The sequence below is a fragment of the Glandiceps talaboti genome, chromosome 17, assembly GCF_964340395.1.
Source record: "Glandiceps talaboti chromosome 17, keGlaTala1.1, whole genome shotgun sequence".
Taxonomy (NCBI): Eukaryota; Metazoa; Hemichordata; class Enteropneusta; family Spengelidae; genus Glandiceps; species Glandiceps talaboti.
Window position 1 is genome coordinate 5,359,821 of NC_135565.1, and position 144,179 is coordinate 5,503,999.

Sequence of the window (144,179 nt, forward strand, 5' to 3'; positions counted from 1 at the left end):
AATTTCCAGTGTGGCGTACTTAGGGTCATGATGTGCGAGTTCCAGTGTGGCATACTCGGGGTCATGATTTACGAGTGAAGCGATGATCAAATGGACCACATCGTTGGACAGTCTATGCTGAAAACTTCACTTAGATAAATTCAAACTGCCACGTCAACGTTTCATTCTCACTAAAACTGAAACTTTTTCTTTTTGAGCTTCGTTACAAGATCGAATGCAATACGTGAATTTACCGTTCACTACACCATGCTCTTCGTCTGGTTCCCACGTTATGTATTGTGCAAGAATAAACGAATATCTTCATAAATTACGAGTTAACAGTTCTCCTGCATAGTGGAAGGGCATGGTAATAAAGACGATTCATCTTCCATTGCCCCTTGCATGTGACGAACTACTTGATCAAATTTTACAAGCATGGATCGCATGATCAGATGCTGAAGTTTTACACAACGGAACTTACAAGTTTGTTGGATGGAACGTTATTTGCATTACTGATGTAACAATTTTATGATTTGTTTAACTTTTGAGGAATGCACAATGTGTACACTTCCTTCTAAATGTAATACAATGTAGTTTAAATTACGGATATTCCACGTTGCGACAAAGAAACCACAAGCATTACGCATAGATTTTGTGGTGCCCTATTCTAAATTGGCTTCGCAAGTTTGGCTAATTGTATCAAAAACATTCTCGCCAAATGCAGATTTTATTTGCATTTTGCAATTTGGCGAGTGGGCAGCGGAAACACTGACATCTGAACCACCTAAGTTTGTAGTGATGAGTGCACCTGGACCTAAGTGCAAATACCGTACCTAGAATATCTCTACTGCAGGCACTTCTGTCATGTCATATGTGTCGCACTTGACCTTTTAAGTTTGTACTAACAATTACAACTAGACGTCCTAAGTTTGTCCAGATGATTGCACTAAGACCTCCTAAGTTTGTTACTATTCATTACCTGTCGACCTCCCAAGTTTGTAGTGATAAGTACATGTGGACCCCAAGTTTATACTGATAAATACACCAAGACCCCATAAGTTTATACTGATAAATAATATGATCCCCTAAGTTAATACTGATAAATACAGCAAGACTCCCTAAGTTTACAACCCCCTACCTGGACATCTTCCTGTTCTTTGTCTTTGCCCTCCAGGTAGAATGTCACATTGGTTGTGTTATGGTTGGCATACACCAGTAAATGAACTGTTTTGTGTTTGTTGCTGACAGTAGCAGTCCTGACAGCTGGATTTTGATCATACTTCCCACTGGCTATTGATCCTCCAATGAAAACTGGTGTTACATTGAAGAAGGCCACCTGTAATCCTGAATAAAAGAAAGATTTTGATTGATGAGAATGTCACAAAAATAATCAATTTTATAATTATACCACTTTTCCACACTCCTCAAAGTGCTTGAAATGTATTACTAAAGCATGGACCTATAATGGCACAATGTCATACTGCATATAATTCAGGGCAGCCTCTGTAAGCAGACAAGACTAATGCATTCACACTGCAAACTTAATTCTACCAGGTTCACAATCACAAAGCTAGGTTTAATTGGGCACAGTTGTGGTTCAAATCTTACCCAGACAAGCGACTGTGATGAGATTTATACAATAACTTGCACTGTACATGTACACTAAAAACATTTAAATTACAAAATTTAAATTTAATTATGCTTGCTTCAAAAACATTATTGATATACATGTAAGCTATGAAAAGTCACAGAATAGTAAGTGTGGTCAGCATAGGGAGGGGAGGGGAGGGGAGGGGAGGGGAGGGAGGTCAATTCCATAACTTAACTGTATTGCTGACAATGGCATCATCCATTACAAACCAGCCAATCACAGGACAAAGTGTATGGCTGACAATGACATCATTCATTACAAACCAGCCAATCACAGGACAAAGCGTATGGCTGACAATGATATCATTCATTACAAACCAGCCAATCACAGGACAAAGTGTATGGCTGACAATGACATCATCGATTACAAACCAACCATTTGAATAGTGTTATATAGTATACATTGTATTTCAGTTGAATTCCAACAAGTCACTAATCTCTATTCAAATACAATGTACATTCAATTTATCTGCAAAATTCCCCGATTTTTACCATAATCAATTTCCAATAATATCTATGCAGAGCAAAAGTAGGAAAGCCTGTGAAAGATTTTTTATTACCATACATGGGACACAGAGGTACAATGATATTTTTTATTACTATATTGGTATAGTGGTACACAGGTAACATGACTTGGTTGGTATGTATGGTATGCTAACTGTTGAAACAAGATTTGCCTCATAGCTTTATAATTGTAATTTATTCCACACTAACCAAACTGTTCTACAAAAATCATGTTTACCTGTTTTATTGATGTTTAAATACTTCACTGTTTATAGTATACAACTAACTACCACACACATGGATGATACAGATAAACTATATAATTAAATACTGACTTTCAGGGAACAGCCATAAATCACAAGTATTACTTTTATACGGAAGTACATTGTAATACATGTAAACACATCTCTCCCTACAAATACTGTGTTGATTCTTCTGTGACATTTAACCTTTCTCATAGAACCCTTATCTCACTGTAAATTAGTGTGTTTTTCATGGTAACTATGACAAAATAAATATGACACTATCAGATTATAGTAAATACAAACAAACTTAAGGAGTACAATTACAGTTTCGTATTCATTTGGGCTGTACTGACTATGTTGAAGACATCATCATGGCCACCGCTGCTCCAGATTTGGACACATTCCTGGCTGAATTTGGTGAGGGTTTTCTTTCTTGTTCAATTTGTTTAGAGCAGTACAAGAATCCCAAAATACTACCATGTCAACACACCTTTTGTCAGGATTGTTTGGGTACAGTAGTCAAGAAAACTGGCAAACTAACTTGTTCAACGTGTGGCACACTATTCAAACTAGAAGAAGGTGGTGTGTCTGAACTGCAAGCCAACTTCTTCATGAACTCACTACTTGATCTGGTTAAAAACACAAAAGCAAGTGATGTGTCAGAACCAGAGCTTTGTGAAGCGTGTGAAGAAAACACAGCATTATACAGGTGTGTTGATTGCAGCTCAAATTTATGTTCCATCTGTAACAAGGCACATAGAAAATTTGTAGCTACAAGAAAACACAATGTTGTTGAACTTGAGGAGTTCAAAGAAGCCAAAACCACTAGTTGGTTGCTACAGCAACAAAAAGTGTACTGTATCACTCACCCAGAGAATGAAGTCAAATACTTCTGTGAGACCTGTCAAGTCACTATGTGTACTGATTGTGCCATGATTAAACACCGTAGTGAGAAACATGTCCACAGAGAACTCAAAAATGTGGCAGACGAATACACCGTACAGTTGAAAGAATTGGTGGCAAAGCTGAGAGGCAAAGAAAAAGAAACTGAAAGATGCAAGTCAGATACCAAACAGACCAAAGATAGACTTCAAGTAAAGTGTCTAGAAGAAGAAAAGAAGGTAAGAAAGAAAGCGGAGGAGATGGTGCAGAAAATAAGAAAGGAAGAGAAGAGACTTGTAGAGGAGTTGAAGATGGAGTATGGACAGAAAGTGAAAACTGCTGAAGTCCAAATAGATGAATGGGAAATGAAACATGGCAATATTTCTAGTACATGTGGTTACCTAGAGACACTGATGCATCATGGGAGTGCTGCCCAGCTGCTGTCCAACAAACAAGACACTGTGTGCCACATTCAAGGTCTTATCGCCATGGATACCAAAAAACAAACCCGACCTGAAGAAGTAGAGTTCAGACCTGCTGCTGACATGACAAGGCAAGGAATGCTGGGATTGGTGTGTACAAACACAGATGGTGTAGGGGCCATCACTCCAAGCAAAGGATTCAATCCTGTTGGTCATCATGCTGCTATGACAACGGGCGATTTGAAATCTGCAAAGCCATGTACTGAAGAAAAGAAGTCAAAATATACTTCTGGTAGCATAACAAGTGTAGTAAAACCTAAATCACCTGAGATCTGTGCAGCACAGTGTGTCGTTGAAAAAGTTCCAACTAGGCTACTGGAAGATGAATCGGGTGACATAGTGATCAGAACCAAGGACAGACAGGGAAGACAAGTCATACCAATACCACCTGTATCAGCTGAGATGAGAAAACCAGATGGAACACGACAAGATGTCAAAGTAACTGACAACAGAGATGGTACACTAGCTTTCACTATCAACGGAGAAATGGCAGGTAAACATCAAGTTACCATGGCAATAGGAGATAAACCAATTCCTGGATCCCCCTTTAGTATTCTGGTGAATAGAAGACTAGTGAAGACTATAGGAAAATATGGTAGTAGGAAAGGAGAATTTAGCAGGCCAATCAGTATTACCATGAACAAGAAAGGACAAACTGTGGTATCTGACTGGGGTAACAAAAGGATAAAAGTAATAGACAAAGATGGCAATCATGTAAGAAGTTTTACATTCACACAGTTTAAGAACACCTTCAATCCAAAGGATGTAGCAGTGTCTGACGATGGTAACTACTTCATGACAGATTATGACAACCATCAAATTGTTGTAAGTGGTGAGAATGGTAAAATACTCAGATTCTTTGGACAGAAGAAAATTAAGTATCCACGCGGGATCACTATCAGCCCTGTAGATGGCGCTGTGTATGTCACAGAATGGGATGGAGAAGCAGGTGATAGAACTGACAAGACAAGACACTGTGTCAGCAAATACACCCAGGATGGTAAATACATCTCAACCTTTGGTAAATTTGGAAGTGGACAGAGTGAATTCCATGGACCCACACATCCAGCTGTAAGCAGACAAGGTTTGATTTATGTACCAGACATCAACAACAACCGTGTACAAGTATTCAATGAAGACTGCCAATTTGTATTTCAGTTTGGTCAGTTTGGAGAAGAGGCTGGTCAACTGAAATGGCCTCAAGGAGCAGCTGTCGACAATGCTGGCAATGTCTACATCACAGAGCAAGGTAACAAGAGAGTTCAGAAGTTCAACAGTAAAGGTGAATTCTTATGCCGTATTGATGGTGATGATGCCAGACTGATGTTGCCCATGGGTGTAGCAGTAACAGATGACATACCTCCTAAGGTCATTGTGGCCGACTACAGTGGTCATTGTCTGAAGATTTTCACACAGCTCCAGTGAAGAGTTAAGAGTTAAAAGTGAAAAGTTATGTGTGTTATGCCCGCAGATAAAGAACCATGTACACTATACTATATACATGTATCTACACCAACTCATATGGGAAGAAATAGAAATCACGAAAATGTACTGTATGGTATTGACTATAAGATTGGTTATATACAAAACAATGTGAAACTGATATGTCTGTTAAGAAGGTATTTAACTAGAGAAATTATGGAGTCAATGTTTGCACACAGGAAACATTATAACACTAAGGGGTGAGATCAATGTAGGATAAAAAAAAGCCTCAGATCACAACTAAAGAGGCCCAACACCCCCCCCCCCCCCACCCACCACGTAAAAGAATTTTAGTCTTTTATCCTACATTGAACTATTGATCTCGCCCAGGTATATGACAAGACAGTGAACTATATATATACTGCATGTACTTTACATCAAGTCACTGATAATGGTGAATGGTCAATACACCATACTATATCCATATCAACTCACAATTTAGTCAATGCTGTGATGGGGAGCCCTCACACACCCCTCTTCAGAAAAATAGTGCCAATGGCGTTGTAGCACAACTTTACAGTTTTTAAAAATGTTTACCCACATGCTGATCAATGCTAGGTATAGGCATAGACCCTACGTGTAGGGTCTATGGTATAGGTGTTCATTTGAAAGACTATCCAGTTGCCTATCCAACCCTGTTGTTATCTTTGCAATACATGTATACACAACCATTTGGCTGTTGCCATGGGCATGGTCATGTTGCTAGACATGGTTGCATACATTTTTTGAAGGTTCGTTCACTTGTCTATGAATCCCTGATGTCATCTTTGCAATATATGTGATATATATTTGGCTGTTGTTATGGGTGTGGTCTTGTTACTAGGCATATTTACATACATTCTTTGAATGTTTATTCACTTTTCTATTTATCCCTGTTATCTTTTGAGGTAATAATATATATGCATACACTTTTTGAATGTTTGCTCACTTGTCTAAGAATCCCTGTTATTATCTTTGTGAAATACACCATCATTTGGCTGTTGCTATGGGAGTGGTCATGGTTGCTAGGGAAATTTGTATACATTTTTGAATGTTTACCCACTTACTTACCAGATGATGATGGTTATTTGACCAAAATATACTGCCAATTGGTTGTTGCATGGTTGCTAGAGCCAATTGTGCCAAATGTTTTAAAGAAAATCTGCAGAATGACACTTCTACAAACAGCTCACTAAGTTTCAGTCTCATTGACCGGGTACTTTTTGAGCTATAAGTTTTTTTACAAAATTCACAGTTGTACAGTGGTTTTATTCGCCAGTTTCCACATATCAACACTCGACGGCGATGATCATTGACCTTGGCGGCTTTCACGTGTTTCAAATATCATGTGAAAAATGTACAAATCTCTCCAAAATGACTAAAACCATTGCTGAATAATTATTTTTGATGATCAGTCTTTTTGTTTTCACCTTAATAAACAGATAAATGGATGTATGAAATGGATCTAATCATGCTGAACCAGGCTGTCGAGACTTGAGAGTTGACATTGCATCGGTAATTTTCGGATTGTCATTCGTGTAAGTTTCACGATGTCGGGCCTATCCCAACGTGACATGCAGCGCAGCCTAGCTTTGAACCTTTTTGTCTTTTCCACATAAATTCTGTTAAAATCAATATGGGTGACAACCATATAAAATGTGGCCGGTACGATCGAACGATCGGCTCTTCCCGTTAACTTTCTTTAACAAGAGTCACATGACATGTCGTAAACACAGTGTTGTTATCTCTCTGTTGTTCGATGTGTCCCAAGAGCAAACCCGTCTTGACTTTGGATTCAAATGATCCTTAAAACTGTATTGGATGTTATAAACCCGAGAAATTGTAAGTAATTTTAGTAATGTAACAAGTAGAAAGTCATGCCCGGGCCATGGGGTTAACCTTAATTGATTCCAGTTCGTCAAATACTACACGATCATTTCTGGTTGTGACAACTACCGCCAAATGGGAAAGAAGTCTCTAACAATTTGAGAAATTTTGCGATCGGCAAAAAGACTTCTTTTTAGGTGTTGATGAATCCATAATAAAATAACGTTTTTATAGCAATCAAGTGGTTATTTTTGTCACTCATTTATTGCTGAACATTCCATGCTCAGGCGATGCCATCTCATGCTAGATAATACTTTACATACTCCAGTTGTGTTTCAAAGTGAGGGTGTCGGCGTACAAAGCATGTAACTTGCAAAATTTAACCTGGCGGTCAAGATTCAAGTGTGCAGCTGTGGGTAATGGACACTGAACCGATTCAAGTTAAATCGGTTCTAAGTCAGTTTTTCTGTCCTAACTACAACAAGTTAAACCTGTTCCGCACCGATTTACTTTGAACCGAATCAAAACCACACCCCTAAGGTAGTTTCGAACCGGTTCAACTAAATCGATTTACAACAGATTTAAGGGCATATGGGGACAGGAGAACTGAATTCGAATTGAAACAGTCGAGACAGGCTTAGTGTTTACGATTTAATTCAGCTGTACTAAAAATGACATTTCTTGGCAACCTCAGACACAGATTAATCTTGATGTCATTGACATAGAGGTATGAAGTAGCCCATAAAAGATTTAATGATTTCATGACATCAATAAAACAATAACCTTTCATTTCTAGGCTGAATCAAAGTATTTCACCCACCACAAATCATGTTTTTTTACCTAAACACACATCTCTTATGTGAGCATTTTCATTTGAACAATTTCCCATCAACACGCCCTACATAATGTCCCCACCAAAAACTAAGGTGATCGGTCTGGCGGTTTTTGAGATTAAGTCGTTTACATACCTACAGCACACAAACGCACACATACACACGCATGCATACATACATACATACATACATACATACATACATACATACTGACATTTCACCATGCCTATAGCCCTACTGAACCTAGTTCAATTGTGCTAAAAAGCAAATGAAGAAGGCATGCATGGTGTATCATACAGGCTACTCACAAGTGATAACATCAAAAACACATAATATATATTATTTCATTATAATATATGCATATCTCAGATTTTAAATTTTGAAAACACCATGATATACATGTATACAGTAGAAAGACACAAGAACTGTCTAGTGCTTGTGCATAGGTCATGATGGACATGAACATCAATATGAATACAACATGTTAAAATCTGTAAAACAAGACGTGTGTACAACTACAAGTACCGGTATACCACATGAAGTGTAAAAGAATCACACTTGTTCAAAAACCAAAAGTTGAAACACGTGTAGATGAATCACCATTTGATCAATCTTATAGATTTCAAGTCACTTCAAAAGAAATGTGACACTGTTGGACTACAAACTTTATAAAGATAATTTTTTTACCAACAAATGAAAGTAACATGATACTGTCATATATAGCAATATATTTTACCCTGCAAGGTAAAAGGAATGATCAAAGTGACACAATGCTGACTGGCTGTGATTTTGTTATCTATAGTTTGTGATTTCTTTTTCTGTCGACTTTTTTGAAAACCCATCCTTATGGAATCACAGATGATATACGGTATATAATACCCTGAAGGTGAAATTTACACAAAACATCACAAATACTATCACCATACTATTGCTCAGTCATCGGTTTCATAACATGTGTAAATTTAACCTTCAGTGTACATGTATACCAGTGCACAAACTAAGTTATTGAATTTGAACAGAAAATATGGATTATATACTGTGGTCATTCTATATCATGACAACTCTCCAGTATGCCCTCTATTGAATTTGATGTGTCATTGACATCTACAATTACTAATGACTCACCAAGATTTAGTGTTCTCCTATCTCTTACTATGTGGTGACTTATCACATGAAATCCCAGTTTCTATCATTCTGACTCACAATCACAAAACTTGGCACACAAAGAGCATGTGGTGTTCTGCAAAACTTGGTTTCTACTTAGAGGGCATACTACAACACAGCTAGAGTGTATGTCATTGGTTTAAAGTCACTTGTCTTTTCCTTGGCTGAATGAAGAAAATATTGGGAATAATAAATATCCAATTTTACTGCGAATTGATTTTAAGAGTTTGAATTTTTATTAATAATACTATATTCACAAAATTGATCTGGGGGGAACCCTAATTACTATGTACTAGTTGTTTTTCACATATTTAATTTGGCAATGAGCAAATCAAGATGAAAGAAATGCACCATGCTAGCACTGTTCATCAAAGTTAAAAATATTATACTTTTACATGTACACTTGATATGATTTACTATGATTTACTATGATCGCCATGGACAAAACCATGGCAAGACAGGTAAGGAAGCCTTAAAGGCTTAGCTAATCCCTCTTTTTGTTCTTATGCTGATCGAGATATGAATGCTATGTAGACAGACTTATATAATGTTTTAGTAACAGCTGTACAACAGTAACATGACTTGCCTAGCATGCAAGTACAGAAAGCAAACAAGTGATTGATGGCTGTAGTGTAAATACTGTAGTCTAGTTCCTGTACGGTATCATTATGATTTACACCTCCACTCAGTCAGACACCACTACGCTGGCATCCAGACAATAGTGTACTGTTCACATACCAAGTATATTAGGTAATTTATCTGCCACAAGATTTGCATGACAGCATTACTAGTAAACATGTCGCATTTCATGTTTAAAAAATGGATATTTTTAAGTAAATTTAGTATTTGAATGTTTCCTGTGATCCATTACATGTACATGGTGGTACATAATGTCATTTGTCTGGGCTTATTTGCCTGTGCCAGGGGCAAGGGAGATTAGACAGCACCCTCAACAGCTGATCTGTCAGTCTAGTACTTGAATATTTCTTGTGAGTCTTTATGCATGTATAGAGCAGTAAACATTAGTAGAGTTACAACATTACATGGACTATAAACTGTGGGTATATTGCTACATGTAACAGGTTTATTGTATCCCTGACAGAATGCTATATTGACTTCTATTATGACCTTTGATAGAGAACCTCTATCTCACTGGACATTAATAAGGTTTCCATGGTAATTAGGACAAAATGACATATAACACTATTAGATGACAGTAAATACCAACAAACTTAAGGAGTACAATTACAGTTCCGTATTCATTTGGGTTGTACCGACTACGTTGAAGACATCATTATGGCCACCGCTGCTCCTGATTTGGACACATTCCTGGCTGAATTTGGTGAGGGTTTTCTTTCTTGTTCAATTTGTTTAGAGCAGTACAAGAATCCCAAAATACTACCATGTCAACACACCTTTTGTCAGGATTGTTTGGTTACATTAGTCAAGAAAACTGGCAAACTAAATTGTTCAACGTGTGACACACCGTGCGAACTAGAAGAAGGTGGCGTGTCTGAACTGCAAGCCAACTTCTTCATGAATTCACTACTTGATCTGGTTAAAAACACAAAAGCAAGCGATGTGTCAGAACCAGGGCTTTGTGAAGGATGTGAAGAAAACACAGCAACATACAGGTGTGTTGATTGCAGCTCAAATATATGTTCCATTTGTAACAAGGCACATAGAAAATTTATAGTAACAAGAAAACACAATGTTGTTGAACTTGAGGAGTTCAAAGAAGCCAAAACCACTAGTCGGTTGCTACAGAAACAAAATGTCCACTGCAACATACATCCTGAGAATGCAGTCAAATACTTCTGTGAGACATGTCAAGTCACTATGTGTACTGATTGTGCCATGATTAAACATCGTACCGCTGAACATGTCCACAAAGAATTGAAAGATGTGGCATATGAATACATCACACAGTTGGAAGAATTGGTGGCAAAACTGAGAGGGAAAGAAAAAGATACTGAAAGATGCAAGTCAGACGCCAAACAGACCAAAGACAGACTTCAAGTAAAGTGTCTAGAAGAAGAAAAGAAGGTGAGAAAGAAAGCAGAAGAGATGGTTCAGAAAATAAGGAAGGAAGAGAAGAGACTAGTAGAGGAGTTGAAGTCAGAGTATGGACAGAAAATGAAAACTGCTGAAGTTCAAATAGATGAATGGGAAATGAAACATGGCATTATTTCTAGTACATGTGGTTACCTAGAGACACTTATGCATCATGGGAGTGCTGCCCAGCTGCTGGCCAACAAACAAGACACTGTTTGCCACATTCAAGGTCTTATTGCCATGGATACCAAACAAACCCAACCTGAAAAAGTAGAGTTCAGACCTGCTGCTGACATGGCTAGGCAAGGAATGCTGGGATTGCTGTGTATAGAGGACACCAGTCCAAGCACAGAATTCAATCCTGTTGGTCATCATGTTGACATGACAACAGGCGATTTGAAATCTGCAAAGCCATGTACTGAAGAAAAGAAGTCAAAAGATACTTCTGGTAGTATAACAAGTGCAGTAAAACCTAAATCACCTGAGATCTGTGCAGCACAGTGTGTCTTTGAAAACGTTCCAACTACACTACAAGAATATGAATCAGGTGACATAGTGATCAGAACCAAGGACAGACAGGGAAGACAAGTCATACCAATACCACCTGTATCAGCTGAGATGACTAAACCAGATGGAACACGCCAAGATGTCAAAGTAACTGACAACAGAGATGGTACACTAGCTTTCACTGTCAGAGGAGAAATGGAAGGGAAACATCAAGTTACCATGGCAATAGGAGATCAGGCAATACCAGGATCCCCCTTTAGTATTCATGTGAACCGAAGACTGGTGAAGACTATAGGAAAGTGTGGTAGTGGGAAAGGAGACTTTGATAGTCCAATCAGTGTTACCATGAACAAGAAAGGACATATTGTGGTACCTGAGTGGGGTAACAGAAGGATAAAAGTAATAGACAAAGATGGTAATCATGTAAGAAGTTTTACATTCACACAGTTTAAAAATACCTTCTATCCCAAGGATGTAGCAGTGTCTGATGATGGTAACTACTTCATGACAGATTATTACAACCATCAAATTGTAGTAAGTGACGAGAATGGTAAACTACTCAGATGCTTTGGACAGAATGAACTGAGGTATCCACGTGGGATCACTATCAGCCCTGTAGATGGCGATGTCTATGTCACAGAATGGGATGGGAAAGCAGATGACAATAATGACAAGACAAGAAACAGTGTCAGCACATACACCCAAGATGGTAAATATATATCAACCTTGGGTATATATGGAAGTGGACAGGGTGAATTCAATGCACCCAAATACCCAGCTATAAGCAGACAAGGTTTGATTTATGTACCAGACATGAACAACCATCGTGTACAAGTATTCAATGAAGACTGCCAATTTGTATTTCAGTTTGGTCAGTTTGGACAAGAGGCTGGTCAACTGAAATGGCCTCAAGGAGCAGCTGTTGACAATGCTGGAAATGTGTACATCACAGAGCAAGGTAACAAGAGAGTTCAGAAGTTCAACAGTACAGGTGAATTCATATGCCGTATTGATGGTGATGATGCCAGACTGATGTTGCCCATGGGTGTAGCAGTAACAGATGACATACCTCCTAAGGTCATTGTGGCCGACTACAGTGGGCATTGTCTGAAGATTTTCACACAGCTACAGTGAAGAGTAAAAAGTTATGTGTAAAAGTGTATGCCCCCAGATAAAGAACCATGTACACTGTACTATACATGTATCGACACCAACTCATATGGGATGAAATAGAAATCACGAAAATGTACTGTATGGTATTGACTATAAGATTGATTACATACAAAACAATGTGAAAATGATATGTCTGTTAAATCGAATCAAATTGAATTGATTCAGTTAAACTGGTTGAATTCAGTTTATGTCCCGACACGAAATGTTAGAAATGGATTTGAATCGATTCAGTTTAGTGTACTGTCCCAACACATTAAATTTGATCCTGTTTAGTTGATTCAATGATGTAGCCACAGTGCATTACTATGACGACATGCAATCAACATGTAGGATTTCGCAGGAAATACCCTCGTCGAGTTGTTGTCAAAGTTATCCGTCAAAGCAAGGCTGCCAGAGCTCAACAGTTATTTGTCGCTTGACGAAGGAACATTTGGATGTTGACTGCTATATTATGATTGAAGCAATGCCATGATCGATTTGGGCTAAGCGACGTAATATTGGCCCTAATTTTACATAAATATGATTGAAGTTTAGGATGATCGAGAATAGCTGACAAGTGTATATGGACTTTGATCGATACTTGTACACCTTTGCCAACACTTTCGCCACCTCTTACTGCCTATAAGAAACGTAATTCATTTGTTTTACTTTTAGTTCATAATAGGAAATGGGAACATGAACGATTTGTCCTATTGCAACGCTTACTATTTCATAGATCCATGGCCATTTACATCGTCATCGGTATGCAAACTAAATTAGCAAAATTCATTCAAAGTTTAAAACATTTTATTATCTCTGCAAAACATTCTTTCAATGGGAAATTGTATTTACCAGTCCTCATGCTTTTTATAGAATCTTCACGCTGTTTCTGTGGTTTTATTCGCCCGTTTCCATATATCAACACTCGACGGCGATATTCATTGACCTTGGCGGCTTTCACGTGTTTCAAATATCATGTGAAAAATGTACAAATCTCTCCAAAATGACTAAAACCATTGCTGAATAATTATTTTTGATGATCAGTCTTTTTGTTTTCACCTTAATAACAGATAAATGGATGTATGAAACGGATCTAATCATGCTGAACCAGGCTGTCTTCGAGACTTGAGAGTTGACCTCAAATGCGTGACATTACATCGGTAATTTCCGGATTGTCATTCGTGTAAGTTTCACGATGTCGGGCCTATCCCAACATGACATGCAGCGCGGCCTAGCTTTGAACCTTTTTGTCTTTTCCACATAAATTCTGTTAAAATCAATATGGGTGACAACCATATAAAATGTGGCCGGTACGATCGAATGATCGGCTCTTCCCGTTAACTTTCTTTAACAAGAGTCACATGACATGTCATACACACAGTGTTGTTATCTCTCTGTTGTTCGATGTGTCCCAAGAGCAAACCAGTCTTGACTTTGGATTCAAATGATCCTTAAAACTGTATCGGATGTTATAAACCCGAGAAATTGTATGTAATTTTAGTAATGTAACAAGTAGAAAGTCATGCCCGGGCATGGGGTTAACCTTAATCGATGCCAGTTCGTCAAATACAACACGATCATTTCTGGTTGTGACAACTACCTCCAAATGGGAAAGAAGTCGCTATCAATTTGAGAAATTTTGCGATTGGCAAAAAGACTTCTTTTTCGGTGTTGATGAATCCATAATAAAAAATCGTTTTTATAGCAATCAAGTGGTTGTTTTTGTCACTCATTTACTGCTGAACATTCTATGCTCAGGCGATTCCATCTCATGCTGGATAATACTTTACATACTCCAGTTGTGTTCCAAAGTGAAGGTGTCGGCGTACAAAGCATGTAACTTGCAAAATTTCACCTGGAGGTCAAGATTCAAGTGCACAGCTGTGGGTAATTGACATTGAACCGATTCAAGTTAAATCGGTTCTAAGTCAGTTTTTCTGTCCTAACTACAACAAGTTAAACCTGTTCCGCACCGATTTACTTTGAACCGAATCAAAACCACCCCCCTAAGGTAGTTTCGAACCGGTTCAACTAAATCGATTTACAACAGATTTAAGGGCATATGGGGACAGGAGAACTGAATTCAAATTGAAACAGTCAGGACAGGCTTAGTGTTTATGATTTAAACGACATTTCTTGGCAACCTCAGACACAGATTAATCTTGATGTCATTGACATAGAGGTATGAAGTAGCCCATAAAAGATTTAATGATTTCATGACATCAATAAAACAATAACCTTTCATTTCTAGGCCGAATCAAAGTATTTCACCCACCACAAATCATGTTTTTTACTTAAGCACACATCTCTTATGTGAGCATTTTCATTTGAACAATTTCCCATCTACACGCCCTACATAAAGTCCCCACCAAAAACTAAGGTGATCGGTCTGGCGGTTATTGAGTTTAAGTCTTTTACATACCTACAGCACACAAACACACACACACGCACACATACACACGCATGCATACATACATACATACACATACACACATACATACATGTACATACAAATGTACATACTGACATTTCACCATGCCTATAGCCCTACTGAACCTAGTTCAATTGTGCTAACAAGCAAATGAAGAAGGCATGCATGGTGTATCATACAGGCTTCTCACAAGTGATAACATCAAAAACACATTATATATTATTTCATTATTGTATATGCATATCTCAGATTTCAAATTTTGAAAACACCCTGATGTACATCATGTATACAGTAGAAAGACACAAGAACTGTCTAGTGCTTGTGCAAAGGTCATGATGGACATGAACATCAATATGAATACAACATGTTAAAATCTGTAAAACAAGACGTGTGTACAAGTACTGGTATACATATACCACATGAAGTGTAAAAGAATCACACTTGTTCAAAAACCAAAAGTTGAAACATGTGTAGATGAATCACCATTTGATCAATCTTATTTTAAATCACTTCAAAAGAAACGTGACACTGTTGGACTACAAACTTTATAAAGATACATTTTTTACCAACAAATGAAAGTAACGTGATACTGTCATATATAGCAATATATTTTACCCTGCAAGGTGAAAGGAATAATCAAAGTTACACAATGCTGACTGGCTGTGATGTTGCTATCTATAGTGTGTGATTTCTTTTTCTGCCAACTTTTTTGAAAACCCAGTACATGTATATCTATGGAATCACAGATGATATACAGTATATAATACCCTGAAGGTGAAATTTACACAAAACATCACAAATACTATCACCATACTATTGCTTAGTCATCAGTTTCACAACACATGTAAATTTAACCTTCAGTGTACATGTATACCAGTGCACAAACTAAGTTATTGAATTTGAACAGAAAATATGGATTATATACTGTGGTCATTCTATATCATGACAACTCTCCAGTATGCCCTCTATTCAATTTGATGTGCCATTGACATCTACAATTACTAATGACTCACCAAGATTTAGTGTTCTCCTATCTCTTACTATGTGGTGACTTATCACATGAAATCCCAGTTTCTATCATTCTGACTCACAATCACAAAACTTGGCACACAAAGAGCATGTGGTGTTCTGCTAAACTTGGTTTCTACTTAGAGGGCACACTACAACACAGCTAGAGTGTATGTCATTGGTTTAAAGTCACTTGTCTTTTCCTTGGCTGAATGAAGAAAATATTGGGAATAATAAATATCCAATTTTACTGCGAATTGATTTTAAGAGTTTGAATTTTTATTAATAATACTATATTCACAAAATTGATCTGGGGGGAACCCTAATTACTATGTACTAGTTGTTTTTCACATATTTAATTTGGCAATGAGCAAATCAAGATGAAAGAAATGCACCATGCTAGCACTGTTCATCAAAGTTAAAAATATTATACTTTTACATGTACACTTGATATGATTTACTATGATTTACTATGATCGCCATGGACAAAACCATGGCAAGACAGGTAAGGAAGCCTTAAAGGCTTAGCTAATCCCTCTTTTTGTTCTTATGCTGATCGAGATATGAATGCTATGTAGACAGACTTATATAATGTTTTAGTAACAGCTGTACAACAGTAACATGACTTGCCTAGCATGCAAGTACAGAAAGCAAACAAGTGATTGATGGCTGTAGTGTAAATACTGTAGTCTAGTTCCTGTACGGTATCATTATGATTTACACCTCCACTCAGTCAGACACCACTACGCTGGCATCCAGACAATAGTGTACTGTTCACATACCAAGTATATTAGGTAATTTATCTGCCACAAGATTTGCATGACAGCATTACTAGTAAACATGTCGCATTTCATGTTTAAAAAATGGATATTTTTAAGTAAATTTAGTATTTGAATGTTTCCTGTGATCCATTACATGTACATGGTGGTACATAATGTCATTTGTCTGGGCTTATTTGCCTGTGCCAGGGGCAAGGGAGATTAGACAGCACCCTCAACAGCTGATCTGTCAGTCTAGTACTTGAATATTTCTTGTGAGTCTTTATGCATGTATAGAGCAGTAAACATTAGTAGAGTTACAACATTACATGGACTATAAACTGTGGGTATATTGCTGCATGTAACAGGTTTATTGTATCCCTGACAGAATGCTATATTGACTTCTATTATGACCTTTGATAGAGAACCCCTATCTCACTGGACATTAATAAGGTTTCCATGGTAATTAGGACAAAATGACATATAACACTATTAGATGACAGTAAATACCAACAAACTTAAGGAGTACAATTACAGTTCCGTATTCATTTGGGCTGTACTGACTATGTTGAAGACATCATGGCCACAGCTGCTCCAGATTTGGACACATTCCTGGCTGAATTTGGTGAGGGTTTTCTTTCTTGTTCAATTTGTTTAGAGCAGTACAAGAATCCCAAAATACTACCATGTCAACACACCTTTTGTCAGGATTGTTTGGTTACATTAGTCAAGAAAACTGGCAAACTAACTTGTTCAACGTGTGGCACACCATGCAAACTAGAAGAAGGCGGCGTGTCTGAACTGCAAGCCAACTTCTTCATGAATTCACTACTTGATCTGGTTACAAACACAAAAGCAAGCGATGTGTCAGAACCAGAGCTTTGTGAAGCGTGTGAAGAAAACACAGCAACATACAGGTGTGTTGATTGCAGCTCAAATTTATGTTCCATTTGTAACAAGGCACATAGAAAATTAGAAGCTACAAGAAAACACAATGTTGTTGAACTTGAGGAGTTCAAAGAAGCCAAAACCACTAGTCGGTTGCTACAGAAAGAAAACGTCTACTGCAACATACATCCTGAGAATGCAGTCAAATATTTCTGTGAGACCTGTCAAGTCACTATGTGTACTGATTGTGCCATGATTAAACACCGCAGTGAGAAACATGTCCACAGAGAACTGAAAGATGTGGCAGACGAATACACCGTACAGTTGAAAGAATTGGTGGCAAAGCTGAGAGGCAAAGAAAAAGAAACTGAAAAATGCAAGTCAGACGCCAAACAGACCAAAGATAGACTTCAAGTAAAGTGTCTAGAAGGAGAAAAGAAGGTAAGAAAGAAAGCAGAGGAGACGGTACAGAAAATAAGAAAAAAAGAGAAGAGACTAGTAGAGGAGTTGAAGACAAAGTATGGACAGAAAGTGAAAACTGCTGAAGTCCAAATAGATGAATGGGAAATGAAACATGGCAATATTTCTAGTACATGTGGTTACCTAGAGACACTGATGCATCATGGGAGTGCTGCCCAGCTGCTGTCCAACAAACAAGACACACTTCACCACATTCAAAATCTTATTGCCATGGATACCAAACAACAAACCCAACCTGAAAAGGTAGAGTTCAGACCTGCTGCTGACATGACAAGGCAAGGAATGCTGGGATTGGTGTGTACAAACACAGATGGTGTAGGGGCCATCACTCCAAGCAAAGGATTCAATCCTGTTGGTCATCATGTTGACATGACAACTGGTGATTTGAAATCTGCAAAGCCATGTACTGAAGAAAAGAAGTCAAAAGATACTCCTGGTAGTGTAACAAGTGCAGTAAAACCTAAATCACCTGAGATCTGTGCAGCACAGTGTGTTGTTGAAAACGTTCCAACTAGGCTACTGGAAGATGAATCGGGTGACATTGTGATCAGAACCAAAGACAGACAGGGAAGACAAGTCATACCAATACCACCTGTATCAGCTGAGATGACTAAACCAGATGGAACACGCCAAGATGTCAAAGTAACTGACAACAGAGATGGTACACTAGCATTCACTACCAGAGGAGAAATGGAAGGTAGACATCATGTTACCATGGCAATAGGAGATAAACCAATACCAGGATCTCCTTTTAGTATTCCGGTGAATAGAAGACTAGTGAAGACTATAGGAAAGTTTGGTTGCCGGAATGGAGAATTTAAAAGTCCATACAGTGTTACAATGAATAAAAGAAGACAAATTGTTGCTACTGATAATCTCAACAACAGGTTACAAGTTATAGATACGGCTGGCAATTATGTTAGAAGTTTGTCATTCACACAGTTTAAGACGACCTTCTGTCCAATGAATGTATCAGTCTCTGATGATGGTAACTACTTCACAACAGATTATTACAACCATCAAATTGTAGTAAGTGATGAGAATGGTAAACTACTCAGATGCTTTGGACAGAAAGAACTCAAGTATCCAGAAGGGATCACTATCAGTCCTGTAGATGGCGCTGTCTATGTCACAGAATGGGATGGAAAAGCAGCTTATAGAACTGACATAACAAGAAACTGTGTCTACAAATATACCCAGGATGGTAAATATATATCAACCTTTGGTAAATATGGAAGTGGACAGGGTGAATTCCATGGACCTTGTCATCCAGGTGCTAGCAGACAAGGTTTGATTTATGTACCAGACATCAACAACAACCGTGTACAAGTATTCAATGAAGACTGCCAATTTGTATTTCAGTTTGGTCAGTTTGGAGAAGAGCCTGGTCAACTGAAATGGCCTCAAGGAGCAGCTGTTGACAATGCTGGCAATGTGTACATCACAGAGAGTGGTAACAAGAGAGTTCAGAAGTTCAACAGTAAAGGTGAATTCATATGCCGTATTGATGGTGATGATGCCAGACTGATGAGGCCTGTTGGTGTAGCAGTAACAGATGACATACCTCCTAACGTCATTGTGGCCGACTACAGTGGTCATTGTCTGAAGGTTTTCACACAGCTCCAGTGAAGAGTAAAGAGTGAAACGTGAAAGGTTACGTGTGTATGCACAGATAAAGAACCATGTACACTGTACTATACATGTATCGACACCAACTCATATGGGATGAAATAGAAATCACTAATGTAATGTATGGTATTGACAATATGATTGGTCATGACTTTATAGCATATAAAAGTATGAAACAATGTGAAACTGATACGTCTGTTAAGAAGTTATTTAACTACAGAAATTATGGAGTCAATGTTTGCACACAGGAAACATTATAACACTAAGGGGTGAGATCAATAGTTCAATGTAGGATAAAAAAGTAAATTGTTTTAGTTAAGTCTGGGTCAATACCTAAGTCAAACCACAGACAATGTAATATGATATGACTAGGTCAATACCTAAGTCAAACCACAGACAATGTAATATGACATGACTGGGTCAATACCTAAGTCAAAACCACAGACAATGTAATATGATATGACTGGGTCAATACCTAAGTCAAACCACAGACAATATAATATGACATGACTAGGTCAATACCTAAGTCAAACCACAGACAATATAATATGATATGACTGGGTCAATACCTAAGTCAAACCACAGACAATGTAATATGATATGACTGGGTCAATACCTAAGTCAAACCACAGACAATATAATATGATATGACTGGGTCAATACCTAAGTCAAACCACAGACAATGTAATATGATATGACTGGGTCAATACCTAAGTCAAACCACAGACAATGTAATATGATATGACTGGGTCAATACCTAAGTCAAACCACAGACAATGTAATATGATATGACTGGGTCAATACCTAAGTCAAACCACAGACAATGTAATATGATATGACTGGGTCAATACCTAAGTCAAACCACAGACAATATAATATGATATGACTGGGTCAATACCTAAGTCAAACCACAGACAATGTAATATGATATGACTGGGTCAATACCTAAGTCAAACCACAGACAATATAATATGATATGATTGGGTCAATACCTAAGTCAAACCACAGACAATATAATAATTATATGATATGATTGGGTCAATACCTAAGTCAAACCACAGACAATGTAATATGATATGACTAGGTCAATACCTAAGTCAAACCACAGACAATGTAATATGATATGATTGGGTCAATACCTAAGTCAAACCACAGACAATATAATATGATATGACTAGGTCAATACCTAAGTCAAACCACAGACAATGTAATATGATATGACTTGGTCAATACCTAAGTCAAACCACAGACAATGTAATATGATATGACTGGGTCAATACCTAGTCAAACCACAGACAATGTAATATGATATGACTAGGTCAATACCTAAGTCAAACCACAGACAATATAATATGATATGACTGGGTCAATACCTAAGTCAAACCACAGACAATATAATATGATATGACTGGGTCAATACCTAGTCAAACCACAGACAATGTAATATGATATGACTGGGTCAATACCTAAGTCAAACCACAGACAATGTAATATGATATGATTGGGTCAATACCTAAGTCAAACCACAGACAATATAATATGATATGACTAGGTCAATACCTAAGTCAAACCACAGACAATGTAATATGATATGACTTGGTCAATACCTAAGTCAAACCACAGACAATGTAATATGATATGACTGGGTCAATACCTAGTCAAACCACAGACAATGTAATATGATATGACTGGGTCAATACCTAAGTCAAACCACAGACAATGTAATATGATATGACTGGGTCAATACCTAAGTCAAACCACAGACAATGTAATATGATACAATGTATGACTGGGTCAAAACCTAAGTCAAACCACAGACAATGTAATATGATATGACTGGGTCAATACCTAAGTCAAACCACAGACAATGTAATATGATATGACTGGGTCAATACCTAGTCAAACCACAGACAATGTAATATGATATGACTGGGTCAATACCTAAGTCAAACCACAGACAATATAATATGATATGACTGGGTCAATACCTAAGTCAAACCACAGACAATGTAATATGATATGACTGGGTCAATACCTAAGTCAAACCACAGACAATGTAATATGATATGACTGGGTCAATACCTAAGTCAAACCACAGACAATATAATATGATATGACTGGGTCAATACCTAAGTCAAACCACAGACAATGTAATATGATATGACTGGGTCAATACCTAAGTCAAACCACAGACAATGTAATATGATATGACTGGGTCAATACCTAAGTCAAACCACAGACAATATAATATGATATGACTAGGTCAATACCTAAGTCAAACCACAGACAATGTAATATGATATGACTAGGTCAATACCTAAGTCAAACCACAGACAATGTAATATGATATGACTGGGTCAATACCTAAGTCAAACCACAGACAATATAATATGATATGACTAGGTAAATACCTAAGTCAAACCACAGACAATGTAATATGATATGATTGGGTCAATACCTAAGTCAAACCACAGACAATATAATATGATATGACTGGGTCAATACCTAAGTCAAACCACAGACAATGTAATATGATATGACTGGGTCAATACCTAAGTCAAACCACAGACAATATAATATGATATGACTGGGTCAATACCTAAGTCAAACCACAGACAATGTAATATGATATGATTGGGTCAATACCTAAGTCAAACCACAGACAATGTAATATGATATGACGAGGTCAATACCTAAGTCAAACCACAGACAATATAATATGATATGATTGGGTCAATACCTAAGTCAAACCACAGACAATGTAATATGATATGATTGGGTCAATACCTAAGTCAAACCACAGACAATGTAATATTATATGACTGGGTCAATACCCAAGTCAAACCACAGACAATGTAATATGACATGACTAGGTCAATACCTAAGTCAAACCACAGACAATATAATATGATATGACTGGGTCAATACCTAAGTCAAACCACAGACAATATAATATGATATGACTGGGTCAATACCTAAGTCAAACCACAGACAATGTAATATGATATGACTGGGTCAATACCTAAGTCAAACCACAGACAATGTAATATGATATGACTGGGTCAATACCTAAGTCAAACCACAGACAATGTTATATGATATGACTGGGTCAATACCTAAGTCAAACCACAGACAATGTAATATGATATGACTAGGTCAATACCTAAGTCAAACCACAGACAATATAATATGATATGACTAGGTCAATACCTAAGTCAAACCACAGACAATGTAATATGATATGACTAGGTCAATACCTAAGTCAAACCACAGACAATGTAATATGATATGACTGGGTCAATACCTAAGTCAAACCACAGACAATGTAATATGATATGACTAGGTCAATACCTAAGTCAAACCACAGACAATGTAATATGACATGACTGGGTCAATACCTAAGTCAAACCACAGACAATGTAATATGATATGACTAGGTCAATACCTAAGTCAAATCATAGACAATGTAATATGATATGACTGGGTCAATACCTAAGTCAAACCACAGACAATGTAATATGATATGACTGGGTCAATACCTAAGTCAAACCACAGACAATGTAATATGATATGATTGGGTCAATACCTAAGTCAAACCACAGACAATGTAATATGATATGATTGGGTCAATACCTAAGTCAAACCACAGACAATGTAATATGACATGACTGGGTCAATACCTAAGTCAAACCACAGACAATGTAATATGATATGATTGGGTCAATACCTAAGTCAAACCACAGACAATGTAATATGACATGACTAGGTGAATACCTAAGTCAAACCACAGACAATGTAATATGATATGACTGGGTTAATACCTAAGTCAAACCACAGACAATGTAATATGATATGATTGGGTCAATACCTAAGTCAAACCACAGACAATGTAATATGATACAATGTATGACTGGGTCAAAACCTAAGTCAAACCACAGACAATGTAATATGACCTGACTAGGTCAATACCTAAGTCAATCCACAGACAATATAATATGATATGATTGGGTCAATACCTAAGTCAAACCACAGACAATGTAATATGATATGACTGGGTTAATACCAAAGTCAAACCACAGACAATGTATACAATTGTATGCATATATGATTGGGTCAATACCCAAGTCAAACCACAGACAATGTAATATGATATGACTGGGTCAATACCTAAGTCAAACCACAGACAATGTAATATGATATGATTGGGTCAATACCTAAGTCAAACCACAGACAATGTAATATGACATGACTGGGTCAATACCTAAGTCAAACCACAGACAATGTAATATGATATGACTAGGTCAATACCTAAGTCAAACCACAGACAATGTAATATGACATGACTGGGTCAATACCTAAGTCAAACCACAGACAATGTAATATGACATGACTGGGTCAAACCACAGCCAATGTAATATGACATGACTGGGTCAATACCAGGGCTCGGATTTAACAGTCCATGTAGTCCTGTGTCCATAGACTACAGATTCTTGTCATGGGGCTACCATAATTTGCAGCTGGTAGCCCACTTAGGCTACCATAGATTATGCAATGATTTAAAGGATGGAAGATTTAGAACATGGGACTATTGGTCACTATTGGCCATTGTAATCCTGATGCTACAATAAGTATATCCATGTTTATAATATACCTAGTGATAATGCTGTGCCATGATTCGCTAGAATCAGTCACGTGATAGGAAAATAGAATGACTACTTCCCTTGGGGAATAGTCCCATCAATTTTTACATAGTCACGTGACCACCGCGCGTTCACAGCAGGTCAAAATGGCGGCTTCTGACGATGTCGTCTGCCACCGCGAGTTCACAGCATGAGGTACATGTATATTATAAAACACATATTGCCTGGCCTATATTCGGGCTATAGCACCCGTTCATTACCCCCTCGTGACTGTGAGTTACCAGAATCACATGCTATTTCCCTCGGCCGTTGGCCTCGGGAAATAGCATGTGATTCTGGTAACTCACAGTCCCTCGGGTGTAATAAACGGGTGCTATAGCCCTCATGGCCAGGCAATATGTGTTCAATATACAGTACATTAAATAATTGTATGCATATCTCAGATCTTAGGTTTTGATAACACCATGATATACCATGTACCAGTACATATACACAGCAGAAAGACTGTCTAGTGCTTGTAAAAAGGTCATGATGGACATGAAAATCAAATATGTTAAGTGGAATATGAATGTATGGAATATTGTACAAATCTGCAAAACAAGACGTGTGTACACGTACTGGTAAACCACATGAAGTGTAAAAGAATCACACTTGTTCAAAAACAAAAGTTGAAACACGTGTAGATGAATCGCCATTTGATCAATCTTATAGATTTTAAATCACTTCAAAAGAAACATGACACTGTTGGACTACAAGCTTTATAAAGACAAATTGTTTACCAACAAATAAAAGTAACATGATACTGTCATATATAGCTGCTAGAATATATTGTAATTAGCTTGTTTGGTCAAAAAGGAATCATCACACAATGCTGACTGGCTTTGATGCTGCTATCTATAGTTTGTGATTTTTTTTTCTGTCTACTTTTTTGACCCAGCATATCTATGGAATCACAGATGATATACGGTATATAATACCCTGAAGGTGAAATTTACACAAAACATCACAAATACTGTCACCTTACTATTGCTTAGTCATCGGTTTCATAACATGTGTAAATTTAACCTCCAGTATTTACAAATGCACAAACCAAGTTATTGAATTTGAACAGAAAATATGGATTATATACTGTGGTCTTTCTATATCAGGACAACTCTCCAGTATGCCCTCTATTCAATTTGATGTGTCATTGACATCTACAATTACTAATGACTTATATGTACAGGCTTATAATTGAAAGAGACTATGCATACTTTTACATGTACACTTGATATGAATGCTATATAATACATGGAAATGAGTATGGCAAATAGATAAAGTGTTTTACTTCAGTGTTAAGGGTTGTATCTACAGGACATTAATATTCAATTACTTTGGAATGGTATATTGCAAACAAATGCTATGCCGCATTCATTTGTAAGTTACCATTCTAATGTATATTACTCTACTATAGATTCTTAGAACCATAAATAATATCTTGTACAACATTTTATATCCAGTGTATCTGAAAAATTAATATCAATTTATTAGAAATAAAGAATGATTATGAGTTTGAACATTTTATTGTTACAGTAATAATTTGATGAGATGTATGATTGGTTAACTTAAGATCTGATGATGGAGACTTGGTTAATTTTATTTACTGTCTTTTACTGTTCTAAGACTTTGTTTATAATTTCAACACAATGACGCAGGAATATATAAACCATGGACTCACATACATTCCCTGAACAGATACAAACAATTATAGGAAAAAACAAGAAAATGAACGTGAAAGAATATCATTTAGAACTGAGCTAACATCTCTTGTAGATTAGTATAATAGTAATGGGTATGTGTATGCATGTGTGTTAATGAGTGTCTCGTACGATTGTGTGGATGTGTGTGTGCGTGTACAGTATGTGCGAGTGTATAAGTGTGAAATATGTGTCTGTCTGTCTATTGTACATGAAAGTGTGCAATCGCAGAGTATGATATTTGCATAAATTAGCTGTTTCAGAAACACATAATGTAATAATAACAGAACTGCATTCTGTGCGAGGCAGTGTTGTTACTCAGGGGTATTTGCACTCATACTTACAGTGTTTTCTGTTGCACTTTCACTCACAACGCTCATGAAAGTACTTGTGCAGAGAACACTGCAAACACTCGACTAAATTCCTTATTTCAAGGGGAGTCCATGCAGTTAGAACTGCTGGCTTATATTGTACATGTACACTGCTGCTAGTTCAAACTTTACTGCTTCAGTTCATTACTGAAATGACTATAAAGTCCTTGAGTAAGCTTTGAACTACCCCTGTCACCTCACTGTTTGTATGGGGACCTGGTATGACAGAAGGTGGGGGTTGTACAAGGGACCCTCATGAAATGAGGCAAATACTTGTGCAGCTACTGCATGAGACTGAAAAAGTTCATTATCATTACCATTAGTGCATCATATACATCATATGTGCTTATAGAGGCTACAATGGATTGTGTGCTAGATCCCCAGAGTTGACAAATTGCATCGCTATGGATACATGCCAGGGGTAATACTTGTAAGTGCCTGGAGCTGTCAGGAGAACAGACAAAGTATAACATTATTAAACATAAGTCTTACCTTGGGGTAGGACAACAAGCTTGGTGTCTTTGTTGATAGACTCTGAGTATATCTTGTCAAAGTTTTGTGTACCACAGTCACCAGCATCAAAACCACAATCTCCTACATTGCACGACTGAAGAGTAAGAACAATACATTCAATCATAAATGAGTGATTGGACAAGTGTAGTCACAAATCATTGGAGAACTACATCTGAAACAGATGGTACATGAAAATGAAGCAGGTAAAGGCCTACTGTGCATATAAATAGGGTCACATGGACCACAGTATTATAAATATACAGTAAAGAACTCTGTCACTGTATTTTTGAAAAAAATATAATATGTGATCTGGGGACTGTATTCATGAAAATGTTGGCATACACAATGGAGGTGGCGACACGCTCAGTCACTGACCCGGGATTAAAAATTACACGTAGCTGTAGTTCTTTAACATGTATAAATCCCTGGGTGAGGGATGTGGGTACTTGGATAAATTTTATACTGGAGTGTGCCACCCAGGTTCTAAACATTGACCCATTTCTAAGGATATCTTTTTCTTGGCGAATGATATTTCAACTCTTGTGACCCCTATACAGGTTATAACCTGGTAACATGACTATGTTAATACTGTTAGTAAAGACACAGAGTATCACAGATGCAAATTTCTTTTTTGAACTTAATGAAAGATATTTTACCTTTCACTTGGGACCTTGAGAAAATAGTTATATGCATGGAATTGGTACACGTAATTATCAACCCCATGATTAGGGAATTTTGAGATGAAAAGATGACCCGTGTTTTGGGGATTTTTTCATGAAAAAGTGACCCATTTGGGTGACAGATACCTATATAGCTTACAGTATGGGACAAGGGGATATCTCTATGATCAAGCCATTGCCATTAAACTGCCCAGCAGTGAAGTCAGCAAATGGACAATTTGACAAGACCTGCTGACCTGAACTGGTGAAATAAGGCCTAAAAAAATAATTGTTTGGTTCCGGTTACCCGACCCCACCTAGTGTAAATTTTACTGCCGACCCTACATTTTTTTTACGTTTTCGAGAATAAAATAGTAAAAACACAAAAATTGTGAGGTCTCATGAGAAATAGTGGATGTGGAAACTGACATCAACTTAAAAAGACAACATAAATTTTTTCGTCCAATCTGTATTGGCTTTACTTCTGATAGGAAGAAATATTAACACAGAGACCATTTGGAAAACAATTGAAAACCTGAACTAAACACTCACACATGAAAAAAATAATTTATATAAAATAAAATAAAAATCTACCTACCCCATCTATTCTAAAATTGAATGTAATCGGAACCACACAATTTTTTTATTAGGTCTTAATAGTTAGAACTCTTGGTTGTCGTACAAGAATTAATTATTACCAAAAAAAATTGTTATTTTATATTAAATTTTACATACCTGATCACAATATCTATCAGCAACCCAACCATTAGCACATCCTGAACTACAATACACTATGGATAAACAACACAAGATATTAGCATTGCTGATTTTAGAAACATCACAAAAAATATCTGCAAACTTTTCAAAAATAATGAAAAATGTAATATTATATCTGAAAAGAACAGTTATACTTATTAGTGAAATAGTATACAGCGATGGATTCTATCTAGATTGTAATTATTGTCAAAATCATAAATACATCAACGCTATATATAATAATAATAATAATAATAATAATAATAATATTATAATAATAATAATACGCTGAATAATGGAATATATACTCTGGTCGTTCTACATCACAACAATACACGTGGGTATGTCCTCACAATGCATGTCTACATCACTGGTTCTGCTGTGTTTGAAATTTAAGTCAAAACATTCAACATTACCATTACTTTCCCCAATTTTTCTTTGATATAACTGGCTGAGGTATAATTATGTTATTCTCCAATATTTTTCTTCATTCAGCTGGAAAAATATTCGTGACCTAAAGGGCTGTCGTCACTAGATGACTAGCGACAAAGGCCCCTTAGGTCACTCGTATTTTCCTTGGCTGAAAGAAGAAAAATATTGGGGAACAACATATCTATCTAAATATCTAATTGACAATTTATAATGCTTACTTGCTGAAGTGTCACCACCAAAGCCACCTCCTAAAAAGTTTGGTGATACACCTGAAATAGACAGACAATTATATATAGATCAGTTGCAGAATAATTTACAGGAAAATCTGACATATGATATTTACAAATAAAACTTAGTACAGGATCATGATACTGAGATAAATCCTAGCTTTAGAGTTATCAGGTTTAGAGGTTTAAGGAATGTGAAGTCATGTGTTGTTTACATATGAATGACTTCAAAGTATTGTCCAAGACAAAGGATCAAAGGAGCCTTTACTATACATGGCTTGTATATATCAGAATATTACAACCACTGCTTGACATGATAGAGATGTGGACCGATACACTTTACTACCTATCTGGGACAATATTACGTCACATGGGAGGGGGGTGGCCTTTGAAGACTAGATGTACTAGACAATTTTTTTTTTTAAAGTTATTCCTCTACAAACATGGTCCTCTACAAAGTCAGAACACGTGATAATTATGAGTCTCAAAAAAATCTCCTATGGGACTGCATGGTGTCAGTCCAGACGTAATGATAAACTTTGATCTGTTACCTTGACAATCACCACCATCCCATTCACATTCCGATATATTACAAGCTTTATCACAGTAACCATCTTTTATCCAGGATGATGGACAGCCTTCATTACAGTTTGGTACAGGCCATGTCAGATATACCTGTGAAGGAGACCAAAAATTAGTAGTGCATCTATAGGATAGTCCATATGGAATTACTTTCTGGCTACTGGCCTACTCTTGACTCTAGAGGGCAGTATAGTATAATCTACCAAGCAGAATTCTTTCGGGAGATGTGTGGTGATTTGATTGGATACTATTGTGCATATTATATGTATCTAAAAAAAGAGTATGTTGGTACCTAGGAACATGAATACATTGAATGTATGATACTGATAAGATTAAAGCCAATCAGAAAGACTGTAACTTAATGTTTTAGGCCCTGGAATGTGTATAAATATCATCAGGTAACACAAAGTTCATACGTTAAAACATGAACATAACTCTTTGGTAGTGATCAGAATGAGCCAATCAGAAATAAGTTATTGTTTGAGCCTTGGTATATGTCTAACAATTTTTACAGTCACAACAAGTGTATACTGGTACCCTGGAACATGAATAAATCTACAAGTGATAAGACGGCACCAATCAGAGCTAACTAACCTTTTGTCCCCTGGAATGTGTATAAAAATCATCTGGCCAGACTTCTTTACCAAACATGACATCGTCATTGAGATAGATAAATTTCTGTGACAGGCCTGGTATACTGTGTAAATGACTCTCTATGGCTGGTGAACCAAACGTTGGAAGGTGACTGGAATTAGCAAAAATATCCTGAAAGAGACAAACAGAATTACAACATGATAATGCAGACAAACCTTGTAAAATACATTTGTTTGAACATTTAGAATTTATAGGAAAGTCAAACATTATGAAATATTGAATATAAATACACTTAAATGTAACCACCATTAACCGACAATAACTATTTCTACCTACCCCGTGCGTTACTATGGTAAGTCTTGGACTGTCGAAATTTAACCGGTGTTAACTGGTGATAACTAATTTCTACCTACCTCATGTGTTACTATGGTAAGTCTTGGACTGTCCAGATTTAACCAGTATTAACCGGTGATAACTAATATCTACCTACCTCATGTGTTACTATGGTAAGTCCTGGACTGTCCAGATTTAACCAGTATTAACTGGAGATAACTAATTTCTACCTACCTCATGTGTTACTATGGTAAGTCTTGGACTGTCCAGATTTAACCAGTATTAACCGGTGATAACTAATTTCTACCTACCTCATGTGTTACTATGGTAAGTCTTGGACTGTCAAAATTTAACCAGTGTTAACCGGTGATAACTAATTTCTACCTACCTCATGTGTTACTATTGTAAGTCTTGGACTGTCCAAATTTAACCAGTATTAAGTGGTGATAACTAATTTCTACCTACCTCATGTGTTACTATGGTAAGTCTTGGACTGTCAAAATTTAACCAATATTAACTGGTGATAACTAATTTCTACCTACCTCATGTGTTACTATAGTACAAAATGTAAGTCTTGGACTGTCCAAATTTAACCAGTGTTAACTGATGATAACTAATTTCTACCTACCTCATGTGTTACTATAGTAAGCCTTGGACTGTCCAAATTTAACCAGGATGGTATCTGTCCATTGGTTACTATAAATACATGTCTAACCCATGGTGCAAATCTCTCTATGGAACGAAGTGAATATCTCAGCTCCTGCAAAAATGAAGTAGAAAGTCAAAATTTTGATTTATTTTCAAAATACAAAATCTAAATGATTTTGATCATATTAACCAGACAGCAAAATTGTCAGTCAGGATGTGTATTTCTCTGTTGACAACAACTGTAACAAAATATCATATTGTGATGTAAGTAATGGAAGTCTGGAAAGTGCTCTGAAAGATATCAAACATGAATGGTATTCTTAAATATGAAATGTTGTCACATAACTATGACCAATTACACCCCCCACCACACACACACGTATACATACACACACATACAATGTACACACACACACACACACACACACACACATACACACAATGTACACACACAATGTAGACACACTACATACACACACACTGTACATACACACAATAGACACACACAATGTACACATACACATGTCACAAAGTACACACACAGTGTACACATACACAATGTACACACAATCTCCACATCCACACACACACACACAAACGCACATACACACAATGTACACACACACAATGTACACATACACAATGTACACACATAATGTACACATACACACACACACACACACACATTATATAATAATATACAAAGCAAAGCGTTACTTCTTATGTCTGAATGAAAAGGAATGGTAAAAGCACAATATATTTCGCTAAATATTTTGCTTAAGATTCATTTTATTAATGTTAACTTAAGTAAAAGAGCCAATTTACCAAACTTTGTAAATCCCTAAACCTCTCACCTCATTATCTTCAAATCTATTGGCTGCAATGTCTTCATTCTGGTGATCCTCCTGAAATGACAATTCAAGAACAGAACTAGTTGAATACAGGCGTCATGATGAATAGCGCCCTCTATGAGTTATTTAGTTTTAAAGGGGAAACAAAGGTGATGCTAATTTTGTCATATCTACATTTTGAATCCAGAGAGATCCAAAAAAGTAATTTCACAAAATAATCACGTTTGAACCAGCTTTGAGAGATACTTCTGCTAACTAAAAACTTGATCTAAAAACCCATAGTTGGTTAGTTGGCAAACGAAACAATACACTTAATAAAATATTGACAGTGTTCAGAATCCCCTTCCCCTTTATTACATTCCAATACTGCATCATGTGACTCCTCTAAAAGAGTGCTTTATCTACATGTACTGAACATGCCCCAGTCTTCATGGTGAACAGCGCCCTTTATGGCATATCTGGCACAGAAAGGGCTTGCTGTACACTGGAGCAAAACATTATGGGTAGTAAGGCACTTATAAAAAAAATAAAGAATACACATACATTTACAAAAGGTAAAACTTACATAGTGTAGCAACCATACTAAGTTAGCTGCTATTAATCTTATTCCACTGTCTTCACTAAAAAGTGTCTCTGCCTGCAATACAAATATCAACTTTAGGTAGTGGTTAAAGGACTAATTTTCATTTCCAGGTCAGGTCAGTGTCTCGACAATGTAATGACTCAAAAAAGTCATGTATCATTACTGACACAGAGCACACAGGTGCCATGTTTGACATGCCTGGGTGACTCAAGGATAACCTGTGGACTGACTGGGAAAGCCTTGATAGTTCCACAGTTCTGTGATATGGAGCGTGCAACATAGCTCTGTCACATAGTCTCAAGCGCAAACAAATATAACTCTGTAGAATAGTGTGTGATTGCGTGTAAAATAAAATCGCTGGGAGCAATCCCAGCACACACAAAGAAGAAGAATATACGACACTCACCTGGTATAAGAGACTTTTGAAAGTCCCTGTATCTGGTACTGTTAGAACTGCTATGCCTTTCTTTTCATACAAATCAATCTGTATCAGATACAAAATAATGCCAATGGCATTGTAGCACAACTGTACAGTTTGTGTTATGTTTTTAAAAAAATGTTTATCAACTTGCCTGACGCTTAAAAAAATTGTGTGCTTCCAATTACATTCAATTTTAGAATAGGTGGGGTAGGTAGATTTTTTTTATTTGATTTTTTTGTCATGTGTGTCTAGTTCAGGTATTTATGTTTTCCATTGCTCTTCACATGGTCTCTGTGTTATTGGTTTCTTCTCATCAGATGTACAGCCATTACAGATTGGAAGAACAGTTTTTAAATGTCTTTTTAAGTTGATGTCAATTTCCGCATTGACTATTTCTTGTGAGACTTCACAATTTTCACGATTTTATTTTTTTTCTCTTGAAGATATGAAAAAAAAAGCTTAGGGTCGGCAGTGAAAAACTAGGTGGGGGTCGAGTAACTGGAACCAAACAATTTTTTTTTTGCCTTATCACCCATGTTGTTATCTTTGCAATACAGAGACAGATTGGGCAGTGTTCTCTCCACTATAGAAAAAGGCTAGCATGGTGCACACACAATCCTTGCCATCTAGGCTGCCATGTTTGACAGGTTTCTACCCTGCTTCAAAAAGTGTTCTACCATCTTTGAGCTTTAGTAATCTTTGAATGACAAAATCATAATAATACTTTCACATGAAGAGAAATGGCTGATCCTCAATGTCCATGTGTGTATGTGTTGAAATAAACATGTCAGAGTTTGTTCTAGTGTTGGAGATATACATATTATATGCTGATCACTATTCAAACCAGTATGCAAATTACCATGTTATTTATATGCACATTAATATGCAAATTAGCCACCATCCTTGCAACATATCCTTGGGAGAACACTGTATGGATATATGACAAATTTGACACTTATTGTGTTTAGTTACAACAACTAATATCAAAATTGACAGGTAAGTAAATTAGACACAGCCTACCAAAAATAATGACAGAAGCGTGACTCGCAACAAAGTGTCGAACTTCTACTGTGGTGAATCTAATTCAAAATACCCACAATTCAATGCACCTGTCATGTGACTTCTAAAACAACATGATACTGAAAGACATTGACTTGCTTCACGAAATGATCCAAGAACTGAGTGATGTATGACTACTTACATTTTCCACAGTATCCCTAAAATCACCTGGAAGTTTATCCCAGACTTCATGTTCCTGGATATCTTTTGGAAGTCCCGTCATCATGATTGTATCTTGAAGTATAACACTGTGTTCAGCTGTCCAATCACTTGTCTTGAAAAAGAAAAGATGTTAGAGTTTGTAATATACAATGTATATGTTGACCACAGGGGGCAGCAAGCATGTTAGTGATGATTTTATTTGTTTTGATTTTCTGTGGTTGAGTATACACTGATTTTTCGGGGGGGGGGGGGGGGGGGGGGGAGTTCTCTGGTTAGTCTGTTCTCTGTGTTGAATATTCACTCTCATGATTGACTGAATAAAGACATAATATCCTGTCTTCTATACAATTCCATTTACCTAAATGAAAACATTTCGCACCTTTATAAGTACCAAGTTATGAGTTTCATTCACAATTTACTTTAGTACCATTTTATCTTCTGGGAGATTATCACACCAAAATAAACATGTATTCACACACTGATTAGGTATGCATGGATGTCTCCCCTAATACATACATGGTATATGCAATTCAACAGAGTGTGCATGCATAAAACCTTTGCAATAATTTTCATTGTCATGCCCCTGGCACACTTTGACATATGGCACACTCATTGCTATCCATTCACACAGTGAGCTAGCTTTCATGAGTGGAGAAAGTATAAAGGGCTGTTGTGCCACTATAGATCCGTGCCAGGGGTAATAATTGTACATGCTTTGAGCACAGAGTTGAAAAACGCTATATAAAAACCAATATTATTATTATTATTATTAATATTATTTTTGATTAACTCTACACATTTTTGTTTGTAAAATAATGTTTCACGATCAGTTTATGTGGTTATGTGATTCAAATGATGTTTCAATGCCAGTTTAATTCTACATAGCTAGGATATATGATACAACCTTTCCAGCCAGGATAGGGATTTTGCAAATCTCAGTAATACAGTTTATGGGCCTTTGTAAACTTGGGCCCCTTTATACACAATGCAACCTTGGTCTGTAAAAAAAAAACCATCTACTACTCACCAGGAAGCCCCAAGTTGATGAAATATTTTGACCAGAATAAGTGAGTTGCTTTGTATCAGCTGCCTCTACTGAAAATAAAACATAATGAATACATTATTTTAGATTACCAGTAGTAAAGAGAAGTGTGACTTCACGCAATGTGGCAGGTACATGTACATGAACTGCTGCAGAAGAAAACAATCTGCCTGTCCGTCTGTCTGTCTGTCTGTCCGTCTCTGTCTGTCTCTGTCTCTCTGTCTCTCTCTCTGTCTCTGTCTGTCTGTCTGTCTGTCTGTCTGTCTGTCTGTCTGTCTGTCTGTCTGTCTGTCTGTCTGTCTGTCTCTCTCTCTCTCTCTCTCTCTCTCTCTCTCTCTCTCTCTCTCTCTCATGGGGATGAGAGGAAGGAGGAAGATGAGAGAGGAAATTGAATCTGTGTTTCATATATTACTCAAGACTCAATGACAATGTACTGCACACCAACATGTAAATACAGACTTACTGCTTTGCTTCCATGGAAACTGTATAACAGTGAAGTTTTTTCCTCCCTCTGCTACCATGGAAACATTATACATCCTGACAGCAGCATGGAGATGAAGATTTTCTTCTTTGAGTTGATCTAAGGTTAAATCTCTTGGAGTCTCTGAGTTTATGATGAGGAAGTTGGAAGGTATACAGTCTTTGAATTTACACTTGATTTCTCTGAACAGGAGATAAAGATGGGTTAAAAACATGAAAATGTGAAAACGTCCAGCTGAGGCTTAGCTAAGTCACAGAACTCTCCATTGCAGTACGTAGCCAATAAAGGCTGCACACAATATAAAGATATACCTTTTCAAATCCTCTAGCACTCTGTCTATTTCGTGAAATGCTAGAACACTCATAACAACTTAATACTGTCATATACATGTACAATCATGCAAAATGTTTGATGCTATATGAGATATGTTGGTTATCAGAAAGACAAAAGATCACAATAGTTTGGCCACTAGGTGTGCTGTTCACAGGCATCTTTGGGACCAGAGGCAATAAGGGTAATGGTAGTTGAGTACTATAGTCTCCATTGAAAAAAATCTATCATTTCCTTGTGTATCATAGCAAGGTTAGTGGCAAGAAATGTCACACAAGGGCATCATAGATGAGAAATGAGGGCTGGGCATCATAGATGAGAAACGAGGGTTCGGGCATCACAGATGAGAAACGAGGGTTCGGCATCACAGACGACAAACGAGGGCTGGGCATCACAGACGACAAACGAGGGCTGGGCATCACAGATGAGAAACGAGGGCTGGGCATCACAGATGACAAACGAGGGCTGGGCATCACAGATGAGAAATGAGGGCTGGGCATCACAGATGACAAACGAGGGCTGGGCATCACAGATGAGAAATGAGGGCTGGGCATCACAGACGACAAACGAGGGCTGGGCATCACAGATGAGAAATGAGGGCTGGGCATCACAGATGAGAAACGAGGGCTGGGCATCACAGATGAGAAATGAGGGCTGGGCATCATAGATGACAAACGAGGGCTGGGCATCACAGACGACAAACGAGGGCTGGGCATCACAGACGACAAACGAGGGCTGGGCATCACAGATGAGAAATGAGGGCTGGGCATCACAGATGAGAAATGAGGGCTGGGCATCATAGATGAGAAACAAGGGCTGGGCATCATAGATGAGAAACAAGGGCTAACTTATACAACTACTCAATGTACTACCATATGCCTTAGCCATATTTCTCATGTTGGGTGCACTCATGTCATACTTCTTTCAAGAAATGAATGCAAAGTAGTTAGTGGAATATAATACTGAAGTGGGTTCCATTGAAACGTATTGCATCCCATATGCAGAATAACGCATTAACGCAAACCCTGAATATGATACATTTCAATGCACAGCATACACTGACAATTAACACAATCATACACAAAATACAAAACATAATACTTACTTGGTTTGGTTGCCTTCCATATAAATACCACCATCTGAGTGAGGTTTTGTAAGATTATTTTTCAGTTCTAGTTCAGCTTTGACTCTTTTTAAATCGGCTAAAAGATGAGGATCTGTGCCATTAACCCATGTATACACTACATCTATAGGAACTGGCAGACACATTCTGTAAGAGATAGATAGATAGAAGATGTGTTATCATGTGAGATCACAGGGTGCAGCGAGCATGTAATTGATTGATCTATCAATTGATTGATGGTTCAATCGATTTATTGACTGATTTATTATTTGGTTGAATGATTGATCGATTGAATGATTAATTTTTGTACTGAAATAAAATTTTATTTTGTGTGTGATATTGATCAATTGACTCATTGATTTTTGTGGTGATATAAAACCTTTTTCTTCTTTCCCTGACCACTGTTCTCTCTTTCTGCTGTATATAATTCTCTCGTTATTGACTACATAAAGACACCTTGTCCATTCTTCTCCTCTTATCTAACTTAAAACACCCCTAATCTTATAAATGCCAAGAGATCAGTTACATTAATTAACACTTTGCTTTATCTCTTATCTTCTGGGAGAGTATCACACTCACTCATAAGTGAGTAAGAGACTCTCTTTCTTCCATGTTTAGTGCATGTTTGAGTGTGATAATCTCCCAGAGGATAAGATATAAAGCATATTTTTGTGGTAACTGCTCCCTGATAATTATGGTGTTTTATGTAATTTAGAAAAGAGGAGAAGAATGGACAAGATGTCTTTATTTAGTCAATAAAGAGTTATATGTATATTCAGTTAATATAAAGTTATGTCGTAATTTTGATTTTTAACTACAACTATGGCCACCTGCATATGTCGTGAAACAAAATGATGTGCATATGTGTCTGACTCCCATACGACATCTCACCTTTGGACCAGGTTTAAAAGAAATCGGATATTACATGTCTGAGAAATGATGTGTGGTGGATGGATGGATGATGCCCATTGTAACAGATAAAAATTTAATTTTATTGGAATTTATTTCAGAATTGAGTCTGTGTATTCTATAAATTAATTACTATCAACACCCTGAAAGTTGTGTGTCAAGTAAGATTTTAGTGGTAACTGCTCCCTGATAATTATGAGAGTACCCTTACTAAAAATTTCTTGGTGTCAGGGTGTAAGTGTACAATAAGCTAAATTAAATGAGTTTCAACCAATCATACATTCCATGATTGATTAATTATAGGACTACATTCCAGACTGACGTATATTTGGGATTCGCTTACAAAACTTTTTTGACTCTGTGAGAAGAAATTTTCATTCAACTACTGTCAAAAGAACAATAATTAAAATTAGTGTGATTCGTTTTTGAGTTTTTTTGACGCGCAATGTTGATGAAAACTGTCTTTACGTACAACTTCTAGTTCTACAATAATTCATAAGCTTCCCATGTCAGACTTAGCAGCTTACAACGCAGACTGAACCAAAAATCATGTGCCATGCTGCAGTGTGAAATGATGCATGGCATATTTGCATATATTTGCATAACAATAGCATGTCACTTCAAAGAAGGCCAAAGGTCAGACATACTTCTAATGCTGTGCAGAGATTTATTGGTTAGCAGCCGGGTATAGTGTGATACTTTCAGCATGGAGTGTAATAGGTATGCTGGTATATAAAGAAACTGAGCTGTACGGCTACATCAGATTTTATAATCAGACTCAGTATTCCACCTCCATGGTCCTCAATGATGTACATGATGTACATTTATATTGTTGCCTTCAGTGGCACCATGTTTGCCTCATGACAGAGTTTATATTACATGTTTGCCACCTTTTTGAAGTGGATACTGTGACACACAACTTTCAGGGTGTTGATAGTAATTAATTTACAGAATACATGTACATTCTGAAATAAATTCCATTAAATTTTGATTTTTAACAATTCTACTAAAATTTAGTAGGACATCGTATATATACAAATTTAATAGTTATATGCCAACTAGCGACCAGCGTTACTGTACATATGTTGCCAAAATCTGTTCCACTGATCTAGAAATTAATAGTTTAATTCGTATCATTTATGTACAAATCTACCCTAAGATAAATTTCTTACTATTTATATTTGAACACTGTGATTTTACGACAAAATACAATATGGCCCCCTCTGAATGCAGTGCTACTTTGGAAAGTTGGACCGGAAGTTGTAGAGGTCGACTTGTTTACGTTAGCACTGCGTAGAATCTTGCTCCACATACATAGTGTTGTTACTTAGTGTGGATTGCCCTCAATGACAAAGCTTTGAGTCATGTCAGTTTGGTGTGGAGCATTTTGTTGTTGTTGTTGTTGTTGTTGTTGCTGTTGTTGTTCTTTGTTTCATCATCACAGAGACTAAAATGTACTTTAACTTACCTATCTTGGAAGGATCTAGATACTAAATTATCGGAATAAATACTAAATAAAACTTCATATTGCACCTTGCTCCATTCTAAAGCAACCTGTAAACACAAAACAGAAATGATGGATTTATTGATCACGTTTCATAAATGTTACATACATGTAATACCTAAAAAATCTATAAAAATAGAGGTAAAATCTACCTGCGTTCCCCTTTCATTTTACCTGGGGTTGGTACCAGTGGCCAGCTCTGGTAGGGGTGTGTGGCCCCCAGGGGTGGTACCAGTGGCCAGCTCTGGTAGGGGTGTGTGGCCCCCAGGGGTGGTACCAGTGGTCAGCTCTGGTAGGGGTGTGTGGCCAGTGCTGGAAACCCCAGGCCCCATTTTAGACCCACTTTGACCAAAAACCAATACCCATTTTAGACCATTACAGGTTTTTAAAAGATGAAAGTTTAGACCTAAATACATTTTCCTTAGAAAGTAACATTTTAGGGCAATTAATGGCAGTTATGATTTGGTAAAAAGCAATAGACCACATTTTAGACCAAGCAAATGAAAAATAGTGTAAAGTGGACCCTGTTTTAGACTCTTCAGCTTGTAAAAAACAGAGCTCATTTTAGACCAAAGGGTTAGAAAACGTACCCAAAGAAAGGGCAGCACATATATGTATATACGTATACTCAAATAAGGGGAGGAGCAGTCAATAACCAAATACATTAAATTTCTGATATTTTCACCGCAACAAGTTTATACAGCGAATTTCACAATACCGAGCAGCTTTTCTGTTTGATACAACCATGCAGAAACCAATAAGAAACTGGACATGCTACACTTTAAGATATCAAGATTGAATGAGTACAGTTTCTTGCTACATTTTGTCTAAGTGAAATGAACTACACATGCCACCATACAGACATCAAATGAACACGGCAAAGCGCATTTTACGAGCCTGTCATCTGGTGTTTGATATTAAGAAAAACATTGATGCCCGAATGTCTGTATGGAGTTGCAATACATTTAAATGATTTATTTCATTTAGACTAAATGTAGCAAAAACATGCGATCTTTCTATTGAAGTGTGGCATATGTAGTTTCTTGTTGGTTTCTACATGGTTGTATCAAACAGAAAAGCTGCATGGTATTGTGAAATTCACTGTATCTATGAATGATGGCACATGAACAATTTGGTGATCAAAATAATGATTTAGGACATGTCAGACACACTTTAATTTGGCAGACAAATTGCCCATTTAGAAAGTACACACTACTTGTCAATATCCCATTTGTTTCGCTTCCTGTATTCCATGCAACTGCTGTTAAATATATAAATATGACAACTTAAAACAGTATGCATGTTTGCTTGTCTCTTATTTCTGCAGAAAAAGCTTTTGCACCAGAATAAATAAATCCAGCACTGGAAAAAACATTACTGCAGTACAAAGATCAAATGTGAACAAAAAAGTCGAAGCAGGCTGTGTTAACTTTTAAATGCTCAAAGTATACATTATGTTGTATCAGGACATTTTCACAGAAAACAGATTATAGTTGTTATTGATTTTATGTTTGAATTCTATTGTTCTTTTGTGTGCACCGCTGAAAAGTTTAATATACTACTAGTAACCCGACTGAATCTGAGCAGCATGCTTCAATGAGTTTTGTGTGCCAGCTGTGAAGCCATGATTGGGAGATTAATCGTTCCTACCTGCATATTGACCCAAACCATGGTCCATGCCCACAAACTACTGTAACCTAACACCTTCCCCTATTATCATCGTATCTCGTTACTTGATTTTTGGATGCGGGTAAAATTTGTAAATATGTGGCGTCAGACAGACTCTCGCTTCAATTTTCTAAATTCTGCGTGTAGCTTGAGTCAACATTGTTCACTTTTTTCACTTGTATTCATACTGCATTGCATGTCTTTTATTCGGCGGTGATGACCGTTTAGCTGATGTCCTCAGACCACCGTACACTATTTTCCGTGCACATTATTTTAATTCATTTTACCACAACAATCATATCACCCCGGGTATTTGTGGAATATTTAACAGTAAAGTTATTAATGCTTGTTGACACCAGCCACGTTCACAACAAAACAAAGGCATGAATCACGAGAATAGGACTCACCTCTCCGAACTGGAATGCCGATATCAATGTAAGCAGCACGCCCCCAAAACACAATAACATACTATTACGCTGAGACAAGCATGTGTACGTTTGTCTCTGTACTAATTTATATATGCCTTCTCTCGTCATGATTCCTAAAATTCAATAAAAAACGTAAAACAATGCCCACTTCATATGCACGAACACGACGCAATCGACTTTCACATGGAGGTCGCCATTTTGAGTGCAATGTGGTGCAAAAATGAATTAATGCAGCGCCCTCTAGTGGTTTATTGATATCCTACATTGGACATGTACATTGGACTTCGGTTAGCCATACTGTAATTACCCCTACACTTCGAAATTTGTAAGTTTACAGACAACATACCATATCTGTGATGAGTGCACAAGTAATGAGTAGAACAGTCCTGATAAATAAATTCAATCATAACATTTTGAATCAATATTCTTTAGCATACGATATCAAGGCAAGATATATAGAAGGCCATCACCTTACTGTATATCTAAATGGTATGGAATAGAATGACATACCATAAGTTCTAATTGACGGTAAAATAAGCGAAGAATGATCTAAAAGTCACACGCACCAACAAGCTAGAATCCTATAGAACACGCCTGAAAGATAGAATAAGCGTAGTTATATATTTAGGGAATGATGTCGATAATCTATTCATGGGGATCCAGCGTTTCCTCCTCCTTCAACCTCAATCGATCCTCATCACCAGAAACCTTACAAATTCCTGAAATAGACATACATGATACATTGTGATCATATCTGTGTATACATTAAAGTGACCAAATAGATGAGGATTAGGTAATCTATTTATTTTGGATTTTTAATTTATAAAACAATTTTAGCATGTGAAGTAACATATACCAAGTCCTTGTTTAAAATCGTTGTTGTTGTACGTACAATGATTATTATTGCTATGTTAACGGAACCCCATAAACAACGAACAACAAAAATAAACACTTACAAACATGAACAGGGGAGTAATTATGTATAAATATTAACAGTGTAACGTTCGTTTAGTGTCGTTTGTTTTCGATTTGTTTGTTCCGAGAGTGAAGGGAGCATGTGTAATCACTTCTCGAACAACAAAACAAAACGACACAAAACGAAGGAAATAAATTAAACGTCATTAAATATTCACCACCACCGAGTCACCACATAATCAGATTGCACTCGTACTGTACTATTTATGTATACTGATTCTGTCAACAAAATGAAGCGAAAAGTGTAAATATAGTAAATATACAGTATTTCATGACAATAAATTAAAATTAAAGTTGAACATTATCGTATTTAAAACCGTTATGTGAATTGAATTAACAAGACAATAATGACATTGTTGAAATGAAGTGCGCCATCGGTGGCTGCCTAATAAAGCCTATTGTTTTTATGGGTTTCCTCAAGATTATAGATTTTTCAGGGGTAGTGAAATTGCGATAACATAATTTATTCTGATTCAATGCCCCCAGTGTTAAAGTTGAATCTTTTGTATATGTATGTATGTATGTATGTATGTATGTATGTATGTATGTATGTATGTATGTATGTATGTATGTATGTATGTATGTATGTATGTATGTATGTATGTATGTATGTATGTATGTACGTATGTACGTAATGTACGTAATGTACGTATGTACGTATGTATGTATGTATGTATGTATGTATGTATGTATGTATGTATGTATGTATGTATGTATGTATGTGTCTCTCCTCTCTCTTTCTCTTTCCCCCTCCATTTGGGAAGACGTCGACGAAGGCTATCCTGATCACTCCGGGAACAACAAATTCGAAAACAATCGATAATGGACGAATGAATCAGGGGTAAAAAATGAAATCGGTCCGTATTTATCTGATGGTAATCACATTTCCAAAAAGCTAATCTTGTCTTTGGAAGTCAGAGGTGAAGTGGTCAACAGATTGTCGAAGGCGATATTTCTGAACACTACTATCATAACATGTCGACCACGTCACGTACCAACATGTTAATCAATCGTAACCACTCCTATTGTTGGTCATGTGACCATCCACATTTTTCCTAAGCTAAGCATACATTTTGTAGCAGGTTGTCTGTAAAGTTATACGTTTAATCATCCAAGTAAGCACACCTCTAGTATACGTTCTCTCTCTAAACGAGATCCACACAGAGTTTGTTATTCACATCCAGTAACAAAGATGGAAGAATCAGTGCCGTTAGTTTTACATAAGAAAGAGTATAGTACGAGATTCGAAGTTGTACAACGAAATGGTTTGGCATCGAGAAATGAGGCTTGCGTCGATGACATGAACAACTTGTTTGGAAATATTAGAATGGATCCAGAGAATACTCTGAAAGTGTTAGCAATTGGTACTAGTTCGGGTAAGTACGTAAGGGGCTAGGCCCGAAGGGGTATGTGAATTAGTCCGAGAAGTAGCAGCATATACGACAGGGAGGAGAGCAAGGCCTGGTGAGCAAATGCACCCCCTCCCCCCCCAGTTCGAGATCTCAAAAAAAATTCATCCCTCCCCCGAATCCAAGCATTTTCGTAACCAGAACCCTATGGCCTCGCAATGGACGGTATAAGGGCCACATGTATTTGTTTCCTGAGATATCTATCTATCAGAATACAATAAATTGTCGATAAGATCGGTAATATTGTCGTATTTAGACAACTATATATGAAAGGGGTAACATTACATTTGTTTCTATGATCGCGCAAGTTCACTCACCGCAAAAGAGAGTGAACTTTCGAGATAACAGAAATAAATATAACTGTTATCATTACATATGTACACCAAAAACGCAACGATCTACAAGTGGGGAGAGTGCGACCAGCAATGCGCATGGAAATAAAATATCATGAATTTGTTCAACTTCTGACGACGAGTGACAAGTTTCGTCATGTCTGACCATCGACCAGGGGGCTGATGTCAGGTCACAAGCTCAGGTCATTCAGGTCAGTAGGGACTTGAATTATGAGCGATGATTCGCTGTCTACAACAACTTCATATGTATTGATGTACAAATTACGTGTTGACTGCTCTCGCTTGCTTCGCTTTGATTCGCTTTGAGAGAGAGAGAGAGAGAGAGAGAGAGAGAGAGAGAGAGAGAGAGAGAGAGAGAGAGAGAGAGAGAGACATACATACATACATACATACATACATACATACATACATACAGACAGACAGACAGACAGACAGACAGACAGACAGACAGTCAGTCAGTCAGTCAGTCAGTCAGACAGACAGACAGACAGACAGACAGACAGACAGACAGACAGACAGACAGACAGACAGACAGACAGACAGACAGACAGGCACACGTACACAGAGATTAGCTGGTAGGCACAGGGCGACTGAGAAAGAGGCAGACATACATACATACATACATACATACATACATACATACATACATACATAGAGGAGAGAGAGAGAGAGAGAGAGAGAGAGAGAGAGAGAGAGAGAGAGAGAGAGAGAGAGAGAGAGAGAGAGAGAGAGAGAGAGAGAGAGAGAGAGAGAGAGAGAGAGAGAGAGAGAGAGCTGAACTTAGCTACAGATTGGTAGTTAGGAAATAAATAATCTGGTAGATTTATTAGTATTTAACGTAATGAATCTTATTCCTTTATGTCAAGGTATGAATGACGTAACAATCATAAATGCGTTGCTTGGGTGTTGCCATGACATTCTGTACACTGTCGTTGAACCTGACAAAGATGCAGTGGAGGACTTCAAGGCAATGGTCCAATCAAAAGGTGACATGTGGAGTCAGGTCACTTTTGATTACCACGTCCAGAAAATTGAAGAGTTTATTGATGACAGAAGATCTAGAGATAGTGACGTAAAGGATGATTATGACGTCATACATGCTCTCCACGTCATTTTCTTCGTTTTGAGACCTGTATACCGTGATTTGTATGATATGTTGGGCTCACCTGGTATTTTGTTAATTAGAATGATAACAGGTATTATTTTTTGGACCTTTTATTTAATGATATATTTAAATTACTAGCAGTATGACCACCACATACATCACTCAATCACAATATAATTAGTAACAGGACCGCCAATGTTCTATTAAGGCGGCCACGCGAACGTGTTACCTGTGTAATGAACTCAAACTCATTTGAAATGGACTTTAAAAACGTTAAAAACGTAAACATGTACTACGAAGGTCAATTCAAGCTAAATAACGATGGTAAGATAGCAATGCACGATTAGCCGACATCTACATCGGATTTTAATCAGATTGGAGGTATAGGTACAGGGTATTGGGAATTCAGGTGTGGCTAAAACTATAATATTATCACTCACTCAGAGTGACTTTATGATACGTTGATTTCATATCTCCATCGTTGACAAAATCAAATCCCAAACCTTCTATTTATGTTTTCCTACTTTATAGGAGCATGGAGCAAGTGTCTGGATAGCTACCATCAGCACATCAGAAACCCCACATTGGTGGATTGGGATGGTAAAAGGAAGGAGAAGGATGTGAAACGCGACCTACCAGGTGTTAAAATCGACACGACCTTCAGATCAACAGGTCACCTTGATATAACTGAATGTTTCAAAGAAGATTCCGTTGAAGGAAACCAAATGTTGGATTTCTTTTTTCAGTGTTTAGATTTCCGAAAAATAATACCAAAAGAAAAACAAGAGTTCTTTCTGAAAGTTTTGAAAGATCAATGCTCTGTTAGTGAAGATAAGATTTTATTTCCGATTCAGGAAATGGATCTCACGATTTGGAAATAACTAGATGGAGTTTTGTTTTAAGCATGAAATAACGCTTTGAGCAATATGTATAATTGTTTGCAAGTAATCTTAATTCTTGAAAAATTCTTAAAATTAATTCCTTCCAGTAACTTCTACAGAATTTGTATATGTTTTCAACAATGACTGTTATTTTCATTAATTTCATTTCATATGATTAGTTTACTTATATGAATGTACTATGTGAGTTTAAAAAAACACTTTTTGTTTTGTTTTCTTCTTTGTACAGTATAGCGTGTTTACGGCGCTGTCGAAATACATTGTTAGCTGGTCGTACCTGTTGATCCGAGGGCTAGAAAGGACAACAAGCTAAAATGTATGTGGACAGCACAATAGTAGGTTGGGCATGTCTCAGTCAGTGAAGATCAAACCATGGCTTGAAACTGACGTCCTCGCACACTGTGCACTGACCCCAATTATAAGAGGGTGGGCAAGGGACATTTTTGTACTTCGTATTAAATCGGGCAATATTATTTTCCTGATATTGTCAAATATAAATCTTGTAAAAATGTATCGTATGGTATAGTTCGATAAACGTACCTCTTATACAAGCAACCAGATGACTTTGAACTAAGCTAATCAACGTCGGAAAATTGGGAAAACGTTGACCTAATTCAAGCACTGTGTACGGAATCGGCCAAGTTTGGGTAACGAACTTGTTTTCCAAATTACTTTTCTCATTTGCATAAGCTGAATGCGATGCTTTTTTGATCTGGCTGTGGATGTCAGAGGTGAAGTAGACAACAGAGTTCGTTTATTCACTCTGTAAATCAGTAAAGATGGAGGACTTGGTGCCTGTACTTTTCCACCAGAAAGAGTTTTTTACGACTTTTAAAGTCTTACAAAGAAATGGTTTGGCAAAGAGAAATGATGCCTGCGTAGATGATATGAACAACATGTTTGGAAATATCAAAGTGGATCCAGGAAAGACTCTGAAAGTGTTAGCAATTGGCACTAGTTCTGGTAAGTACGCAAGGGGTGGTTACAGTACATGGTTAACTAGTTCTTCCCTTTCACGTTTTACGTACTAATATTGTCAATCAGTTTACGATTTTACTCCATTCAAAACGGTCTTTCAAGGTGCCAGATATATTTCTAGCTTGGATTAGTCTAGCTTGGGTAGTCAGGAAATAGCATCAAGACGGTAAACACAGGAAAATACCAAACCCCGACTTTTGGTTGACAAAATCAATCGCTCGAATAACTTTAATTTACTTTTGTTTTCCTAATATAACGCTTTCGAAGATTTTGAAATGAAAATGACATCATTTATATTCAAAATATAACTTATTATGACAGGTAATATTTGTTATTTGTTCTTTCATCTTTTCTGTAGAATAGTAATGAACTTTGTGTAAGAACAATGCATATAGTATCATTGATCACGTAATTCTCATGTATACTGGAGTAAACAACTAACAAATAACAAATTAAATCTAAATCTTTTTGCTAGCTCTTATTTTTTGCAAATGTTAGGCACTTGACTGTTGTTAGATATTAAAAATAAATGCCATTAATTCTAGTTTTAGTAGATGTATTAAATCTACAAAATTACGTGTTTTAACTCCTGACAAATGTTATACCGGTATACATAAACCAAACTAAACGAATAGTCCTTGTGTTTGTAAGGGAAACCAAAATTCATTATTGTGAATGTAATGATTTCAGTGATCGTCAGTTGACATGCGTTTTGGGAGGACACAAGCAATTCTATTAATAGTGGGTAGAATAATGCTACGGGGGGGGGGGGGATGGGGGCGGAGCAACCATGACGAGTTATCGGAGCGAGGGGGTTGGTCCTTGAGACAGAGTCAGAGAGATCACACACGCATACAGACACGCATACACACACATATACATACATACATACATACATACATACATACATACATACATACATACATAGAGACAGAGTGATAGCGTAGAGAGCGGGACAGACAGACAGACAGACAGACAGACAGACAGACAAACAACGACAGACAGACAGACAGACAGACAGACTGGCAAAGAGACAGCCAGGCAGAGAGCCTGGAACGAACCTATAAATTGATAGTTAAAATAAATACTCAAGCAGGTAAATAAGTATTTACACAATCTCAACAGTGATAGAAACTATCATATAAACCATATTAAAAGTTAGAATCTTTTCAATTTAATCATATATAGGTATGAATGATGTAACAATCATAAATGCTCTGATTTGCTGTTGTCATGACATTCTGTACACTGTCGTTGAACCTGACGGAGATGTAGTGGAGGTGTTTAAAGCAATGGTCCAATCAAAAGGTGACATGTGGAGTCGGGTCACTTTTGATTACCACGTCCAGAAAATTGAAGAGTTTATTGATGACAGAAGATCTAGAGATAGTGACGTAAAGGGTGATTATGACGTCATTCATGCTCTCCACGTCCTGGAGTACGCTTCAAGACCTGTATTCCGTGATTTGCATGATATGTTGGGCTCACCTGGTATTTTGTTAATAAGAGTCATAACAGGTACGTTATTTTTTAACCTTTCATTTATGAAGTATTTAAATTACTTGTAGTATGTCGACCACATACATCACGCGATCACAATTAACAACAAGAGCGTCAATTTTTGATTAATTAAGGAGATCCACTCGAACATGTTACCAGTGTAGTGAATTCAAAATGTTCATTCTGAATGGAATTTCACTACACCACGTATTAGACCTAAAATAAATATGAATTCGCCTGGATAAAACTTTGTTAGAAATACTGGGTTATAGTGAAACTAGCCATGGGGAAATATAACTTAAATTTGATGACCTAGAGGATACGCCTTTGCGGAGTTTTGTTTTACACCCCACCAAGTGCTGCTCTAAAGTTAAAATGTACATAAGCTTAAATGTTTTCGGTAATTAGGCTATATATCATAGCATCTGATACACACATTCATGATAACAAGGCGCCTCTGTCTAATGCAGCTTATTGATGTAACTGTTAGTCATTAACATCACTAACGATTTTCACTAATTAGGTCATATCTTAAGAATGCACTCTTCAATTTCAATGTGATTTACAACATAGATCAACCATAACAAAGCGCACAGTTTGGAAAGGCTATTGATGTAGATTTGAGCTTTGATTTATTTGCATAATAAATGATTTTCAGTCGTTAGGCTATGTCTTAAAAATAAACTCTTCAATTTACATGTAATTCGTACATACTTCAAACATAACTAGTCGCACATATTTTGAAAAGCCTGTTGATTAAACTTTTAGTTTCAATGATTAAATTGCATAATTAATGATTTTCAGTCATTAGGCTGTATCTTAAAAATGCAAGCCTCAAATTCAATATAACCAACCATAACATTGCACACATTTTCAATTCCTTATAATCTGGTAAAACTATTTGTCAATTAAGGGGTATATCATGTGTGATAGTTATAGCTCAGAATTTTGCTTTCCTTACGGAAGGCATTCGGTTTAAATTTAGTTTGCTACTTTATAGGTGCATGGAGCAATATACTGGATAGCTTTCAATACTACTTCAAAAACCCCGTAATCATGTATTGGGATGATAAAATGTTGTCGGAGCTTATCACGTGTGAGTTACCAGGTGTTGAAATCGACACGACCTTCAGGTCAACAGGTCATGTTGATGTAACTGAATGTTTCAAAGAAGATTCTGAAGAAGGAAACCAAATGTTGGATTTCATTTTTTCTATCATAAATTTTAGAAAATCAGTACCAAAGGAAAAACAAGAGTTCTTTCTGAAAGTTTTGAAAGATCAATGCTCTGTTAGTGAAGATAAGATGTTATTTCCTACAAAGGAAATGGATTTCATGATTAGAAAATAGCGAGCTATTTCTTTGTTTTAAGTATAAAATAGCAATATGTATGCAATTGTTTAAGAGCATTGCAAAGTTGCCGAGGGCTGGTTGTATGAGCTCAGGCTTAGTTAGTTCTGGTTAAATCTATTGCAAAAGTATTTGATTTGAGAGATCAAAATGGTGTGCCTCACATGGCGAGGTGCTGAAGAAACTCCCCCGGCCCCGGTGAGTGCCGAAAGTGGCCAGTGATTTTTAGCGTTCTAACGAAATAGTCTCCATCTAACATTTTAGTTGAAATAAAAGTCATCATCAAAACATGCACAGCTGTATGATTACTTACCCAATGCTTTGAATATCACTGACAAGGTTGGCATGAACGCCGTGCGATGTGCAGATATTAATTTCCTTTGCACACATGTATGCAACATGTGTGATGGGCGACGTACATTCCCGAAAACCATTAATTATGTAAATTGTCCATTAATATTCGTGGGATGTTTATCAAAACCTAATCAGTTCTTAACAAACATGTCTACTAAATTTCGTTCGAATTGATGCAGCTTATGCAGCCGTTTTTTATCCCTGATATATAATCTTCCTTACGGAAGGTAATTATCTGAAATTTGAAGTTTGCATTGTTAAGAAATAGCCTAATTACCGAAAATCATTAATTTTGCAAATTAGTCATAAACTTAAAAACTATGTCAACAGGTTTTAGAGGACATTTCTTTTGATTGATGTATGTGCCAAATGATATGGATTTTGAAACGTGCATTCCAAAGATATAGCTTAATTACTGAAGATCATTACTTATTCAATTCAAATTACTCATTAAAAGTAAAGGCTGTCAACAAACTTGTGCGCATTGTTATGGTTGGTATATGCACCAAATTCTATGAAATTTGAAGCTTACATTCTTAAGATAAAGCCGAATTACCATTCATTATTTATGCAAATTAATCATTAAAACTGTAATCCACATCAACAAACTTTATAGGACATATGCACTTAGTTATGATTATTTTATGTACTAAATTATATTGAATTTGAAGTATTCGTTCCAAAGATATAGACTAATTACTCGAAACCATTAATTATGAAAATAACTGATTAATTGGATGTTTGCCAAAATCTAATTAGTTCTTGCTATTATCATATGAAAGATATGTGTACCAAATTTCATTATAATTGAGCCAGCCGTTTTTCAGAAAATGACAGACATACAGACAGACAGACAGACAGACATAGAGACAGACAGACATACAGACAGACACAGGCAGACACATACAGACAGACAGACAGACACAGGCAGACACAGACAGACAGACAGACAGACAGACAGACAGACAGACAGACAGACAGAGCCATTTCAATACCTCCCCTTACGGTGGGTAAAAATGAATGAAACAGTCGTAAATAAAGAAGTTGGGCCATATTTATCACATTAGATTTTAATTTGTTTAACACGTCGCCCACGTGTCAACATGTCAATCAATCGTAATTGGACCATTCACATGTTTGTAATTTTTGTAGCAGGTTGTCAATAAAGTTAAGTTTGTAGTTTATTTGTTCATCTAAGCACACATTTGTATTGTCTCTCTAAACGAGTCCATTCATCCACACAGAATTGTTTACGCACAACCTGAAAATCAAAGAAGTAGGAATCAGTGCCGTTAAGTTTACATGAGAAAGAACATGGTTTGGCATCGAGAAATGCTGCTAGCACTGATGATATGAATAAGTTGTTTGGAAATATCAGAATGAATCCAGGGAAGACTCTGAATGTATTAGCAATTGCTACTAATTCCGGTATGTATGCAAGGGGTGGTTACATTAACTGGTTAGGGGACGAGCACAATTTACAGCGGGGAGGGCTGAGGAGAAAATATTATGCTCAAAAGTTTGGTCAAAATGTTTCTAATAATACGGTACCCCTCCCCTCTGTACCACGATAACTACGGTACAATACTAATGACTATTCAAGGACTATCTCTTTTATTTCAATTTCAAGAGCTTATTTTCCAATTCGAAACTGATGCTATCATAATATGTCTACATTTCTCCTAGTTGTGTCTTTTTAGTTAAAGAATGCTTTTGACGTGAAATGAATATTAAATTCAATATGATCCTGGAACCATCTTCACATAAATGACGTAGTGTAGACATATCTGAAATGTATAAAAGATGTGCAAAAACAAGAACGCGCACCAACTTCGTTTGATAGGTTAGCATTTGTCATCATGACATCCCAAGATGAGTTTTTAAGAAACCTTTTAATATTCGAGTACTTACATTGTTGAATTCGCATTGATAAAAAAGAAGGTAGGATTGCCATGAGAACCAATATATATTGCAAATAAATGAAGACGACGGATCCTTGAATCCGACTCTGAATCCAAAAAAATAACATTACAGTAACATACAATGACCTGATCTGTACCAGACCTGTTTTTTGCTATCGACCATTTATCACTCACGAATGGTCGATACTCGACTTTTGGCGTCTTTGGTCAGCAAAGCGATTTAGGCCTATTCTTCCAAGTTCTATACTTTTACCGATTTGTGAATATTTTGAACGTGCTGGATGACCGGATTGGTGAGTGGTCAGCTAATCAAAGGGTTAGTCAAGTATGACACTAAACTCTATATCAGTTGTTCTATTGGGGCGTGTCAGACAAATTTTTGTCCACAGCACAATTTTAAAATCACCAAATATGAATAGGGGTATCAGGAGACATGTAGAGGAGGCAACCAGGCTAAAAACGTAAACATGTACTACGAAGGTCAATTCAAGCTAAATAACGATGGTAAGATAGCAATGCACGATTAGCCGACATCTACATCGGATTTTAATCAGATTGATGACATCCGTGACACATGTGTATTCAATGTTCAATAAAACTCACGTGATAGTAGGTCGACTGTTTCTACCACTCGTCAATACCCCCTCCTTGTTATGTCACATGTAATCCAAGCATTTACTTGCCCTGTTTTTCCAGAGGGGTATAATTGTAACAGCATTGAATGAGTTGTGACAACCCCCTAAATGGTGAATGTTAAATGACGCCCACCACAAAGAGCAAGGGGTTAACTTAATAAGGTTAACTAACTTAACTTGTCCTGGGCAATCCGACAACCGTTATGTTCGAGTCCTGTATGTAACTTTTAGCATGTTATATTAGGAAAGAGGGGTACTCCTCTGGAAGCATATATTAATGAAGCGAACTCAGCTATTAAACACGTCACGTGATTTCAGGAGTGTGAAAGTGTTGTACACCATTTGCGATGAAAATAACATAGTGATACACAGACTGTATGTAATGTATAGTGGCTACAGGTCAAACGTCCCACTCTGTAAGGCATTCCTTACATAAGTGATGAGTTAGTCGCCTTTGACAGCGCAGACGTCACCATATCTAGGGACTAAAATACACCACTTTACTTCAAGTGGTCAGACCTAAAGGAACTGATTAGTCAGGTGAGTTTGTTACTTATATCTGCTAAATGTGTTTACTTGTTTGTTTGTATTTGTAAATGAGCCTGAGCTCCCTGTGATCAAACTGTCAAATTCACTCACAAATCCTTTGCATTCACCACGTATTTGACATCTCCCTCGCTCGGAGAACTCCTCAGCTGTCTAACGCCAAATTCCGTTGTATCTGAATATTGAATCTGCCATCTCCCCCTCCCCTCCATGAGGTAGCGTATCGATGCATCACATATACGAATAAAGGTCACCATCCCATGAGAGTGTCACCATGTTTTTAGACAGCCAGATAATACTACATTTTAATCGCATTAATTTAGGGGTGGGCATAGAGTAACTCGCTGATCTTGCATTGACAATTTACTGTCCTGGATTACGGGACCTTCGTCCCCGGGCCTTCGTCAGGAAGTTTCTTCCGAGAGAGAGAGAGTAGAAAAAAGGCATCCTACCCCTACTCTCGGAGGGTGATCTGAAAAATTGCCCCCTCTTTACGATTCCACGGACCTAAATGGCCAACGAAAAACAACCCCTTTTCCGTGTAATTTCTAACAAGCATGCGTACCCGCTTCGTCTGGGACTGCCACCACTGGGGGGGTTGACTGTAACCTGAGACTGTAAGGATACAACCCTTGTGTACAGTTGTCACTTTCGGCTGTCAGATGACTTTAATTTCTGATATGTTAGCTGTCACTATATTGTCGTGAACTATACTTGTTGATATATAGAAGTTGGCCCCTCCCTCCGGGCAAATACACTGAGTTCCAACTTAGAACAACTTACTCTGTCTGCAGGCAGAACTCTCCCTTTTCCCCATCCATCCACCCATCCTTCCTCGCCTTCACCTTCTGTCTGTCTGTCTGTCTGTCTGTCTGTCTGTCTGTCTGTCTGTCTGTCTGTCTGTCTGTCTGTCCTCTCTCTAATTTTCTGAGCTGAACCAGAACTTCCAAAACTGCATGGGTGCATTATCGACGTCATTGTCACGACTGTGGTCAAATTCTCCACTTCACCACTTTACCCCCAATATCTGACATCTTCACCCCGACCCACCCGTCTCCTCACACCACAGATTATTAATTAAAACATTACCTCATAATGTTCTTAAGAAGGGTAGTATATATGTATGTATGTATGTATATGTATGTATGTATGTATGTATGTATGTATGTATGTATGTTTGTGTGTGTGTGTGTGTGTGTGTATGTATGTATGTATGTATGTATGTATGTATGTATGTCTGTATGTGTGTATGTGTGTGTGTGTGTGTGCGTGCGTGCGTGCGTGCGTGTGTGTGTGTGTATATGTACATATGCAGCTTGGTATGAGTGTCCCTGTTTGTCTGTCTTTCTATCTCTCTCTGTCCTGTCTGGTGTCTGTCTGTCTGTCTGTCTCTTTCCTTCTCTCTCTCTCCCTCCCCCCTCTCCCTCTCCTCTCTCTCTCACGTCTGTGTTCTCTGTCTAAGCGAGTCCGTTCATCCACAGCTCACAACCTGTAAATCAAAGATGGAGGAATCAGTGCCGTTAAGTTTACATTTGAAAGAGTATTGTGCAAGCTTCCGAGTCTTGCAACGACATGGTTTGGCATCGAGAAATGCCGCTAGCACAGATGATATGAACAAATTGTTTGGTAATATCAAAGTTGATCCAGGGAAGACTCTGAAAGTGTTAGCAATTGGTACTAGTTCTGGTAAGTACGTAAGGGGTGGTTACATTAACTGGTTATGGGAAGAGCACAATTTACGGCGGGAAGGGGCTGAGCAGAATATTATGGTAAAAAGTTTGGTCGAGATTTCTATATACAAATAATATGGTACCCACCGCCCCTCTCCTCCATATCCTTTTCTGGAGAGGTACTCGTTGGCTGTAATCTATACTCGGAGATATACTTGACTATGAGGGGTCCCCATTGCAGTCTTTATTTTGGAGAGAAACAGCATCACCATGATCTCTAGTGCGTGGGGTGTGAGAAGGGGTGTCTTTCCCAGGGTGAGCAATATTTTGATAATGAAGACACGTAAGAGGCAATTTCGAGCGTGAAATTTCAAACCATAGACATTATTAAAGGTCATAGAATATACTTAAGTATTCTCTTCAAAGCACTTCAAAACATTAACATTGGAGTACAACGTTTAAAAAGTAACCCGTAAAGTCGACAACCTTGTTATTCAGTTTATTTTTTTACAAGTTTAGTCATAACACTTGACTACTGTTAGATGTTAACTGGATTTAGTTGATGTATTAAATCTACAAAATTACGTGTACTAACTCCTGAACGAACGACTTATATACGTAACTAAGGACTAATGCTATAAGCTTATGCGTGATGCAATATAAATGAAAAATATGAAATATTATTCATTTGTGTAAAAAATAATATTCATAATTGTGACATTTTTCATCGTAACACATACTTGGCAAGCGCAACTGGTCATGCTTTACGAATCATTAAGTGGTATCTGATGACATTTGACAAGTGTTGTGGAGGGAGGGAGGGAGGGAGGGGGAAGGAGGAGAGAGAGAGATAATCCATTAGATATTGAAGTATAATAATTTAACATAATATAACGTACTTTGCATAAATATAATATTTATATAATCTCAATAGTGATTGAAAATGTAAGTTATCCATTAAGCTATTAAATCTTTTCAATTTAATTATATATAGGAATGAATGATGTAACGATTATAGATGCGTTGGTTGGCTGTTGCCATGACATTCTGTACACTGTCGTTGAACCTGACGAAATTGGAGTTGAGGACTTCAAAGCAATGGTCCAATCAAAAGGCGACAAGTGGAGTCGGGTCACTTTTGATTACCACGTCCAGAAAATTGAGGAGTTTCTCGATGACAGAAGATCTAGAGATAGTGACGTAAAGGATATGTATGACATCATACATGCTCTCCACCTCTTGTACTACGTTTTGACACCTATATACCTTGATTTGTATGATATGTTGGGCTCACCTGGTATTTTCTTGATTAGAATGATAACAGGTATGATATTTTAAAACCTTTTATTTAAACTTTGTTAGAACGACTTGGTTATCGTGATGCTATTAGACGACCGATGATCACAACAGCGTGAAACCTTCCACTCCTGTGTATCTTACTTGATACTGTGTTATCTATAGCGAATCTACTCACCCATACATACACCTGATCATCCTTTTGTTGAAACGGACCGTAGTGTAAATCCATAATGTAATAACATACTCGTCTTCTTTCATTTTTATGTATATATTGCTCTCCAAGCTGATTCAGCACTGTACTTGGCGAAAGAAGAATATGAAACTATATATATATATATATATATATATATATATATATATATATATATATATATATATATATATATATATATATATATATATATATATATATATATATCACTGCAAGTTATAGCACTTCTTTTTTCAATTTTAGATAATATATAGATGACGAGGCCAGGTGGCCTAATAACAAACTGGTTATTGTCACAGGAAATTAAACAAAATGATTTTGAAAAAGGTCGGTTGCCGCCAATAATACTGCTGAATACGTTATGTTTAATTACTTCGCATACTATTTAGGACATACTAAAACAAAATGGAATTCATCTTGGATATCCTGACATCTAGTGCAATGATTTTGTCTCAGCGTTTTTTCGCGACCTCGTCCATACCTGCCTCAATTCAAGCAAACTATATGCAAGTATAACACAAATTTCAGTTTCTATAAAAAATATATAAATAATGTGGTGAACGTGTATGTGTAAAGTCAGTGGCACATGGAAGTCACTTAATTTTGAGACCTTGACCTGTATAGCAACATGCCGGCCATACTCATAATAAAAACACATTTTGCCTGTTATCTCCAAACGTTTGATACATATTTACACAGTTGAAGTGTCTATCCCCACAATATGAATGACCTTGACAAATATTTTCAAGGTGAAGAAAAAGGGTTATATTCCAACTGTACACTTAAAAACGGCCAAATGTTATCAATAATTATACTGAAACCCAACACTACAAACATTTACATCATTGGAAAGACCAACAAAGTATTTCCATGTAAAATTGATAAAATGCCAATCATATATATAAATCTTATAGGGCTGGATTAGTGATTATTCAAGACCACTGAAGTTTACAGAAATGCAGCTGAGAAAAAAGCACCCTTGTTCATCTTTAAAACTTCATGATATGATACGTAGATGGATTTCATATCGCCATCCTCATTTAAATTTTATTTTTCCACATTTTCTTTTTTTTTCTTTATTTTTTTCCTACATTATAGGAGTATGGAGCAATTGTCTGACAACCTTTCGTCAGCACTTCAAAAACCCAGCATTGCTGTTTTGGGATGGTAAAATGATAGAGAAGGATATGGCACGTGACCTACCAGGTGTTAAAATCGACACGACATACAGGTCTTCAGGCCATGCTGACGTCGCTAAATGTTTCAAAGAAGATTCAGAAGATGGAAACCAAATGTTGGATTTCATTTTCGAATGTTTAAATTTCCGAAAATCAGTACCAAAAGAAAAACAAGAGTTCTTTTTGAAATATCTAAAAGATCAATGTTCTGTTAGTGAAGATGAGATTTTATTTCCGTCTCAGGAAATGGATTTCACGATTAGAAAATAAACGAGAGGGTTCTTTGTGTTAAAGGTAAACTCCACTCCAGGAAATAACAGGCATTTTTGTATACTTTGGAATTTATATGATTTTTCCATCACTTACATTACATGCGATTGCCGAGAAATACGAAATGAAAATTATTGGCCGTCTATTGTCACAAGTCCTAAGTGACAGCATTTATTAGAGGTTGCGCGTTGTATTATGTGCGTCTAGCCTCATAAATATGGAATACTACTTGCTCTGTTGTTATTTTTACCTTTCTGTACTTATTGTAACCGGTTTGTTGTTTTTAGCTCTATTTGTTTGATTGATTTACCATGCTCTTAAAACTAGTGGATGTACAGCACATTCAAATATTGATAAATAGAAAATAAATAAACTAATAGAAACTGAGATATGTAAAATGAGAATAGAGCATGCGTAATAAACGCTAAGCAAGAACTATAAATTGGGCTGGGGTGGATCTACACAAAAGATGATTTACATATCGTCATGTTTAGACAATAGACATTCCAAGTTTTCCTGTAAAGTGATTTGTAAAATTGAAGTGAGTCAAATGCTGGCTGTGACGTTCAAGGGAGGCCGCAGGCAGAACTCAGGGCTTTGATAAATAAAGTCTATGTTCCCGTTCATACCTCATATATCCTCTCGTATGCAGTTTATCATTTTTTCTTCCTTGAGGAAGAGATATATTTAGTGGGTGGAAGTCTGTGTGTGTGTGTGTGTGTGTGTGTGTGTGTGTCTGTCTGACTGTGTCGTCGTTTTTTCCATAATGGCTTGCTCAATTCAAACGAAATTTTGGAGACGTATTTCGTACAGTAATGACAACACTTGAGGTTTTGATAAAAATACCATGAATATTAATGAGTAATCTACGTAATTAATGATTTTCGGTAATAAGGCTATATCTCAAGGATGCACGCTTCAAATTCATTATAACTTGGTACACACATTTGCGATACAATGCGCACCTTTTCTGAAAATATTATTAATGTAATTTTTAGTTTTACTAAGATATTGGCATATTTTCGGTACATTGTACACACGATCGTCATGGACATTAAAGGATGCCCTCAACAGTCATTGCTATTATATATGTTCTGTTGTATTTCAACAATTGTCTGTAGGAATGACAATCTCAAAACTTCGCCCTTACGGAAGGCATTCAGTTTAAATCTGGTACTATAAGTCTTGCTGACCAGAAGATTTTATATAGTGGAGAATCCGGTAAAAAGAAACGGTTCTAATTGACGTAAAGTAGGCAAAGCACTCGTAAGAATCCTGATCAGTTAGGAATCAAGTATTAACTTCTACTTTTTTGACTATAGGTCGGTAGAAAGCCATAATAGCATCCTGGTAGTTGGGTTATTGTTTTAAAACTATTTTCTTTGAAATCTACGCAATTAAGAGACCCATTAATGCGAATATTGAATTGTCATACCTCATTATAATGTAAATAATTATGTAAAGTTTAATACCTTGTTGAAATGTATCTTTTATCTCATTTCTATGACTTTCTTATTATCAATACAGCTAAGTGACGTCTGTATTAATCCATTACTCTTCATCTATCTCAGTTTACAGAGAAATCTATTTACCAAAGTTTATTGTTGACGAGCTATGTAGTCTTATCGATATACAAATGTCTTGTAATCAACGTCAAGCCATTTTTTACTATTGTTTGAAAATTCTATTTTTAGTCGTCCATGAGTATATATCATGTGCTACGATATCAAATGTTTTGCATATGACAGAATTGTATCTATGTCTTACTATTAATTCTCATTAAAGAGATGAGAATGTCGTATTCTCATTTTTATTTTTTTACGGCTTGGGACAAGCTTTGGAGGAGAAATACCAATGTCATGAATTTGTAATTACCGTGTTTGTGTTCAGACATTACGTTGTTTATACATGTCGCCAAACACCCAGTTAGAGAAAATCTCAATTTCAAGAGTATATTCTCAAATTCGAGACCTTCTGAAGGCGGCGATCACTCCGAACAAAACAAACGTCACAACACGATGAATAGAGGTAAATAAGGACATCTAGCCGCTTTCACCACATCGGATTTTAATCAGATTGTGGGAAGGCGGCGATCACTCCGAACAAAACAAACGTCACAACACGATGAATAGAGGTAAATAAGGACATCTAGCCGCTTTCACCACATCGGATTTTAATCAGATTGTGGCCACAGGTAAAAGTCCCATTTTGTAAGACATTCCTTACATAAGTGAGTTAGTCGCCTGTGACAGAGCAGACGTCACCATATCTAGGGACTAAAATACGCCATTTTACTTCAAGTGGTCAGACCTAAAGGAACTGATTAGTAAGGTGAGTTTGTTGCTTATATCTGCTAAATGTGCAAACGAGTCACAAATAAATGGTCCGTATCACATTAGTTTGGAGAAAGATCCCTTTTTAAAGAAAATCAGTTGACTGGCAAAGGCAAAAGAACACATTTGAATAATTATATCAATGGTTAAATTCATATCAACAGAAAGAAAGCAAACTGGGAAGTCTCTAATTTACTGATCACGCAGTCAGCTATTGTACATTTAGATAGCCCTCATGACATTTTGCCGCTTCGCAAATTAAATGTGTGTTGATTTTTGTCATGGCATAAGGAACAGGACGCAAATGACAGAGTGGAGGGGACCAGTGTTGCTCTGTGAGGAGGCCACCAGTTTTCATGCCAGTGTTTGGGGTGGGTCACCATTATTTGTGCATTGCTTGGCAGTTGTGATCACTGATATTTCAATGACAAAGTCGAGGGAGTGTCAGTAATGTTTGTATTTTAATCACTTTGAGCATCCATCCTCAAGATAAAAACTAGTTCTTATTGACATTATAGAAGCACTATGGTATTGGATACATCTGTGTACAAATGAAAGCCATAAAAAACATTGGTATTAATACACTGCACAGCGAGTTGTATTCGATTCTGAACATTGTGGTTACATACATACATACATACATACATACATACATACATACATACACATATATATACAGACAGACAGACAGACATACATACATACATACATACATACATACATACATACATACATACATACATACGTACGTACGTGCATACATACATACATACATACATACATACATACATACATACATACATACATACATACAAACATACATGCATGCATGTTCTAGTTCATGCTTTTATTACATCACGTTTAGATTATTGCAACAGTTTATTATATGGTCTCCCACTTCAACAAATTCGTAAACTCCAAATTATCCAGAATTCAGCAGCAAGACTTGTCGTTAGAAAGAAAAAAGTTGAGCATATTACCCCAGTTCTTCATTCATTACACTGGCTACCTATTCAGAAGCGCATTGAATTCAAAATACTCTGCATTGTTTTTAAAGTTCTTAATGGGTGCGGGCCTTCATATCTAGGCGATTTACTAATGATTAGATCCACCCGTCGTTCCCTTCGGTCGCAATCCGGTAGCGTGGTGAATTTGCACCAACCGATAGGGAACACTGCATACTATGGTGATCGGGCCTTCTTTATTTGCGGCCCACGTCTCTGGAATGCCCTGCCACCATGTCTTCGTTCTTCACACACTTTGAACAGTTTTAAATCTGCATTGAAATATCATCTTTTTAGATCTCATTATTATTAATTTTTAACTTTTTTACATTTCTGTTTTTTAAATGTCATTCCGTGTCTTTGTATTTTTATCCTGTTTCATATTTTGTTTATACTTGTGTACATGTATATGTACATTTTAAAATACTTTTATACTTTTGTTCAGCGCATTGAGATTGTTTTTAATGTAATGCGCTTTATAAGAAATAAATATTATTATGCATGCATGCATGCATGCATGCATACATACATACATACATACATACATACATACATACATACATACATACATACATACATACATACGTACGTACGTACGTACGTGCATGCATGCATGCATACATACATACATACATACATACATACATACATACATACATACATACAGCCAGGAAAGAATGATGAAGGAATATAGTCATATACTTCCAAAACCTTGCACTTAAATGAGAAGTTTAGAATGTTTTGTAATTTTGTATTTTTCTTCACGGTTTTCAGATATAAAATTTTTGTAAATATCTTTTGAATGTAGATTAAACAGCTTTAAGAAACCCAATTTATCTTTTTAGAAACACACAGCAACCCCACGAGCGAAAATTACGAAACAACCATATATTTGTGTTTGCTTTTTAGCACAACAGAACTAGGTTCAGCAGGGCTATAGTCATCGAGAAATGTGTGTGTGTGTGTGTGTGTAAATGACTTAAAGTCAAAAACCGCATGGCCGAATGGTTTGGTATTTGGTGGGGACATTACTTGTGGTGGGTGTCTAGATGCAAAATTGTTCAAATGAAAATGATCGCATCAGAGATGTGCATTTTGGGTGAAAAATTGTGATTTTTGGTCAAAAGACTTAAACTCCAAAACTAATTGGCAGATTGGTCTGAAATTTGGTGGGAAGGTTCTGTAGGCGGTGTAAAGTTAGATTTGTTTATGACATGATGATTCCATCGGTGATATGCAAATTAGGGTTAAAAATGTGTCTTTTTAGTCAAAGGTATATAATTCCAAAAGTACTTGGTTGATTTGCCTCACATTGCACAGGGATGTTTCTGGGGATGTACAGTTCAGGTGATATTAATTACATGATGATCCCTTTAGAAATATGCAAATTAGGGCTAAAAAACCATGATTTTTTAGTTGAAATACCTGTCAGGCAAAAAGAGTATACAGAAATTATTGTTTTATTGATCTAATTAAACCATAAGAATTGTTATCGGGTACTTAACATAATGTAACAATTGTGTGTGAATGGTACTGAAATTAATCTCTCCTTAAGGTTGCTTGGAAACCGTGCCTGCATAACTTGAACACTGAACTACACTTTGGTTCAAGGTAAAATGCCTGTCTGTCTGTCTGTCTGTCTGTCTTGTAGATGATGCAAATGATTTTGGTATTGAGCTTTACCTCTAAAAAACTGGTGATGAACTTTGGTTATGATTCTGAAAGTGTTACTGTTAGTCTAGAAATTGTGAATGTGTCATACTTATATAATTGCCCTAGCAACAATGACCACGCCCTTAGCAACAGTCAGATGATAGGTTTATTGACAATTATAACAGGGAGTGAATAGCAAGAAGACCACGCCGATAGCTACAGATAAACAAGGACATCTTATGCCAAAATAACACTGGTGATGGGAAGGTAAATGAATGAGCATTGCGAAATTGTATTCAGATATGCCGAGAAAAAAGATAGTGCCCATAGTAACATTATATGATGGTGTATATAGCAGGTATAACATTAACACCATGGATGGGAAGGCATGGGAATAAATCTTCAAAGAATGTATGTTTAGCAAGAAGACCACGTTAATCATTACAGAAAATTTAAGTGTATCATCAACAGTTGCTAAAACGCCATTGTATTGGCGCTTTTATTCAATATTGGAGGACAATAATGCCAACGGCATGCGTACTATAAACCTTATAGCTCTATGACCTCTGTTTGTAAAGCGTAAGTTATAATTTATAAAGTGACATTATTCACGTGATGACAACCTTTAAGACTATTTACTGCCACGTTATATGCATTGAAAACATTAACTCTGTCCACTTTGAGATATCCGTCCCTACAGGAATTGGCATAGTGACAAACTAATACTACTTCAAAACATGCAGCGTTGTGCATGCAACACACTGTAACCACTGCAAGCGACGTACATTTATATCTATATTGACCTTAGGTTTACCCCGGCGGTGGCAGTCCCTGAATGGGTGGGCACCCATGCTTGTTAGCGAAATTTCAAATGTACTCAATGATATGAAAAAACACCCCCTTTTTTAGTGAATCTGGGAGAACATGCCCGAGAAAATCACTGCAAACAACACCCCCTTATTTCCGAAATCCTGACACCTAATCCATACACTGTACGTACACTATTTGCCCCAATGTTTGAATACTACTCCAGGCACACAGGCACAATTATCCGCACATCAAACTGTCAAGTTCACTCACAAATTATGTGCATGCACTACATATTTGACATCTCCCTCGTTCGGAGAACTCCTCAGCTGTCCAACGCAATATGTATCTGGATGTTGAATCTGCCATCTTCCCCCCTCCATGAGGTAGCGTATCGATGCATCAAATATACGAACAAAGTTCACTATCCCCGAGAGTGTCACCATGTTTTTAGACACCAGAACATACTAAATTTTAATCGCATTAATTTAGGGTGGACATAGAGTAACACGCTGATCTTGCATTGGCAATTTACGGTCCTGGATTACGGGACCTTCGTCCCCGGGCCTTCGACAGGAAGCTTCTTCCGAGAGAGAGAGAGAGAGAGAGAGAGAGAGAGAGAGAGAGAGAGAGAGAGAGAGAGAGAGAGAGAGAGAGAGAGAGAGAGAGAGAGAGAGAGAGAGAGAGAGAGTAGAAAAAAGGCATCCTACCCCTACTCTCGGAGCGTGATCTGAAAAATTGCCCCCTTTTTACGATTCCACGGACCTAACTGGCCAACGAAAAACACCACCCTTTTCGTGAAATTTCTAACAAGCATGCGTACCCGCTTCGTCTGGGACTGCCACGTCACAACCGGGAGGTTGACTGTAACCCGGGACTGTAAGGATACAACCCTTGTGTACAGTTGTCACTTTCGGCTGTCAGATGACTTTAATTTCTGATATGTCAGCTGTCACTATATTGTCGTGGACTTTACTTGTTGATATGTAGAAGTTGCCCCCCTCCCTCCGGGCAAGTACACTGAGTTCCAACTTAGATCAACTTACTACGTCTACAGGCAGAACTCTCCCTTCTTCCCATCCATCCATCCACCCACCCATCCTTCCTCGACTTCACCCTCTGTCTGTCTGTCTGTCTGTCTGTCTGTCTGTCTGTCTGTCTGTCTGTCTGTCTGTCTGTCTGTCTGTCTGTCTGTCTGTCCTCTCTCTAATTTTCTGAGCTGGACCAAAACTTCCAAAATTGCATGGGTGCACTATCGACGTCATTATCACGACTGAGGTCAACGTCTCCACTTCACGACTTTACCCCTAATATCTTAAAACATCTTCACTCCGACCCACCCGTCTCCTCACACCACAGATTATTGAATAAAACATTACCTCAAAATGTTCTTAAGAAGGTTAGTAACCAGATTTAAACAAAGTCTACAAATTTTCGTTCCTACACACAGTTATTGTTGGAATGCAACATAGCCTTGTTTGAAGTATGTACCAATTTAATTTAATTTAAAGAGTACATTTTGAAAATATAGCCTAATTACCGACAATCATTAATGATGCAAATGAGTCATTTAAACTAAAACCTACGTCACAAAGCTTTTAGAATCTGCACACTATGTTATGGTTGATGTATGTAGTGAATTATATTGAATTCGAATAATGTTGACCACTAAGATGCAATGTCTTTTTATTGTAGATGAGTGAAATATATATTTGATTACTCGGAGCTAGTACAGGTTCATAAAAGATAAATTGGGTTTCTTAAAGCTGTTTAATCTACATTCAAAAAATAGTTACAAAATTCATATATCTCAAAACCATGAATAAAATTACAAAATTACAAAACATTCTAAAATTCTCATTCTAAGTGCAAGGTTTTGGAAGTATATGACTATATTCCTTCATCATTCGACTGTGTGTATGTGTGTATGTATGTATGTGTGTATGTATGTATGTATGTATGTATGTATGTATGTATATGTATATGTGTGTGTGTGTGTGTGTGTGCATGTACAAATGTACATATGCAGCTTGGTACGAGTGTCCCTGTTTGTCTGTCTGTCTTTCTATCTCTCTCTGTCATTCTGTCTGGTGTCTGTTTCTCTCTCTCTCTCTCTCTCTCTCTCTCTCTCTCTCTCTCCCTCTCTAGCTCTCTCTCTCTCTCTTCCCTCTCTCTCTCTCTCTCTCCCTCTCTAGCTCTCTCTCTCTCTTCCCCCCTCTCTCTCTCTCTCTCTCTCTCTCTCTCTCTCTCTCTCTCTCTCTCTCTCTCTCTCTCTCTCTCTCTCTCTCTCTCTCTCTCTCATAATCAAAGTTGTTTAACACGCCGACTACGTACCAACTAGTCAATAAATGGTAACCACACCTATTGTCGGTCATGTGACCATCCACATGTTTGTGATTTGTGTAGGACAGTTGTGTTTAGTCGGTCAAGTAAGCACACGTCTGTGTTCTCTGTCTAAACGAGTCCGTTCATCCATACAGAATTGTTTACTCACAACCTGTAAATCAAAGATGGAGGAATCAGTGCCGTTAAGTTTACATTTGAAAGAGTATTGTGCAAGCTTCCAAGTCTTGCAGCGACATGGTTTGGCATCGAGAAATGCCGCTAGCACAGATGATATGAACAAATTGTTTGGTAATATCAAAGTGGATCCAGGGAAGACTCTGAAAGTGTTAGCAATTGGTAGTAGTTCTGGTAAGTACGCAAGGGGTGGTTACATTAACTGGTTATGGGAAGAGCACAATTTACGGCGGGAAGGGGCTCAGCAGAATATTATGGTAAAAAGTTTGGTCGAGATTTTTCTATATACAATAATATGGTACCCTCCACCCCCTCTCCTCTACATCCTTTTCTGGAGAGGTACTCTTTGGCTGTAACCTATACTCGGAGATATACTTGACTAGGAGGGGTCCCCATTGCAGTCTTTATTTGGGAGAGAAACAGCATCACCATGGTCTCTAGTGCGTGTGGTGTGAGAAGGGGTGTCTTTCCCAGGGTGAGCAATATTTTGATAATGAAGACACGTAAGAGGCAATTTCGAGCGTGAAATTTCAAACCATAGACATTATTAAAGGTCATATTATATACTTAAGTATTCTCTTCAAAGCACTTCAAAACATTAACAGTCGACAACCTTGTTATTCAGTTTATTTTTTACAAGTTTGTCATAACACTTGACTACTGTTAGATATTAGAGATACACACCATTAACTGGATTTAGTTGATGTATTAAATCTACAAAATTACGTGTTGTAACTCCTGACGATCGACGAGTATACGTAACTAAGGACAAAGGCTATATGCGTGAAACTATTATTCATTTGTATAAACAATAATATTCATAATTGTGACATTTTTCATCGTAACACATACTTGGCAAGCGCAACTGGTCATGCTTTACGAATCATTAAGTGGCATCTGATGACATTTGACAAGTGTTGTGGAAGGAGGGGAGAGAGAGAGAGAGAGAGAGAGAGAGAGAGAGAGAGAGAGAGAGAGAGAGAGAGAGAGAGAGAGAGAGAGAGAGAGAGAGAGAGAGAGAGAGAGAGAATTCATTAGATATTGAAGTATAATAATTTAACATAATATTACGTATTTTGCATAAATATAATATTTATATAATCTCAATAGTGATTGAAAATGTAAGTTATCCATTAAGCTATTAAATCTTTTCAATTTAATTATATATAGGAATGAATGATGTAACGATTATAGATGCGTTGGTTGGCTGTTGCCATGACATTCTGTACACTGTCGTTGAACCTGACGAAATTGGAGTTGAGGCCTTCAAAGCAATGGTCCAATCAAAAGGCGACAAGTGGAGTCGGGTCACTTTTGATTACCACGTCCAGAAAATTGAGGAGTTTCTCGATGACAGAAGATCTAGAGATAGTGACGTAAAGGATGATTATGACGTCATACATGCTCTCCACCTCTTGTACTACGTTTTGACACCTGTATACCGTGATTTGTATGATATGTTGGGCTCACCTGGTATTTTCTTAATTAGAATGATGACAGGTATGATATTTTTAAACCTTTTATAATAACAAACTGGTTGTCACAGGAAATTAAACAAAATGAATTTGAAAAAGGTCGGTTGCCGCCAATAACACTGCTGAATACGTTATGTCTAATTACTTCGTATATTATTTAGGACATACTAAAACATAATCCTGACATCTAAGTGCAATGCCTTTGTTTCAGTGTTTTTTTCTCGACCTAGTCCATCTACCAGACTCAATTCAAGCAAACTATATGCAAGTATAACACAAATTTCACGAAGTAATCTCAGAAAAATAAACAGTTTCTATTTAAAAAAAATCAATAATGTGGTATACATGTATGTGTAAAGTCAGTGGCACATGCAAGTCACTTAATTTTGAGACTTTGACCTGTATAGCAACATGCCGGCCATACTCATAATAAAAACACATTTTGCCTGTTATCTCCAAACGTTTGATACATATTTACACAGTTGAAGTGTCTATCCCCACAATATGAATGACCTTGACAAATATTTTCAAGGTGAAGAGAAAGGGTTACATTCCAGCTGTACACTTAAAAACGGCCAAATGTTATCAATAATTATACTGAAACATTTACATCGTTGGAAAGACCAACAAAGCATTTCTATGTAAAATTGATAAAATGCCAATCATATATATCAATCGTATAAGGCTTCATAATGTAGGATTAGTGATTATTCCAGACCACGTGCACCTAAGTATACAGAAATGCAGCTGAGAGAAAAAGCACCCTTGTTCATCTTTAAAACTTCATGATATGATACGTAGATGGATTTCATATCGCCATCCTCATTTTAATTTCAATTTCCACATTTTCTTTTTTTTCTTTTTTCCCCTACATTATAGGAGGATGGAGCAATTGTCTGACAACCTATCATCAGCAATTTAAAAACGCCGCAATGAGGTATTGGGATAGTAAAATGTTAGAGAAGGATATGGCACGTGACCTACCAGGTGTTAAAATCGACACGATATACAGGTCTTCAGGCCCTGTTGATATCGCTAAATGTTTCAAAGAAGATTCAGAAGACGGAAACCAAATGTTGGATTTCATTTTTCAATGTTTAAATTTCCGAAAATCAGTACCAAAAGAAAAACAAGAGTTCTTTTTGAAATATCTAAAAGATCAATGCTCTGTTAGTGAAGATGAGATTTTATTTCCGTCTCAGGAAATGGATTTCACAATTAGAAAATAAACGAGAGGGTTCTTTGTATTAAAGGTAAACTCCACTCCAGGAAATAACAGGCATTTTGTATACTTTGGAATTTATATGATTTTCCATCACTTACATTACATGCGATTGCCGAGAAATACGAAATGAAAATTATTGGCCGTCTATTGTCACAAGTCCTAAGTGACAGCATTTATTAGAGGTTGCGCATTATATTATGTGCGTCTAGCCTCATAAATATGGAATACTTGCTCTGTTGTCATTTTTACCTTTCTGTACTTATTGTAACCGGTTTGTTGTTTTTAGCTCTATTTGTTTGAATGTTTTACCATGCTCTTAAAACTAGTGTATGTACATCAAATTCAAATATTAATAAATAGAAAATAAATAAACTAATAGGAACTGAGATATGTAAAATGAGAATAGAGCATGCGTAATAAACGCTAAGCAAGAACTATAAATTGGGCTGGGGTGGATCTACACAAAAGATGATTTACATATAGTCATGTTTAGACAATAGACATTCCAAGTTTTCCTGTAAAGTGATTTGTAAAATTTATGTGAGTCAAATGCTGGCTGTGACGTTCAAGGGAGGCCGCAGGCAGAACTCAGGGCTTTGATAAATACAGTCTATGTTCCCGTTCTTACCTCATATATCCTCTCGTATGCAGTTTATCATTTTTCTTCCGTGAGGAAGAGATATATTTAGTGGGTGGAAGTCTCTCTGTGTGTGTGTGTGTGTGTGTGTGTGTGTGTTTGTCTGTCTGTCTGTGTCGTAGTTTTTTCCATAATGGCTTGCGCAATTCATACGAAATTTTGGAGACGTATTTCCTAACACTTGATGAGGTTTTGATAAAAATCACATGAATATTAATGAGTTATTTACGTATTAATGATTTTCGGTAATAAGGCTATATCTCAAGGATGCACGCTTCAAATTCATTATAACTTGGTACACACATTTGCGATACAATGCGCACCTTTTCTGGAAATATTATTAATATAACTTTTAGTTTTACTAAGATATTGGCATATTTTCGGTACATTGTACACACGATCGTCATGGACATTAAAGGATGCCTCAACAGTCATTGCTATTATATATGATCTGTTGTATTCCAACAATTGTCTGTCGGAATGACAATCTCAAAACTTCGCCCTTGGTTCAAGGTAAAATGCCTGTCTGTCTGTCTGTCTGTCTGTCTGTCTGTCTGTCTGTCTGTCTGTCTGCCTTGTAGATGATGCAAATGATTTTGGTATTGAGCTTTACCTCTAAAACTACTGGTGATGAAATTTGGTTATGATTCTGAAAGTGTTACTGTTAGTCTAGAAATTGTGAATGTGTCATACTTATATAACTGCCCTAGCAACCATGACCACGCCCTTAGTAACAGTCAAATGATAGGTTTATTGACAATTATAACAGGGAGTGAATAAACATTATTTTAAAATATGTAAATGCCCTTAGCAAGAAGACCACGTCCATAGCAACAGATAAACAGTGACATATAATGCCAAAATAACACTGGTGATGGGAAGGTAAATGAATGAGCATTGCGAAATTGTATTATAAAAAAGATAGTGCCCATAGTAACATTAAATGATGGTGTATATAGCAGGTATAACATTAACACCATGGATGGGAAGGCATGGGAATAAATCTTCAAAGAATGTATGTCTAGCAAGAAGACCACGTTAATCATTACAGAAAATTAAAGTGTATCATCAACAGTTGCTACAACGCCATTGTATTGGCGCTTTTATTCAATATTGGAGGACAATAATGCCAACGGCGTGCGTACTATAAACCTTATAGCTCTATGACCTCTGTTTGTAAATAAAGCGCTTATAATTCATAAAGTGACATTATTCACGCGATGACAACCTTTAAGACTATTTACTGCCACGTTATATGCAATGAAAACATTAACTCTGTCCATTTTGAGATATCCGTCCCTACAGGAATTGGCATAGTGACAAACTAATACTACTTCAAAACATGCAGCGTCATGCATGCAACACACTGTAACCACTGCAGAGCTCTGAACCACTGCAAGAGACGTACATTTATATCTATATTGACCTTAGGTTTACCCCGGCGGTGGCAGTTGCTGGATGGGTTGGTACCCATGCTTTTTGGCGAAATTTCAAATGTACTCCTTTTCCTGGAATATTTCAATGAAAAAACACCCTCTTTTTTAGTGAATCGGGAGAACATCCCCGAGAAAATCACTGCAAACAACACCCCCTTATTTCGAAATCCTGACACCTAATCCATACACTGTACGTACACTGTTTGCCACAATATTTGAATACTACTCCAGGTACACAGGCACAATTATCCGCACATCAAACTGTCAAGTTCACTCACAAATTATGTGCATTCACCACATATTTGACATCTCCTGCCTCGTTCGGAGAACTCCTCAGCTTTCCAACGCCACATTGCGTTGTATCTGGATGTTGAATCTGCCATCTTCCCCCTTCATGAGGTAGCGTATCGATGCATCATATATACGAACAAAGTTCGCCATCCCCGAGAGTGTCACCATATTTTTAGACAGCAAGAACATATTTTAATCGCATTAATTTAGGGGTGGGCATAGAGTAACACGCTGATCTTGCATTGGCAATTTACGGTCCTGGATTACGTGACCTTCGTCCCCGGCCTTCGTCAGGAAGTTTCTGAGAGAGAGAGAGAGAGAGAGAGAGAGAGAGAGAGAGAGAGAGAGAGAGAGAGAGAGAGAGAGAGAGAGAGAGAGAGAGAGAGAGAGAGAGAGAGAGAGAGAGAGAGAGAGAGAGAGAGAGTAGAAAAAAGGCATCCTACCCCTGCTCTCGGAGGGTGATCTGAAAAATTGACCCCTTTTTACGATTTCACGGACCTAAATGGCCAACGAAAAACACCCCCTTTTTCGTGAAATTTCTAACAAGCATGCGTACCCGCTTCGTCTAGGACTGCCACGTCACAACCGGAGGTTGACTGTAACCCGGGACTGTAAGGATACAATCCTTGTGTACAGTTGTCACTTTCGGCTGTCAGATGACTTTAATTTCTGATATGTCAGCTGTTACTATATTGTCGTGGACTATACTTGTTGATATGTAGAAGTTGGCCCCCTCCCTCCGGGCAAATACACTGAGTTCCAACTTAGATCAACTTACTCTGTCTGCAGGCAGAACTCTCCATTCTTCCCATCCATCCATCCTTCCTCGCCTTCACCCTCTGTCTGTCTGTCTGTCTGTCTGTCTATCTGTCTGTCTGTCTGTCTGTCTGTCTGTCTGTCTGTCTGTCTGCCTGCCTGCCTGTCTGTCTCTGTCCTCTCTCTAATTTTCTGAGCTGGACCAAAACTTCCAAAATTGCATGGGTGCACTATCGACTTCATTATCACGACTGAGGTCAACATCTCCACTTCACGACTTTACCCCTAATATCTTACAACATCTTCACTCCGACCCACCCGTCTCCTCATCACACCACAGATTATTAAATAAAACATTACCTCAAAATGTTCTTAAGAAGGTTAGTAACCAGATATAACAAAGTCTACAAATTTTCGTTCCTACACACAGTTATTGTTGGAATGCAACATAGCCTTGTTTGAAGTATGTACCAATTTAATAGAATTTAAAGAGTACATTTTGAAAATATAGCCTAATTACCGAAAATAATCAATGATGCAAATGAGTCATTTAAACTAAAACCTACATCTCAAAGCTTTTAGAATCTGCACACTATGTTATGGTTGATGTATGTAGTAAATTATATTGAATTCGAATAATGTTGACCACTAAGATGCAATGTCTTTTTATTGTAGATGAGTGAAATATATATTTGATTACTCGAAGCTAGTATAGGTTCATAAAAGATAAATTGGGTTTCTTAAAGTTGTTTAATTTACATTAAAAAAATATTTACAAACTTCAAAACCATGAATAAAATTAAAAAATTACAAAACATTCTAAAATTCTCATTCTAAGTGCAAGGTTTTGGAAGTATATGACGACATTTCTTCATCATTCTTTCAGGACTGTATGTATGTATGTATGTATGTATGTATGTATGTATGTATGTATGTATGTGTGTATGTGTATGTGTATGTGTATGTGTATGTGTGTGTGTGAGTGTAATGTGTGCATGTACATATGCAGCTTGGTATGAGTGTCCCTGTTTGTCTTTCTATCTCTCTCTGTCCTGTCTGGTGTCTGTTTCTCTCTCTCCGACCGACCACGTACCAACTAGTCAATAAATGATAACCACACCTATTGTCGGTCAGTGTGACCATCCACATGTTTGTGATTTTTGTAGGACAGTTGTGTTTAGTCGGTCAAGTAAGCACACGCCTGTGTTCTCTGTCTAAGCGAGTCCGTTCATCCACAGCTCACAACCTGTAAATCAAAGATGGAGGAATCAGTGTCGTTAAGTTTACATTTCAAAGAGTATTGTGCAAGCTTCCAAGTCTTGCAACGACATGGTTTGGCATCGAGAAATGCCGCTAGCATAGATGATATGAACAAATTGTTTGGTAATATCAAATTGGATCCAGGGAAGACTCTGAAAGTGTTAGCAATTGGTACTAGTTCTGGTAAGTACGTAAGGGGTGGTTACATTAACTGGTTATGGGAAGAGCACAATTTACGGCGGGAAGGGGCTGAGCAGAATATTATGGTAAAAAGTTTGGTCAAGATTTTTCTATATACAATAATATGGTACCCTCCGCCCCCTCTCCTCCATATCCTTTTCTGGAGAGGTACTCTTTGGCTGTAACCTATACTCGGAGATATACTTGACTAGGAGGCGTCCCATTTTTTGGAGAGAAACAGCATCACCATGATCTCTAGTGCGTGGGGTATGAGAAGGGGTGTCTTTCCCAGGGTGAGCAATATTTTGATAATGAAGACACGTAAGAGGCAATTTTGAGCGTGAAATTTCAAACCATAGACGTTATCAAAGGTCACAGAATATACTTAAGTATTCTCTTCAAAGCACTTCAAAACATTAACATTGGAGTACAACGTTTAAAAAGTAACCCGTAAAGTCGACAACCTTGAATTGTTATTCAGTTTATGTTTTAGAAGTTTTGTCATAACACTTGACTACTGTTAGATATTAGAGATAAACACCATTAACTGGATTTAGTTGATGTATTAAATCTACAAAATTACGTGTTGTAACTCCTGACGATCGACGAGTATACGTAACTAAGGACAAAGGCTATATGCGTGAAACTATTATTCACTTGTACAAACAATAATATTCATAATTGTGACATTTTTTATCGTAACACATACTTGGCAAGCGCAACTGGTCATGCTTTACGAATCATTAAGTGGTATCTGATGACATTTGACAAGTGTTGTGGAAGGAGGGGAAAGAGAGAGAGAGAGAGAGAGAGAGAGAGAGAGAGAGAGAGAGAGAGAGAGAGAGAGAGAGAGAGAGAGAGAGAGAGAGAGAGAGAGAGAGAGAGAGAGAGAGAGAGAGAGAAGGAGAGAGAGAGAGAGAAAGAGAGAGAGAGATAATCCATTAGATATTGAAGTATAATAATTTAACATAATATTACGTATTTTGAATAAATATAATATTATATATAATCTCAATAGTGATTGAAAATGTAAGTTATCCATTAAGCTATTAAATCTTTTCAATTTACTTGTATATAGGAATGAATGATGTAATGATTATAGATGCTTTGGTTGGCTGTTGCCATGACATTCTGTACACTGTCGTTGAACCTGACGAAATTGGAGTTGAGGCCTTCAAAGCAATGGTCCAATCAAAAGGCGACAAGTGGAGTCGGGTCACTTTTGATTACCACGTCCAGAAAATTGAGGAGTTTCTCGATGACAGAAGATCTAGAGATAGTGACGTAAAGGATATATATGACATCATACATGCTCTCCACCTCTTGTACTTCGTTTTGACACCTATATACCTTGATCTGTACGATATGTTGGGCTCACCTGGTATTTTCTTAATCAGAATGACAACAGGTATGATATGTTTTAAACCTTTTATTTAAACTTTATTAGAACGACTTGGTTATAGTGAAGCTATCTTACTTGATACTGTGTTATCTATAGCGAATCTACTCACCCACACATACACCTGATCATCCTTTTGTTGAAACGGACCGTAGTGTAAATCCATAATGTAATAACATACTCGTCTTCTTTCATTTTTATGTATATATTGCTCTCCAAGCTGATTCAGCACTGTACTTGGCGAAAGAAGAATATGAAACTATATATATATATATATATATATATATATATATATATATATATATATATATATATATATATATATATATATATATATATATATATATATATATATATGTGTGTGTGTGTGTGTGTGTGTGTGTGTGTGTGTGTGTGTGTGTTTGTCACTTCAAGTTATAGCACTTCTTTTCTGATAATTATAGTTTGGTTAACCCGTCTGTTACTTTGTCCGAGGCGTAGCCGAGGACAAAATAACTGATGGATTAACCAAAACTGTCCGAATAAAAACAGTAAATGTCCGAGGACACGTACTATAACGAAGTTATACTGCGAATTTGGCGAGTTTTGTAGTTTTCAAGCGACTTCCTCCCTGGCAATGAACGCAGCAGCACGTTATGTAAATTACAATTGATGGGACTGTTTTACAACACGTTGTCATTTGCTTGAATTGAGAACACTGAGTTTAGCCAATCAAAAATAGATAATTAGACACGCGTGTGTATTCGGGTGTGGCAGCATTGTGTCTCGTAGTCAGACACCACAGTCGAACCGTCGTCAAAGTGTTCGTTCCCTCGTCTCGTATTATGTCGCTCCAAAAGTCTGTAGTCAATTGGAATAGGGAATATTTTCTATCCCAGGTCGACGTAGATGATGCTGAAGATTTTAAGTTAACTGACATACAAAAAGAATTTTGGCTTCTCCGGTTGACAACACCAAAGTGGAGGAATACCAGAAAGCACGTGTTCCACCAGCCACTCGCAAGGCGACACGATGGGGTGTTACTGTATGGAAAGAAGTGCAGGTAGGATGTACCCTACGTCTTTCTGAAAGCGGTTCCAGTGAGACTGTTGAATGTAACACTGCATCGAAGGATTCGATTATTGAATCGTCACCAGTTACAATAAATGTAGTCAAAGAAAACACGAAGATTCAAATTACATTTTGAATTGTGTATTGTATTTTCATTATGACTGGAATTAAATGCACTTCACCTGGTTTCGAGCTTCTTTGTTTTCATTGGTTGTGTACACCTGTCAGATTGTTTCTTTTTGTATTACCTCGTTAACATTGATATATTCCCAATTGTTGAGAATAACTAAACTGCAGACTCTTTCTTTCTTTGGGTTAACTTGGTGTGGACTCTTTCTTTGTTTGAGTTAACTTGTAGCGGCCTTTTTCTTTGTTGAAAGCAGTCCGATTAACTTGAATTTATAATTAATGAGTGAAAAGTGTACGGTAACAGAAAAAGAGAGCATGGTTTGAACAATAGAGACGAGCCAAAAAGTTGTATAACTAATTCTAAATAAAGATGACGAGGCCAGGTGGCCTAATAACAAACTGGTTGTCACAGGAAATTAAACAAAATGAATTTGAAAAAGGTCGGTTGCCGCCAATAATACTGCTGAATACGTTATATTTAATTACTTCGTATATTATTTAGGACATACTAAAACAAAATGGAATTCATCTTCGATATCCTGACATCTAGTGCAATGATTTTGTTTCAGTGTTTTTTCTCGACCTAGTCCATCTGCCATCTACCAGACTCAATTCAAGCCAACTATATGCAAGTATAACACAGATTTCAACAAGTAATCTCAGAAAAATAAACAGTTTCTATATAAAAAAATATCAATAATGTGGTATACGTGTATGTGTAAAGTCAGTGGCACATGCAAGTCACTTAATTTTGAGACCTTGACCTATATAGCAACATGCCGGCCATACTCATAATAAAAACACATTTTGCCTGTTACCATCAAACGTTTGATACATATTTACACAGTTGAAGTGTCTATCCCCACAATATCAATGACCTTGACAAATATTTTCAAGGTGAAGAGAAAGGGTTACATTCCAGCTGTGTACTTAAAAACGGCCAAATGTTATCAATAATTATACTGAAACCCAACACTACAACCATTTACATCATTGGAAAGACCAACAAAACATTTCCATGTAAAATTGATAAAATGCCAATCATATTTATCAATCGTATAAGGCTGCATAATGCAGGATTAGTGATTATTCAAGACCACCTAAGTATACAGAAATGCAGCTGAGAGAAAAAGCACCCTTGTTCATCTTTAAAACTTCATGATATGATACGTAGATGGATTTCATATCGCCATCCTCATTTTAATTTCAATTTCCACATTTTCTTTTTTTTTCTTTTTTCCCCTACATTATAGGAGGATGGAGCAATTGTCTGACAACCTATCACCAGCAATTTAAAAACCCAGCATTGCCGTTTTGGGATGGTAAAATGTTAGAGAAGGATATGGCACGTGACCTACCAGGTGTTAAAATCGACACGACATACAGGTCTTCAGGCCCTGTTGACGTCGCTAAATGTTTCAACGAAGATTCAGAAGACGGAAACCAAATGTTGGATTTCATTTTTCAATGTTTAAATTTCCGAAAATCAGTACCAAAAGAAAAACAAGAGTTCTTTTTGAAATATCTAAAAGATCAATGCTCTGTTAGTGAAGATGAGATTTTACTTCCGTCTCAGGAAATGGATTTCACGATTAGAAAATAAACGAGAGGCCTGGGTTCTTTGTATTAAAGGGGAACTCCACTCCAGGAAATAACAGGCATTTTGTATACTTTGGAAGTTATATGATTTTCCATCACTTACATTACGTGCGATTGCCGAGAAATACGAAAAATGAAAATTATTGGCCGCCTATTGTCACAAGTTCTAAGTGACAGCCTTTATTAGAGGTTGCGCGTTGTATTATGTGGGGCTAGCCTAAAAAATATAGAATACTTGCTCAACACTGCATATTGCACATTATATTAAAATTCATGAGTTGCCTTTACAATATATTCAAGGCTAAATCACATAGGGATAATATTCATCCAGGTGTTGATTCATAAATATTCATTAACTTCACAGAAAGGTAAAAGTTACATATTAATGCGAATATGCAGTGTTTATGAGGCTAGCCCCTATGAGAAAGGATGTGACCGTGGGCTGTGACTTGAATGACTACACAATGTATAGAGAGCCAATAATTTTCACTTCGTATTTCCCGGCAGTCGCGCTTAATATAAGTGAGGAAAATAATAACAAAAAACTCCAAAGTTACAAAAATGCCTTTATTTCCTGGATCGTTCCCCTTAAGAATGCAATAACTGTTTGAGCAATATGTACGCAAATGTTCAAAAGTATTGCAAAGTAGCCGAGTGTTGGTTATCCACGTGGGACCCAGGCATAGTTAGTTTTGCTAACAACAACAACAACAACAACAACAACAACAACAACAACAACAACAACACATAAATACTGACAAACAGACTTAATTACGACAGAGTAATTACATATTAATAGCAATAACGGTTCTATGCAATATGTTTTCTTATCTATGACATTGTAACTGCGCTGTGTAATACCTTGGGTTATTGTGGTTTATCTTTTAGCTGTATTCATTTACCTTTTAGGGGACACAGGAAAGTCATTAAGCCAAGGGGCTTTGCCATTCTGTTCTTTTATGATGAATAAATAAAGAAATAAATAAATAAAGACAAGAACACAAATTAAAGATGAATACGTATCACAGTAGTTTTAATTATGTATATACGAGTGTATGGCGAGCCGTTTTACTTGTTATTTTTATTCTGTATTTGACGATATCAAATATTTAATGATATCAATATTTAATGATATGAAATTATTTACTGATATCATTAAATGAATTGATATCATCAAATAGAGGGCATTTAAATTTGATGATAGTATCAAATCATGTATTGATATCATCAATTCATTTAACGATATCATTAAAACATTTAATGGTATCATCAATTCATTTATTGAAATCATGATCATCAAATCGACCTATTTGATACTATCATCAAATGATTTAATGGTATCATAAATACATAATATGGTATTTAATGATATCATCAAATGCCGAATAAAATGTAAAACGGCTAGCCATACGAGCGCCATGAACGCTGGACTTGTGTTACAACTTTTTTTTATTTCTTTCATTTTAATATAATTGTTAAAATTTACTCATTTCAATTTTGACCGAGTCATTTGACTGACAAACAATTTTATTATAAAAACACCCGTAGTATTTCCTGTACTATGATAACGATACGTGATATTTTCGAATGTGCAGTGAAAGGCATGTTTATTTAGACAAACTACACCGTATACTCACAATCTTTATGTTTATTTGGAGACAAACTTACTAGAATATTTTAATCTTTTGGCATATGTTTAGATTTTAATTATTCATTTTGTAATCATGTAATCATCGTAGTATTTTAATTGTGTTAATTGCTCATAGAGACAAAACAATAATTAGGTAAAATAACAAGTGAGCATATTAATGTCGGAGATAATCAAATCAAAATAGTTAACATGTCCACAATCTGGGAGGCTGGTTAGATTCAAATTTATCGATGGTTTCTCATGTTAACCAAATCTGTAAGAGAGTCAATCATAACTTATACAATCGATATCTTCGTCGTATTCGTAAATATTTGAATCAGAAAGCTTGTGAAACATTGGTCCATTCTCTAGTCAGTTCTCATCTTGATTATGCAAACTCCATATTGCATGGAATGCCACAGTATTTGTTTGACAACTTGCAGCGAGTACAAAATAATGCGCACTTGAGAAAGTATGATGGAATAACACAATCTCTTATTGAGCTTCACTGGCTGCCTGTCAAGGCAAGATTTGATTTTAAAATAATCTTGCTAGTTTTTAAGGCTTTGAATGGTAATAAAGCAACTTTGTATATCCAGGATTTTTTTTTACACGTACCAACAATTCATGTTGCAATTTGCGTAACGACTGTAGTCAAAATCTTTTTGTACTTTGATCATATAATACACTAAATGAGAACTAAAGGAGATCACTGATGTTGAACGTTTTAAAAGTGAACCAAAAAAACCCATGATTAAATAATATTGTAAAGTGTATTGATGTATTACCATGTGTCTCTTACTAAGTTGTCATTTTTAACATTTTGTCATTATTGTAACCAGTTTGCATGTTGTTGTCTTTAACTCTATTTATTTGATTGTTTTGCCATGCTCTTAAAACTAGTGTATGTACAGCACATTCAAATATAAATAAATAGAAAATAAATAAACTAATAGGAACTGAGATATGTAAAATGAGAATAGAGCATGCATAATAAACGCTAAGCAAGAACTAGAAATTGGGCTGGGGTGGATCTAGACAAAAGATGAACAAGTTTTGGAATTGGGCTTTGAGTGAAATTAATGGAAACTGCTAAAAACTAGTCTGAGATCTGAGCCTTACTTCTGAGAAGTAACCTTGGCTTAACAAACGTTGACGGTGCATGAACTCAGTTAATTCCTCATAACGTTAAATTGATCCCAATCTGGTAACAGAATTGACTGTGTTGGTGTAAATGAGAGTTTCTGGTCAGTGTAAAGTATACGCGGACCACAATGGTTTTCGTGGATTTCATTAGGTTAATTTTTCAGTTGTAATATGGGTGAGAATGTCACTTTATCCTTTGCAGATTTTCAGTCCGATGATAAAACTACTTAAAAAACTACTATCATTATGACGTACCATAGACCAAGTTTATTTCTGTACGAATGTGAATACTAATACGAATAGGAGAAACTTTATTAATTGTATAGGGTACTAATTAATTTCAAAAGACAATAACATAATAATACAGTTTGTTAGGAAGTGATTTGTATACAAACTGGGAAAGTTACAGATCACAACAAACAGGACGACGGGTTCTGAAAGATTGACCTGTCAATGAAGCCCGCTCCCCTGCGGTCGAAAGTTAGCTAGACTGTTAAGATACGCCTACCAGGCTTCCATATTGATATTGTGGGACAAAAGTCGTACCTTACAGACTATGTACATTCCTCTATCGTGAAATGACAACGTGCAAATTCCGAGTCAGCTACTCTAACCATTCAGCCATCAAGACTCCCCAACCAGCAATGTACAGATTACAAGTCAGTCCCTCTAACCATTCAACCACTATGACTTTACAACCAGCATCGAAGATATTACAAGCCAGCCACTCTAACTATTCAACCATTATATGACTCTACAACCAGCAATGTACAGATTACAAGCCAACCACTCTAACCACCCAACACTCATGACACCACAACCAGCATTGTACAGATTAAAAGCCAACCACTCTAACCATTCAACCATGAAGACTCCACAACCAGCAATGTACAGATTACAAGCCAACCACTCTAACCATTCAACCATGAAGACTCTACAACCAGCAATGTACAGATTACGAGCCAACCACTCTAACCATTCAACCATGAAGACTCCACAACCAGCAATGTACAGATTACAAGCCAACCACTCTAACCATTCAACCATGAAGACTCTACAACCAGCAATGTACAGATTATAAGCCAACCACTGTAAATATATATATATATATATGGGCCTGTGTACTATTGAAATAACATACTATCTTTCTATATATGCCATTATACCTTGCACAAACCAAGTTGAACAAAAAATATGGAATATATACTCTGGTTGTTCTATGTCACTACAACGGATGTCTGTGTCAAGACAACGCACGCACTCTGACTCCTACCACACAAAGCACAAAGCACTAATGCTAGTTTCACAAGGCTGTGCTGTATTGTACACATACAAAATGAAACATACATTTGTCAAAATCACTTTTGAAGATTTTATTGCAAAACAAGCTTTGCTTGTAACGCTGACAAAACATCAAAACATCCCTACCTTACTATTTACACACTCTTTGTACCTGTCAATGACTAAATGTTTAAAAAATGTAAATATTAAGTATTTGGCAAATAAATATATACAGCATTTAAATGACAATAAAGTTGAACAATAACTAACTTCCCCATTTGTTTGGCATTGTGGAAAGGTATGGCACGTATTTTGTATTTGTATTTTTTATATTATTAGTTTTGTTGACAGATCTGGGCACAAACCACAACAACTCATATTGCTGGCATATTTTCTTCTTAGAAGATTAATGCTACATTTAAATCTTGAATATCACCTTTTGTTAAAATGTCACTACGAGTGATAAAAATAACACAAAGTGACTATGTAATGAAAACTTCATTCTTACTTTGACATTAAAAATTAGACAATTATACAAATTAAAAAATCATGCTGTAAAATCTAATAACTAATGTATTTCAGTCTATTAGGTTGTTCTGATATTGACAAATTATCAATATCTTTTTTTTTTCAATAAATTATGTGAATTGAATCAGCAGGATGATATTTGGAAAAGTGACACTTGAAAGAAGTGCGGCATCAGTGGCGGCCTTCACAACACAGTTTGTTTTTATGGTCTGCATTTCCTCAATTTTGACTATGAAGGCAATTAATATCAAGATTGCACAGTTATTATTCTTTAGTAAAATTACAATAACATCTGCTTAAATGCCTCTCGTGTTAAAGTTGAAACTATTGTACAAAGAAAATATTATAAACTTTGCAAATATTAATAAAAAGGATGGATTGTGCTTCTTGAAGTTATTTCGCCTACATTCAAAAATGTATACAAAAACCGAGTGAAAATATTTGAAACCTCAAATAAAAACAGAAAATGTCTAACATTCCATTCTAAATGAAACATATTAAAAGTGTAATACTATATTCCTTCATCAAAGGAACACTACTGAGTTGGATATATCCATCGTTGTCATGGTGACACTCACTTGACTATAATTGTGCCCCTTAGTTTAAAGTTAGCGTTCAAACAAAATAAAAATTTGATCGAAATAGATATGATAATTATGGCAATAATTACATTTCTAAACTGACTAAGATCTTATTCATAATTTCATGCTATGATAATCTCCTGTATTTCACAAAGACTTTGGAACTTACATCCATTGTTTCTGTATTGTACTCAAAAGCCATACCAAAATATAGTACAAATGTTTTTGAAAAAAAACCAGACAAATTTCTGCAAAGACTTTCATGACTTTGTTCTCTTTTTGTCTACCCCTTTTGTTTCCAGAAATGAGAATGTTTTGAGTTTTTACTGTTAAAATTTACACAAATGTTATCAACAGCTGTTTCGGATTAGCATCTGCAGTTGTATGCATTCACTCTAAAATGCCATAAAAGTGCAAAATCTCAAAACAAATATCAGATATTATTTTCATATGTTTTTGGCGGGAAAATTTTCAATCTCAACTGAGTCAAATTTAAATTCAAACTCGCCATTGATTGGCTAATGAATAATTATGTTAGCCTATCGGATACTATTTTTGTGCTGCTTTTGCAAAGCATTGTGGGAATTGATCAGGTCACAGTGACAACAACACACTGAAATCAAAAGATATCACACTGAATGGGATAAGTGACTTGACAAATTTTAGTATTTCACTAAAAAATTAACAACAATGACGTTTCCACCATTCCTGTCATTTAAAATTGTAAATTTTATAAGCATGTACTGAAGAATCCTGACTCCAAAGACAAAAATCTTCTGGTTTAATCCTTGAAAATGCATATTTTTAAATTGTAAAATAAAATGTTGATGACAATAAATTAAAATGTTAATGGCAGAAAATTAACTTAAGTTTCTATATATCAAAACTTTTCATTGTTGAGACTGAAATGCCCCTACTTTCTACAAAATTAACAACAGTGTGTTTGTGATCACTTTGTTGCACAGAATGTCCCTGGCTGACACTTGGAATGAAGTCAGGCACTGTTGCTTTGGTGCAAACTGTAGGGTCCTGCAATCTAGCATCATTTCTAGTATAGTTGTCTTCATTTGTTACAATGTTGCCTTTGGCAGTGGTGGCGTCGTTGCAGGGTACCGAGGTAGCAACTGTATCAGAGTCTGATGTTTGTTTGGTAGTGTTACTTTCGTAGAATACGTCTTCATTGCTATCAACACGGTACATGTTTGGTGGAGGGTGGATAACTTGATCAAAAAGTCCCTCCTGGGAGCCGTGTTTCTTGTCTTGTATGCTCAACGATTGTAAGAAATCAGCTGTTGAAAGGCGGTCACGTGAAAAGAGGCGATGGTTTCTCTTTTCTGCAAGATATAATGAAAATCGAATTGTAATGATTTGATGATTATCACGTTAAATTTCAATAAACAAATTGCAATGTCTTGTCATTAAAAACAAGCATTTGAAGAATTTAAATACTTTGATTGCAAACCATTACCATGAGCTACTCCTGAACAAGTTTGATCTGGAAAATCAAATAAATAACTAAATAACTAAAAAAATAAATGATTATCTGTGACATTTCAGAGAGGAAGCCGAACTTCTGGCGTCATCATATTTTTCATTTGGCAGAATTCTTCTATGATCAGAGATAGGCTAGCATGAGCAAGCAGAACTTGTTACAAACACAAGGAAAGTAAACAAATGAATTGAGTTTAGCAATACTTTGCACTGGGTGTTAGAGGTACATCTTATTGTTTAATAGCAACAGTTTTCCTCTTTACATGTACATAAAATGCTAGCGGAACTTGAAATTCATTGTGAATGTGAAAAGGCCTCAGAAATCTTATCAAATGATGCAAAATAATACACAGCTCTAGTTCCAACATGCTGTGCCTAGTGTTATTAAATCCAATTCAATTGGTTACTTTCCCTGTTTCCAACAAAATTTCACTAGTTCATGCTAGCCTGTCATTGGTTGTATACATTTTTTTCCCAATTATATTTATAATAGGTGAAGCTTTGACATGAAGAAATGAAAAAAATACAGTAATGGTTTTATAGGTCGATTACTTGTCTATCACTCCACTAAGGATTGAGCAATAACAGAGATTATTCAACTGTCATTATGTAAGATACACTCCATTAGTCATACTACTTGTACAAGCTTCAAATGTATTTGAAATAAGTGAGTGCTAACAGTGATGACCAGTGTTGCCCTCTACGCCAATTTGACATGGCACTGACGCACACAATTTCTAGTGACGGCCCTCTAATTATAACCAAAATTTGTTGCTGTGGGTCAAAATGTTTAAGAAAAAGGCATATCTTCTGAGTCACCACAGAGTAAGCAATAGGAGAACACCAAATTTTGGTGCGTCACTAAATGCGTCACTGGCACATCAAATTGCCTTAGAGGGCACACTGATGACTCTCAGTTTAATATTTTAAGTGCCTTTTAGTGTATACTCTAAGATGTTTTCCAGTGAAAGTACTGGTATATACATCTGTACTCACATAAACAGACATTTAAAGCACTTCATATACAGGTATTTGTCACAGCAACATTGTAAATAAAACTCATTAAATTTAATTCAGTCTTACCTAATATTAGAAATGGGTTAGTAATTGGAGAAAATTAGGAAAAATTCTTAGTAAATTTTATTTGAAATGTGTTTGATAATACTAGTTTTTATAAAAATCATTAATTGTTCAAATTTCCATACACTGCTACAATTGTTATTCAGTTAATTTCCTAAAATGAAGTCATGCATATGTTCTTGAAATTCTTTTATATGGTGCCAAAATGGATTTTTTTTTTCATTTGCAGGCGGATACAGCATGCCTCTATTCCAAACAATACCGCTATTCAGTTTTAATCACACAAAACATATCAAGCAAAACGTAGTATTGCTGTTAATAGTGATACAAACACACAGCTTGTCTTGATGACTCAGAACACAGCAAACAATAATACCAGTATTTTACATGATAAACTTTTACAAATATTTTCACACAAAAAATGAAATTCGCAGTTACATGGAAGCACCACAGACATAAATAATTTTCAAATAAATGTAAATATTCCTAAATATATGGAAACACTTGAATTATTAAGTGGTGAAATAAAGGTATCTAAATTTACAAATATTTTCACAGGAAAATGGAAAAACCAACGTATATTTCCCTAGAACTGGAAACCCTACAGACGTACATTGTAAATTATTTTCAATAAATGTAAATATTACCAAATATGTCAAACACTTCAATTGTTTGAAAATTGTGTAGGTTTGACGCACAACATAACATTTGTGACCTTTGTGTGTGTGTTAAAGGGGCATCAACCCCAATTTGCATATCAATCAACCCACTTCCTTTCCATATATGGTATTTAAGTTCACACCAGGTATTTGCATACCAATACAGCTTGGAGTTGTTGACCCCAAGCATTGACAAACACTGACCTGATACACTGACAACAACAACAACAGGAGTGTCGCTGGGGTATAATCAACGAATTCAATACACTAAATCACTCATTGTACAAATGTCATCCGTGGTCATATGAAACTATACGGGTCAACAATTTTATAAAATACGCCAACATCCGAGTGACTTCCGAGCCATCACTCGTATTAGTCTTACCCGGTTAGCTTCCTATTTAAACCCAAATGGTCATCTGTCTGATTAATTTTAATGTCTTGTCAGGAGTTCAAAGTAATAAACACCTCTATTGTTTGACACATCCTTGAGAATTGTTCCCTTGGAATTTACCCCTTCATTACCAGAACATTGACTGTAATAGGATAACAAAAGGACTCCAGTTCATCATTCCTGTATAGATATTTAAGAGACACTAATGGCAAAATCCCTTCCTTTTTATTATCATTACTTTCCTTCTCATGCTGTCATTTATTTTTCATTTAGTCATCACTAATGATCAATCTCTCCCCTCCGTCTTCCCCCTCAGAACATTCTAAAGTGTGACATCAAATGTTTATATATATGTAAATAATGAAAACTATTGATGAAAACTGTAGCGGTCACACCACTTACGACTGATGTAATGTAAAAACATGATTGTAAACATTAAAATACTACCAGAAACCCAGCACCATATCTCGCATTAGAAGTCAATTTTTTATAACCTTATCAACATCTCAGTAGTAAATACAAGAAATGTTATCATTGTAGGGTGAAACTTTTCTATTGAAATTTGGTTAGAAGTGAGAAAATGAAGTTCAACAATCAGTGATGCCAGACCCCCTCCCCCTAAATGAACAAAGTTCACTTGTAATGTGTGACATTATGCGATCGTCCCATAATGGATATTATTTCTATAATTTCACACTGAATACTCTGGAAACCATCAAGTCTTAGTGGGAACTTCATGCAAGACAGTGGATTCAGGCATAGGTACATTTATTTTCTCATAATGGAAATTTGAATGTTAAAACACAATTTTGAATGACATTCTACCATGACGGTATCTATTATCCAATCATTTCTCAAAATTGATATAATTTGAATAATATTCTGTCATAAAGAGAAACTGTTTTTCACAATGTTACAACTCAGTGAGTTAGACGCTATTAATTAAGGACGAGTCTGGATGCGAACGTTGTGATCTCTAAACCATGTGAGTGGCGGTGCAAATTGTAACAATTCCATATAGGGACTAGACTAACTATGCACACATGTATACAAACTTCGAATTCTAGCTGTATATGAATCATATCATTTATTATAAAAGGTGATTCATATTTCTGAATGGAATGAATCTTTGAATCTTTGTATGCATAAAAACAGTGTTGGGAGGGTACACAGGAAGGTCACAGTGTGTGTCTTTGTGTTGATAGGAAACCCAAAACATAGCCACTGGCAGGGCAAGATCACTGTCTTTATGATGGTAGGAAATTCACATCAGGGATTCACTTGAACTACAATATAGGTCACAGGAAAGCTGTTGTGGTGGAACACAGAGATTTGAATACCCCAAGGATATCCTTACTGATGTCAAAATATACACCCTGGCTAAAAAAGGTGTGAACTATGGCAACCCTTGGATGCAGGATACTAGTTATACAACATGGTTCACTAACATCTCAATGTAAAGGAAGTTGTTACAGGAAATGTCAACACAGGTGAAATAATTTTAAAAGAATGTTAAACAAAAATGGTTGTGGGGGTCATAAGTTTTTGCTGTATCATGATCAAATTTCAAAACATGATGTTTAGATATGAAAATTAGCCCAGTGTTCAAGAATGGAATGGAACGGCCATAGTTCATTTTGTGGTTCCAAGGTGCATTATGTTATCAGCAAGATACCGACATTCGTACCATGCTATCCGCCTGATACAGTGACAGGTCTGAACAACATGACGTGTTTTACAATTTACAGTCTACATGTTATCTTAATATGTTTAGGACTGTTGTGTCTTTATTATATTTGAAGTAACTTTTCCATCATGGAATGATGGAAAGGTAACTTGATCTCTTTAATTGTGAATAATTTTATACCGAAGACTGACCGCCATCAATGACAGATAATTCTACTTGTGAATCCAGAGTATGGTCAGGTAACATCTGTCCCCCTGAATAGGGTGTACAAACCCCTTGTACGTACATAATACATCATGGTGCATGATGCATCGTGGCACTGGCAACAGGTTTATTCTAAAAACAGTTTAGATCAATATACTGATGAAATATAGTTAACATGATGAAGCAGTTTAATACCAAGGTTGATTAGGGAGGTAAAACAACCCCGAATTCCTCAGTAGTTTTACTGGTGTCTTAAAACATAACTATTTTAAATTGCGTAGAAAAATGTGACAGCTTTGCATGATTTTTCCCTTTCTGTTACTGGGGCTTCCCAACCTTAAATTAAAGGGCTACGTTTCAAACCCTGGTCATCACATTAGCATTACCTTAATAAGGATTACAAGAATCATTCTGTCAATCAACTATATTTCATACTTAGACTTTAATTCTAATCCATAGATGGCAATTAAGCTAATTTAAAAAACATTGTTGGTAGACTAATTGCCTTCTATCTATCTAAGGTGACTATCTCCATATATGTTCTCCTATCGCTTACTATGTGGTGACTGAGAAGATATGCCTTTTTTAAGGTGACAACTCCATATATTTAGCAGTATCTTGGGATATTTTCTAGCAGTACATTATATTATGCAAACGAAAGAGAAAATTTAATCTTTGGCCATTGGATACTTCTTTTCCTATAAACAGGTACACCTTTGTCTTGAAATATGTTAATTGACTACCTTGACATTATAGGTGTACATCTTCACCTTAAAGAATGTGCCACAATTCAACCTCAGGCCTCACCTGTGTGGAATTTGCGTAGGTGTGAGACATGCAAACAGAAAGTCAATCAAGTCAACGAATGTGTAATAAACCAAACTATCACATCCATACTAAATCTATTTTGATTCTTAAAATTAAACATCCTAAAAACCTTCCCACTCAATTTTGTTTAGTTTGGTCTGATTTCATTTCTGAAGGAAGACTTAATGTTTATATTTTGACTTCAAAAAAGTGAGGTGAGGGTGTGTTAAGGAAATCTTAGCCCAGAGAATTGGCTAACCAGGTTGACAATGTCATCCTACCGAACAGGCTCTGAAAAGCCAGTATGGTACTATCTAGTTCCTATACGGTATCTTTAAGATTTACACCTCCACTCACAGTTTGGTTAGAGACCACCTTGGTATCCAGACTACCAGTTTGGTGCCTTACTGAGATCTCAGACCATGGAACAAATAGCTAAGTCTCAGGGATATACTAAAGGTGTATTAGTCTATTGCTATCCTATATCAAATCTCAACACTGGGGTCAGAGATGATTGAAAACCCCATGTTAGCATATATGAGCTAAACTAAAGATGTATTAACGGAGAGACTTGACTATATGGACCAATATAGTGCCAGTACAGACATGCAACATCGTCAAACTAAATAGCTAGGTCTCTAGACTACAACTAGAGTGACTTGGCTATCTGCCTCAACATACAGGCTGTACAGACATACAACATTGTCAAACTAAATAGCTAGGTCTCTGGACTACTACTAGAGTGACTTGGCTGTCTGGCTCAACATACTGGCTGTACAGACCGCATACAAGGAAGAAACATGGTCAAACCCAGGTCTCTGTACTTAAACATAGTGACTTGGCTGTCTGGCCTAATATACTGGCAAGAAATGACATTGTCAAGCTAGATCCTATACAGCTAAATCTCTGGATTAAGTAAATCTCAATTTGTTGAATACAGTAATGTGAGCATAAGTTTGCAAATTTCCCTGGCTTATATGGCAGAGATATTTCCACATTTTTTGTTTACCACTTGTGTGTTCTATTCTGATTTTATACTTAAACAACCTGCTAGAACTAGACAGATTTTTTTTTAATTTGGTGACCATATACACTACAACCATTGATAAAGTGGCATTGCAATAGCACTATATATATACCATTGTACTACTTACTGAATAGGTATGGTTTCTAGACATTCATCAATTTGAAAAGAGAAAGCGTAGGCGGAATTTAGATAAGGACACCTACAAAGGTAGTTCTGTGTGTAAACTTGAATTGAATTGCGAATTGAAGAATGTCTCCTTCAACAGAAGAGCTGATTTTAGTCTATATTTCAACACAGTATTGTAGCCTTAAGCCTCAGTCCCATAGAGGCTTGAGCACTGAGCCATGTACATGGGTGAAGTCGAGAGCACTGAGCCATGTACATGGGTGAAGTCGAGCAGAAAAATGAAAGGAAAATAAGGAAGCCACTTTAAGCAAAACAAAATTTGATTTAGTCGGAACGGTTTTAAGTCAGCTAGCGAAAAAAAACACCCATTGTTTGGTAAAAAAGGTGTTTTGTTTCTCTCTTCGAGAAACATGATCACTTTACACCAAAATTAAAAGACTAGTAAGGAAAAATAGATGAAATTGTCAACACTGTTCGAAGTAAAGAATGTTTGTTCACCTACGTTTAGTCCGAGATTACTTGTTTTAGCTGTCAAAAGTCATGTTGTAGCTCTCGATCTGTCTAAATGAAGAGACAAATAGACAGACATGAAACCGACAGACGGACAGAGACAGTGACAGACAGGAAAGGGGGATGGAAAAGACAAAGAAAAATGTCAGTATTTGTCTAACAAATGTTTTCGTTTGAACCGTGACAAGAATGAAAAGGAGATATGAATGATAAGACACGTTATCATCGAACAGTTGATTTTATGGAAAACTACCCACCTCCCCTATTCTGTGGAAAGTTGAGAAAATAAATGTCAGTTAGTAAAATTAAAAGGAAGAACATTCTTACCTGCTTGTAAGTTTGTGAAGACTCCGGCCTCGAGATCGTGTTTTACCATTTTGCCATCGCTGTCTGCATGGTGAATTATAATTTGTTTAACGTGTCGGAGTGATCGACATATGTAGACGGTCATGGCGAGGATTATTGCAGAGAGGACGATCACCGTCACCGATAAGGCATAACTAGTGTACTTCCAGTGTTTGACTTCTTTATCGAGTTTTTTTATCTGTTGTTGTTCTTCGTTTATGGGTTCTACTTTTACGGTTGGTTCATCCCCAACTCTTTCCTCCGGATCCCCTGGAAGTATTTCAACACCATATTCAGGATCAAACGGTGGCAAAGTGCCATCCTCGGGGTCTCCGCTACTGTCTGTTGTTACTTCTGGCTGGAAACTTGGAAGGACAATTTGGCTTGGTTGAATACAGACTGCATCACTAAATTCATTACACGGACTGCTTTCCATTTGTCCAAGTTCTTCAAGACACACGGTACAAAGTTTACAGCGGAGAGTGTTAACATCGAAGTACCAGTCTTCATCAGCGCACATATTCGCTGAGACTGCCAGTGTCAACTGTGTCACGACGAGGAGACACACTAATGTAATCCGAAGTTTTGGAGACATTTTCTGTAAGAGAGAGAAAAATATTTATACCAATGAGAAACAGTTAACACTAATAACAGAAGTGTTGGTATAGTCCCAATAAAATTCCCTCCTAATATTTGTGTTGGCTAAAGCTTGGACGCGGGTATATCGGCGGGAAACATAACCATGCACCGTACCATGTTGTACGCAGAACTCGCTGTGCTGACACGCCCATCAAGTACTAGTACATTGCGACACAAAATTAATATAACGGTACCCGACATATTGGACAAAATAATGTATCTGTATGTAGTGAATATACTTGAGAACGCAACTTGGATCTCTGGAGTCAATAGCATGAACATCTACCGGTAATTGAAATCTTCAAGTTACACCACATTACGTAAAACCAGAAATGTTCGACACCTCCGATTGGAATCACACGTGCAGTGTCACGGTTACGGCTCATAAACTTGAAACGCTAAGTCAAGTAACATTACCTTGTCAACATTCCCTTACTGTAAATTTGTTGAGACACTCGGTACTTACCGTAATCTGAAAATAATGATCTTTACTTTCGTTGAAGAGGTTATATCTTGTTTCCGTTTTCAAATACTGTAAAATATGCGGTCGTTTTCTCGTATAACGATCAGCTGTTTTCCTTGGCCTGATGTGTAGCGTGAATGAAACACCCTTTTACTGTTTTCACACTTATGCGCACACCTGACTACGTCACAGAAACCTGTCCAATAAGAATTGAATATATGCGATATCTAAGCCAATCAGCCATGAGAGTGATGAAATCACAACAAGTTCTAAAAATAAAAAGGGCATAGGTCACCTGGTGATGAAAGGTCAGTGAAAAGATGAAAGATTTGAGGGTCGGAGATCGCGTGGTGACGCAAATAATAGCCGCACACACGATTCCCGAGTCAGCTTCGCGTTTCACTAATCATGTAATGCTCTTTGAACCCTCTGTTGTCGCAATGTTTATACTATTGTCACGGCAACCATTAGCATACGTTACCGATGAATAACGACACTTAGAACCTCCACGATAAGGGAGCCTTCCATGGAGAGGGCTGGGAATGGGGGGGGGGGGGGGGGGTGCCGTGCCACATTTTACAAAATGATTCTCAGGGGAAGACCATGTTTTAGAAAATTGACTCAGAGGAGGGTCACTGTTTACTTTTACTTTCGAACTTAAGTTTGCATTATTTTGGTGATTTTAGCGTCCCATCACTGCCACATCCAACTGCTTCCATATCTCACCATTGTCACCTATATCAATCACATCACTAGACAACTACATAATTGATAAAGTACACAGTCTCTCTGTGTACAGAAAAGAAATTGAGGGCCACTTCCGGTGGCCACTTGTTAGAAAACGGTGTCAATTTGTAAGTACTGATAATGAAAACCTACCCAAGCCAACCTTGGGCTTCGCTCACAAATTATACAAATAAATTCTCAGCATAAATCATGAGGTACGTATACCCTGATTGCTTGTTTCGACTGCCAAACATGCCGCACAGTCGGTGGATAAATAAAGTCATGAAAATATTTTTCCAAACTCCAATCCAAAATTATAACGTATTTCATCTCTAGTCCCTATTAAAAGCTCGTAAAATGAGGACCGAACAAACAAAAAAGAACGTGTGTGTGTTTAAGTCTTAAAATATAAGAGATGTAAAGTACTTGAAACCACGGCAGTTAGCTGAAGAGAATATGGCTTAGAATTGAGTATTTATTTTGGATTTTTAAGATTATAAAACAATTTTATCATGGCTTCCTACTTGAAATCAACGTCTTGTTTGTAACTCAATAAACTGGAAAAGATTAATAAATGTTCAAAATTGTTGTTACGGTACCTACATGTCAATAACAAACCTTTTACAATTTTGTTTAGCTTTTTGCAATGTATTGAGTTTCAAAAACACTTAGACTTTGTCTATGTTGTCTCACATTGATTTTTCAAGTAGGAAGCCATGATAAAATTGCTTTATAAAATAAAAATCCAAAACAATACCCAATCCTCGTCAATATGGTCTCTTTGACATATAAACATTTTTTTTATCCGTGAGATCGATTTTTCGAAATCGTTGGAAATAACGTTTCCGTGTGTGTGGGGGGGGGGGGTGGGGGTGGGGGTGGGGGGGGTTGCTGAGGGTTGGGTGGAAGAGGGGTATCTGGGCCTAGATAACATGACTTACATTTTGAACCAGACTTCGATAACAGGAGTACATCCCTGGCATAGCAGCAGTGTGACTCATAGAAACAGCATGACGTAATGCCTGTTGTCTTTGTCTGAAGGTAAATACGTAATATCCTATGAAGCCATAAGAGTAATACCACACCCAGAGTGTTCGGGCCGAGGTTGTCATTGTTCTACCCACATCAAAATGTTTAAAAACAACAGCTTCCAAGGTGCGCCTCTGGTTTCTTTACAACTGTAAAATAAAAGTGAAAGTGTGCAAACGTTTACTCTTCTAAGTACTGTAGTCATTGTCAAGTACAAAATCAAACACAAGGCTTACACATTACGTCATTTCCCCCTCCCTTTATTTTAGAGTGTTGTTTTATATCATATGGGTTGTTTGGATTTTGACAGGGGTTTCCATGCAAGAACCGATTCGATTTTCTACAACCTGTTGATCCGTATAACGTGACGAAGTTAGGACTATTGAGGGCGCCTTTCAAGAGACGTTCAGGGCAGAACATCATAGAGTCATTTCTGTTTCAATAATGCCAAAAAGTCTGTTGTTCCAGACTCTTTCTTCATTCAGTTGATTAAATTATAAATACATGCATTTATGTGTTATACAGTACATCATTCTGATTTCCAATTTCACCAGTCGTGCACAGGGATAGTTGTGAAATGGTTTATATTCCTTGGAATTAAAAATTGTTGCTATGATGTTTCCGATCAGGTGATGGCTTGTATTGGATTATTAAAATTTTGACGATTTTTATGCTTGGTAACACCTTGAACCAACTGTTCTGGTTATGTTTACTGGTTTAATTTTATTAGATAATGCGTTAAACTGTACAAGGATCGGAGTACAGGTGCAACAATGTTTGTTGGTCGTAATCTGGTGTCCTTGTAATGAGTTCAAAAGGTCGACACTGGGAGTGACGTCATGTCATACTACTGACGCAAAACGTCTAACACATGCATGATGACCAGGTGACATGGAGAGCAATCGATACAAGTGGCTTTCTGCTCTAGAATACAAGTACATCCTTTACTTATAACATTAGCCTATATCATTTTAGTGTTCTTTACAATATATTTATGACATTATTTGATGAACCCAAATAGAATTGTCAATTTTCTATACAATAATGTACTAAAGCTATAATACCCTATCTAAACTTATTAATACGACACTTTAGAACCATACCACTCAGAGATCACCTGGTGGACAAATTTGACCCCACCCCCATTAGGGAGCCTTCGCGGTAATTACGGGGGGGGGGGGTTCAGACTCGGGCTGTTGCGTAAAATATGACCCTCCCGATTCCATCGTGATAAAAAGTGACCTTCCCTAAATTCCCTTTAGCTCAGCCAATGAGATCCAAACACAGACATAAATTAATGCAGTGCCAATTGCACACAAGGTCACTATGGTGGTAGTAGTTGGGAACAACGCCGGTGCTGGTGGCGGTGGTGGTCCTTTGAACCACTGATTCTGGGATTAGTATAGTGCCCTTCTCCATGTCCGACAGCATTGGCATCGTGTTTTGTTTTTGATATATAAATATTTCAACAGGGGAGGGTCATGTTTTATTAGAGAAAGGTCATCGAGGGAAACCGAGTGGAATGATGACAGTGTACCACTTTAACTGTCTGCCTGATGTTATTTGTACATATAATACAATTTACACGTCTTAACACCTGTTAACAATTGATGACGTAACGATCTAATAACAACACAAAGTTGATTTTCTAATACGATAAAAAACGACAATAAAATCGGTTTCTAGGGCTTGCACGAACAGCTACAAGGTGGGTGACCCTAACATGAATGACAACCCGAATGAAAGAAAACGAGTGACAGCATTTTCAGAAGTAAATAGTGGTGTGACAGCCTTTACTTCATTCAATTAGTTGAATGACACCCTCTACATGACAGTCACCACTCTATAGCATAAGTGGAATGACAGCATTTCAAATGCTTTGAAAAACGAATAGCATTTACAGTAAAACTATGTAAGCAGTGGAATGTCACACTTTTCTACATTTAGCAAGTCCCTACAAGGTGTTAGGATTCGACGTCTGTTGTAGATAGATCACTGTTAACGATTGAAACATCAATGTAACCACGGACGTCGCCAACGTCAATGTTGTAACACACATCACCAAGTATGTTACCTAACGTAACGTAACGTAACATATTATACGTAACGTAACGTAAAATGTACAGTTGCATGGAAATCTTAAGAGAAACGACAAAGTGGCAATCGTTGCATTTAGATCTCAACAATAAAGTAAAGTTGTTATCACGAAAATCGAGTTTTCTAAAGTATGGGATGGTGAGGGGGGGGGGGCAAAACTTACTGGAGAAATAAGGAAGAACTCACGCACACATAGATGTCACAGGTTTAACTTTGTCTACTTTTCCTCTAAATAAAATCAAAATAATACAACACTTGTACAGCGAAATTGCTTATACGTAAAGCTATGCTTATATATAAACTTAAAGTACACTATGCTTGAAAAATACTGATGGCTGGTTTAGGCAAATACATCTCCCCACAATGTCACAGTCTCTAATATTGTATTGAAGCACAGACGTGTAATTGAGAGACACTGTTGGCACTGCACACATACAACTCGTGGATGAGATTGTCAATTGTTCACGAATATGAAGTTCAGTTCCACACAATAGTATTCACAGTCCTGGCAAACTTTGAGTTTCCAAGCAGAGTTCAGAACTCCCCCATACAGGAATCCAACACCATACTACAGCAACGTTGTCGGTTGATCACAGATCAATTTCTGAAGATCTCAGCTTCCAGAACTGTCAAATATTTATCCCTTTTATGCGAGTATAAAAAAACACTATTGCCACACACGATTGGATGATCCTAATTGCCACCAGGTGCCCTTCATAGTATATGCAAATTCAATCAAGTTGTTTATACATACATCAACTATAACAAATCATACATGTTGATGAGTTGTTTATGTAGTTTTATGTGTAATTTCCATAAGTACTAATTTCGATAATTGGGCAATATCTTTATTATGCAAACTTTAAATTTCAGATCATTTAATACATGTATATATGGTAAAGACTTGCATGCGCAATTTAAAACTCGATGATGTAACTTATAAGTTAAATGATTAATTTGCATAAGTAATGTTTTTTGATAATTAGGCAATATGTTAACTATGTAAGCTTCAAACTTCGTACAGTTTTGTATCATTAATTTTCCCATTAAGTGGTACGTACATCATGTATAATAATAGCTCTCGTTCAGAGGTTTGCATTCCAACAATGTGTGTAGGCCTAAAAATCTACGGTTTTGCCCATACGGGAGGCATTCAGTTTAAATCTGGTGTATTATTCCCAGGGACCCCATGAACCACCATGGAGTTTAGGGTCACTTTTGGGGTCAAACGGAGGATATCTAGCTGGAACTGCCATTTTCTGGTAGCCTCTTAATTTTACTAGAAGTTCGTCGACTTTCCCAACTTCAGTTTTGGACAGGTCTTTTTTCTCATCCGGATCGTTCTTGATATTAAACAACCACAGCCTCTTCCCAGGTTTCTCATGGGGATGGATTGGGACCTTTCCTGATTCTGGAGGCGTTATCCAACTTCCGTTTCCTACAATATACAGACATAATGTTACTTTGAATACATCGTGTTATCGGAGCATGGTTGTGAACTTCAATAAATGCTATTAACAAAATGAGTATTTGTAGAATTCTTTGAAATATCTGCGTTGATGATGTAACCTTTCACCCACCTGGATTTCCAGTTATCAATTTCCAATCTCCAACTCTCAAAGCAGCACGAATGGATGTATTAAACGGGGTTCCATTCCACCACTCATCAGACTCACAGTCATCGACAGATAATGGAGTTAATGGGTCGATGTTATGAAGTAATTCTTTTCTTGGAGATGGTGTACCTTCACTTTAAATAAACAAATACACAAATAAACAAATAATAAAAAAAAAAACAAGCAAAGAAACAAACATACAGACACACAATCTCAAACAAAGCCTGTAACATTACTGACATATATATTCACATTTGTGCAAGATGAAATATAAATATCTGCCATTACGCCATCTAGTGGCAGCTTATATTATGTAGCAGCCTTATTTAAAATGGCGTTGTAGCACAACTGATCGATGTTGTTAGATATATTTGCATACATTTATGTATGTTTTTGTTCACTTGTGTATGAATTCCTGATATCATCTTTGCAAAATATGTGATCATTTGGCTGTTGTTTTGGGCGTGGTCTTGTTGCTAGGCATATTTGCATACATTTTTAAATGTTGATTCATTTTTCTATTAATCCTCATTATCTTCACAATATATGTGATCACTGGCTGTTGCTATAGGCGCGGTCCTGTTGCTAGGCACATTTGCATACATTTGTTGAATGTTTATCTGTCAATTCCTGTTATCTTTGCAATATACGTAATTATTTGGGTGTTGCTGTGGGCGTGGTCTTGTTGCTAGGCAAATTTACATACATTTTTAGAAATGATTACACAATTGTATATTAATCCTTGTTGCTATCTTCGCAATATATGTGATCATTTCACTATTGCTATCGGCGTGGTCTTGTTGCTAGGCACATTTACATGCATTTTCGGAATGTTTATTCATTTGTCTTTCTATTCCTCTTGTTTTCTTTCCAATATACGTTATTATTTGGCTGTTGATAGGCAAATTTACATACATTTTTTGAATGTTTATTCAATTGTCTATTAATCCCTGTTATCTTTATGAAATACACCACCGTTTAGCTGTTGCTATTGGCTAGGGTATTTGCACATATGTTTTGAATGTTTACTCACTTGCCTACCAGAAGATGTTGTTATTTGACCAAAATATACTGCCATTTGATTGTTGCTATGGGCGTGGTCATGGTTGCTAGGGCCAACTTTGTCAAAATGTTTTGAAGAAAATCTGCAGAGTAACACTTTCAGAAACATCTCACCAAGTTTGAGATATAAGTTTTTGAGCAAAAATGAACATTTTTACACCTAATTTGCATATCACTCATGGCATCATTGAATGTTTAATATTTCTTCGTCCATACCATCCCTAGGTGCATTCCCATTAAATTTCAGCCAAATCTACTCAGTGGTTTTGGAATTATAGATTTTTGACCAAAAAGACACATTTTTAACCCTAATTTGCATATCGCTGATGGGACCATCATATCATATCATTAACAATTCTCAGTAAAAACATCCTGAAGAATGTTTCACCCAAATTTTAGCCCCATCTGCCCTATAGTTTTTGAGTTTAAGTTTTTTGACCAAAATTCACAATTTTTTACTCAAATCACAAACCGGTGGTAAGATCATTTTCATTTGAACAATTTCCCAACTAGACACCCAAGGTAATGGACCATCAAATATCATGGCAATCGGTTCAGCAGTTTTTGACTTTAAGTTGTTTTTACAGAGACAGACAGACAGACAGATAGCACTACTGAACCTCAGTTCAGTTGTGCTAAAAATGTTGTCTAGTTCCACTATGTTTTGTTTCTACTTACATCACAGGGGGCCCAGAAACCATAACACAAACAAACAAACAAACAAACACAGCTAGAACAAACAAGCAAACAAACGAATAAATAAACATACACATAAATATGCATGGGTAATGAAATATCATTTCAAACTCAACATCTCCTGACGAGTGATTACTCACGAAACAGGCTTGTAGAGACGAAAAACCCGACTTGATTTTCTTCTACCCTCAACATATATATACATATATATATATATATATATATATATATATATATATATATATATATATATATATATATATATATATATATATATATATATATATATATATATATACCTGCTTCGACATATGCGACTTTTACCCATCCATAACCGAAAAATTGTTATTAGAATCCCTCAAATTTGCCAGCCAATACACCACCATATCAGATGAAGACAAACAAATTATCATGCACGCGCGGAAATCTCTCCTCTTTGATAAAACCAAACCATGGGTAAAAAAGAATAGTAATGGATCATTTGACGTCACAATGGGAAGCAACGACGGGGCCGAAATATGCGAACTGGTCGGAATATTCATGCTACACAAATTAGCCAAAAAATATGGTAAACAAAACATAGGTCTCTATAGGGACGACGGACTCGCCGCCTTCAAGAACATCACCGGAAGTAAATCAGAAAGTATCAGAAAAGACATAACTAAAACCTTCAAAGCCATGGGGTTAAAAATAACCATACTCACCAATCTGAAAACGGTCAACTTTCTAGACATAACGCTCAACCTCAACAACGGTAAATATAACCCTTACAGAAAACCCAACGACAACCCCATGTACATACACACGCAGTCTAACCACCCACCCAGCATCATCAAGAACATATCGTCAGCCATCGGCCGTAGAATTTCCGACATATCACCCGACGAACACATTTTCAACCAGGCAGCCCCACTGTACCAAAATGCACTAAAAACCAGCGGCCACAAAGAGAACATCACGTGACCAGCACCCCGACGCAGAAAAACAAGAAACACAGAAATAGAAACACCATCTGGTTTAACCCACCATACAGCAAAAACGTAGTGACCAATGTAGGCAAACGATTCCTCAACCTAATCGCAAAACATTTCCCAGCAGACTCTAAGTTACACAAAATATTCAACAGAAACAATGTCAAAGTCAGTTCTAGTATAGCTGCATGCCAAACATGGCTACCATAATCAAAGCGCATAACGCCACCATCTCCAACAGCGAAACTAAACCCACTCAAAAACCCTGTAATTGCAGACAGAAAGACACTTGCCCTTTGAACGGCGAATGCCAAACGGAAAACATCGTATACCAAGCCACCGTCCACGGAAAACAAACAAAAGTATATATCGGTCTAACAGAGAACAACTTCAAACAGAGATACGCCAACCACAAACAGTCATTCAAACATGAAAAACACGAAACAGCACAGAACTATCAAAACACATTTGGAAACTGAAGAGAAACAATGAGCCTTTTTCCGTATCCTGGTCCATCAGCAAGACAGCCCAAGCATACACCAATAAAACAAAACGATGCAACCTGTAATAACCGAAAAACTAACTATTATTAAAGAAGACAAAAGCTCCACACTAAACAAAAGAACTGAGTTGATATCCAAATGCCGACACGAGAATAAGTTTTATTTGTCCAACTTCAATAGAGCATCTATCACCTAAACTAAACCCGTTAACTAACGGAACATCAAAGCCCAACATGTAACAACCCGCCAACACTCACTTGTCCGCACCCAATAACTCACACAATAACAACCAACACCTCCACACATACAACACCTACCCACCGACACAGACAATAGTGATGGTATTTCTATTGTCTACACTCTATATATACAGCACACCCAGAGAGTAAGCCTCAGAGTTGTCTGATGATCGCACTATGCGTGAAACTCCGAGTTACAACCAAGAAAGAGTTCCAGTACTACCAAAACTATATATATATATATATATATATATATATATATATATATATATATATATATATATATATATATATATATATATATATATATATATATATATATATATATATATATATTTGATAGTTCTGGAACTCTTTCTTGGTTGTAACTCGGAGTTTCACGCACAGTGCGATCACCAGACAACAATATTGTATAGATTAGTTGAAAGTGATATTTCATTTACCCATGTATATTTATTTATTTATTTATTTATTTGTAACACGGCTCCTGGTCTCTCTGTGCTCACTTGTTTCCTCCTACAAAAATTTTACATCATAACTAGAACATTAACTTGATTGATTACTTTACCTTATGGTCTGCCACTGATTGTAGCCATCCAATGGTTTCGTACCATTCAATGAACCACCCGATAAATTGACCAAAGTTGGAAACCAATCACTGACGTGGATCAACTCATTGTTCAAAGTGCCTTTCACGTTCTTCTCCAGGAGGGGACTGTGTACAAATCCAACGCCATGCATACCACCTTCCCACAATGAACCCTTCCAGCCTCGAAATGGCCAATTGTTTCCACCACGGAGTATTTGACCGCCATTGTCTAATATAATGATCATATAAAACATGATTTAATCTAGCAGTGACCATTTAATTACTGGCTCCGCTCGTAAAAGTATGGCCGCAGAGAACACCACTCGTGCAAATACCCTGAGTACACCACACTTACAAACCCGTGTCATTTGGTTTCTGCAGTCATGCTGCTAGACGTTCGGACTTTCTTTCAAAACAATAAGGGAACGAAGTTCGCAGTGAGGCCTAACTTGTATATTCCCTAATTTGTATATTCCATCCTCGATAGCGATATTCGGTCGTGTGTATTGTATCGGAAAGAACACCCGTACCCGAGGTCTAGCAGCTAGACTAAGTGTTCTGTCATATAAATACATTCTTTCATTCCACCATGTCAAACCTCAACGCGCATCACATCCGGGTACCAGTTCTTCTGCGAGTTCGAATTCCATCACTTGAATTTCCGTTAAAATTTAGTCGTCCGAAGATCGCATTCAAGCGTGAAACTCTGAGTAACGGCTCCGTACCATAACTTGTGTATTTTGTGTAAATACAGCTCTACTTCGCAGTATTGAGCGCTTTTCCTTCAGTTTATGACTTACCTCTTACACTGAATTAGTATATATATATATATATATATATATATATATATATATATATATATATATAATTCGCTCTACTACCCGTATTGAGCACTTTTATGTGGTTTTATCTACATCCAGTCAATTATATATATATATATATATATATATATATATATATATATATATATATATATATATATATATATATATATATGATCATACCCTTTCTAGAAAATAACATTTTTTTTTCAGCTATGTGCTCTATGTTGACGTACAACATATGATATATATGCACAGGATTGAGAATATAGTCTATTTATTATTAAATTCTATTCTACAATTGAGAATTCTTTTAACCCATTCTCTAGAGGTTTTGCTTATTTACTCTTAATCCCATGTTCCTGATCATAGTCTTTGAAAAATTTGTTTTTTCAATTTTATTTATAATTATGAATGTATTTTTAAGTCTAAATTTACTTGTCAAAAACTTGACCATGAAAGTCTCTCCCAGTATGAAATGACTGAACGGTTGCACCAAAATCGGAATAAATTACTCACCAGTAGAGAATACGATCACTGAATTCTTTACCATCGGAGATTTTCGTAAAGTTTCGGTAACGTTTCCGATGGCTTCATCCATACACGTCACCATGCCAGCATACTTTCTACGTTTATTATCTTCAATAAGACCTTTGTATTTATCGCTATATTGTACAGGAACTTCTAATGGTGCATGTACGGATTGAAATGGTAGGTATAAAAACAACGGCTAAATTGAAGAAAAATTCAAATATTAAGAAACACAAGTTGTAGTATATCCCACACAATAAAGGTCAGGGATTCCTAATTAGCATAAAACCGTTATGTATGTGGGTATTTAATAACGAAATAATGTTTTACGTATATCATGTACTTTGTTTTTGACTTGGAATAAGCCAAATGAAAGTACAGACCCATGGAATTCGGGTTCTTGAAATCCGTTATGTGCTTTTCCAATCGAAAACAATGCTTATTTATATCATTTCAGGTAAGCCCCCCCCAAAAAAAAAAAAAAAAAATGGAAAAAAAATGTATGCTTCAGATAACCCGACCCTAAATATTTTTTTTACATTTAATACACAGAGATAAATATTGTCTTCTTGACATTCTTGCACTCCTGTTTTCTTTCCCCAGTGATGTCTGTACATATGTCTGTACATATCAAAGTATCACAGAAGAGGTATTCTGTGACATAGTGATTATTTTTGGCATGGTCGAAGCAGTAGTTTTCAAGAATAAAAACAATCAAAAAGATAAAATAAAAATAAAACACCGACCTAGCTACCCCATTTGCTGAGGCCAAATTATCGGAAACACACTTTTTATGGGTGGGGGTGGGGGCTAAATATATGCTGTAATGCCACAGACCATTTACATCATTACAAAGTACAACCAAAATTGTACTGTATTTTGTGACTTTCAAAAATGTCAGTGATAAACACCCGAAAAACAACTTCGCTGAAATATTTTCAACATAATGAAATATCACTACACAGTGTGTATTTATTATCTCTCGTGCTTTCCAGTTTCATCAGTCCTACCTTCTCGGGATCGTGTCTTTCTATGATCTCTTGTGCTTCTTTTGCAAATATCATGGCCGAGTACTGTCCCGTGTAATTTTGGGCCACTTCTGTCTCGTTTCTACGCAGGTCAAAACCACCCTCTCTGATGTGGGTATAGTAGTCTTCAGCGCCAACCAAATACCCTACAAAAAGTAATAAAGTCATCCTCATTAGGAATAATTCTCATATTAGACAACTTCGAGGTTTCTTCACCTGCACATTTTCTCAGAAAAGTTACTGTTTACCGACAAAACAAAATATGACGAAATTTATACGAAGTATACTTACCAAAGAAGGAATCAAAACCACGATGAGTTGGTAGACACGCTTCTTTGTAGAATCCTAAATGCCATTTACCAACGATGTGTGTTGAATATCCAACTTCTTTCAATTTCTGAGCCAGTGTTACTTCGTCTAATGGAAGACAGTTGGGTTGCTGTGGTTTAATGACCCCGTGTTGTAAGCCTGTATGGATCTACAAGGAAGACGTGTAATCATATACATTTCTTTGAATTGGGAACATGGGCAATGACTTGTCAGTTGATAAAACGGAAAATGATCATCAAAATATTCAAGTTGGAAATAGTCATAATTAGAGGCATATCTGAAAATGTTAAAATACATTCAATTTTCAAAGTCATTCAAAGAGTATGCTGTTTTTCACACTGAAAATCGTTATCCATAATGGATGTCACCTCATCCCACGGGTAGAAAGACATTGCACAGTGCAGTTTCGACATAGAGTACGACCGCTTCAACCCGGAAAAACGGAAGGAGACAACTTGTACTTCAAGACAAGAGTCAAATACAGCATGCAAAATCAAAATATTATACTACAGTTTACACGATTATGTAAATATATGTGGTGAAAGGACAGCCTTGAAACATCCTTCTGACTGGGACTCACCCTTCTTTGTACAACAATACAATGGTTAGCCCTTAACTTTCCGTGGTCGATAGAGTCGTTTGTCTTCCGAAAGTAAATGTGACTGCTCTAGCCTAAACAAATACTTGTTCGATTCCGGTTACCTTAGTGACCCCACTATATTTTCACTGCCGACCCTAAACTTTTCTTTACGAATTCGAGAAAAAATTAATAAAATAGCAAAAATTGTGAAAACTCACGAGAAATATATAGTGGATGTGGAAACTGACGTCAACTTAAAAAGACAAAATAAAAGTGTTCTTCCAATCTGTAATGGCTTTAATTTATTTCCGATAGGAAGAAATAAATAGCACAGAGACCACTTGGAAAACTATTGAAAACCTGAATTAGACGCTCCTGCATTAAAAAAAAAAATGATAAAATGAAATAACAAAATCTACCTACCCACCTATTCTAAAATTGAGCGCAATTGGAACCACACAATTTTAAAAGAAATTCTGCAAGCATCTGTGTGAAAAAAACGATAGGCTATTCATCTCAGCAGTAAATATCACTGAGGGCGTGAAAGTGTTCGAAACTCCAGCAATCGATTTGACCCCTCCCCCCTAAACGCTTGTTCAGCTTGACATTGTGCTATCGTCCAGTACCCTACGGAATTAGAAGTTACACGGTCATTCACAGTGTTTCGAGCCATCCATGCGTGTATACCTTGGAGGTAAAAGCAACACCTCGACGTCTCAACTCAATTTCAATGGGTATATTAGTGAGATCACGGAGGTAGGAAGGCCACAAACATACGCGTCCTTCCAACCGCCATGCCCGAACACCATGCATGTACGTGTACGCTATGCACCATGGAGTTATTCGGGAATCTCTCATCCATGTGTAGTGGTATACCTACCTGATATCGCCCTGTCATCAGCTGACTCCTTGTCGGTGTACAGATCGGCTGTACGTAGTAGTTTTCTAGTTTTACACCTTCGGCAGCCAACTTGTCTAAATTTGGCGTTTTCAAAATTGAGTCGTGATAGCCTACATCATGCCAACCGTAGTCGTCTGCTAATATGAATAAAATGTTTGGTGGAGTCGATTCAGTCAGAGACAATTTAGTGAAAATCGATGATAGAAAAATAACAGCGAGCATGAAAGTATCCATTATTTAAGGCGTTTCGCCGTGGTTGACAAGAATCAGAACTTTGCAGAAGAGATGTACACACGTGTACGTATACCAGCAAGGAACTGTACAGTGCTGTGTTAGTTTGTATGACCTGTGACACGAGCAGCGGTGGTCAGGTGACGAAAGGGGCGTTTATGTCATGCGCCTACCATGTGATTACGAGTGCGGACGTAGGTGACTATGGGGTGAGATTAGTGCCAAAACACTTGTCGTAACATTATGTTTAGTTTACATTTTCATTTTATTCTCCCATTTTGTCTCCATTTCTAGCTAATTGTGTTTGCATTTTTATTTCAACCTCTCATTTTGTTTGCATTTTTATCTCATTGTGTTTGCATTTTTATTTCAACCTCTCATTTTGTTTGCATTTTCATCTCATTGTGTTTGTATTTTTATTGCAACCTCTCATTGTGTTTGCATTTTTATCTCATTGTGTTTGCATTTTTATTTCAACCTCTCATTTTGTTTGCATTTTTATCTAATTGTTTGCATTTTTATTTCAACCCTTCATTTTGTTTGCATTTTTATCTAATTGTGTTCACATTTTTATTTCAACCTCTCATTGTGTTTGCATTTTTATTTCAACCTCTCATTTTGTTTGCATTTTTATCTCATTGTGTTTGCATTGTTATTTCAACCTCTCATTTTGTTTGCATTTTCATCTCATTGTGTTTGCATTTTTATTTCAACCTCTCATTTTGTTTGCATTTTTATCCAATTGTGTTCACATTTTTATTTCAACCTCTTATTTTGTTTGCATTTTTATTTCAACCTAAAATTTGATCACATTTTTATTTCAAACTCTCACTTTGTTTTCATTTTTATCTCATTGTGTTTGCATTTTTATTTCAACATCCCATATTTGTTTGCATTTTTATCTAATTGTGTTCACATTTTTATTTCAACATCCCATTTTGTTTGCATTTTTATGTTAACCTCTCATTTTGTTTGCATTTTTATCTAATTGTGTTCACATTTTTATTTGGTTGTCATTGTGTTCACATTTTTATTATCTATCTCATTATCATAATTTATGTATCTCCCTAGCCTTGAGTTGGCTTTCCTGTGAGTGTGAAATTTTTATATTTTACACGTAATAAATACTTTCGCTATAGTTTTAGTTCGTTGGACAGATTTAGGAAGTTTTTGACACATGTACTTAAGGGGACTGGACTCTTTGTTCAGTGTCACGCTTTCGTGAAACTTTCAATCATCTGATAATAAAGTACTAAATAAATTAAAGGGCACATGTTTCCGCGGTTGAAAATGTCGTCTGGTCATCCCAGAAGTGGGATGGCCGGGGGGACGGCCCCCACTCCAATACTTCTAGTACAGATGGATTTGCTTCTCTGAACAGTGCCATGATATCTGAGGCATGTCAGGCACTGAATGAGGCCTGCAGCTTGCTTAGACAAGCTCTATCGGGAGGAGGAACGCCGCTACCACCTTTGATCACATCACCCATCGTCTCTAAATCACAATCGAGCGTCGGGCATGTTGGGGACTCTACACACAATATGTCCAATCATGCCAAGCTCTATAGACACCGCCAACCCGTACCCAGATTATGACTACAGCTACTCTGACATCGCAGACACAAGTGCTAAGGAGTGAGTTGAGTAGGTGTTTTCGTTCTAGGAGTCGTCCTCGTCATGGCAGGTCTGTGAGAGACACTGCATCTGCATCCCCCGCTCATGGAGTCGACCAGCCGGGCGTCCAACTTGACCACACGTTTGGTTTGCATTAGCTGTAGTAGGACAGGATTGGGTACCTACTTTGCAGGAAAAGAGGGAATTGATGAAAGCTGGCCTTGGTGAGAAAAAATTACACATGCCTGTAAATTCAAATGGCTTGGAGGTGATTGAGTTTTTGAGTGATGCTTTTCCCAAAATTGAAAATGCAGGTGGTGTAGAAATTTGCCGAACATCTCGAGGTTCTTTTTATTACCTGAACACTGTATCCTGGCAATCCCAACCAATTCAACAACAGCAGATTTGTATTGTTTTATTGCAAACAAGACATTTCAACATATCCAATAACCTGAGGTCCAGTTTTTTTACACCTGACATCTCTGAAATGCACGGGCGGGAAAGCAGGAGGCAGACGACAGTCGCGGCACGATCGTCCGTGAACGGTATGGTGCAGCTCTATTTAGTGGTCTAAGGGTGAGGGTGAAGATATATTCAGAAACCCGACAGAACGGTCGACCTTGTTAGTTGTTGCGGTGCAATATGTCAATTTCACGAGTGTTTTCACTAACGCAGTCACAGAGTATATTCCGGCAACGGAAATATCAACAACTGGAGTTTTCAGCAGCTTCAGAGTCGTCGTAATCAGGACATGCAGGACACAAGAGAAGGCCAGGTACGTAGGCAGACTCAATATTTACATGATATTACGTAGGCATAGCTCCCTGGCATAGCTCATGTAGATAACCGGCACTGTGTCGCCGGGTGCTACATACTTTTCGTTGATTTTGTCATGTTGTCAAAGTAGTCGTAGTGTACAATTATCGATATGTAGCCATGAGTACTGCAGTACTCAGACCAGGCTTAGGATGTGTAATTTCATTTTTTGAAATATGGTATAAAAGACAAGACTATCTAGGTAAAATGACGCCACTGATCGTCGACAAAATTTCAGAGACGACACAGGTAAACTGTTGACGTTCCAGTTGATGGTGTCTGCTATTGTTACAAAGTAATTATTTTTAAGGATAAATATGGGGAGTTTTTACGATAAAATGTATACTCTTTATCATCACTCTGATTGATTTCAGCCATCTTAGTATACAGAAGTCACACGTTACACATTTTTTACAATTTATTTATCGTCAAACTAGAAATATGAAGCATATAGTACCATCCAATAATACTTCCACGCTAGAAGTAAGGGACTAGATCAAAAGTTCAATCTCAGACAAGAATTCTTATAGTGTTCTGAGGTTCAATGTCGTTTTTTTTGTGTGTGTGTGTGTGTACTAAGCTTTTATCTTTTTCTCCGTGTTCAGATTTTTATTAGTATTTTAATTGGATTTTTTGACTATTGTTTTTTCTTTTGAACAAACTTTTTCAATTATTATATTAACTGATACGTAAACTCAAATAATTTGACCATTTTAGCATGTGGTCACAACACTGGTTTAATAAAAAAAAATAACAAACTACAAATAAGTTCTTAAACATAAGGCTTAGATCTCAGAACCCCACCACCACCCTCCTAACTACATTCATGACATTGGCAAAGATTGAAAATTGTTTGAAAACACGATCAATTTTAAATCAGTATGAAGTCTTATGAATAAAGAGACATTATATTATACCAGTATATTGATGGTGGAAATCGAGGGATCTGATTGGTCTAGACATCGAGCTAGCGCGTCTAAAACGAGTGATAATGCACTGCTGGTACGATAATGCACTGCTGGCACGCGTCCAAATTTTGTTCGTCTACGAGCATTGAGTTGTAGTCCGCCGTGATACTGATAGTGAACTCTTCGAATTGTCAGAGGAGGATTTTCTCTCAATGAGACAATATTTTATGAGAAATTATGAAGGAAATTTCGAAAGCAACCCAGTCATCGCGTATTTGTTCAAATCATCGCCTTCTACATGTACTAAGGTCAAGGCGCTAGGCATGCACGAGATCGGTCGCGGTCCCAGCCTCGGCGCGGTTGGAGTGGAAACATTGGTGAGCTGTCCTGTCCTGTCATAAAAATGAAGCAAGTGAAAGAGGTTACACTGGCCGACTTACCATTAATCTAAATAGAAATTTGTCTGGGATCCTGTCCTAGAGTATCAGTCATCAATCCGAGAGGGAAATCCTCAAACCCGAAAATCTACTGACGTAACTTCCAGTAATATAAATACATTGTAAATATCAACCTGCCGCCATGCCTATCGTCTCACTTCACCGAGTCGCGAATTCGGCCGGGAACGATCGATCGAAGCACGCTGTATTTAATAAACCACTTCAAGTTTATACCTTGAGTCAAACACAGGTTGTTTATTCATCACTGTGCACTTTTAATGAGCCGATCAATGTACAGATTATCCCTAGAAACGACGAGCAGATAAAATAAATCCAGTCGCTGCACGACGTTCACAGTTGCCAAGATCAGCTGTCATATGAAACGAGAAAACGTTAGTTCTTATCTTGTTTCCGATATTTTCAATATACTGGTATAATATAATAGCGATAAACCACCCCCTGGGGAAGGTATACCACTCGGTTTTGACCAGTGAACTCAATATATGCACTCGCTATCGCTCGTGCATATATTTCGTTCACTGGTCAAAACCTCTTGGTATACCATCCCCAGGGGGTGGTTTATTGCTTAAATATATACTGAGTAGTACAACATTCATTTGCTGACATTTTACTTTACTTTGATGCCATACATTTACTGTAACAAAGTTCTCCATTATCTCAATGCTACATTTAAAAAAAAAACATGTTTGTATTTAGGGATACAGGACACCCATTAAAAGTAAAATTATTTTTATAGAATGGGAAAATAAATGGCCCAAACCTACTCCCCAAAATAAAATAATTTAGATTTTTATCCTATATTGAACTGTTGATCTCACCCATAAATGGAGATGTTATGCTTATTTCCAAACACAATATTTCCCTCTCAGTGCCACATAACACATGATAATGAGATTAAAGTCATCATATAAATACGTGCATATCTTCTACTGTGTGACGTCAAACAGGGGGTGATTTCAGAGCATATCACCCCTGTTTAACCGGAACTTTTTTCGCCGTAGAAACCATAGAAACCGTGACCTAAACGATCGCGCGCTCATCAGCTGATTTACTTCCGTAAACAATGGCCTTTCGCCAATAATTTTTTTGCGTAAATCAATAGTGGTGAGGGTTTTGAAGACAGGGAAATATTGGGGTATATATTTACAAATAAAGTACATGTGGATATATGGGTTAAAAATAAAAATGGGGCTATGTTCATTCTACATAAATTTTATTTCTGAAGACTCAATGCATTTGTACGTGCCGATCTCACGGGCGGGAAAACTAAATTGTCGTCTGCCTTTTGCCTAGTTCAAAACTTGAACAATACGTGGTCGTACTGTAGTTTTTGCTTGTTTTTGAATTATTTTACTGTCAACATTCCAAGATGGCTGAGGCATCAGGAGAAAGCATGGATGAAGACATTAACGAACTATTCAGATTAGCTGCTGAGTTGGGAGTAACGGGTATGGACGATTTTTCAGACGTTCTAGCCGATCCCTTACCGAACGCCGTTCCACCGCCCGTGCCCTTGCAAACCTATGGAAAGCCACAGCTGACTTAAGTGTGCAATTACTATTATTGTATGTGCAAATACTATGTTATTATGTGCATTCAATAGTTTATTATGTACTTACCTTAAGTTATTATGTGCATACTGTATCATTCTATGTACAGTTACTATTATTGTATGTGCTAACACTATGTTATTATGTGCATTAAATAGTTTATTATGTACAGTTACTATTATTGTATGTGCTAACACTATGTTATTATGTGCATTAAATAGTTTATTATGTACAGTTACTATTATTGTATGTGATAACACTATGTTATTTGCATTAAATAGTTTATTATGTACAGTTACTATTATTGTATGTGCTAACACTATGTTATTATGTGCATTAAATAGTTTATTATGTGCAAATATTAAGTTATTATGTGCATACTGTATTATTATATGTACAGTTACTATTATTATATGTGCGAACACTATGTTATTATGTGCATTAAATATTTTATTATGTGCAAATCTTAAGTTATTATGTGCATACTGTATTATTATATGTACAGTTACTATTATTATATGCGCTAACACTGTTATTATGTGCATTAAATATTTTATTATGTGCAAATATTAAGTTATTATGTGCATACTGTATTATTATATGTACAGTTACTATTATTGTATGCGCTAACACTATGTTATTATGTGCATTTAATAGTTTATTAAGTGCAAATATTAAGTTATTATGTGCATACTGTATTATTATATGTACAGTTACTATTATTATATGTGCGAACACTATGTTATTATGTGCATTAAATATTTTATTATGTGCAAATCTTAAGTTATTATGTGCAGTTACTATTATTGTATGTGCAAACACTATGTTATTATGTGCATTTAATAGTTTAATATGTACTAACCTTAAGTTATTATGTACATACTGTATTATTCAATGTACAGTTACTATTATTGTATGTGCTAACGCTATGTTATAACATTAACTCGATAGTATATTATGGACAGACTTTAGGACATTATGTGCATACTCAACATAGTACTATCATTGTACGTGCAAACACAGTATTTTCATTACAATATGTGATTATTTGTTTGCATTTAATATGCATACAGCCTTCCCATGATGCAATATGGCTAAACTGAGCATGCCCAATGACCTGGAACAAATTCTTAGGGCAGTTGTTCATAATCATCAGCAGGCAACTTGAAACAGATCTTTCCTTTTCATCATGGAAAAGCAACATTCTTCAATGGCTGATTTACTTTTTAGGCTGAACCTAGGCAATCTGGTTGACAAATTTGAAGAGGAGAAGATTACTCCAGCACATATTTGTCAATTATCGATCCCTGACTTTCATTCATTGGGTATGCACAACTCTCAGAATATAATGGCATTACGTATTTTGTGTGTGTCACATGGGTCAAAACCTCCAGTTAAGATGCATGAAGGATATGGTCCACCACAGTATTTTATACCTAGAGACATCCTACAAAACCACTTGGAAGAAGGATTCATGATATCTGAAATAGCAACTATGTTGTCAGTGTCTGAGAGAACTATCTACAGGAGAATGCAGACATATGGACTAAGTAAAATGAACTTTTCTGGCATATCAGATGACGATCTTGATTTCCTTGTCCATCAGCTTGCACAACAATATCCTAACTGTGGTGAGAACATGGTAAAATGTCTTCTCAAGGAAAAATTTGGAGTAAAAGTTCAACGCATGCGACTACGTGATAGCATACATAGGGTTGATGATGAGGGAGTGCATGCTCGGAAGAAAAATCGACTACGCCGGCGGGTGTATAATGTAAAAGGCCCCAACCAATTGTGGCATGTGGACACAAATCATAAACTCATACGTTGGTGTTTGGTCATAATTGGTGGTATTGATGGCTTTAGCCGGTTGCCTGTGATGTTGGAATGTAAAGATAACAACAAGGCAGCCACTCTCCTTGAGTGTTTCAAGAAAGCAGTAAGCAGCTATGGTGTTCCCAGTAGAGTAAGATCTGATATGGGACTTGAGAATGTCAGTATTGCTGACTACATGATACAGACACGAGGAGCGAATCGAGGTAGTATGATCACAGGAAAGAGCGTACACAATCAGAGGATTGAGAGACTTTGGAGAGATGTCTTTGAAGGTGTTGCGTCACTATATTATCAGCTCTTTCATTTCATGGAAGAGAGAGGTATTTTGGATCCATTGAATCCCATACACCTGGCTGCTCTCCATTATGTGTATCTACCACGAATTAATGAGCCGTTGGAAATATGGAGAAGGGCCTGGTCAAACCACCGCATGCGCACAACAAGGTCTTCTCCACTCCGTTTGTGGGTATCTGGTCAGCTTCAGAACCCAGTTGGTATAGAACTTGCCACAAATGAAATAAACATGTATGGTGTTGAAGGCATTGTAGAAGATGAAGAGGAAAGTGATGCAGCCTCAAGACCAATCTTGCAACCACTATCAGTGCAAGTGAGTGAGCAGTGCTATGAAGAGCTGAGGCATCAAGTACCAGTAACTGACGTGTCAGCAGAAAACTACAGTATTGATATGTACCTGAAAGCCTTACAATTAATCATTCACCATTCTGATAGACACTAGAATGATGCACTGTCAGGGAGACATTGTATTGAAAATACTGGAAAGATAAAGTCTATATCTGGTGAACCAGTCTGATATGACATGATTTAAGTTCATAATTACCCCAACAAACTTTATTTTGTAAGTGTGTTTTATTTATTAGATTATTTATTTGATGTATAAACCAGGATGCTCAATCCCTTGTTGAAACATCTGTCTTTGCCAATCTATTTAAAGCTAGCACTGTAAAGTTAAAACATCAGTTGGCCTTAGAGAATATCTGGTACAGATATATACACTTTATTACAACCTGGTGTTCAATATGCACCAGAGGTGCTAGGGAAACTGAGGTTGAGACACTACAATTAAAGTTCCATTACAAAAATCAGTGGTTTATAGTCAATTGCAAAATAGCTCCAATTGTCAACACCGATCCTTGTTGCAAACTAACAAACTAATTCTCTCGCAACATGAGGGTAGCAACAACACATGATACGGTATTTCTTAACTTATTCAGTTTTATCCCCCCTCAAAAGTCTTAACTAGAAAACATACATTGAAAATATGCTCCTATTAATATTCAATTACAAGTTCTGTGTATTTTGAGTAAGATGCACATACCAACACAATACCTTTGTAACACTTGTTACTACTGTTTTTTGGTCATTTGTCTTGTTACCATGGCAACACACTTTTCGCCATTCTCGAAAAATATGTCTTACACATCTACACCCTTATGATTGTATCAAGAAAAACATTTTCAAAAATATGTTCAGTTGCAGCTTGTGTAGCTTTAAGATGATTGCCAGCAGGTTTGGTTTATGTTGTACATTTCTATTCCCACTCCCTAAAGCCTGACTTGTATAAACATGGAGTATTTGGGTTGGCAACATATGGCCTGTTTTTGTAGCTAGTACTGTTGTTGAAAACTTAGTCCACATTAATTCAAATGGCCAAAAATGATGGACTTTATGCATAATGCCAAGTGTATTGACAACCTGAATAGTTGATACGTAGGTCAATAGCGCTGGGAAAATCACCAAATTTTACAGCGATAGCTGTCTTCACTCTCATACATATAATGAAAATTGACTAATTTTTGATGAACTAAATATAAACATGTTTATTTCAGATTAAGACCACAGGCCAAAATACTACATAACACCAGTCTGGTGATATTAACACCACAGGCCAAAATACTACATAACACCAGTCTGGTGATATTAACACCACAGGCCAAAATACTACATAACACCAGTCTGATGATATTAACACCACAGGCCAAAATACTACATAACACCAGTCTGATGATATTAAGACCACAGGCCAAAATACTACATAAAACTGATGATATTAAGACCACAGGCCAAAATACTACATAACACTGATGATATTAAGACCACAGGCCAAAATACTACATAACACCAGTCTGATGATATTAAGACCACTGGCCAAAATACTACATAAAACTGATGATATTAAGACCACAGGCCAAAATACTACATAACACCAGTCTGATGATATTAAGACCACAGGCCAAAATACTACATAAAACTGATGATATTAAGACCACTGGCCAAAATACTACATAACACTGATGATATTAAGACCACAGGCCAAAATACTACATAACACCAGTCTGATGATATTAAGACCACAGGCCAAAATACTACATAAAACTGATGATATTAAGACCACTGGCCAAAATACTACATAACACTGATGATATTAAGACCACAGGCCAAAATACTACATAACACCAGTCTGATGATATTAAGACCACAGGCCAAAATACTACATAACACTGATGATATTAAGACCACAGGCCAAAATACTACATAACACCAGTCTGATGATATTAACACCACAGGCCAAAATACTACATAACACCAGTCTGATGATATTAACACCACAGGCCAAAATACTACATAACACTGATGATATTAAGACCACAGGCCAAAATACTACATAACACCAGTCTGATGATATTAACACCACAGGCCAAAATACTACATAAAACTGATGATATTAAAATAGATTTACCAGATGGTAAAGACTACTGATGTAAAAAATATAATTGCTAGAAAAAATGAATAAAAGTAGTTCAAACGCATGCATCTGCTAGATGAAACTAATAACTCAGTACAACAGTACAGGAAGTTTCAAGGTACTTCTCTAAATGTGGTCATATTAATCATATTTCCTTTGATTATTATTTATTGCTATAATATGCAATATCATTTTACCCTTAAAGTCAACCTACATACTATCTAAACAAATTATAGTTTAAAGTGAAACTTGTCCATGTCTGATAATAACACTGATAGTGACACAGTTCCCGCTGCTATGGACTCACTGACCAAGTACTTTTGGAGATGTAAAGTTTTTGACCAAAAATGAACATTTTTACACTTAATCTGTATATCCCCCATGGTATCATTGTATGATTAATATTTCTTTGTCCATACATCCCTAGATGCATTCCCATCAAATTTCATCCAAATTTGATCATTGGTTTTGGAATTATAGATTTTTTACCGAAAAGACACGTTTTTAGCCCTAATTTGGATATCACTGATGGGACATCATACCATGAACAACTCTTGATATAAACACCATGAACAATGTTCCACCCAAATTTCACACTAATCTAATGAGTAGTTTTGTATTATACATTTTTGACCAAAAAGACATATTTTTAACCCTACTTTGCATATTTTTGGGATAATCATCATGTCATAAACAAATATTAATTAAGTCACCCATAAGAATGTTCCCACCAAATATCTTGCCAATCGACCATGTAATTTTGGAGATAGGTGTTTTTTAAACCAAAAAACACATTTTTTGACTCAAACTCAAAATCCGTATCTCTGATGCGATAATTTTTCAAAAAAAAGTGACATGCATATGTATCTCATAGCAGGTTGCCATTATGCCAAGTTTGAAAAATAAAATGGACCAGGCATGTCCAAGAAACAGCTCCAGATGGACGGACTCGTGCACGGACGGACGGACGGATGCACAGATCGAACCCAATCTATAAGTCCTAATAACAACTGCATGACAATATGTGGACATAAATATAGTGAAAACCTTTGTACAGTTGGTTTTCTACTTACAAACAGGTACTTTTCCATGAGAATAGGCTTCACTTTGATTGACAACAAAGCAGCTTCTGTATTGTACCCATATTGACAAAGCGATCATGCAATAAAAACAGTGTTCAATGAACAAATTTTCTGGGGTTTTTTAATGTGTTCTGAAAGTTGTAGTTTGAAAGCCTGTATAATTCAAACATGGCAGCAAGTGATAAGGGACCTCAGAACTAACTTTGAGAATTATAAATGGTGAATCTTGTTGATTAATGATTTAGGCATAAACTTGAATCTCTATCTAATATTCAACAATAATGATGATACATGTAATAACTGCATGTACAGTATATAGGTTGTGTTGGTAATTCAAATACTGGATTTTCCAGCATTAATACAAGGTAGACCAAGAAACTATTATTACATACACGGTGTGTTGTTCAAGAGAAATCAACCACTAATGTCCAAATGCTGGCTCTGTACATGAAAAATACCGCCAATGGCGTTGTAGCACAACTGTACAGTTTTTAAAAATGTTTATCCATATGCTAGTCCATGCTAACAATAGGTGTTCATTTGCTGAATAACTATCCAGTTGCCTATCCAACCATGTTGCTATCTTTACGATAAATGCTATCATTTGGCTGTTGCTATGGGTGTGGTCATGTTGTTAGATATATTTGCATACATTTATGTATGTTTTTGTTCACTTATGTATGAATTCCTGATATTGTCTTTGCAATACACGTGATCATTTGGCTGTTGCTATGGTCGTGGTCTTGTTGCTAGGGTATTTGCATACATTTTTGAATGTTTATTCAATTGTCTATTAAACCCCATTGTTATCTTTGTGAAATACACCACTGTTTGGCTGTTGCTATGGGCGTGGTCATGGTTACTAGGGTATTTACATACATTTTTTGAATGTTTATTCATTTGTCTTTCTATTCCTGTTATTATCTTTGCAATACACGTGATTATTTGGCTGTTGCTATGGGTGTGGTCTTGTTGCTATGCAAATTTACATACATTTTTTGAATGTTTATTCAATTGTCTATTAAACCCTGTTGTTATCTTTGTGAAATACACCACCGTTTGGCTGTTGCTATGGGCGTGGTCATGGTTGCTAGGGTATTTGCATACATTTTTTGAATGTTTATTCATTTGTCTTTCTATTCCTGTTATTATCTTTGCAATACACGTGATTATTTGGCTGTTGCTATGGGTGTGGTCTTGTTACTATGCAAATTTACATACATTTTTTGAATGTTTAGTCAATTGTCTATTAAACCCTGTTGTTATCTTTGTGAAATACACCACCGTTTGGCTGTTGCTATGGGCGTGGTCATGGTTGCTAGGGTATTTGCATACATTTTTTGAATGTTTATTCACTTGCCTACCAGATGATGTTGTTATTTGACCAAAGTATACTACCATTTGGTTGTTGCTAAGGGTGTGGTCATGGTTGCTAGGGTCAATTTTGTCAAAAAAAATGAAGAAAATCTGCAGAATACCACTTTCGGAACCATCACACCAAGTTTCAGACTCATTGACCAAGTACTTTTTGAGATATAAGTTTTTGACCAAAAATGAACATTCTTACACCTAATTTGCATATCACTCATGGAATTATTGTATGCTTAATATATCTTCATCCATACATCCCTAGATGCATCCCCATCAAATTTCAGCCCAATCTGCTCAGTAGTTTTGGAATTATAGATTTTTAACCAAAAAGACACATTTTTAGCCCTAATTTGCATATCACTGATGGAATCATCATGTCATGAACAAATCTTACTTGACTCTTCTTAAAGAATCTTCCCACCAAATTTTGCACCAATCTGCCCAGTAGTTTCTGAGTTTAAGTTTTTTGACCAAAAATCAAATTTTTTTACCCAAATCACACACCTGTGATGCGATCATTTTGATTTGAACAATTTCCCAACTAGACACCCAAGGTAATGGACCCACCAAATATCATGGCAATCGGTTCAGCAGTTTTTGACTTTAAGTTGTTTACACACACACACACACACACACACACACACACACACACACACAGACAGACAGACAGACAGACAGACGCCGGGCGATCCCTATAGCACTACTGAACCTCATTTCAGTTGTGCTAAAAAAATCATAACCAAATGACCATTTGGTGGCCATATTAGATCATATTGTGCACCAATTTGCCATGACTTTGACTTTGTTGGTGGGAGGCCCTAAAAAGTTGATTGACGACGGACATACAGACAAAGGATGAAGGTCTGAAATCAACCTAAAAAGAAATGATGTGCAATCATTTTGTACCAACTGATAACTAGATGGTAACTTGTGAAAATTTGTCTTTTGTTCAAGTTACAACAAAACTATCACCCACAGGACCTGTCTGCCATTTGATATCTTGATAGATTCAGTAGTAATGTGAAATATCAATGTCACATTCTTCCAAAAAAGGTATTGGCAAATGCTAAATCATACATGTTAAAAAGAGCATCATTATCTAGGATTGGACAGCTGACAGTGGGTACTGGCAGATTAAGACTATTAACGCATGTATTTGCAGTTGGCAGAAATGATGAATCAGATGTAACTTCAACAAACTGTATTGATGGGTGAAGTACAAATCCCAATATAGGCTCTTTGTCAGCACCTGTGACGAACTGCAAGATACTTGATAAGGATATTCCTTGTCTTCTACCACCTGAAATGAAATGAGAACAGAACAAATTAATGCTGATGAACAGCTAGTACTTACATATACAACACCTTATGCTAAATTGAATATAAGCACAATGACTTTTACTTTTAGGTTCATTTTTGGATGTGACCTCATCACACCACCCAGTTCCCCACAAGTTTAGACACCAGGGAAATTAATTTGGATATGTCAGTCAGAAAGTTTCATCTATGCACAGGGGTATCCTCTAGACTCTGACAGCATGAACTGGCAACAATTCATTAGTAATTCTGCAAATCTGACAGTCCTTTATGAAAAGCCTATTGTTACCTCCATACAAAAAACTGTTACCTGTGAGCTGTTCATGAGTTCAACAGTTGCTGAACCCTCAGCAATGATTCACAGAAATAAATACAAACAAGTCATTGTTGATGACGGTGGTGACTATGGGTCGGCACTTAATTTGTTTTGAACAGGAAATCTTGATCTTGAAGCTATAGTTTGAACAAAGTGCAATGGGGCAATAATTGCACTGCTTTTCCCAGTGAAGTGATAAGGTGACTGTGTAGAAATTTTGGGTTACACTGAGATGTTCTTGTGAAGAGCACATAATTGCTCTGTCATATGTAAGAATGTATGCCACCATGTGTTGTTCATGAGAAATTGGTCCACTACTGTCCAAATGCTGGCTCTGTACATGAACAAATTGTAACAAATTGCATATCGTCAAATAATTTGATATGCATATGTATGTCAGTGTGTTGTTCTTTTACAAAGATTGAGAGAAATCTGTCCACTAATGCCCAAATGCTGGCTCTGTACATGAAAAGTACCGCCAATGGAATTGTAGCACAACTGTAGTATTTTTTGTAAACATCTATTCACATGTGAGCTACTAATTCATTTGCTGAATGACTATCAAGTTGCTTATCCAACATAGTTATATTCTTTGCTCTGTTTACTCATTTGCCTACAAGATGATATTATTTGCCCAAAATTTACTCCCATTTTGTTGTTGCTGAGGGCGTAGTCATGGTTGCTATGCAAGCTGCATACACTTTTTTAAATGTTCGTTTACTTGTCAAAGGATCCCTGTTATCGATGTGAAATACAGCACCGTTCGGCTGTTGCTATGGGTGTGGCCATGGTTGCTAGGATATTTGCATATATTTTTTGAATGTTTACTCAATTGCCCATCAGTTGATGTTGTTATTTGACCAAAATATACTGAAATTAGGTTGTTGCTAACAGCGTGGTCATGGTTGTTAGGGCCAATTTTGTCAAACTTTTTAGTAAAACTCTGTAAAATAAAACTTTGAGCGACATCTCATCAAGTTTCAGATTCATTGACCAAGTACTTTTTGATATATAAGTTTTTGACCAAAAATGAACATTTTAACACCTAATTTGCATTTCATTTATGGAATCATTGTATGTTTAACATTCTATTCCTGGAGGGTAATTTGTTAGAAGTACTGTATTTAATTTGAATGGTAATGTGAGGGCTCACTTAAAAGTTAGACTAGACAGCAAAGTCAACACTGCATTTTCCATATTTCCAAAACTTGACTTCCATACGAGTGACCAAGGCAACTTCATTCACACACCAAACATCAAGTACTAACATTTTAAAACATTTATATCATTGATTTCACAGGATCTATAGTCTACTTTTGTAACTTATATCAACCCATCTATATGAACGATGCTGCCAGATAGCAGGGCTGGTTGATGCTTCATTTTAGAGCAGGTGTTTAAAGATGAGGTCTCCTCCTGTCTTTATGAAGAGTCTTGTCTTTTTTCTACAGTTTCTCAGAAATACTGCAAACTTTTAAGTTTCAATATACATTTTGCATTTCATTAAATTGATATCAAGATTAAACATTGACTAACTAGATTTTCAGTTAACTTTGTTTTCAATTTTTTTCACCAAAATCATGTCTTATTTGCCTCAAATTGAAGACAAAACACCAAAGCATACTGCTGATAAAATAACTACAATATTTTGTCTGTAAGAACGAACACACCAAAGTTGGGAATAGTTCCAAAGACATTTTCGTTTCAAGTCCTCATTTATGAAAAAGCCATCATGTTGCAGCTATGTGCCACAGGGGTATCTGCATGACAAAATATGAATATGATGCTGCTGCATATTGATCGTTGAAAAAGTGGCACTCGATCCGTTGTTTCATTGTATGTTATAACTGTGCCTCGGGCAATAAATTTCTACAAGGTAAGCCTACTTACTTCCAACTTCCCGCAAATAATGTATAAATGCAGTATAGATAGCATTTTCAAACATCCTTTGGTTGGAACCAACTGCACTAAATGTGGGTTGTAGATGGGCTAGTACTTTCTTGACGGTTAAGGCGCTTGAAGGGTTCGGTTGAAATATGTACACAAACGTTGGTATTTCAATGCAGAGCTGTAAAGTAATAAATATGATATGCATTTACAGTGTACTAGTACCTATTATAAGATATCCAAATCATGAGGACACTGCGACATTGGAGAGAGAGAGAGGTGGGGAAGAGAGAGGGGGAGAGAGAGAGAGAGAGAGAGAGAGAGAGAGAGAGAGAGAGAGAGAGCAAGCATAACAATTACTTGGTATATCCCCAATGCATCAAGGCCTCTACGCAGATTAACAATACATGGGATCAGATCCACTGATCAACTCTTCCACAATAGTGCTTGGCATAAACTGTGGCAGTTTTCCATTCTGTAGAATGCTGAGAGCTGGAAAAATTAAGAGAAAAAAATACTTAGCATACAAAAGGCAACACAGAACAGCTTCAATCTACACACACACACACACACACACACACACTTTGTGATGCCTATAGCACTACTAAACTTTATCCGTTCAGTTATGCTAAAAATTAACATAATCCCTTTTTCGAATTTTTCACTTGGAATAACTACAAATATGACTCCTATTTGCTATTTATTATGAGAGTTTGAAAATGAAGCGATGTGCATATCAGTGCACAATATAGCATGTGACACTGTACTAGTTTTTGTTGTCAATGCATGTTGGAGATACAGGTGGAGGGAAGGATGGATGTGCAAATACACACAATGACTGGACAAACATAGCAGCCACCTCAGGCTATGTCTCTTTGAAAAAAAACACGGTTAAATATTAACCAAAAGTTCATTACCATCATAACTGGTAAGGAACTGGTAGAGTAAGGAAAACTCAGTCTCATATATATATATCACCTGACCAATGCTTAATTAAACTGTTCAGTTTATTATTCATTGGTAAGGTTGAAAGCTTTCCCATACCCTATATTAGAAACTGCTGTTGTTATGATCATAGTTGTTCCCAATGATGACTTTAAAAGACACATACCCATGATTTTTCCAACGTTGTAGTAGTCATCAGCCAAATGCATTTTGAGCCCTTCATCGAAATACTTAACATCGATAGCTTGTAAAATCAGTACAAAGAACTCCTTCCTTGGGCCTCCATAGTCTTTCGCAAGCTGTAAGTGATAAAACACAATTTTTTAAAAAGCATTTCTAAATATTTACCCCAATTCAAAAAATAGCGCCAATGGTATTGTAGCACAACTTTATTGTTTTTTAAAAACATCTATTCATGTAGGTCATGTTAGCTGCTATACATATTTATTTGCTGAATGACTATTGAGTTACCTATCCAACATAGTTTGACTTTTATTATGGGTATGGTTATGTTTCTATACATTAGCATAAATTATTTGAATGTTTATTAATTTGTCTATGATTTCATGTTTGCAATATATGTGATCACTTGGCTGTTACTATAGGTGTGGTCAGGTCTGGTTGCTAGGTATATTTTCATCAATATTTTAAGTGTTTATTCAATTCATTGGTGTAAGAATTTGAGATATCTTTATGAAATACAAAACCATTTACCTGTTGCTATGGATGATGTCATGTTTGATAGGGATATCTGCATACATTTTGAATGTTTACTCAAATTCCTACAAGACGACATTGTTATTTGCCCAAAATGTACTCCCACTTTGTTGTTGCTAGTTGCTATGGGCATGGTCATGGTTGCTAGGGCCAAGTTTTTGTAAAAAATCTGCAGCATAAAACTTTCAGAGACATCTCACCAAGTTTAATTCACTCATTTACAAAGTACTTTTTGATATACAATTGTATAAGTTTTTGACATAAAATGTACATTTTTACACCTAATTTGTACATCAGTCAGGGAATCATTGTATGCTATCTATTACATCCCTAGATGCATTCCCATTAAATTTCAGCCCTATCTGCTGAGTGGTTTTAGTAATAGTATTTGAGATTTATATTTTACCAAAGACTCAGTTTTAGGCATAATTTGCATATTATTGGAGAAATCGTCATGTCATGAACAAATCGTAATTCTCACTACCTGCAATACAATTCTACACATCACTGTGGAGTCAAATGGAATGAAGTCGTGCGACAACGCGTTCTAATGTCGACAACTACACTTCCGGTCGGCTATGCTAATTCACAGGAATGTTTCTTTCCCATTTTCAGTTGTAGACATCTCTTGTAATTTTGCTCTGGAAAGATACTGTACATATTTAAATTTCCCACCTCCATAATTATATGAGCTTAAAACTTGCGTTTATCTTATTTGATACAAATTAAACTGTTTGGAAGAAACATTCACGTGTATTGACATAGGCGACCAGAAGTGAAGATGTCGACAAATGCAAGCGCAGTCGCGAGACTGCGTTCCATTTGACTCCTTAGCGATGGATAGAATTGTATTGCAGATAGCGAGAATAAGTTCACTCCTAAGTATGTTCCCACCAAACTTCATGCCAATCCATCAAGTATTTTGGAGTTTAAGTTGTTGTTTTTTCCAAAAAAAACCCACATTGTTGTCCTATAACCCACATCCCTCACATGATCATTTCCATTTGAACAATTTCTCAACTAGACATAACACAACTACCACATAACATAACCACCAAATATGAAAGGAATCGGTCAAGCGGTCTTCCACTTTAAGTTGTTTACACACACACACACACACACACACTGGACGATCCCTAAAGTACTTTAGCACAGTTGTGCTAAAAAACTAAGTTTTCTTATATGTTCCATTCCCTGCCAAGGCAGAATGAAGACAACATTTGTGTCTATGTAATGTAAGTACAAAGCATGGAATATGGAGATGGACACTTACATTGTATATGTAGTACTACTTTTGATTGTTGTAATTGTGACCACAAGACAGACATTTTTCTTTCATATGTACATACATCACAGTGAATAATACTGATCAGACTATATCTACTATGTTTGAAAAGTACATTAAGTTATTTAAAAATACAAAGTACATGTATGTTGAGGAAACAAAACAAATAAAGGGGTGTATTGACATACAAAACCATACACAGAATACTAGTTTACAAAATCTCAAAACTGCAAGTAATAATAACTGCTACTATTAGACTGAAGCTCACCTCATCATAAAACTGTACTTCCAGTGTCTTTCGCAAGTCTGCCAAAACATCTATTTCCTGGAATGCTGTTTCAATAATCTCATTTCTATCTCTGTTGACCATTATAAAGTTGGTTTCTCCACTAGCTGTTTCACTATGATCTTCGATCTCAAGGGCTCTACCTGTTACCATCACGCCCTGAAAATATCTCAGGACTTCTACTGGATTATCTGTCATGTTGTGACTCTGACAATATTCTATGGTCTCTTTAACAACTTCATTAACTGTTTTATCCTCACTTGTCTCTTCAGATATAGAATTCATCTGTGAAGTGGATATACAAGGAAAAATATAAATATGTTACAGTACTAAACTTGCAAATAACATACCAATCGGAATTCAGTGAGATTCATAATTTACCATGTGCAATTAAACATTTACAGTCGAAAATTAAAATGTTTCGGGTACAGGTAGAGTTGACAGTTGGCTAAAGGATTGTATTTTATTTACTTTGTTTTTTTTGTATGCTTTACCATGCTTGCTAAAACATGATGTTATGAAATAAATATTGCATTGAATTAAAAACAAGTAGGATCATATCTTTTCTCCCTTCATTTCACAAAGAGAGAAATTCAAATTCAAAAAAGAACTACTCACGTTACTACTGTCTTCTATTAATGGAAATGGAAGATCATTAGCAGGAACAGTCGACGGACTTTCAACAGATTCATCAATACTACTTGAAACCCTTCTGGTTGGTGGGGGTAAGGGGATTCAGACTCAGACTCGCTAAATGGTACACAGGTCCACATGTGATGTCTGAGTTCTCGGACATCGAACTCATTGTGGCACCCGTGACATTTGTCCTTTATCACCACAGGTGGATCAGTCGGTTCAATCGGCTCTGTAGACAGATCTTTCTGGATTGGCCTCAGGTATATCTTTGACTGGGGCCCCATTGATGCCTTCAATTCCGCTACATTCCATTGACAGTCTATGATCTTCAATTCCTTGCTACCCCCTCCTACCACTTGCAACATTTCAAATCCGCCGCAATTGTGTAGTTGAGGAAATCCAACATCATCTGAAGTCAAACGTTCAATGGTCTCTTGAGCATCCATGTCAGCAGTAAATGGGATCTTTTTGTATCCCAGTCCCGCCTTAACTAAAGTTTGTTTTTCAGTACCGGACGGTACCTTAACAGCACATCTTTCAGCCAGGCATACAAAGTGTCCTGTCCATGTACGTTTTCTTGGGCGTTTCTGGCCACAGTTCCGCCTAATACCTCTGGATGGTCCTGCGCGTGGATTAAATAACATGTCTCTTTCAGACTGGACATCTCTGGCGTAGTTATGCATGTTATGGTCAGATCTCGGTCTGACAGATTCCATGACAGACGACGGGCTCGCAAAACGATAACATACACAACAGCAACTCGAGTCGGCGCGTGCGTGTTTGAATCTGAGAAAGTGTGCCCTCTAGCGGGGGATCTTAACGAAACCCCTTAATAAACTACTGTATGCGCATAACGACGTAGTGTTACCGCATATAATAATACAGTATGCTCATAATAACTTAATATTTGCACATAATAAAATATTTAATGCACATAATAACATAGTGTTAGCGCATATAATAATATTAACTGTACATATAATAATACAGTATGCACATAATAACTTAATATTTGCACATAATAAACTGTTTAATGCACATAATAACATAGTGTTACCGCATATAATAATAGTAACTGTACATATAATAATACAGTATGCTCATAATAACTTAAGATTTGCACATAATAAAATGTTTAATGCACATAATAACACAGTGTTAGCGCATATAATAATAGTAACTGTACATATAATAATACAGTATGCACATAATAACTTAATATTTGCACATAATAAAATATTTAATGCACATAATAACATAGTGTTAGCGCATATAATAATAGTAACTGTACATATAATAATACAGTATGCACATAATAATTCAATATTTGCACATAATAAAATATTTAATGCACATAATAACATAGTGTTTGCACATACAATAATAGTAACTGTACATATAATAATACAGTATGCACATAATAACTTAATATTTGCACATAATAAAATACTTAATGCACATAATAACATAGTGTTAGCGCATATAATAATAGTAACTGTACATATAATAATACAGTATGCACATAATAACTTAAGATTTGCACATAATAAAATATTTAATGCACATAATAACATAGTGTTCGCACATATAATAATAGTAACTGTACATATAATAATACAGTATGCACATAATAACTTAATATTTGCACATAATAAAATATTTAATGCACATAATAACATAGTGTTCGCACATATAATAATAGTAACTGTACATATAATAATACAGTATGCACATAATAACTTAAGATTTGCACATAATAAACTATTTAATGCACATAATAACATAGTGTTCGCACATATAATAATAGTAACTGTACATATAATAATACAGTATGCACATAATAACTTAATATTTGCACATAATAAAATATTAAATGCACATAATAACATAGTGTTAGCACATACAATAATATTAACTGTACATAATAAACTATTAAATGCACATAATAACATAGTGTTTGCACATACAATAATAGTAACTGTACATAGAATGATACAGTATGCACATAATAACTTAAGGTAAGTACATAATAAACTATTGAATGCACATAATAACATAGCATTTGCACATACAATAATAGTAACTGTACATAGAATGATACAGTATGCACATAACAACTTAAGGTAAGTACATAATAAACTATTGAATGCACATAATAACATAGTATTTGCACATACAATAATAGTAATTGCACACTTAAGTCAGTTGTGGCTTTCCATACAAACCACACGCTATAGAGACTATAGCGAGGCCGAAAAACAGGAGCTCATTGAGCAACAGCGAAAGAAGAACACGGTGCGATCGACAAATTCCGCAGTAAATCAATTCTACAAATAGATGAGAGCAATGAGACCATCAGAAATAAGGCAAATCCATGACATTCCAGCAGAGGAGCTAAACGAATATCTCGGTAGTTTTTTCGCCGGTGTCAGATAAAAGGATGGGTCCGAATACGAACCAGGCACTATCACAACTTATCAACGAGGTATCGATCGTTACCTGAATGAGCAGGGCTACAAGTTATCAATCATCGGAGACAAAGAATTTACCAGTTCACAGAAGATCCTAAAAGCAAAGCGGTCACAACTAAGAAAAGAGGGACGAGGCAACAAACCAAATGCCGCCGAAGAATTGACCGAGCGTGAAGAAAATCGTCTCTACGAGTCAGGTGTTATCGGGCACCATTCACCAGAAGCATTGCTGTTTGTCGTGTGGTTAAACAACCAAAAGCACTTCGGCTTCCGTGGTTGCCAGCAATCTGATTAAAATCTGATGTTAGATAGGCTGGTTTTCCTGTATTTACCTTTATTCCATCGTTATTGCGTCTTTTACGTGAGTTTTTTTTTCCTGGACGAACGCGTTGGAAAGGCGTTCGTCCAGGAAAAAAAAAACTCACGTAAAAGACGCAATAACGATGGAATAAAGGTAAATACAGGAAAACCAGCCTATCTAACATCAGATTTTAATCAGATTGGGTTGCCAGGAGAGTAGGCAGATGACATGGGGAGATGTCACACTGAAGTGTACTGTAGATGGTACAGAGTATTTGGAATTCAATGAGAAAGAAAATAAAACGAGATCGTCGGGAAAAGTGAGCGAACAACCGCGGGCCTACCCACCGAAAGCTTTCGCTGTTAGCACCGACCTCAACCGATGTCCTGTGTATGCGTATAAGCGATACAAATTCTACCGCCCCTCTACACATCTCGCTAGCGATTCTGCATTCTACCTTGCGATTAACTACAAACCAGATACAATCATTTGGTACAAGCGTCAGCCAATGGGTGTGAATAAACTTGACTCTCTCCTCAGCACAATGTGCAAACAAGCTGGCATTGAAGGAAGGAAGACAAACCATAGCGTACGACGATCGATGATACGCCGCCTTCACGACAGTGGGATACCCCCAACGAAGTTAATGCAGTTGTCTGGTCACCGAAATGTCCAAAGCATCAATCATTATGCTATTAATTCGATGGAAGACCAACAACGAATGTCTGAGCTATTATCGGGTTCAAGTAGTCGTGCCAACCAAGTAGCTTCAACTCCTATACAACAGCAATCACCGTTCAAAACGCCAGAAGCAGTCGCTACCACTAGTCAGTCGAGAGTCATTTCTACTTCGAATACAGTGACTAGTTTCAATAATAGTACGGTCGTAGCTACAGCTAATGTAGATAACCCCGTCTCCACAGCTACTGGAAGTGTTTTTGGAGGTGCAACTTTGAATAATTGCACAATAAATGTAAAAGTTAACGTCCACCTAAACGCCGTCGAATTGCCGTCATCTACGATAGTAGCGATTCTAGTTCACAATCGCAATGAAATGATTTTGGACTGTCGCGAAGTTATACTGTTGAAAACATTTGTAATTTAGTGTTCTCGCTTTCGTTCGATTATCACGTCGTAAATATATTAAAGAGTTGAATTTCAAGTTATTTGTCCGAGTTCAAGTGTATTCTTGTATGATCCACCTCACGGTACTGTGATGATAGTGAGAGTACGTTGATCTCTGTGTGCAGTGTGAATTTTTTTTTTTTTTTTTTTTTGGGGGGGTAACATGTTGCATGGGAACATGTAGAAATGTTGCATGGGAACATGTAGAAATACAGAATGATGTAATGTATTCTAACAAGTGTGTTTCCATCATGAACAGTGACCTTTGGTGTGACCTGTTGTGGATGAAAACTGCGAGAATGTTGCAAACTACGGTTTTATGAATGAGTGAAGTTGAACATACAAACAATAGTTTGAGGTCGGAGTGCAACAAGTAACGATACAATGGGGTCGGCACGATTTGCATATGATCATATGACCACAGTCTGATTACCGCCGCGTAACAATGTAGTCTGAATTTAATTCCGTGTCAACCATAACAAAATACACTAATTTATTTTTATATGATAAATATATAATCCCACGAAATCAATGTTAGTTTTACGTCATAATGCCCCTCGTATGATTCCGCGGACTACCGGCTCGAATTTGTATTAGTCCGCGGAATCATACTCGGGGCATTATGACGTAAAACTAACATTGATTTCGTGGGATTATATATAAATACTGTGGAATTGTCTTGACAATTGTGTTACACCAATGTCGTTAAATGTATTATTTTGAATGGAAATACATTATGCTTGTTTCCATACATATTTTTTTCAGAATTTTTATTTTTTTTTCACCACATTTCTGAGCCAGATCTGTCCAAACAAGCAAAGAAGAAATCAGTGCCACGTCAAATCATACACACACCTGCAAGTAGCACCATCATAAACAAATAGAATCAAAAGAAACTGAAATTACAATCCTTTCTAGCAAGACTCACCTGTCACAAAAAGTCCCACTTTTCTATATATCGGTAGGGTCAATTATTGAAATCAAAGCATTTCTCTGATTTAATATCAAAAATACTTTGTGTTGATTATTTGTTGCCAACTCATTTACATATCTTGTGTACCGGTAGTACATCTAAGAAACAAGCAATTATTTTTGATGCACAAATCGATCAAGTGCTGTATATCAGTTATGTTTGTATAGTCAGAATTAACATTTACTGCATAAGTTTGAAGATTTTTGACACAGATCAAGTGTAATAGAGATAGTGACCGTTCAAGTTTTTTCCTCTTCCAGTATTTTCCTTTCAACTAGTGTCATTATGCACGATTTTGAACTTTATCATCAGGGAAATACACGATGTCAAATTTGTTTACTGTGTCAGCTTAAGAACTGTGGTAGACGTAGACAGTGCACGTGGTAGTGCATTCAAGTATGTAAAACATTTATGAAGCCCATCTGGCCATATATTACAGGACATCATTTCTGCCAGGTTTAACACTGATCTATACCTTCCAAAAACGTAACAAACTAAATTAGATAAAAATCATTTTTTCCGTTTTGTAGAAATGGCAAATCTGTCTCCTGCACAGAAGATGGAAGCATGGCAATGGGCAAATTTGAATGTTGATGAGAGATGCCCTCGGATCTTCTATCATAGCGATGCTAAGTCCACATTCAGACAAATAGTCGGGATCTACAAGAGAAATCTAAATTTGGCTGTGCATCCAAGTATCACTTTCATCTCAGCTGATGAAGAAGAACCAGCAGTTGATATTGGAGGCCATTCGTGTGAATTTTACTTCATAGTATTCCAGACATTCATTTCAAACCAAGAAGAGCCATTATTTGAGGGTCAAGAAGGACATCTCCTACCCACTGGAAAGCAAAGTGCTATTAGTCAGGAACTCTTCATAATTGTGAGGAAAGCTATAGCCCACTCTGTTCTTCATGGTGGACAAGGATGTAATGGTCTGGCAAAACCTGTTATTCAATACATCAACACCGGAGACATCTCCTGTGCTGCCAACTGTATGGATGTTGATGACGTGTCAGATATTGAACTTAGAGAAACATTACAAATGATATGTATTAAATCTCATCAGCGTAGCAAATTAAAATATGACATTCATAGTTATGCTCCAATGGCATTGGTGATTTCATTTCATTTTTCCCATTTTATCTTAATCTTTCTACGTACTTTAATCAAATGCAACTCGCAAAAAATTGAGTTAGGAAGAGACATGTGTGACATGCTGTCAATGCCTGGAGCATCATATTATGATCTTACTGAAGACAACAAGGGCATACTTGTGTTTGAAGTACTACAGCACACCATACTGATAAGCTGAAAAAATTCAAATGGACCAATTAAGAAAGGGCATACCCGTTGTCGTCCAAACGGACGGAAATCTATTGACAGGCAAGTAGTCTTAGTATTTGTGAGAAGCTCTGGTTATAATTTTGGTTGTTGTTTTTTTTAAATAAAGGTTTTACAGACGTGAAAAAATTTCTATTCTTTCGTTGTGTTTTTTTTAAATAAATGTTTTACAGACGTGAAAAAAATTATATTCGTTCTTAGATATGTTATTTATCGAATGATTGTAGTCCTGCCGTCACACCACCCAGGTTGAAGTCGCAAGGATGTTTATTTAATCTGTTCATGACGTAGCTCGCAACGGCTTTGTTTACAAATTTCGGATTTGTATTAGTATTTTAATTGAATTTTTGACTAGTGTTTTTTCTTTTGAACAAACCTTTTCAATTCTTATGTTAACTGATACGTAAACTCAAATAATTTGACCATTTTAGCATGTGGTCACAACACTGGTTTAATAAAAAAAAATAACAAACTACAAATAAGTTCTTAAACATAGATCTCAGAACCCCACCACCCTTCTTAAACTACATTCATGACATTGACAAAGATTTAAAATTGTTTGAAAACACGATCAATTTTAAATCAGTATGTAGTCTTATGAATAAAGAGACAATATATACTGAGTAATAAAACATTCTTTTGGTCACATTTTAGTTTACTTTGATGCCACACATTTACTGTAACAAAGTTCTCCATAATCTCAATAATACATTTTTTAAAAACATGTTAATATTTAGGGATACAAGACATCCATTAAAAGTAAAATCATATTTATAGAATGGGAACATAAATGGCCCAAACCCACTCCCCAAAAGTAAAATAATTTAGATTTTTATCCTATATTGAACTGTTGATCTCACCCATAAATGAAGATGTTATGCTTATTTCCAAACACAATATTTCCCTCTCAGTGCCACATAACACATGATAATGAGATTAAAGTCAATACTGTGGAATTGTCTTGACAATTGTGTTACACCAATGTCGTCAAATGTATCATTTTGAATGGAAATACATTATGCTTGTTTCCATACATATTTGTTCAGAATTTTTATTTTTTTTCATCACATTTCAGAGCCAGATCTGTCCAAACAAGCAAAGAAGAAATCAGTGCCACATCAAATCACACACACACACACCTGCAGGTAGCACCATCATAAACAAACAGACAAGTGCATCAAACAATAGGCAGACACCCACACAGGTGAGAAACACAGGCAACAATGAGATATTACAAGCACTGAAAGCAATATCACACAGACTAGACTCAATAGAATCAAAAGAAACTGAAATTACAAAAGTTTCTAGCAAGACTCACCTGTCACAAAAAGTCCCACTTTTCTTTATATCGGTAGGGTCAATTATTGGCATCAAAACATTTCTCTGCATTAAATATCAAAAATACTTTGTGGTGATTATTTGTTGCCAACTCATTTACATATATAGTCTACCCGCGGTAGTACATCTAAGAAAATGATATCAAATAAGCAATTATTTTTTATGCACAAATCGATCAAGTGCTGTATATCAGTTATGTTTGTATAGTCAGAATTAACATTTACTGCATAAGTTTGAAGATTTTTGACACAGATCAAGTGTAATAATCAATAGGAGATAGTGACCGTTCAAGTTTTTTTCCTCTTCCAGTACTGTCCTTTCACCTAGTGTCATTATGTATGATTTTGAACGTTACCTTCAGGGAAATACATGATGTCAAATCTGTTTACTGTGTCAGCTTAAGAACTGTGGTAGACGTAGACAGTGCACATTGTAGTGCATTCAAGTATGTAAAACATTTATGAAGCCCATCTGGCCATATATTACACGACATAATTTCTGCCATGTTTAAAACTGATCTATACCTTCCAAAAACGTAAAAGTCAGAATTAAATCAAAATCATTTTTGTCCGTTTTGTAGAAATGGCAAATCTGTCTACTGCACAGAAGATAGAAGCATGGCAAAGGGCAACTTTGAATGTTGATGAGAGATCCCCTTGGATCTTCTATCATAGTGATGCTAAGTCCACATTCAGACAAATAGTCGGGATCTACAAGAGAAATCTAAATTTGGCTGTGCATCCAAGTATCGCTTTCATCTCAGCTGATGAAGAAGAACCAGCAGTTGATGTTGAAGGCCATTCGTGTGACTTTTACTTCATAGTATTCCAGACATTCATTTCAAACCAAGAGGAGCCATTATTTGAGGGTCAAGAAGGACATGTCCTACCCGCTGGAAAGCAAAGTGTTATTAGTCAGGAACTCTTCATACTTGTAGGGAAAGCTATAGCCCACTCTGTTCTTCATGGTGGACAAGGATGTAATGGGCTGGCAAAACCTGTTATTCAATACATCAACACCGGAGACATCTCCTGTGCTGCCAACTGTATGGATGTTGATGACGTGTCAGATATTGAACTTAGAGAAACATTACAAATGATATGTATTAAATCTCATCAGCGTAGCAAATTAAAATATGACATTCATAGTTATGCTCCAATGGCATTGGTGATTTCATTTCATTTTTCCCATTTCATCTTAATCTTTCTACGTACTTATATAAAATGCAACTCGCAAAAAAATGACAGTTTGGAAGAGACATGTGTGACATGCTGTCAATGCCTGGAGCATCATATTATGATCTTACTGAAGACAAGAAGGGCATACTTGTGTTTGAAGTACTACAGCACACCACTCTGTTAAGCAGAAAAATTCAAATGGACCAATTAAGAAAGGGCATACCCGTTGTTGTCCAAACAGACGGAAATCTTTTGACAGGCAAGTAGTCTTAGTATTTGTGAGAAGCTCTGGTTATACTTTTGGTTGTGTTTTTTTTTTAAATAAAGGTTTTACAGACGTGAAAAAAATTTCTATTCTTTCTTAGATATGTTATTTATCGAATTATTGTAGTCCCTTGCCGTCACACCACCCAGGTTGAAGTCGCAAGGATGTTAAAATTTGACCTGTTCATGACGTAGCTAGCAACGGCTTTGTTTACAAATTTCGGATTTGTATTAGTATTTTAATTGAATTTTTTGACTAGTGTTTTTTTCTTTTGAACTAACTTTTTCAATTCTTATGTTAACTGATACGTAAACTCAAATAATTTGACCATTTTAGCATGTGGTCACAACACTGGTTTAATAAAAAAATAAATAAATAACAAACTACAAATAAGTTCTTAAACATAGATCTCAGAACCCCACCACCACCCTCCTAACTACATTTAGGACATTGGCAAAGATTTAAAATTGTTTGAAAACACGATCAGTTTCAAATCAGTATGTAGACTTATGAATAAAGAGACAATATATACTGAGTAATACAACATTCTTTTGCTGACATTTTACTTTCCTTTGATGCCATACATTTACTGTAACAAAGTTCTCCAATATCTCAATGATACATTTTTTAAAAACATGTTTGCATTTAGGGATACAAGACATCCATTAAAAGTAAACTCATTTTTATAGAATGGGAACATAAATGGCCCAAACCCACACCCTCAAAATAAAATAATTTAGATTTTTATCCTATATTTAACTGTTGATCTCACCCATCAATGAAGATCTACCATGTTGTGCTTATTTCCAAACACAATATTTCCCTCTCAGTGCCACATAACACATGATAATGAGATTAAAGTCAATACTGTGGAATTGTCTTGACAATTCTGTTACACCAATGTCGTAAAATGTATCATTTTGAATGGAAATACATTATTCTTGATTCCCTACATATTTTTTCAGAATTTTTTTCCCATCACATTTCAGAGCAAGATCTGTCCAAACAAGCAAAGAAGAAATCAGTGCCACATCAAATCACACACACACACTTGCAGGCAGCACCATCATAAACAAACAGACAAGTGCATTAAACAATAGGCAGACACCCGCACAAGTGAGAAACACAGACAACAATGGGATATTACAAGCACTGAAAGCAATATCACACAGACTAGACTCAATAGAATCAAAAGAAACTGAAATTACAACCCTTTCTAGCAGGACTCACCTGTCACAAAAAGTCCCACTTTTTTATATTGGTAGGGTCAATTATTGAAACCAAAGCATTTCACTGCAATACATATTAAAAATACTTTGTGGTGATTATATGTTGCCAACTCATTTACAAATATTGTGTACCGGTAGTACATCTAAGAAAATGATATCAAACAAGCAATTATTTTTGATGCACAAATCGATCAAGTGCTGTATATCAGTTCTGTTTGTATAGTCAGAATTATATTTACTATGTAAGTTTGAAGTTTTTTGACACAGAACAAGTGTAATAACCAATAGGAGATAGTGACCGTTCAAGTTTTTTCTTCTTCTAGAAATGTCCTTTCAGCTAGTGTCATTATGTATGACTTTGAACGTTACCTTCAGGGAAATACATGATGTCAAATCTGTTTACTGTGTCAGTTTAAGAACTGTGTAGACGTAAACAGTGTACATTATAGTGCATTCAATTATGTAAAACATTTATGAAGCCAATCTGGCCATATATTACATGACATCATTTCTGCCATGTTTAACACTGATCTATACCTTCCAAAAACGTAAAAGTCAGAATTAAATCAAAATCATTTTTTTCCGTTTTGTAGAAATGGCAAATCTGTCTACTGCACAGAAGATAGAAGCATGGCGAAGGGCAACTTTGAATGTTGATGAGAGATGCCCTCGGATCTTCTATCATAGTGATGCTAAGTCCTCATTCTGACAAATAGTCGGGATCTACAAGAGAAATCTAAATTTGGCTGTGCATCCAAGTATCGCTTTCATCTCAGCTGATGAAGAAGAACCAGCAGTTGATGTTAGAGGCCATTCGTATGAATTTTACTTCATAGTATTCCAGACCTTCATTTCAAACCAAGAAGAGCCATTATTTGAGGGTCAAGAAGGACATCTCCTACCTGCTGGAAAGCAAAGTGCTATTAGTCAGGAACTCTTCATACTTGTAGGGAAAGCTATAGCCCACTCTGTTCTTCATGGTGGACAAGGATGTAATGGGCTGGCAAAACCTGTTATTCAATACATCAACACCGGAGACATCTCCTGTGCTGCCAACTGTATGGATGTTGATGACGTGTCAGATATTGAACTTAGAGAAACATTACAAATGATATGTATTTAATGTCATCAGTGTAGCAAATTAAAATATGGCATTCATAGTTATGCTCCAATGGCATTGGTGATTTCATTTCATTTTTCCCATTTTATCTTAATCTTTCTACGTACTTATATAAAATGCAACACGCAAAAAATTGACAGTTAGGAAGAGACATGTGTGACATGCTGTCAATGCCTGGAGCATCATATTATGATCTTACTGAAGACAAGAAGGGCATACTTGTGTTTGAAGTACTACAGCACACCACACTGATAAGCAGAAAGATTCAAATGGACCAATTAAGAAAGGGCATATCTGTTGTCGTCCAAACGGACGGAAATCTATTGACAGGCAAGTAGTCTTAGTATTTGTGAGAAGCTCTGTTATACTTTTGGTTGTGTTTTTTTAAATAAAAAAATTACAGACGTGAAAAAAATTCTATTCGTTCTTAGATATGTTATTTATCGAATGATTGCAGTCCCTTGCCGTTGCACCACCCAGGTTGAAGTCGCAAGGATGTTAAACTTTGACCTGTCCACGACGTACATATCATAACCGATGACTTCACACTTATTTAGAGTAAAGTGCAACTTGATCACTAATGACTAAACTTGGTATGGTAAATGTCAATAAAGAACATTGATTCATTGTTTAAATACATCTTTGATATTCATTAGTCATATTTTCATTATGTAGTGAATGCCATTATTTTGTTTATCATTTTCAGTCATTCCACATGAAAGTTGTCACAGTACCAAAAAAGTACAACAACAGATGTGTCAACTAAAACCAGGAGAGAGAGGGTCAAAGCTGTTAAAACAACAAGTGAGCAGCTTCGTGGTGGAGATTATTTGACTGTTCAAAAAATGGAATTGAAATCCTCCAGCCTTATACTCCATCAATCCCTCAGGCTGCAGATGTTGTCATCAAGGCATATATAGAGCTTTCATGGAATAGTCTGAGAAAAGAAAGGAGGTATATGGAAAGTTGAAGTAGTTCACATGTCAGTGTTTATTACATGTTGTACATACATTTCCATGAATCTTGCTAAAGACAGTGTACATATGTATTTCCACATAGGGTCCTAGCTGATCATATTGAGTTGTGTCAGTAATATACTTGAAATGTCAGTAATTGTTTTTGTTTGTTTCAGGATTGCTTATCTTCATCAATTTTATTTCCAGCTGTAATTAAATAATGCTATGATGGACAGGGTTAAACTGCAAATATCCTGTGGGTTTCATTATCTGTTAATTTATCTTCCAAACATATTGCAAATATTCCGTATTGTTCCCAGATGGTTGAGACAATAGGAGGTGGAAATAGATAGTGAGTGTCATGTGATGCAACAAGTGAGGGCTTCTAAAGTGGGGTTGGGTTTTCCAGTGAGAGTGGGTTGGAAGTTATACATCATCAAATAAATATGTCAATGAGGAATTTTGTGTATGCCAGATGCTGTGAAACGGTTAAAATGTGTAAGTGATAATCATCATGTAAAGACACTAGAAACTGCAAGTATGTCACAAGGTCAGGGAGCCACAGTTACCCAAGAATCCAGCGAGCAAGGAACACCATTTGGAAATCAAAGTAGTGAGAATGAATTATTTGATAGTGACGATTCTGGAATGCATGTGGTTAGCAAACACTCTTCAGGATCCATAGAGTCCAATACTGGGGACCAACTTTGCATTTCTTACTTCAAAGAAGGAGAATCAACTTATACTGAAATTACTACATCATCCAGGGATTATTGTAAGGAAATATGCCCCTTGTCGGATCCAGATATTGAAGATTTACAAGATTTTGATTCTTTTTTCAATGGATTCAAAGTAAAGTCAGTGTGGAAGAAGGACATGCATTTCTTAGATTACAAATGCACAGAATCAAATGAATTACAATTTTTTCCAATGGCAAAGGGGTTGGACAATTCTAAAATTATACTTCACAAGCCAGCAGAAGTTTGTGGATATGAAGGCCAGATACCAGTACTTGGTGTGGTTGCTTCCTGTCATGGAGAGCCTGATGTGACATACACATGGAAGAAGAATGACATAGTTGTGTCTGAAGGTGCACATTGTTGTTGCTTGTATATAACTGAATCTAGCCTGTATATAGCCATTGTATCATCAAATGGAATGTTGGAAGAGTCACCAGATGTGAGTATTGTTGAAGTGTGTACAGCAAAGAGAAGAAGGGAGGCTAGTGAAACAGATGAAAAGTATCTCACATAAAATATGAAACTATAGATAGGGCAGCTAATACACCATTACCACAACATCCAACAGAGCCATATATACCCCAAATCAGTTTAAATGATGTGCATTATCAAAAGTCTGATGAGATTGGCAGAGGTGCATTTGGTGTAATGTATAGAGGAAATTATAGTATATCATGCAAATGTGCCATTCTGATTGGATAATAACTGGAAAAATCCCATTTTACCACGGCTGGCAGTGGTAAAATGGGCCCCTAAACCAGCATATGAATAGTACTCACAAAAATGAAGCTAGTGTTCGTTCTTATACCAATAAGTTAACACTTCCTCAGAGTAAAGGTATGTCAGGTATCCTGTACAATAGTTTGGGTTACAGTAGTCCAAATAATTCCACTGATGACCTTGCGACCGAAAGCAACATTCGATCAGTGGCTTCAACATCACTGGCCATGGCTGATAAGGTACAAGTTCTCCCATGCAACGAGCCGTCAGCGTCCTGCTCTCGTTGAATCAAGCAACACCAATTTCACTTTTAACCATCAGTCAAGTGCGTCAGGATTATTTCAAAACTGTACATTTTCAGGTTCAGTCAATGTTCAATTTGTTAACCATTAAATTAAAGTAGACTGTGTAACGTCGCGTCTCTGATTTACTGTCTCGAGCTTTCTCCAATTCAACTGATTCAACGCAGAGACATCTATTTTTAGCAGTGTACAAGATTGTATTGTTCTTATGTAAATATCCAAACAAAATTGTTACTTTCTTTGACTTCTTGCCCCGTTTTCTTCGTTGCTAGTTTTCAACACGTTTTCGTTATGCATTATATGATGTAAATAAAGTAATTTATCAATGCAATGCAATGCAGTGTGTGGTTTGTGTTCATGCAGTGTGTGTATGGGCGACATGAACGTATCCACTCATCAAAATATGCTCGTTCCCGACGATCTATTACCGACGATCTTTTTCTGTACGTGCGAAATCGCCTTTTCAGGCATATAAATAACCACAGAATCACATTTAGAAGAAAAAGACACATATTTTGATATAATATAATAGCAATAACCCCCGCCGAAGGCGGGTATACACTCGAATTTGGTACAATTCGCTCCATATAGCACTCGCCATTCGGCTCATGCTATATGTTGCGAATATATGATTTGCGGGTTTCTGGATCCCGTGACACAACCTGTGCTGACGTCACTAAAACTCGGACAAAGTCAGCCATTTTGTTTCGGTTTACATAATGTTTATGGTAATGTTATATTTGTCCGAAGATATTGTCTGCTGTGTGCATTTGGATTCACCCCATTCATTTCACCCTTTCACAATCATATTTTCGTCATGGTGAAACATTGTTGTTATGGCGTGTGTAAGAGTGACAGCCACTATGTGGATAAGGATTACATGAAGGACGTTTTTTTTTATCCCGTTTCCCAAACCAACAAAAAATCCTGATAAGGCGCGGGAATGGGTTAAATCCTGCGGGAGAAGAAATTTCACGGTTAAGAACATCACTAAGGACACTTACATCTACTCTAAACATTTTGCCAGCCTACAAGGACCAACTTCGGACGATGAGTGTCCAATATTAGCTTCTCTGAAATCTGACACCGTCACCGCTGCGGCATTGACAGGGAAGAAACGTGCAGCCCCAAAGAAGAGAGTGACACCTGCGAAGAAGCAACGTCGTGTTCGGGTCTCGTGTAGTAATATTGATGCTATTTTAGACCACGATTATAGCGATTCCGTTACATTTTTTGAAGCTTCCACCCAACAGCAACAATTTAATGACAAGCAGATTGATACTGACTTGGACAACACTGCCACCCCCGTCACTTAGCCAACGTCACTTGCTACGAAGTCCAGCGCTGGCGAAGAACAGGCACCTGAGACATGTGAGACGCGGTCAAATGAACACTGTAAGTTGAGACGTTCTTTTTATTTGATTTATATGTGTACTTTAGTGTATTTTTCCCACGCCATTCAGTGTGCCACAGAGGCATAATGTCCTGTCGATAGTGAGTGAAATTTAGTTACGCTTACCATCATGTTTCAATGATATACGCAATGGTTACGTTGTTGGTCAACGCGCGGGGCCGGGATGATGCGATGTCTTGTTGTTGTTGTTGTTGTTGTTGTTGTTGTTGTTGTTGTTGTACAGAATGTAAAATATTGGTTCATGTGTTCGTGTGGAAGAGAAAAAAAATATTATGAAGGCGAAAAGTGTTTATAATATTAAAAACATCTTAAGTGCCAATGTTGACGAAATGTGGATTCAATGGATTGGAGTTTCCTGTCGTCACAGTAAGCAGCGTGATTGAATCTTGAGGTCATGTTTACACTAAATTACAGATAATATTGAGTGTAAACAATCATCACCTTTATTGACCTGCGCCATACAGGAAGGAAACGGTTACATGTAGATAATGTGAGATTCACTCGATTTACCGTTTGTTTAGTTTCTGTGTAGAATACAGTTTGTCTGTTTGATTTTTATTTGGAATATGAACGGGAAAAAAATTTCATTTTAAAATAAGAAATATGCTCCATTATGTAAATTGATTTCAACAATAAAAAACTACTGCCACTTGTTGTGGTTCATAATGTGACCTGTGCTTTGTAAGGTTACAAACAACTGTATTAAATATTACGAACACAATAAAACAAATGTTTCCATCACTTGTTTAGTAATTTTGTAGATTCAAACCTGTCCAATTTAGTCTGTACATGCAAGTTTTGTTTCACCGATCTTACCTATTTAATTAATAAACATAAATCTGAACTTTTGTCCCAGGTAATCATAACGAAATTGGTACTCAGACTGAAATAACAATGGAAAACTTGTCACAGTATGGGGATGATGAACTGAAGAGTAAAGCCAAAATGAAAAGAAATTTTTTTATTGATGACGTCACAGCAAATGATGCAGCATGTAGATTTTACACCGGTGAGTATGCATTTTATCTCAAGATGGGATAGTTATGTGCCTTTCTCTAGTTTTGTTAGTTCAAAATCATTTCTGAGTTCATAATTTTTTTTGAGACTGAGCTCTTTTGTTCATCTTTTGGTTTAGTTTCTATTCCTGGAATCATGCTTTTGCTTAGAATCATACTACTTAACCTCTGTAAAACTTTGTGAATGGTGTGACATGAACACATATTTTACATATTTATGTAAATGTGGCCAGTTTTCCACTTTGTTCAGTCAAGTACTTAAATGTTGCAGTAAAACAAAGGTAACAGATTGACTGAGAAGCCTACTATTAAATCAGGCTGAGCTATTTCTGATTCAAAGCTAGTTCATAGAGTGTTTTCTTCTGTTCATGCTAAACGTGCAGTAGCTTAAGACTTTGTAATCCACATTGCTATTTAGACATATCATTTTGTTTTGTACAACTTTCAGTCTTCCATATATTCAACATATTTTTATTGGTAAACTCAGAACCAGGGAATCACATATGAATTAACAAAAAAACAGTACTACTTATTTCATTTGCAATATTGTCAGTGTAATTACAATCACTAGTATTTGTTCAGCTTTTTCAACTTTGGTGTAATTTTACCTTCTTTACATGACTTTATTATTTCAGTCATGATCCACGCAGAACAGATGGTACACTTATGTTTCTCAACTTCTTTCAAGTTACCACAGTAACAGTGTTGTTCATTTTCAAGATATTGTTTTGGTATATATTTATCCCTTTCCTTTGATTCATATTCATCACTATCAGTACCACATCTATAGTTGTTACTGATGTTATTCAGTCTTAGCCAATATAGCAGGATAAACTCATGCCGAAACACAAGATGCCATCTGTTCTGTGGGGTCGAATTATTAGCATACAATGCCAGGCGTTGATGTTTGGACTCACGCCCTTCCATGGTGTTAAGTGCTAATCCATGCTGGAATTC

General features: G+C 36.5%; 9 protein-coding genes across 9 annotated transcripts in view; 6 read left to right on the forward strand and 3 right to left on the reverse strand.

Annotated features, from left to right (window-relative positions):
* LOC144448632 (N-acetylglucosamine-1-phosphotransferase subunits alpha/beta-like) overlaps positions 1–42,095 on the reverse strand; it is a 56,925-nt gene extending 14,830 nt beyond the window's left edge. Inside the window, exons 1-16 of the mRNA XM_078138909.1 lie at positions 41,967–42,095; positions 39,856–39,941; positions 37,461–37,625; positions 36,008–36,207; positions 35,530–35,597; positions 34,483–34,614; positions 33,267–33,344; positions 32,843–32,914; positions 32,281–32,331; positions 31,407–31,538; positions 30,446–30,616; positions 29,821–29,944; positions 29,261–29,311; positions 28,590–28,645; positions 27,175–27,289; positions 1,118–1,323 (exon numbers count right to left, since the gene is read on the reverse strand). Of these exons, the coding sequence (XP_077995035.1) occupies positions 1,118–1,323; positions 27,175–27,289; positions 28,590–28,645; positions 29,261–29,311; positions 29,821–29,944; positions 30,446–30,616; positions 31,407–31,538; positions 32,281–32,331; positions 32,843–32,914; positions 33,267–33,344; positions 34,483–34,614; positions 35,530–35,597; positions 36,008–36,207; positions 37,461–37,625; positions 39,856–39,941; positions 41,967–42,095 (1,836 nt within the window). The remainder of the gene's footprint in view (positions 1–1,117; positions 1,324–27,174; positions 27,290–28,589; positions 28,646–29,260; positions 29,312–29,820; positions 29,945–30,445; positions 30,617–31,406; positions 31,539–32,280; positions 32,332–32,842; positions 32,915–33,266; positions 33,345–34,482; positions 34,615–35,529; positions 35,598–36,007; positions 36,208–37,460; positions 37,626–39,855; positions 39,942–41,966) is intronic.
* On the forward strand, positions 10,324–12,723 carry LOC144448591 (E3 ubiquitin-protein ligase TRIM45-like). The gene has a single exon (XM_078138868.1). It carries the CDS (start codon positions 10,324–10,326, stop codon positions 12,721–12,723), a length of 2,400 nt encoding a protein of 799 aa, XP_077994994.1.
* Positions 42,096–44,154: 2,059 nt separating the features above from the next.
* On the forward strand, positions 44,155–46,710 carry LOC144448633 (histamine N-methyltransferase-like). The gene is made up of 3 exons (XM_078138910.1): positions 44,155–44,338; positions 45,591–45,920; positions 46,361–46,710. The coding sequence occupies exons 1-3, from the start codon at positions 44,155–44,157 to the stop codon at positions 46,708–46,710; spliced, it is 864 nt and encodes a 287-aa protein (XP_077995036.1).
* Positions 46,711–47,507: 797 nt separating this feature from the next.
* Positions 47,508–49,790, forward strand: LOC144448634 (uncharacterized). Its single transcript, XM_078138911.1, has 3 exons — positions 47,508–47,691; positions 48,895–49,224; positions 49,780–49,790. The coding sequence occupies exons 1-3, from the start codon at positions 47,508–47,510 to the stop codon at positions 49,788–49,790; spliced, it is 525 nt and encodes a 174-aa protein (XP_077995037.1).
* Positions 49,791–55,515: 5,725 nt separating this feature from the next.
* On the forward strand, positions 55,516–58,641 carry LOC144448635 (histamine N-methyltransferase-like). The gene is made up of 3 exons (XM_078138912.1): positions 55,516–55,699; positions 56,678–57,007; positions 58,292–58,641. Exons 1-3 carry the CDS (start codon positions 55,516–55,518, stop codon positions 58,639–58,641), a joined length of 864 nt encoding a protein of 287 aa, XP_077995038.1.
* Positions 58,642–66,948: 8,307 nt separating this feature from the next.
* LOC144448636 (histamine N-methyltransferase-like) lies at positions 66,949–69,662 on the forward strand. Its single transcript, XM_078138913.1, has 3 exons — positions 66,949–67,132; positions 68,129–68,458; positions 69,313–69,662. Exons 1-3 carry the CDS (start codon positions 66,949–66,951, stop codon positions 69,660–69,662), a joined length of 864 nt encoding a protein of 287 aa, XP_077995039.1.
* A 4,375-nt stretch (positions 69,663–74,037) lies between these two features.
* LOC144448637 (histamine N-methyltransferase-like) lies at positions 74,038–78,399 on the forward strand. The gene is made up of 3 exons (XM_078138914.1): positions 74,038–74,221; positions 75,297–75,626; positions 78,050–78,399. Exons 1-3 carry the CDS (start codon positions 74,038–74,040, stop codon positions 78,397–78,399), a joined length of 864 nt encoding a protein of 287 aa, XP_077995040.1.
* Positions 78,400–82,516: 4,117 nt separating this feature from the next.
* On the reverse strand, positions 82,517–93,136 carry LOC144448392 (uncharacterized). Its single transcript, XM_078138619.1, has 3 exons — positions 92,997–93,136; positions 91,874–92,489; positions 82,517–84,895 (listed from the first exon to the last, which is right to left on the reverse strand). Exons 2-3 carry the CDS (start codon positions 92,484–92,486, stop codon positions 84,435–84,437), a joined length of 1,074 nt encoding a protein of 357 aa, XP_077994745.1. The 5' UTR covers positions 92,487–92,489; positions 92,997–93,136; the 3' UTR covers positions 82,517–84,434.
* Positions 93,137–97,107: 3,971 nt separating this feature from the next.
* LOC144448004 (arylsulfatase B-like) lies at positions 97,108–106,994 on the reverse strand. Its single transcript, XM_078138147.1, has 7 exons — positions 106,692–106,994; positions 105,193–105,379; positions 104,884–105,047; positions 103,862–104,072; positions 102,501–102,750; positions 98,426–98,595; positions 97,108–98,283 (listed from the first exon to the last, which is right to left on the reverse strand). Exons 1-7 carry the CDS (start codon positions 106,944–106,946, stop codon positions 98,018–98,020), a joined length of 1,503 nt encoding a protein of 500 aa, XP_077994273.1. The 5' UTR covers positions 106,947–106,994; the 3' UTR covers positions 97,108–98,017.
* Between the last annotated feature and the right edge of the window lie 37,185 nt (positions 106,995–144,179).

Bases quoted from the DNA above. Each gene is read 5' to 3' on its own strand.
- LOC144448591 (XM_078138868.1), top strand. From the start codon at position 10,324: ATGGCCACCGCTGCTCCTGATTTGGACACATTCCTGGCTGAATTTGGT.
- LOC144448633 (XM_078138910.1), top strand. From the start codon at position 44,155: ATGGAAGAATCAGTGCCGTTAGTTTTACATAAGAAAGAGTATAGTACG. The intron at 44,339-45,590 runs GTAAGTACGTAA...CTTTATGTCAAG, and splicing joins AGCAATTGGTACTAGTTCGG to GTATGAATGACGTAACAATC. The intron at 45,921-46,360 runs GTATTATTTTTT...CCTACTTTATAG, and splicing joins GTTAATTAGAATGATAACAG to GAGCATGGAGCAAGTGTCTG.
- LOC144448634 (XM_078138911.1), top strand. From the start codon at position 47,508: ATGGAGGACTTGGTGCCTGTACTTTTCCACCAGAAAGAGTTTTTTACG. The intron at 47,692-48,894 runs GTAAGTACGCAA...AATCATATATAG, and splicing joins AGCAATTGGCACTAGTTCTG to GTATGAATGATGTAACAATC.
- LOC144448635 (XM_078138912.1), top strand. From the start codon at position 55,516: ATGGAGGAATCAGTGCCGTTAAGTTTACATTTGAAAGAGTATTGTGCA. The intron at 55,700-56,677 runs GTAAGTACGTAA...AATTATATATAG, and splicing joins AGCAATTGGTACTAGTTCTG to GAATGAATGATGTAACGATT. The intron at 57,008-58,291 runs GTATGATATTTT...CCTACATTATAG, and splicing joins CTTGATTAGAATGATAACAG to GAGTATGGAGCAATTGTCTG.
- LOC144448636 (XM_078138913.1), top strand. From the start codon at position 66,949: ATGGAGGAATCAGTGCCGTTAAGTTTACATTTGAAAGAGTATTGTGCA. The intron at 67,133-68,128 runs GTAAGTACGCAA...AATTATATATAG, and splicing joins AGCAATTGGTAGTAGTTCTG to GAATGAATGATGTAACGATT. The intron at 68,459-69,312 runs GTATGATATTTT...CCTACATTATAG, and splicing joins CTTAATTAGAATGATGACAG to GAGGATGGAGCAATTGTCTG.
- LOC144448637 (XM_078138914.1), top strand. From the start codon at position 74,038: ATGGAGGAATCAGTGTCGTTAAGTTTACATTTCAAAGAGTATTGTGCA. The intron at 74,222-75,296 runs GTAAGTACGTAA...ACTTGTATATAG, and splicing joins AGCAATTGGTACTAGTTCTG to GAATGAATGATGTAATGATT. The intron at 75,627-78,049 runs GTATGATATGTT...CCTACATTATAG, and splicing joins CTTAATCAGAATGACAACAG to GAGGATGGAGCAATTGTCTG.
- LOC144448392 (XM_078138619.1), bottom strand. From the start codon at position 92,486: ATGTCTCCAAAACTTCGGATTACATTAGTGTGTCTCCTCGTCGTGACA. The intron at 84,896-91,873 runs GTAAGAATGTTC...TATATCTTGCAG, and splicing joins CTTCACAAACTTACAAGCAG to AAAAGAGAAACCATCGCCTC.
- LOC144448004 (XM_078138147.1), bottom strand. From the start codon at position 106,946: ATGGATACTTTCATGCTCGCTGTTATTTTTCTATCATCGATTTTCACT. The intron at 104,073-104,883 runs GTAGGACTGATG...TCTTCAATTTAG, and splicing joins AAAGACACGATCCCGAGAAG to CCGTTGTTTTTATACCTACC. The intron at 98,596-102,500 runs GTAAAGTAATCA...GTTTATTTAAAG, and splicing joins AATCAGTGGCAGACCATAAG to TGAAGGTACACCATCTCCAA.